Raw genomic sequence first — 144,179 nt, forward strand, 5'->3', positions numbered from 1 at the left:
ATTCATTAGCCAGCACAGCACATTTGGTACTTCTATGCACATCACATTGTGAAAGCAAGCTTTGACTCATATCACATTTGAAAATTGCTTCATCACTCAAGGCAGGCTGCAATACACTAGTTTGACCATCTTGCTCTGGTTGTGCTACTGCTGTACACAGCTTTATACTTTCAGTTTTGACAGGCAGACTTAGCCCTTTACCAACATGGTTACGCATAGGGTGAGTGAACTGATCCCACACACTCTCACATGGTGCAGGCACCCTGTGCTCCACCAGAGCAGTGTCAGTGCTGTCTTGGTCAATATCTGGCTCCAACACATGGAGATCCCCAGGGATTCCATGGACAATCTCGTGGCTCTGCCTTTGGTTTCCAAGGGATATATCCCCCTTCATCACTATTAGTGAACACATCACCAACAAGTACATATTTTAGCATCATAATTCTTAGACATAGCAACTCTTGTGGGCTGTCTCTGCCTTTTACCCACCACTTGGGCAGCTTCATAGCTGACCTGGGAAACCCTCCACTCAAGGTAGCCCACTGCAAGAATTCCATGTCCATGGTCAAATTCCATGTGAATTTCCCCACTGAATGCATTCCTGCTTTACTGGGATCAGTCCTATAAACTGCAACAGCCTTACCAGATCCAGTAGCATGTGACTTTGGCTTCATTTGAGAGTGCTTTCTCTCAGCTGCATCCCCACAAGCTACTGCAGTGATCCAGAACCTTGGGTAAGTAAAGATCCCATGCCCCACTTGACCACACTCCAAGTCTGGCACTAGACTCTGATCTTCAGCTTCTTAGCAACTCCTCGATAATAACTATGGTAAGTGGGGTCCCCTAGGGATAAGTCCTGGGACCAATCTTGTTCAATTTGTTCATAAATAGCAATGAGGACGGGATCAGTAGCTCAATATCAGTTTTTGCGGATGACACAAAATTGGGCAGGGCAATAACTTCACAACATGAGGCAGATATCTTACAGAATGACCTGAACCAAATAACAGAGTGGACAACTACATGGCAAATAAGGTTTAATGTGGAGAAGTGTAAGGTTTTGCACTTTGGGGCTAAAAGCATAAAAGCACAATACACTTTAGGAGGGGAACCTTTGGGGGGGATCAAAAATGGAGAAAGATCTGGGAGTCTTAGTCGATGATAGACTTTGCAATAGCATGCAATTTCAAGCTGCAGCTGCGAAGGCCGGCAGAATATTAGCATGCATAAGGAAGGGGATGTATTCCCGAGATAAAACTATAATCCTTCCCCTTTATAAAACTCTGGTCGGACCACATCAGGAAGTATTCTGTCCAGTTCTGGTTGCCATTCCTCAGAAGTGATGTGTTGGAGCTGGAGAGAGTCCAGAGAAGAGCAACTAAAATGATTAGGGGATTGGAGGACCTTAATTATGAGGAGCGTTTACAATCGCTTGATTTATTCTCCCTGGAGAAGAGGCGCCTGAGAGGGGACATGAAAGCAATTTACAAATGCCTCAATGGTGATCTCAGCATAGAAAAAAAGCTATTCAGTCGCAAGGATTGCATGAGGACACGAGGACATACAATGCGATTAGAGGAGAAGCGTTTTAACCATAGGGGGTTATTCACCGTTAGGGCTACAAGACTGTGGAATTCTCTACCACAAGAGGTAGTTACTGCAAGAAGTATGGCTACTGTCAAAAGACTTTTGGACGTACATCTCAAGGCTCGGAACATTAAGGGGTATGAGAGAAGATTACGGCCACACACACCTACACAGGCTGAACTGGATGGACTGTTGTCTTTATTCAACCTCAACTACTATGTAACTATGTAACTATGTAACTATGTAACTGTTTCTTTCCCACTGCCATGGGATACTGCTCTCGAGGACACAGATGGTTCTGACCTTAGGCAGGCAGACACCCTGGATTCCAAACATCTGGCTGGCCATAACAACTGTAATACGCCGTGCCAAATGCTGTTGCACACCTGGATTCATGTTGCCAGGGACAATACCCTTTATTTAACCTTTAACTGGGGATGACACAATCAATTTGCAGCAGTCCACTGCTAATATGCACACAGCTGAATTTTCTGGCCTGGCTGGGGTATGTGACAAAATGCCCTCTAGCCACAGTATTCTTTCCCTTGCCTCAGCAAGGTTTGCATCCTTTTTCCAATTTTACTGCCCCATCCTTGCAGTCATGCACACAGCAACTTGGAACACAGTTCACAGCAGAAATGTTTTACTCTCCTTTCGCAGGTACACCCCCTGCACGCAAATACACTGTGGAGCAAGAACCCGAATTCCACCATCTTCTGCCTGCATCCAACAACCATTTACGACATGGGGGATCATTAGCTCAGTGGTAGATGCATTTTTAACAGGGAGTTTACAACGGACTGGAACTATATTTAAGGACCTGGTCATCCATGTTTATATAAAAAAAGGGAAAAACAAAACAAAAGACCAACATAAGCTTTTCCACACAGGGGTTCTTCTCCAGCAGAATACAAATAACATTTACTAAGCCACCTGGCTCTCTGGTCAGCAGTACCTCTGCTTGTTTGGTCTCCCAGACCACTGGCTATTCCATTCACAAAGCCTTGGGCTTCTAGGACGCACACAGCTTTGAGCTCCTTAACGCACACAGCGTCTGTCTCCACATTAAGACTCTCTGAATGGCAGCGACTCTAAATCCCCTCCACTCCACTCCACCTGAAACTCTCAGACCAACATTATAAGGGCTGTGTGCACCTGGGCCCCCACCTTGCTGGTTGACCACAAAACCCAGACACTGGGTTGAAGATTCTGTCCCACCCAAGACTCTTTGGAATCTAAAAACTATCATAAAATATGAAAACCCTGTGTCCTTTCCACAATAACAGAACCTCACACTATCACACTACACATTTTTTGTATTTCAGTTTGCAGTATAGATAAATATAATCAAATGAGTTCACGGTTTCTAGTTGATCATTAGTTCCAAACAACTACCTGCACAGTTTTCATTGTGAAAATATCAGTCTCATTATGGGCTACTAAGATTAGTTTAAAGTTTTAAATAAAATATAATAGGAGGGCTAACATGTTGTTATGTAGTGAGCTTATTCATGTAACATTTATGCACCATTTGTCCACTGGAAGTATATATTTAATCCTGTACATATGCATTTATTTAACATATTGGTGGTAGAGTGAATGCACTTTGGTTGTATTAGGCATCCATAGCAACTGTAGATTAATAACCTAGCACCTGTGAAGCAGTGGGTTGGGAACCTATAGCCCAAAGAACTGTGTGTAACAACAGCTCTGAAGGTAAACAGTGAGTTGGACAAGAGTGCACAGTTTAGTATCATTGGCAGGATTAAACATTCAGTGTACTGGAAGCACCTTGCTGCAGAGCAGAGGTGAACCAATAAAAGATACATGACACTTTCTTGCTTACAAAATGTATGTCTGGAGACCCAGAGGTGGTCCACTTGAAGTAAGAGGGCTTGCTGGCCATGTGCCATGGAGTTTACACTCTGGATCATTCTTGGCATGCCAAGAATAGAGATGGATACTGCAGATGATATATCTTCTGTGCACATAAATAGAAATTACATCATCAGTCACCAACCAATGGCAAAAAAGAGTGTGGGACCCAGAGGAAGCCATGGAAATTAGGACTTCAAGGGTCAATGAAGCCTGCACGCCTCAACGTAATCTCTGGAGCAGGGTGAATTAACCTACCTGGCGGTCTGATTGTGTCAGTATTTTTGAATGTCAAAGCGGTACATTGTTTTGCATGGAAATCTGTTGTTTTATATTGTAGGTCTGTAATTCTTAGGAAAAAAACAGTAAAAGTGAAAACATTTTTAATAATAATTAATAAATGAATAAATTAACCACTTTGCCACTGAGTACCGTAGTACTACTGCGGCAAAGTGTCTCGTTATCGTCTGACGACGTAGACCTACGTCGTCAGACACTCCCCCTTGTGGGCGGCGCTCGCGCGCCGCCGGAGGCTCGCTCCCGCTGTATTCAGTCACAGCGGGAGTCGGGCCAGGGGAGGAGCAGCGGCCATCGCCGCTGCTCTGCCCCAATCGTCGGGGATCTAGTGTGGAGATCCGCCCGCCTGTGTAAACACAAGCGGGCAGATCTCCCAAGTGACAGGGAGTGACAGCATAGCTGAACACTCCGATCTGTCCCTGGCTCACACAGTCACCTCCCCCCCCCACACGTCAGTAAGCACCAGGCATACATTAACCCCTCCCTCTCCAATAAAATTAACCCCTTCCCTGCCAGTGTCATTTTTACAGTAACAGTGCATATATATAGCACTGATTACTGCAGTAATGTCACTGGTACCCCCAAAAGTGTAAAAAAATGTCAGTCAAGGGTCCGATCTGTCCGCCGCAATGTCGCAGTCCCGCAAAAAAAATCGCAGATCGCCGCCATTACCCGTTAAAAAAAAAACACCAAAAATGACAGAAATCTTTCCCTTTGTTAGTAAACGCAATAACTTTTGCGCAAACCAATCAAAATATGCTTATTGTGAATTTTTTTACCAAACATATGTAGCAGAAAACAAATTGGTCAAAAATTTTAAAAAATTTAGATTTTTACATTTTTTTGGGGGGAATTTCATATAAAAAAATGTGAAAAATATTGTTGTTTTTTCAAAATTTACGCTCTTTTTTTGTTTATAGCGCAAAAAGTAAAAATCGCACAGGTGATCAAATACCACCAAAAGAAAGCTCTGTTTGTGGGAAAAAAAGGACGTAAATTTCGTTTGGGTATGGCATCGCACAACCGCGCAATTGTCAGTTAAAGTCGCACAGCGCCGAATCGCAAAAAGTGGCTCAGACGTAAGACAGCAAAATGCTCTAGTGGTAAAGTGGTTAAATAAATTAATTATTAATAAAAAAATATTAATAAAAATAAAAGGAATAAAGCAGTAAAAGTGCAGGCAGGGCACTGCACAAAGCACTAGGCACAAAACTGAGGTGAAATGGTTTGATACAGTAATGTAATCCTAAAAGATTACAATGTATTATGTCATGTTTTGTGTGCATTTTTTGAATTTCCCACCCGGTTCCTGTCGTGGCACTTGCAGGGAAGGGAACCCGGAACATGGATGCTGGCATCGGCCGGAGGACACAGCGGAAGGACATCAGGGGATCGTAGGGACAAGGTAAGTTTAACTACAGGGTAACCCCGAGTTTGGCTTGGGGTTACCGCTTTTGGTACTGAAAATTAGCCCCGAGCCACACTCGGAATTACCGCCAGGGAGGTTAAGAGGTTAGATGTTCTCAATGTGCAAATATGTGTCTCCCCAACCCTCATCCAATGGACTGTAGTTTTGCTTCCATTTATTGTTTGTTTCACTTGTTTTTATTTACAATTCTTGCATTTTTACCTAGCAAAAAGATTTACAAAAGTAATTATAAGGCTCCATGCACACAGGGCGTCATAAAAACGTGCTCCAAAGCTGTTTACTTGACGCCGGGAAACAGCAGCTGTAACAATGTGCTTTCAGTAGCTTTTTCAATTAGCGTTAGTGCACGTTTGGCCACAGTAGCTGTTAGCAGCGTTTTTTCTGCCTCCATTCAAAATCAATGGTTCCCTATGGGAGCCTATTGATTTGAATGGAAGTCGCACCGCAGGTCGGATCAGGGTGATCCGACCTGCTGCGCGACTTGCGCTGTGAGAATCTTGAGGGGGAACTCCACGCCAAAATGGGGAAAAAAACGGCGTGGGGTTCCCCCCCCCCCAGGTTCCAAACCAGGCCCTTCGGGTCTGGTATGGAATTTGAGGGTAGCCCCACGCAGAAAAAACGGCATGGGGTCCCCCCCAAAATCCATACCAGACCCTTATCCAAGCATGCAGCCCGGCATACCAGGAAAGGGGAGGGGACCAGTGAGCGGCCCCACCCCCCCTGGATCATACCAGGCCACACGCCCTCAACATGGGGGGGGGTGTGGGTGCTTTGGGGAAGGGGGGGCTCTGCACCCCACACCTCAAAGCACCTTGCCCCCATGTTGATGAGGACAAGGGCCTCATCCCCACAACCCTGGCCGGTGGTTGTGGGGGTCTGCGGGCAGGGGGCTCATCGGAATCTGGAAGCCCCCTTTAACAAGGGGGCCACCCAGATCCTGGACCCCTCCCTATGTGAATGGGTATGGGGTACACTGTACCCCTACTCATTCACCACATAAAAGGCAGTGTATGGAAATAACGACAGGAGACGTTTTGGAAAGTTTATTAAAAATCTTCATCCGGCTCTTCTCCTCTCCGGGGGTCTTCTGCTGTCCGCTCCTCTCCGGGGTCTTCTGCTCTTTTGCTGTCCGCCCTTCTGCTGTCCTCTCTTCTTGTCTTCTCCTCTCCGGGGGTCTTCTGCTGTCCGCTCCTCTCCGGGGTCTTCTGCTCTTTTGCTGTCCGCCCTTCTGCTGTCCTCTCTTCTTGTCTTCTCCTCTCCGGTCTTCTGCTCTTTTGCTGTCGGCTCTTCTTCTTCCTCCGGTCCTCCTACGACGACGTCTCCGGCGATTATGCCGGTCTCTGGTCTCTGCAGCTTATTATATAGCCATTAGGGGCGTGGCCGCCAGATGATGTCATCGGGAGACCACGCCCCCCCTTGTGTCACATGTGACGCCATCTGTGCCACAAGGGGGCGGGGTCTCCCGATGATGTCATCGGGCGGCCCCGCCCCTAATGGCTATATAATAAGCTGCAGAGACCAGAGACCGGCATAATCGCCGGAGACGTCGTCGGAGGAGGACCGGAGGAAGAAGAAGAGCAGACAGCCGACAGCAAAAGAGCAGAAGACCGGAGAGGAGAAGACAAGAAGAGAGGACAGCAGAAGGGCGGACAGCAAAAGAGCAGAAGACTCCGGAGAGGAGCGGACAGCAGAAGACCCCCGGAGAGGAGAAGACAAGAAGAGCCGGATGAAGATTTTTAATAAACTTTCCAAAACGTCTCCTGTCGTTATTTCCATACACTGCCTTTTATGTGGTGAATGAGTAGGGGTACAGTGTACCCCATACCCATTCACATATGGAGGGGGTGCGGGATCTGGGGGGCCCCCTTGTTAAAAAGGGGTTTCCAGATTCCGATGAGCTCCCTGCCCGCAGACCCCCACAACCACCGGCCAGGGTTGTGGGGATGAGGCCCTTGTCCTCATCAACATGGGGGCAAGGTGCTCTGAGGTGGGGGGTGCAGAGCCCCCCCTGCCCCAAAGCACCCACACCCCCCCATGTTGAGGGCGTGTGGCCTGGTATGATCCAGGGGGGGTGGGGCCGCTCGCTTGTCCCCTCCCCTTTCCTGGTATGCCGGGCTGCATGCTTGGATAAGGGTCTGGTATGGATTTTGGGGGGGACCCCACACTGTTTTTTCGGCGTGGGGCTACCCTCAAATTCCATACCAGACCGAAGGGCCTGGTTTGGAACCTGGGGGGGGAACCCCACGCCGTTTTTTCCCCATTTTGGCGTGGAGTTCCCCCTCAAGATTCTCACAGCGCAAGTCGGATCACCCTGATCTGACCTGCGGTGCGAGTTCCATTCAAATCAATAGGCTCCCATAGGGAACCATTGATTTTGAATGGAAGAAAAAAAAACGTATAACGTGGCTTAACGCACGTTAAGCCCCGTTATTCAGCCTTTAGCAGCGTCAGATGTTTTTACAGCTTGACGCTGCAGCTCCAGAACGCACAGTTCCTGGGGTTTTTTTGGAGCTGTAAAACGCCTATGCCACTTGGAGCTCCTAAAAGCTCTATGTGTGCATGAGGCCATAGAATAACATGGATGGGAGTTCTGCAGCTGCAAAAAAAAACGTCTGACGCTGCTAACAGCAGCTCCAAAAACGTCCAGTGTGCATGAGGCCTAACTGGGGATGGGAAAACTATAACAAGCCAGATGTACTTGCAATGGTCACTGTATTATTTGCATGGTTTAAATCTTCTGTAACTCAAGCACCCTTAACAGTGGTAAAGTCTCAACCCTGCTCATTGTTATTGGAATTTATATACCCCATACTATTATTATATACTGTATTTTACATTATGCAGTTCTGAGAACACATATTTTTTTGTGGTAGTGGTCCTTTATATTCTTTAAAATATATTCAATAATATATTTGTAAGGTATGACTTTCATGCAATAATCAAGGTTTATATTTTTACTCAACTTGGAAAGTGTGAAAAATAATCTAAACAATAACTGATATTTGGCTCCGCATTATATATACTGGAATTTAAATGTGATATGTGACTGAGCAAAACAAAACCATCTAGATATTTAGTGATAAAACTTAAAGGTTTTTATTTTTTTACAGTTCTATTTGTTGTCCATAGCTTTCATAACTGAAGTCTGATTATATTATCTTGCTACAGAGCACGATTTCCTGTTATTTGCTTAATGTTTTTTTAAAGAATAGTAATTGAATAATAGAGGACATGATCACCCCCAGCTTTTAGCAAATGTTCCATTTCATAAGTATTATTGAGAAAGACTTTTAGTTACATTTTCATCAATTCACTTAACAAATAAAGCCTTGTTCCTTGATGGGTCTTCTAATGAATACTTATACTATGTTGAGGTGTAGAGTGCAACCCATGCCTGTATGGCGTTTTCTTCAATGTAAAGTATTTTTCACATTCTAATATGATTCAATTTTTTTTTTAGTTCAGTTCACCAAGGGTTTGGCAAATGTTCTTAGAAATGTGGGAAACTCAGATTTAGAGGTAGACCTTATTATAGTTCATTAGGAACAAATATTGATACATTCTGACTATTGTTAGGGCTAGTAGGCAAACTACTGTCCAAAAAGACATGGAAAACTGGCCACTGCCATGGGGTATATGCACTAATGTAAAAAAAAAATCTTCTTAAAAAGTTAAGTACAGTGACTTTAAAGGCACCATTGAAAATACACAAATTCTTTAATTAAGTAACATGCTTGTAAGATTTCACGGACAGTCTAAGGCCTCTTTCACATGGCCGCTCCGTTTTTTTTGTCCGCTGCTGCCCTTTTTATTTATTTTTTTTACGGACACGGATCCGTATGTCCGCATATCATCCCATCTGTTTGCGGATGATATACAGACATAATGTATGTCTATGGGAATTGCGGATGTCAGCGGATGACACCGCTGACATCCGATTTTGCTTCCTTTCCGTTTTTTAAACGGAAGAAAAATAGGGTTCTGTTCCATTCCAAAAAACGAAACAGAACTGAAAGGACAAAAATCGAATGTCAGCGGATGGTCATCCTCTGACATCCCCAATCCCATTGACATTGGCCTGCAGGTGGTGCTGTGCTGCGGACTGGTGCAGTGCGGGAGCAGAGGCTGAGCAGCGCGGGAGCAGAGGCGGACGTGTGAGAGGAGAGCATGTGTGAGCGAGTGAGTGTGTGTGTGTGATCACCCCCCCTCCTAAGAAGAGCGGCGGCGGCGGCGAGCGGTGAGAGAACCCCCCCTCCCCCCTCCTAAGAAGAGCGGCGGCGGCGGCGAGCGGTGCAAACCCCCCCCCCCTCCTGAGCGGCGGCGAGCGGTGCGAGAACCCCCCCCCTCTCCTGAGAAGAGCGGTGCGAGAACCCCCCTCCCCCAGAGGTGAGAGCGTGGTGTGCGGACAGCGAGAGGTGAGGTAACCCCCCCCCCTGCAAGGGCGGGCAGACAGAGAGAGGGCAGGGGGCCAGAGGAGACGCAAAATACCTGACCTGGACATTGGAAGGGAGAGGAGCTGAGGAGACTGATCGGCAGGTGACAGAGGAGGGAGGCAGGAGCCTAAGCAAGTGTCAGGCTTAAAGGGACACACACAGGACTGGTGACTGAGGTTGAACACTGAGGCTCAGTGAGTACCTGGTGAGTATCCTTGCGACTGGGAGTGTCCTTGCGACTGGGAGTGTCCTTGCGACTGGTGAGTATCTTACCACTGGTGAGCATCCTTGCGACTGGTGAATATCTAGCGACTGGTGAGCATCTTACCACTGGTGAGTATCTAGCGACTGGTGAGTGTCCTTGCGACTGGTGAGTGCCCTTGCGACTGGTGAGTGCCCTTGCGACTGGTGAGTGTCCTTGCGACTGGTGAGCATCTTGCGACTGGTGAGTGTCCTTGCGACTGGTGAGTGTCCTTGCGACTGGTGAGCATCTTGCGACTGGTGAGTGTCCTTGCGACTGGTGAGTGTCTTTGCGACTGGTGAGTGTCTTTGTGACTGGTGAGCTTCCTTGCGACTGGTGAGCGTCCTTGCGACTGGTGAGCGTCCTTGCGTCTGGTGAGCGTCCTTACGACTGGTGAGCGTCCGTGCGACTGTGAGTGTGGTGCGACTGACTGGGCTGTGCAACTGAGTGTTGGGCAACTGAGAGTGTTGTGCGACTGACCGGCTGTGCGATTGTGAGTGTGGTGCAACTAAATCAGGCTGTGAGACTGTGAGTGTGTGCGACAGGAGTGTTGTGCGACTGACCGGGTGGTGCGACTGGGAGTGTCGTGAGACTGACCGGGCTGTGAGATTGTGAGTGTTGTGCAACTGAGTGTCAAGTGAGTGTAGCGGAACACCAGAGGGTGAGAAGGTAGCGTTAGGAAGCTAGGAAATAGCCACATAGGATAGACTTAAATTACTGAATCCCCATTAGATTAGATTAGTAGGTACAATGCCCGGCGGGTGTGGAGATGCGACTCGGTGTACATCTTGTAATATGTATGCGTTCCTCGGACATGTGATCGAGGGCGAATACAAATGCGCAAAATGTGAGCACGTTGCTTCCCTGGAAGCTCAGGTCCTGAATCTAGGGAAGCAGCTGGCAACACTGAGACGAATGTCCATACCGGAGGAGAGCCAGGATTGTACCAGTCAGGTGCAGGCAGGGGTCTGCACAGAGGTGGGCGGAGTATCGGAGGTGCAGGCATCAGAGCAGTTTAGAGGGGTGACAGTTAGGAGGGGTAGAAGGGAACAAGTCAAGGAGGCTGATCCAGGGCTGGAGCACCCCAATAGATACGCCCCGTTGTGTGATGTTGGGGAAACCAGTCAGGGACCAGCATTGCTGGAGCAGAGCGACGCCCCTAGCTGCCAGGGGAAGAACTCCTCCAGTGAGGCTGGGAGAAAGGGAAAGGAAAGACAGGTGCTGGTGGTAGGGGACTCAATTATTAGAAGGGCAGATAGTGTAATCTGTGACAAAGACCGTGTGCGCCGAACAGTCTGTTGTTTGCCGGGCGCTCGGGTTCGGCACATTGCGGATCGGATGGACAGATTATTGGGTGGGGCTGGGGAAGACCCAGCTGTCATGGTACACGTGGGTACCAATGACATAGGTAGAGGAAGACGGAGAGTCCTAAATGATTTCAGGGACTTAGGCGCTAAGTTGAGGACTAGGACCTCCAAGGTTGTATTTTCCGAAATACTACCTGTACCTCGAGCCACACCAGAGAGGCAGCGGGAGATTAGGGAAGTTAATGAGTGGCTGAGGAGCTGGTGTAGTAAGGAGGGTTTCGGGTTCCTGGAGAACTGGGCCGTCTTCTCAGTCGGTCACCGGCTCTTTGGTAGGGACGGATTGCACCTAAATGGGGTGGGTGCAGCCGTACTGGGTGCGAGGATGGCCAAAAAGTTAGAGGGGCTTTTAAACTAGGGAATGGGGGGGAGGGTACAGATGTAGAATTAGCCAGTGGAAAGAAAGTTTCAGAGGGCAGAAATGGGGGCATTAGCGGTAGGGTGTTCGGAGCTCCTATACCCAGGGTGGGTACAGGGAAAAATCAAGAGAGCAGCCTAAAAACATCAAAATTACGAGGCTTATATACCAATGCCAGAAGCCTGGCCAACAAGATGGGAGAGCTGGAGCTGCTGATGTTTGAGGAGGACTTAGATTTTGTGGGGATAACTGAGACTTGGTTTGACAGCTCCCATGACTGGATGGCGACCATTCAGGGATATTCCCTTTATCGCAGAGATAGAGAAGGTAAAAAAGGGGGAGGGGTATGTCTGTATATTAAGAACAGCATACAGGTAAATATGAGGGATGATATTAATAATGGAGCTATGGATGAGGCAGAATCCCTATGGGTAGAGCTTCAAAGGGATGGCACGGCGGGGAAGTTAATATTGGGCGTATGCTATAGACCCCCCAACCAGAGGGAGGAGGGTGAGGCGGCCCTCCTTTTACAGATAGGATTGGCAGCAAGGATGGGAAATGTCATTATAATGGGGGACTTTAATTATCCAGATATAGACTGGGCAGAAGGAACCGCGCACACAGCCAAGGCTAGGCAGTTCCTAAATGTTTTGCAGGACAATTTTATGGGTCAGATGGTGAATGCACCGACAAGAAACAATGCGGTACTTGACCTACTGATTACCAACGATACAGACCTGATCACGGATATAGAAATACGGGACAACTTAGGAAACAGTGACCATAGGTCAATAAGTTTCAGTATTAATTACAGTAATAGGAAGCTGAGGGGTAATATAAGGACACTGAATTTCAAAAGAGCCAATTTCCCAAAGCTGCGCTCGCTGCTAGAAAATATCAATTGGGATAGAACCCTGGAAACAAAGAACACGGAGGAAAAATGGGAGTGCTTCAAGAGCATACTAAACAGGGGGATTGGCCAGTGCATTCCAAAGGGAAATAAATTTAAAAGAGCAAAAATAAACCCTGGATGGCTAAACTCCAACATAAAAATGTATATTAGTGCTAAAGAAAAGGCCTTCAAAAAATACAAGACTGAGGGGTCATTGGCAGCATTTAAGCATTACAAAGAGTGTAATAAGAAATGTAAAGACGAAATCAGGGCGGCTAAAATAGAACACGAGAGACATATAGCGGAGGAGAGTAAAAAGAACCCTAAGAAGTTCTTTAAGTATATAAACAGTAAGAAAGCGAGGCCAGAACACATTGGCCCCGTAAAAGATGATAAGGGAAATATGGCCACTGAGGACAGAGAAAAGGCGGAAGTGTTAAATAATTTCTTCTCTTCAGTCTTCACAAAAGAATCGGGGGGCTACACGAACCCAGCTTGTAAGGCCAATAATACACCTCAGAAAGTGCCGCCATGGTTAACACAAGATAGACTTAGAGCTAAACTAGAGAAACTTAACATAAATAAATCCCCGGGACCGGATGGCTTGCACCCGAGGGTTCTTAATGAGCTCAGCCAGGTGATTGCCAGACCATTATTCTTGATCTTTAAGGATAGTTTACAGACGGGTATGGTGCCAGCTGATTGGAAAAAAGCCAACGTGGTACCAATATTTAAGAAGGGGCCGAGATATATCCCGGGTAACTATAGGCCGGTCAGCCTAACATCAGTAGTCTGCAAAATTTTGGAGGGGATGTTAAGGGACCACATACAAGACTTTAGTAATGAAACTGGTATAATAAGTAGTAATCAGCATGGATTCATGAAAAATCGTTCTTGCCAAACCAATCTATTAACCTTCTACGATGAAGTGAGCAGCCACCTAGATAAAGGTAAGCCTGTGGATGTGGTGTATCTGGACTTTGCAAAGGCCTTTGACACCGTTCCCCACAAACGATTACTGTACAAACTAAGGAAGGTAGGTATGGACCCTAAGGTGAGTACCTGGATAGAGAACTGGCTCCAGGGGAGAGTACAGAGGGTGGTGATTAATGGGGAGTACTCGGATTGGGCGGGTGTGGAAAGTGGGGTCCCCCAGGGTTCTGTCCTGGGACCAATCCTGTTTAATTTATTCATAAATGATCTAGAGGAGGGGATATCTAGTACAATCTCAGTATTTGCAGATGATACTAAATTAGGCATGCCAATATCTTCTATGCAGGATGTGGAAACCTTGCAAGCAGACCTGAACAAAATAACGGGGTGGGCAACTACATGGCAGATGAGGTTTAATGTTGAAAAATGTAAAGTAATGCACCTGGGTGCCAGAAACCAGAAAGCAAGCTACTCACTAGGGGGGGAACCTCTGGGTGAGTCTAGGATGGAAAAGGACTTGGGGGTACTGGTAGACAACAAGCTTGGCAGTGGCATGCAATGCCAAGCCGCCGCAAGCAAAGCCAACAGAATACTGGGATGTATAAAAAAGGGGATTCACTCCAGAAATAAAGAGATTATTCTCCCACTCTACAAGACTCTGGTCCGGCCACATCTGGAGTATGCTGTCCAGTTCTGGGCACCGGTCCTCAGGAAGGATGTGCTGGAACTGGAGAAAGTCCAGAGAAGGGCAACAAAAATAATTAGGGGAATGGAGGACATCAGCTATGAGGAAAGACTACAAGCACTGAACCTTTTCTCTCTGGAGAAAAGACGATTGAGGGGGGATATGATATCAATGTACAAATACTGTACTGGTGACCCGAGCATAAGGAACAAACTATTCAGAGAAAGGAGGTACAATAAGACACGTGGCCACTCACTAAAACTAGAGGAAAGGCGGTTTAACCTTAAAGTGCGTAAGGGGTTCTTCACTGTAAGAGCAGTAAGGATGTGGAATTCTCTTCCACAAGCAGTCGTATCAGCAGGGAGCATCGATAGTTTCAAAAAACTAGTAGATGGACACCTTAAAGACCACAACATACAGGGGTATACAATGTACGATTAAAAGCAAACACACACACGCATTCATAGGTTGAACTGGATGCATAGGTTGAACTGGATGGACTGATGTCTTTTTTCAACCTTACTAACTATGTAACTATGTAACTATGCATTATGTCCGTATTTCATCCGCAAAAAATGGGATGAAATACGGACATACAGAGCGCCCGTGTGAAAGAGCCCTTAGTCAGTGTTTATCAACTCCAGTCCTCAGGGCACACTAGCAGGCCAGGTTTTCAAGAAAACTGAAACTGAAACTGATTGCAGTATTCTAGTCTGCATCTTCCAAAGAAAATACTTAAAATCTGGCCTGTTAGTGTGCCCTGAGGACCGGAGTTGAGAAACACTGACTAAGGGCTCTTTCACACGGGCGCTCTGTATGTCCGTATTTTATCCCATTTTTTGAGAACAACTGATCTAAGTTACAGTATAAACTGGCAGCGCATACGTGGTTATGTAACTGATTTTTTTCCATTAGCTTGGGTTAAATAAAGCAGCAACCTCCCAAGCTGATTAACATTAGTTTAAAACAAATATGAATTTTGACTTACCTGTAAATTCTCTTTCTTGGAGTACAGTACAGGACACAGTAAAGGTATCCATAAGCCATTGGTTATATATAGCTATCTACATGGGATTAGACACTGGCAAAAAAGCATGCTATTTTCCACAGAGAGCACAATAAAACTCTGCTTATTCTGTGAGAATGCTTTTTTAGTTCAAGGCACAGAGGGGAGGGAGTTCTATCCTGTACTGTACACGAAGATAAGAAATTTACAAGTAAATCAAAATTCCTATTATCCTAATTGGACAGTACAGGACACAGGACTTGTATTCATAGACCATGGGATGTACCCACACAACAAACTGAGGGGTGGGCAAAAACATTTCAAACAGAACATAAAGAGTTATAGAACCCAAGCAAAAACAGTGAAGTATCAACTTGAGGCACCTCGTGTCCAAAGTTTGCATGAGACGAGGTCTGAATTTTCACCAGGCAAATCTTGGGGAACAAGTGAACAGAGGACCAGGTGGTGGCCTTACAAATCTTGGAAGCAGATGCTTGATAGTGGAAATCCCAAGAAACGCCATGCAACAAACCTACTGGTATAGGCTGTGATACAAAAGGAAGGAACCCTTTCCTTAAGAGTATTTGCTCTGGAAATGAGTAGCCTGATCCATCTAGCAATGGTGAAATGGCAAGCGGATGCCTTCTATAAGTGCCCCCGGGCAGGACAAAGAGGAAATGTATAACTTTTAGGTAAATACTGACAGCCCCGATCACATCTAGGCAATGTAGGGCAATTTCATCTTCCTGTTTTGGGGCAGGAGAGATGTCGTAACTGAGGTCTAAAGATCACTTTGGGAAGGAAGTAAAGTTTGGGGTCAAAACCACTTTGTTCTTGTGCAAAACAAACAGCTCTTTACAGGAAAGGGCAATCAATTCATAAACATGGCTAACAGATGTAATAACTATGAGAAAGGCAACCCTATATGAAAGGCCTTTCAATGTAATATCTCTAATTAGTTCAAAGGTAGGTTTCTGAAGTACAGCGAGCACTGAGTCGAAATCACAAGGTAACACAGGAGGTTGGGATGAGAGATTTATATAGATTTATATAGGGTTATTCTCTAAATAAAAGAGTTAATAAGGGATTGCAAGGCAAGGGGTTTTTGGAATAAAATGGATAAAGTAGAAATTATTCCCTTGAAGGGTAGTCAAGGCCAAATTCTGGTCAAGACTGGTCTGGTCTGTTTAGAGAAGGGAAAGGCTTGTCTGCCAGAAGTATGAGTATTTCTGTGGGCGAGGTTCTTCTGGGCCAATTTAGGCCCCTTTCACACTTATGCAACGCGATTTTGCGGCGCAATTTTGACGCGATTTTGCTGCGATTTTTAAAGCAATGGCTATGGCTCAAAACGCAATCAAATCGTGGCAAAGTAGTGCAGGAACTACTTTGAAGTCGGTGCGACTTCAAAACGCACTGATATGAATGGGGCTCATTGAAAATAATGGAAAACGACTTGTCATGCAATTTTGCGGTCCAAAATCGCGGGACAAGTCGCACTAGTGTCAAAGGGGCCTTAGTGTGATGATAATCTCAATATTTTCTATTTGTAAACAGGTTTCAAATGCTCTGTAGTCACTTAAAAGAGCTAAACAGACAACTGAAAACAGGCACTTGGGGGGATTTCATGTATGTTTTCATTAACTATATAGGTCCATTGGAAGACATTAAAGTGGCTGTAAAGTCAAACATTTAAATCAGCATTCTCCCTTTAAATTTTGGGCTCTTATATTGGCAGTGTTTTTTTTTTTCAAATAAAGTGTCTAAACACCTTTTACATATAGCCTGATATAGCAGTCGCGTGATTTCTTCTGCTCCCTCTCTCCAGGTGCAAGACTGATATGGGAGGGGCTGCTAGTCTTCTGCTGAGAGGACTGCATAAACCTTGACCTTGTGTCTGATTGGCAGTGTGCCAATATAGGAGGAGATTCTGCACTCAAGATCCAGCCTGCATAGAAGTTAAATCAGTTAACCCCATAAATGCCAAGCAGCATTTGAGGCATTGGTTATGCAGCATTTCACAGGCAGGAGAGAGCAGAGTGACTATCAGAAAACATTACAGAGCCGACACTTCTTGTTTATCTCTACTAACAGGGGAGGGGGGGAATAGTGCTTTCACTTCATTATTATCAACAGAGCCAGTGGAAGACAACACCCCGATATAACCCCACAGCTGCTGGAGAGGAAGCTGAGCAGGAGGTTTACAATGAACCCCTCAATAACAAGGCACCTTCACTATGTAACCAGCAGCCACTACTTGAAGCCCCCTACTTATTTCCAACCTGTCATTTCACACATAAATACACATTTACATACACGCATGGACATGCACACCTACACATGCATGCACATAAATGCATACATGCATAGATACATATGTACATACACAAATGTATACATATATACACATACATACATGCATGCACATACACACATAAATGCATGTATACATACACGCATGGACATGTGCACACACATACACTCATACATACATACATACATACATACATACATACATACATACATGCATGGACATGCACACACACATGGACATACACACACATACAGGCATTCATACATACATGCATGGACATGCACACAGACATACACGTATGGACATATACACATGGACATATACGCATACATACATACATACATACATACATACATACATACATACACGCATGGGCATGCACACACATACACATAAATGCATACACACATACAAACATGCATTAATGGATACACAAATATGTATATGCATACTTGAGGCATTCACATAGGCATATATACATGCATTTACTTGCACACATAAATACAAATATAAATGCATGCATGGACATACACACATGCACATAAATTCATATATGCTTACACACATACAAACATAGATACACATGCATATACACACATGTAAACACATATACACATATATACATACATACATACATACATGCACATACACACAAATGCACATATACATACACACATGCATATAAATTCATACAAACATGCATTCATAGGTACACGTATCCAAATGGTCACATGCACACACACACACACACACACACACACATATATATATATATATATATACATGCAACAAAGAACGGAGGGGTCACTATTGTACAAGGAAGGAAGGAAGGAAGGAAGGAAGAAAGGAAGGAAGGAAGGAAGGAAGGAAGGAAGGAAGGAAGGAAGGAAGGAAGGAAGGAAGGAAGGAAGGAAGGAAGGAAGGAAGGAAGGAAGGAAGGAAGGAAGGAAGGAAAGATTACTATGACACATGGAAGTCAGGAAGGATCACTATGGTACATGGAAGGCAAGGCAGAAAGGATCAGTATGACACATGGAAGACAGGAAGGATCACTTTGGCACATGGAAGGCAAGGCGGGAAGATTCAGTATGACACAAGGAAGACAGGAACGATTACTATGGCATATGGAAGACAGGAAGGATCACTATGACACATGAAATTCAGGAAGCATCAGTATTAAGCATGGAAGTCAAGAAACATCAGTATGACACATGGAAGACAGGAAAGATCCCTATAACACATGGAAGTCAGGAAGCATCAGTATGGCACATGGAAGACAGGAAGGATCAGTATGACACATGGAAGACAGGAAGGACCAGTATGACTCATGTAAGGCAGGAAGGATCACATTGACACATGGAAGACAGGAAGGATCACTATGACACTTGGAAGACAGGAAGGATCAGTATGGCACACAGAAGTCCGGAAGGATCAGTATGACACATGGAAGACAGGAAGGGTCAGTATGACACATGAAAGGCAGGAAGGATCAGTATGACAACTGGAAGGCAGGAAGGATCACTACGACACATGGAAGACAGGAAGGATCAATATGACACTTGAAAGACAGGAAGAATAAATATGACACATGGAAGACAGGAAGGATAAGTATGACTCATGGAAGACAGAAAGGATCACTATCACACATGGAAGACAGGAAGGATCACTATCATACATGGAAGACAGGAAGGTTCACTATGACACATGGAAGACAGTAATGATCACTATGACACATGGTAAGCAGGAAGAATCATTATGGCATGGTATCACTATTTTCATGACCTTGTATATGAAAAATAATAAAGTGTATAACCAAATAGTGATGGGACGAACACCCCCTCTTCGGTTCGCACTAGAACATCTCAAACAAGGAAAAAGTTCTAGCGAACATGCAAACTCTATTAAAGTCTCTGGAACACGAACATAAAAAATTAAATGTCCTAATTTTAAAGGTTTATTTGCAAGTTATTGCCATAAAAACTGTATGGGGACCCGGGTACTGCACTGGGGGACATGTATCAATGCAAATAATTATTTTAAAACAATAGTTTTTACAGGAGCAGTGATTTTAATAATGCTTAAAGTAAAACAAGACCTTTAAAGATTGTGCCTGGGGGAATCCCCTTAATGTGCCTTAAGTAGCGCATATGTAAGATGTATGGAGTCAGCTGCAGAAATACTGACATTTCTAAAGGAAAAAATGTAACTTAAACTTGCTTGCAGCTGTAATGTATTGTCGGCTCCCGGCAATACAGATAAAAAACATTAAAAAAAAATAAAAATGGCGTGGGGTCCCCCCCTAAATCCATACCAGACCCTTATCCGAGCATGCAGCCAGGCAGACCAGGATGGGGGGAAGAGCAAGCCCCCCCTCCTGAACCATACCAGGCTGCTTGCCCTCAACATAGGGAGGGTACTTTTGGGTGCCCCCCAAAGCAACTTGTCCCCATGTTGATGGGGACATGGGCCTCTTCCCAACAACCCTGGGCTGTGGTTGTGGGGGGTCTGTGGGTGGGGGGCTTATCTGAATCTGGAAGCCCTCTTTAAGAAGGGGGCCCCCAGAGCACGCCCCCCCCCCCATGTAAATGGGTATCGGGTACATCGTGTAAAAAAGGGAAAACCACAGAACACAGTTTTTAATAAGTCCTTTATTAAATAGGAAAAAAAATGGTGTCCCTCAATGTAAATCCATTGTCAATCACAATACCGTGAAAAATAGAAAAAAGTTCAAAAACGGTTTGCCTCTTCTGAGACTACCTGCCGTATGCTGCGCTTCAGCTTTGACAGCTGTTTTACGGGCAAGGGGCAGGGCCACCCGGGTACATCACCCGGTGGCACCACTCCATTCTGACGTCTCATCACTAGATGAGGAGTAGGCATTCTACAGAGTCCACTGGAGGTATTTGGAAAAGACGTTGCGCAAATTTGGTTTTCAGGGCCTTATCCTATAAGCGATCATGGCATTATATTCTTGCCCCTCAGCTCAGGTATATTGCTCATTCATGTTATCCACCCCCTTCAGCATATATAATGGCACAAGGTGAGGATGTCCCCTTTCACCCTTAATCGTCAACCTAATGATGGAGCCACTAGCATAAAAAATCAGATCCAAAAAGACATAGAGGGCTTCCCAATAGGTTCTTGTGAACACAAAATAAATCTATTTGCGGACGACGTTATTCTCATATTGCCAAATCCCAACTCTTCCCTGGCTGTGGTAAGGAAAACTCTTGATGAATTTAGCTGTGTGTCTTATTAAAAGGTTAATGCCTCCAAGTCCTTCATACTATCCATGGGGTGTCCAACGGAGCAACAATCAGCATTGCGTAAAGATTATCTATTTATCTGGGTTGAAGACTTCATATTCTACTTGGGAATTAAACTAACCAAATCAGTCCTTTTTCCAGGCCAACTACATCCCTTTCCTAAACAGCCTCCCTAAAGACCTTGATAATCTCTCAGAATTTCACTGGTCAGGGAGGCTTGATACATTTAATATGCTCAAATTGCTGCAACTATTATGCGTTTTTAGATCTCTTCCTATCCCCATGCCAGAATCCTTTTTTACCTGCTTTCAATTTATTCTGAGTATGTATGGCAAAAATCCAAAGACAGGAGCTCCTGGTCCAATCTAACAAAACATGGGTCAGTAGGCAGGGCAGGGTACATTAATTTTACATTAATTTTACCACCCTTTGTCTGTGGAAGGACATTAAATCACTGCCAATTCCTGGTCAGGATCTGTGTGTTTGGCTTCTCAGGAATCCCCATTTAAAAACAAACCACACAACCATTTCCCCTACCATTGCTGCCACAGTGGTGGCCTTCACCTATTTTACTATTTTATCTCCAAGGCCTTTAAAAGTAGCGTACTGTACAAACTCCCTGTACCTATCTCTATATTACCCTTTCTTATTCCCAGTATATCCTTTGATACATGGCAGGGTTTAGGTATACTGCAGTTATCAGACTTATACTCCGGTAATCTCCTTAAGTCATTTATTTTGTTACGTGAGATGTTCTTTATTCCACATACCGACAATAAGTCCGTCCAGAAAACCTATTGCTTAATGTGCAACCCTCACTTCCATCTCTATGTGCATGAAAAGGCGAAAATATATCTCTGCTGGTATATCACCCCATCCCAGACTTACACATTCACTCCATCTGTACCACCTACTTGCTGGAGAAACTGTAGAGAGGTACCTTTATGCATATCTTTTGGGACTGCCAAACTTTTAAAATTTTGAGTAGAAATCTTCACACTTATCTATGAAATCACCAAGGTCACTGTAGAACCATCCCCAGAATTGGCCTTAGTTAAGTTTTGGTATTGACAAATTCTCTGCACAATTGTGCTGCGTGACTGTCCACATTCTCTTAGCTGCAAAACTGACCATTACTCATCATTAGAAGACTACTGACCCAATTCTGTTAGAAGAGTTGGTTGTCTTGGTGCATACTTGGTTCTTATAAGCTTATGTTTGCGTCATCGAAATGTAGACTAATGTCCACTAGCAAACTATGACCACAGTGGCCTTATTGGACCCCAACTTAATGTCTCCGGTGCACTATAAATGTTATACTGTGAAAGCCCTGTTTTACAGTGCCTTGAAAAAGTATTCATATCCCTTGACATTTTCCACATTTTGTCATGTTACAACCAAAAACTTAAATGTATTTCACTGGGATTTTATGTGATAGACCAACACAAAGTGGCACATAATTGTGAAGTGGAAGAAAATGATGGTTTTCAAATTTTTTTACAAACAAATATCTGAAAAGTGTGGTGTGCATTTGTATTCAGCCCCTTTTACTCTGATACCCCTAACTTAAATCTAGTGGAACCAATTGCCTTCAGAAGTCACCTAATTAGTAAATAGACTCCACCTGTTTGTAATTTAATCTCAGTATAAATACAGCTGTTCTGCAAAACCCTTAAAGGTTTGTTAAAGAACCTTAGTGAACAAAGTGCATAATGAAGGCCAAGGAACGCACCAGACAGGTCAAGAATAAAGTTGTGGAGAAGTTTAAAGCAGGGTTAGGTAATAAAGAAATATCCCAAGCTTTCAACGTCTCATGCAGCACTGTTCAATCCATCATCCGAAAATGGAATGAGTATGGCACAGCTGCAAATCTTCCAAGACATGGCCGTCCACCTAAACTGACAGGCCGGGCAAGGTGAGTATTAATCAGAGAAGCAGCCAAGAGGCCCATGGTAACTCTAGAGGAGCTGCAAAGATCCTCAGCTCAGGTTGGAGAATCGGTTCACAGGACAACTATTAGTCATTCAATCCACAAATCTGGCCTTTATGGAAGAGTGGCAAGAAGAAAGTCATTGTTGAAAGAAAACCATAAGAAATCCCGTTTGCAGTTTGTGAGAAGCCATGTGGGGGAAACAGCAAACATGTGGAAGAAGGTGCTCTGGTCAGATTAGACCAAAATTTAACTTTTTGGCCTAAAAGCAAAATGCTATGTGTGTTGGAAAACTAACACTGCACATCACCTTGAACACACCATCCCATCATAAAAAACATGGTGGTGGCAGCATCATGTTGTGGGGATGCTTTTATTCAGCAGGGCCAGGGAAGCTGGTTAGAGTTGATGGGAAGATGGATGGAAACAAATACAGGGCAATCTTAGAAGAAAACCTGTTAAAGTCTACAAAAGACTTGGGCGGAGGTTCACCTTCCTTTTGAAAAACAATAGACCTACTGGCTGGATGAGCACATGAATACAGAAGAAGGAAAGTTTAAAAAAGAAAATGAATGTAGCCATTGCATCTAAGAATTGAGTTGCCACCACAGCTGCAAAAACTCTAGCTGAATTGGGGACACAAACAGAAGGTGGAGATAACCAGGTTTTTTACAGAATATAGAAAACAAATCTCATAGTGACTTAGGGAGAGGAAGTAACACTAAGGAGGAATACCCTAGGGTTGGCCCTGTATCCCTTTATACAACCAAGTGGTTCTGTGGATTCTGGATACCCTCTTTGAAGTGAGATACTTCTGGTGAGTGAGGCAACAAGACGGGGGCACTTGTGGAGACATCGGGCACTTTGCATGCTTCTGAGGAACTTTTTCCTTCTGCAACATCACCAGTTCTTGGTCCTATAGCAGCACTATCAGAAGAACTTGCAGTGTTGATATATGAAGGGTGGAGTATTGGATTAATGGATGGACTATTTTTTATCACATAAGGACTTATAATTGGTAGCATTGGTCACTTTAAATGATTTTGGTCACCTTATATACATTTATGGTACAACATATTTTCTTTATGTTTTTGAATGTTATGTAGCATTGGTCGTGTTCACTGGGCACTTCCTTTTTTGCACATATTTTATTATATATATATATATATATATATATATATATATATATATATATATATATATAGTTCTATATATTTCTTTCCATATATGTTTTTGCCTGAGTAGGCATGGAATTATGGCATGGTATGATTTATGATAACTTTAGTCTAACATTATAGAAGTACAAGTAAAGCAGCGCCAAACCCACTCCTTTTTTGCAAACTTACCTATTAGACACTACCACGGTAGTTAGAGAGGGCAGCAGCCACACATTAACATCCATAGCACAGAAACACAAGAAAACCACATTAGAAGAAAACCTGTTGAAGTCTACTAAAGACTTGAGACTGGGGTGGAGGTTCACTTTCAAACAGGACAATGACCCTAAACATACAGCCAGAGCTACAATGGAATAGTTTAGATCAAAGAATATTCATGTGTTAGAATGGCCCAGTCAAAGACCAGACCTAAATCTAATTGAGAATCTGTGGCATGGCTTGAAAATTACTGTTCACGGACCATCTCCATCCAATCTGACAGAGTTTGAGCTATTTTTCAAAGAATAATTCGCAAAAATGTCACTCTAGATGTGCAAAGCTGGTAGACACATCCCCAAAAAGACCTGCAGCTGTAATTGTATCGTAAGGTGGTTCTACAATGTATTGACTCAAGGGGGCTGAATACAAATGCTTGCCACACATTTCAGATATTTATTTGTAAACCATTTTGAAAATCCTTTTCCTTCTACTTCACAATTGTGTGACATTTTGTGTTGGTTGGTCACATAAAATACATTTAGATTTTTGGTTGTAACGTGACAAACTGTGGAAAATTTCAATTGGGTATGTTTACTTTTTCAAGGCACTATAAGTGTTACTTATGACATACAAAATTTTATTTTTCAGTAAGTAATATTGCTGTTTTGTAATGCCCACTTACTGTATGTTATTGCACTATACATATACTGTATTTTACTCTCTTGGCAAATAATTCCTTGCTTTATGCTTCTTCTGTAATGTTTGAAATTAAATAAAAATTATTGAAACATAAAATCCCCTTGTCTGACTATAGAATGTACTGCATTGATACAGTCCAGCAGAGCCTATCATCTTCCAATAACTTCACCAGTGATTCCACCTGGGACACAGGAAGGAAAAAAAAATCACCTTTACAAGTACAAGACAAAGCCAGCTCTGCACAAATTTGAATCAGGGGCTGAATTTCACCAAACAAAACCCTAATCAACAAGAAAATGAGCTGGACATTCCAATTACTGTCCCCTAGGCTGCGCCTTCAAAATTTGACAGCATTATTCTCTTTCCTCTATTGCTAGTACAAAACCAGTAGTGGAGGGACTAAATAGTCTCTCAGCAGCCAGCATCAGCTGAAGACTAGTTGCTAGGATCTTCTGGCTGCTGGGAGACACTTGCTGGTAGACACTAGGGATGATCTAACTTTTCAAAAGTTCGGTTCGGACAGATCATCCGAACTTCCCGAAAGTTCGGCCCGGATTTCAGAACCCTATTGAAATCAATGGGACCTGAACTTCGGTAATCAAAAAACACAATTTTGAAGCCCTAAAACCCAATAAATGCCCTAAAAAGTGCCTAGGGTTCTGGGTCATACCCCAAGGACTATTAATCACACAAAAAAAAGTTCTTAAAAAGTGTCATTTTCGATAGAGAGACAATTATTGAAAAAAAAAAATTCTTTGCATTTAGTATCTGGGGGGTCTAAAAAGTGTACCTGTGAAGTTTAGCTCTGTAGCATTTTAGACCCCCCCCAGACACAAAATCACACAAAAAAAAGTTCTTAACCACTTCCATACCGAGTCATGTAAAATGACGTCGGCAAAGTGGTTGTCTAGATCCGGGCCGCCGTCATATGACGTCGGCCCGTTCTAGCTGCTACTGCGCGCCCCAGGCGGCGGGCAGCGGCGCGATCAGGGATGAGGCTTGTCCCTCGGACATAGCCCATCCCTGATCAAGGTAAACAGCCAACAGAAATTGGCTGTTTACCACGTGATCGGCTGTGTCAATCACAGCCGATCACATGAGCGGCTCCAGCACGAGCCGCTCGTTCTCTCTGCAATGCGCGCCCCCGGGGGCGCGCAGAGCAGCGATCGGGGACGAGGCTCGTCCCTCGGACAGAGTCGATCCCCGATCTAGGTAAAGAGCCAATGAAATTGGCTCTTTACCACGTGACCGGCTGTGTCCAATCACAGTCGGTCACAAATGTCAACAGAGAACACGGTAACTAGCTGTCACCGTGTTCTCCTCCTCACACACTGATCCTGTGTGAGGAGGAGATTGTGGTAACAGCTAGTTACCAATTACAGTGCACCCTAAACACACTGATTGCCCCCCCCCCAATAAAGAGCACCTGTCACTAGCCCATCAAAGTACCCGAGTACCTGTCACCAGCCCATCAGGTACTCAGATGACAGGTACTTGGGTACTCTGATGGGCTGGTGACAGGTATTCGGGTACTCTGATGACAGGTACTCGGGTACTCTGATGACAGGTACTCTGATGACAGGTACTCGGGTACTCTGATGACAGGTACTCGGGTACTCTGACGGGTACTCGGGTACTCTGATGACAGGTACTCGGGTACTCTGATGACGGGTACTCGGGTACTCTGATGACAGGTACTCGGGTACTCTGATGACAGGTACTCGGGTACTCTGATGACAGGTACTCAGGTACTCTGATGACGGGTACTCGGGTACTCCGATGACAGGTACTCGAGTACTCTGATGACGGGTACTCGGGTACTCTGATGACGGGTACTCGGGTACTCTGACAGGTACTCGGGTACTCTGATGACAGGTACTCGGGTACTCTGATGACAGGTACTCGGGTACTTTGAGTACCTGTCAACGGAGTACCCGTCATCAGAGTACCTGAGTACCTGTCACCTACCCATCAGAGTACCCGAGTACCTTCCACCTGCTCATCAGAGTACCTGACGCCTGAAGTACCCAAGTACTTGCCGCCTGCTCATCAGTACCCATCACTACTCATCAGTACTCATCAGTACCTATCACGTATCAGTACTGATCATCAGTACCCATCAGTACAGTATCACCTATCACCTATCAGTCAGTGAGTACTACTCATCAGTACCTATCACCTGCCTGTCACCTGCCCATCAGAGTACCCGAGTACCTGTCACCTGCCTATCGGAGTACCCGAGTACCTGCCACCTGCTCATCAGTACCAGAGTACCTGTCACCTGCCCAACAAAGTACCCGAGTACCTGTCACCCTTCATACAGCCACCATGTCCAAGTCCAAAAAGGTTTATATTTGTCCTCCGTTTAAACCTAAATACCGGTGTTATGGCAGCAGATAGCTGCCATAACCCTGGTATTTTTTTAAACGGTGGACGGTTGGCTTTCCGATAAGGGTGGTCCCAGCGGCGGATTCACCGTGGGATCACCCTTCCGGGATGGCGGAAGAGGCGCCCCCCCCCCCCTCCCGACGCGTTCCGGTCCTTTTCCCCGCTTACCGGACCCGCCGGCAGCGGGGAAAACGATCCGGTCCCGAATCCTCACAGACAGGATGTCGAATGAGGGCAAGCTTGCCCTCACTTGACTCTATGGTCTTGGAGGACCGGAGCTACGGAAAATGTTGTTGCCTAGCAACCGGTTTAAAGGTCCTTTTTCTTTTTTTTTTCATTTTATATTATAATTATCATTATTTTTTTTTTTTCTATCTTTTAGTGTACTTGTGAGATCTGAGGACTTTTTGACCCCAGATCTCACAAAAAAGAGGTCCTGTCGTGCCTATTTCTATTACGAGGAATATTTACATTTCTTTTAATAGAAATAAAAATGATCAATTTTTTTTTTTTTTTAAACGGTGTAAAAATAAAAAATAATAAATAAAATGAATAGTAAAAAAAAAAAAAAAAAATTAAAGCGCCCTGTCCCCGTTAGCTCGCACGCAGAAGCGAATGCATACAGAAACCCCGCCCACATATGTAAACGGTGTTCAAACCACACATGTGAGGTATCGCCGCGATCGTTAGAGCAAGGGGAATAATTTAAACCCTAGACCTCCTCTGTAACTCAAAGATGGCAACCTGTAGAAATTTTTAAATTGTCACCTATGGGGATTTTTAAGTACCAAAGTTTGTCACCATTCCGTGAGCGTGCGCAATTTTGAAACATGGCATGTTGGGTATCTATTTACTCGGCGTAACATTATCTTTCACATTATGGAAAAAAATTGGGCTAACTTTACTGGTTTCTTATTTTTTAATTAAAAAAAGTGAATTTTTTCCAAAAAAATTGCGTTTGGAAGACCGCTACGCAAATACGGTGTGATAAAAAATATTGCAATAATCTCCATTTTATTCTCTAGGGTCTCTGCTAAAAAAAAATATATAATGTTTGGGGGTTCTAAGCAGTTTTCTAGCAAAACAACTGATTTTAGCTTTTAACCACTTAAGCCCCGGAGGATTTGGCTGCTAAACGACCAGAGGGCATTTTGCGATTCGGCACTGCGTGACTTTAACGGACAATTGCGCGGTCGTGCGACGCTGTACCGAAACGAATTTGGCGTCCTTTTTTTCCCACAAACAGAGCTTTCTTTTGGTGGTATTTGATCACCTGTGCGATTTTTTGATCACGCGCTATAAACAAAAAAAGAGCGTAAATTTTGCAAAAATAGCAATATTTTTCCCTTTTTTTTATATGAAATTCCCCCCAAAAAAAATGTAAAAATCAAAATTTTTTAATATTTTCGGCCAATTTGTTTTATGCTACCTATGTTTGGTAAAAAAAATCGCAAAAAGCGTATTTTGATTGGTTTGCGCAAAAGTTATTGCGTTTACTAACAAAGGGAAAGATTTTTGTCATTTTTGTTGTTTTTTTTTTTAACGCGTAATGGCGGCGATCTGCGATTTTTTTTGCGGTACTGCGACATTGCCGTGGACAGATCGGACCCTTGACTGACATTTTTGACACTTTTGGGGTTACCAGTGACATTTCTACAGTAATTAGTGCTATACATATGCACTGTTACTGTAAAAATGCACTGGTAGTGAAGGGGTTAACTTTATTTGAGAGGGAGGGGCTGTGTGTGTCCCTAGGGGCGTGATTCTAACTGTGATTGGCTGTGGCTTCAACTGTATGCAGAGGGATCAATGGATCTACATAGTAGATCCATGTGATCAGCTCTCATACAGAGAGGAGAATGACAGGCAGCTTGTTTACACAAGCTGCCTGACTATCTCCCTCTCCCCCGCCGATCGCAGAGTGGCCGGCGGCGATCGGGTCCGCCGGTCACGCGCGCGGGGGGGTCCGTGACCACGCGGGAGCGGGAGCGCGCCTCCGGCGGCGCGCGCTCGCTCCCTAAACCCTCACAGGCGAGCGACGTAGACCTACGTCACTTTGCCTGTGAGGGGCTGACCGCCCACGTAGATAGTCGTGCGGCGGTCGGCAAGTGGTTAAACACCAAATGTCAAAAATAGGCCTAGGCAAGTGGCTAGGATGCATGATGATGCTCCTTGGATGTTAGGCCCCTCTATATGGCTAGGCTGTGAAAAAGTCTCACACATGTGGTATTGCCATACTCAGGAGGAGTGGCAGAATGTATTTTGGGGTGTCATTTTTGCTGTGTACATGCTATGTGTTAGGAATATCCTATAAATTGACAACTTTGTGTAAAAAAAAAAAGTTTTCATTTTTTTCCCACATTTTCCAAAAACCTGTGGAAAAAAATGATATGTTCAAACGACCCATAATGCCTCATAGAATATACGTTGGAGTGTTTGCTTTCCAAAATGGGGTCATTTTGTGGACTTTTCCATTGTATTGGTGCTCTAGGGCCTTGAAAAGTGTGATAGGTAGTAAGAAAGTTTTATGTGTATTTATGCTCCTAGAACGCCTGAATGTGCTTCTTGGACGTGGAGTCTCTTTTTGTGGCCAGGCTGTGTAAAAGTCTCACACATGTGGTATCGCCATACTCGGAAGGAGTAGCAGAATGTATTTTTGGGTGTAATTTTTGCTGTGTACATGCTATGTGTTAGAAATAGCTTATAAATTGACAACTTTGTGGGGAAAAAAAGAAAAAAAAAATTTTTTCTTCATTTTCCCAAGAATTGTGGGAAAAAATTACAACTTCAAAAAACTCACCATGCCTCTTACTAAATACCTTGGACTGTCTACTTTACAAAAAGGGGTCATTTGGTCGGTATTTGTACTGTCCTGACATTTCAGGGCCTCAAGAAAGGAGATAGGCAGTCAGTACATCTGGTGTGATCAATTTTCAGTAATTGGTACCATAGCTTCTAGACTCAATAACTTTCACACAGACTAAATAATATACACTAATTTGGGTTAATTTTACCAGAGACATGTAGCAGTATACATTTTGGCCCAAATGTATGAAGAAAAATTTATTTTTTGCAAAATTTCATAATTGAAACTAAAAAAAAGTGTTTTTTTTTTCAAAATTTTTGCTCTTTTTTTGCATATATCACGAAAAAAAAAAAAACCCCAGTTGTGATCAAATACCACCAAAAGAAAGCTCTATTTGTGTGAAAAAAATGATAAAAATTTTGTTTGGTTACAGTGTAGCATGACTGAGCAATTGTCATTCAAAGTGTGAGAGTGCTGAAAGCTGAAAATTGGTCTGGGCAGGAAGGGTGTCAAACTGCTCTGTATGGAAGCGGTTAAAAATTGTCATTTTTAGAGACAATTATTGAAAAAATTAATAAAAAAAAAAAAAAAAAACAGGTCACTTATAGAACAGGTTAGTGGCTTCTCGCTTTTCACACCTTGCCGGTTTAGTAGCAAGCGTTTTTTTGGGGCATTTTTTGGGTTCTTTCTAGGCAGGCAAAACATCTGAACTTGTGTATAATGGTATATATACCACTATACACAAGTTCAGATGTTTTGCCTGCCTCCAAAGAACCCCAAAAAATGTCCAAAAAAACACTAGCGTAAAAAAAAAACGCCCAGGTGTGTTGTTGCAGGCATTTTTTGGGGGTTTTTGGAGGCAGGCAAAACATCTGAACTTGTGTATAGTGGTATATATACACACATACTTATATGTATTTTACACTTAGACATAGATAGGTGTTACAGGAGCGTAACCATATTAGTGTAAATGATTTCATTAGCGCAAGCATATATTTCTGCTACTATCACACCTATATATGTCTAGGTGTGTATATACATATAAGTATGTGTGTATATATACCACTATACACAAGTTCAGATGTTTTGCCTGCCTCCAAAAACCCCAAAAAAATGCCTGCAACAACACACCTGAGCGTTTTTTTTTTGGCGCTAGCGTTTTTTTGGGCATTTTTTTGGGTTCTTTGGAGACAGGCAAAACATCTGAACTTGTGTATACGGGTATATATACACACATACTTATATGTATATATACACCTAGACATATATAGGTGTGATAGTAGCAGAAATATATGCTTGCGCTAATGAAATCATTTACACTAATATGGTTACGCTCCTATAACACCTATATATGTCTAAGTGTAAAATACATATAAGTATGTGTGTGTATATACCACTATACACAAGTTCAGATGTTTTGCCTGCCTCCAAAAACCCCCAAAAAATGCATGCAACAACACACCTGGGTGTTTTTTTTTTGACGCTAACATTTTTTTTTGCATTTTTTTTGGGTTCTTTGGAGGCAGGCAAAACATCTGAACTTGTGTATAGTGGTATATATACACACATACTTATATGTATTTTACACTTAGACATATATAGGTGTGATAGGAGCGTAACTATATTGGTGTTAATTATTTCGTTAGCGCAAGTGGTTTTTTCTGCTCCTTTCACACCTACAGTGGGTACGGAAAGTATTCAGACCCCCTTAAATTTTTCACTCTTGTTATATTGCAGCCATTTGCTAAAATCATTTAAGTTCATTCTTCTTCCTCATGAATGTACACATAGCACCCCATACTGACAGAAAAACACAGAATTGTTGACATTGTTGCAGATTTATTAAAAAAGAAAAACTGAAATATCACATGGTCCTAAGTATTCAGACCCTTTGCTCAGTATTTAGTAGAAGCCCCCTTTTGATCTAATACAGCCAGGAGTCTTTTTGGGAAAGATGCAACAAGTCTTTCACACCTGGATTTGGGGATCCTCTGCCATTCCTCCTTGCAGATCCTCTCCAGTTCTGTCAGGTTGGATGGTAAACGTTGGTGGACAGCCATTTTTAGGTCTCTCCAGAGATGCTCAATTGGGTTTAAGTCAGGGCTCTGGCTGGGCCATTCAAGAACAGTCACGGAGTTGTTGTGAAGCCACTCCTTCGTTATTTTAGCTGTGTGCTTAGGGTCATTGTCTTGTTGGAAGGTAAACCTTCGGCCCAGTCTGAGGTCCAGAGCACTCTGGAGAAGGTTTTTGTCCAGGATATCCCTGTACTTGGACGCATTTATCTTTCCCTCAATTGCAACCAGTCGTCCTGTCCCTGCAGCTGAAAAACACCCCCACAGCATGATGCTGCCACCACCATGCTTCACTGTTGGGACTGTATTGGACAGGTGATGAGCAGTGCCTGGTTTTCTCCACACATACCGCTTAGAATTAAGGCCAAAAAGTTCTATTTTGGTCTCATCAGACCAGAGAATCTTATTTCTCACCATCTTGGAGTCCTTCAGGTGTTTTTTAGCAAACTCCATGCGGGTTTTCATGTGTCTTACACTGAGGAGAGGCTTCCGTCGGGCCACTCTGCCATAAAGCCCCGACTGGTGGAGGGCTGCAGTGATGGTTGACTTTCTACAACTTTCTCCCATCTCCTGACTGCATCTCTGGAGCTCAGCCACAGTGATCTTTGGGTTCTTCTTTACCTCTCTCACCAAGGCTCTTCTCCCCCGATAGCTCAGTTTGGCCGGACGGCCAGCTCTAGGAAGGGTTCTGGTCGTCCCAAACGTCTTCCATTTGAGGATTATGGAGGCCACTGTGCTCTTAGGAACCTTAAGTGCAGCAGAAATCTTTTTGTAACCTTGGCCAGATCTGTGCCTTGCCACAATTCTGTCTCTGAGCTCTTCAGGCAGTTCCTTTGACCTCATGATTCTCATTTGCTCTGACATGCATTGTGATCTGGAAGGTCTTATATAGACAGGTGTGTGGCTTTCCTAATCAAGTCCAATCAGTATAATCAAACACAGCTGGACTCAAATGAAGGTGTAGAACCATCTCAAGGACGATCAGAAGAAATGGAAAGCACCTGAGTTAAATATATGAGTGTCACAGCAAAGGGTCTGAATACTTAGGACCATGTGAAATGTAATTTTTTCTTTTTTTTAATAAATCTGCAACAATGTCAACAATTCTGTGTTTTTCTGTAAGTATGGGGTGCTATGTGTACATTCATGAGGAAGAAGAATGAACTTAAATGATTTTAGCAAATGGCTGCAATATAACAAAGAGTGAAAAATGTAAGGGGGTCTGAATACTTTCTGTACCCACTGTATATATGTGCAGGCGTATATATAAATACATGGGTGTGTATATATACCCCCTATACACATGTTCAGATGTTATGCCTGACTCCAAACATGTGCTCAAAAGATCCCTATATGATTGGTCTATGGACCCCCTAGTCACTCCAATCACATTCCTAGCATTCTCCTGCCCCCTCAATTGGCTTTTGCTAATGGTTCTGGTCCAATCATGGGCTTTTAAAGCCCATTTCCTGTCCCATCGCATTTTGGTCGGTTCTGGTTGCCGAATTCCGAACTTTTTGGGCAAAAAGTTCTAAATTCGGCCGAACCTCGAACAGCCAATGTTCGGGTCGAACCGATGGTTGACCCGAACCGTTCGATCATCCCTAGTAGACACCAGAACTGCATCCTTCGGGTTTGGAAATTACAGTGCCACCAGCAGGCAATCCAGTTCCCGACAGGCCAGGAGTACATAATACACAAAACACAGAGGGCACACATCACACAAAAACCAGACATTGGAAGTATTTAATGCAGAGGGTGCAGGGTTCAGGATTATGTAATAAAAAAAAGTTCAGGGTTCAGCAGTATGTAACACAAAAAGTGCAACAGTCAGGAGTACATAAAATAAAGAGTACAGGTATTAGAAATGCATAATGCACACAGCACAGGGGTCAGGAGTAAGTAATGCACAAAGTGCAGGGTTTGGAATAAGTAACACACAAAATGTATGGCTCAAGAGAAAGTAAAGCACAAACAGCAGCGATCAAGGGTCCTAACACTGCAACCACCTGCATCTTTTTTTTTTTTAATGTTTGTGCTTTTGCAGCTACCACTCACTGCCTGTCTGACTTACAGAACAGAGACAAGGGAGAATTTTGAAACACTTCCATCTTTGTGCTGCAGGTGTAATAGGCCAGTAGGTGGGCTGACAGACAGGGACAGAAGCTAGCAGCTTCTAAACATACAAACCATGTGGTCAGTCTTGGCATGGGTACCCAGGAGAACTCATCAACAAATAGTAGGAACATGCCCCAGATGCCCAGTGCTAGTGACACCCATTATGCTTCTTTTTCATGCTTACCTTTGTTATCTAATTCTTTTTCTTTGTGCATGCAGCACCCAGGCTGTAAAAAGATTAGGCATAAGACTAGAACTGTTAACCTAATGGGAAATTATAGTTGAATTGCTCATTTGTTCAGTGTTAAAACTCATTTGTTAAGAAAAAAAAAAAGTTTTGCTGGGGGTTAATTAACCCTTTTACAGCCTACAGGGCATTTATATCAACATTGAAGGAAGTGATTACACAATCTTTATTTGTGCCATTTTCACTGTTACCCTGTACATGAGTAAATATGTATGCATCCTTACAGAAGTTCAGCAACATCTACCCAAAATCTACCCTAGGAACTCTAACATAGACATGATGCTTTGCCCTTAAGCATTTGTACTTTAAGGACACATAAATGAAGCTAGCAGATGGAACTTCAGAGATCCAATAAGCAAACCATAGTCATGCTCTGAACACTTAAAAAGAAATATCCTGTGTTGAAGAGGAGTTGCAGGTACAAAACACAGATTAGGTTTTTAACCCTGTCAAACAAAAGCCATACAGTGTGTTTGGTGATGTATTTAAGAATAATAAGAACAAATCAAATCAGCTTCTGGCTTCTTTTAAACACCATGCCTTTAATGTCTGCGGGATCTCAGTCCTTCCTCCTATTATATTTACTTTTATCCTCATAACCATTGACACTAGCAGTATGAGACTCACTCATCAATGACCCCCACAAAGAATTTAGGACACAGACAAAGAATTGAGAATTTTGAAAGCAGAAAAAAGAATTACATTGTGTATTTTTGACATTTTTTTAAATCTCTGTTTTTGATTAGCAGTACCTTCGGCAGCTATAGATGAATCTCTATACAGTGTGTGTGTATAAATATATACTGTGTATATATATATATATATATATATATATATATATTCACACAGACATATATACCTATGTTATTAGTTTAAATAGTTCATATACCACAAAGTATTTTTGACTGACATAAATATATTTAAGGAAACTCACAAATGAATTAAACAAAATCATGAAATGCATTTCTGTATGTATTTTACTAAAATGTTAAAAAAAAAAAAAAACCTTAAAAAAAAAAAAAAAAAAAAAAAGTACAGATGGGTTCTAGCAAGTGTTCAAACAAGCCCATAGTTGACCCAGATTAAAGCGGAGTTCCGGCTGCAAAATTGTCACAATAGATTTTGTGCCATCCGCTTCCTTAGTGTCACCTGAAAGACAATTGGATATTCCCGATTTTTTTTTTTTTGTTTACTTACCTTGTTTCAGAAGAAAATATACTTACCTTTCCTTCCACTTCCTCCCTCTGCAGCCGCGGCCCGCGCCGTCACTTCCTGACCTGCAATGCGTCCTGGGAGCTCTTACTCATCACTCCCAGGAGGCAATGGGCAGTGACGTATACGGCTGGCCGCTCCTCTCATCGAGTTATTTGCAAACAGGAAATGACGCAATGATAGGTGTCCCTATGAAAACCCTTACTATGCCGATTGCATAGTACTGGGCATGCGCGAGATTTCGCGCTGCATTCATCGGCCCCATCCAGCAAGAACCAGGAAGCAGGGCATACATTTTCATACTGTGGCTTCGGGTGACCACAACAAAGATGGTGGCGCTCAGCAAACGATTTCTAAAGTAAGGTTTTATGATTGCAAATCACTTATTAAACTGTGTAAAACCAGATTAGCGGATGTATGAAGGGCGGTGGATCACTATTTGGGAAGTATTTTTTAAAAAAAAAAAACATTCTGTGGCCGATTCCGCTTTAACCTGATTGGTTTGGTACAACTAAAATAAATACATAAAAAGGTATTGATTTGTAAAACTATACTATGTAAGAAAAATAGTTGAGAACAGAATGCAATGTTTCTGTAATGTTGTGAGTTGTAGAATCTACCCTTAGGCCTCATTCACACTGTAGCATTTTGTTAAAGTGCAAAAAACATTTATTGTGCTTGTGGTGTGGTTCATTGTTAATGGCACCCCAAATGGAGCAAGCAGATGTGCGTTTTTATTGTGAAAAGCACATTAAGTTCTACATTGAAAAAGGTGCAGTAGCTGATTTTCCATATTTCTCACACATAGGAAAGCTCATTATAATGAATAAGCTGTCCTATATGTGTAGCGCTTGGCGTCACACATCATAGTCTGAATGGGGCCTTAGAGTACTTTGTGTAGAGTGTTAGAATATGTCCTAATCAGCATGTTTTTTCTCACTAAATGTCCACTTATATATACGTAAACACATAACAGAAAATAGAAATTTGGGGCATTTGTTCCATTTTAAGACTTAGAGTACAACTAATGCAAAATATGAAAATATAATTAATAAGCATTTTGTCAGTGAGTGTAACTTTTTTTTTACAGACTTTATTTCTCTAATTTGCAAATATGGTGGCAGACATATTTTCCTATACATATGCATTATTTTATAATCTTCACTATTCCTTTCTCTCAATACAAGTCCATGTGTCTAATCTGACCTTACTAAGCCAGCAGACTTTCTATATGTTTTAAGCATGAAGTGGTAATCATTTAAATGACCACTAGAGGGTTATCTGTATATAAAATGCAGTAATAAAGGACAGCAAGCCACTGCAATTGTTAGGGCTCATGTACAGTATACACACAAAAAATACATTAAAATGCATTACAGTGCTTGTTTTTTATTTTACTTCTATGTAATTCTATATGCTACAACACATACCCAAAAATTGCAAAATGTCCTATTTTATCTCAGCACACACATCACGGTTATAAGACAAATTATCCTATCCTGTTGGACACTGAATGTGCCCTTAAAGCCTCATTAAAAGAAGAGAATCCACCCAATTGTGTGCTCACAGAACATAAGTTAAACTTTTGGCAAATAATTTATGTATATACAGTATAATATACATAACATATTTAATTTACACTGACTTTTTTTGTGCTTTGTCTAAATGCATAAATCTGGATGCTTTGCAGTGTCTGGCATACAGTATATTCACCCTGATCCAGATACCCTGGGCTCTAAAACCTATTTGTCACATGTGCGACAGCTACAGGCCAGGCAGACAAATGAATGGATGCAAGTAATCAATGGCCTGATCCCATATAAACGTATAGAGACACTTGCAAGGCATAAGGAATCAGGGGTAGGCCCAGTCTTCCCTTATCTTTCTTGTTCTTATTCTGCTCCTTGCTCTTGCTCATTTCTTGAGTCACCACTAGGCTCCAAGTGATGCCAGCTGACCCTGAGAGCTGTGCTGCTCTGGATATCAGTTCAGCCACAGCTGTCTATCTTATTGAGTGCATACTTGGAGGCAACTATGTACTTGAGCGCTGCCTCCATAGAAGCTGTTGCTATTGGTTTTGGAGCCATGTTTGTATATTTAAATAGTTTGGGTGGCACATCCCGACAGGTGGTTTTTACTTTGAAACATTGTGATTCCCACCTCCACCTGATCCTGAGTGTCCACATTCCAACTGAAGGTTTATTCTGGTATCTATCCATGTTTATTAATGTTTGTTAATTGCTGTACTTTTAGCCTGGATCTCCTCCCTGTTCTAATGAAAATATATGTGATACTTGTAGCTGAGAGTGCCTTTGTCAAGAAAGAACAACTGTGGGGAGACCTCATGCATGTACTACAATTTATTGATATGTCCTTATATAATGCTTCCTTTCATAATATATGAAACTTAAAAAGCTAACTGTCCGGAGTGCTGCATATTATATATTTAGAGGTGTTGCTGTTGGTGTCACCACTCGCTGTTCCAGGGATACAGATGTGGGGAGGAAGGAGAGGATGAGGACTTATTGTAGCAATTGGAGTCAGGGTAAGGCTCCTGGTAGTAGCTGTTGCTGTGCTGCATCTGGGAGCCCTGGCACTACTCCTCCTGTGCCCAGCCATTGTTTGGATGACCAAAGTCTCCTTATTTCTGGGCCCAGTAGACTTTGATGAGATTGCTCTCCTTCCTTCAGTAACAGGGCAGTGAGCCAGTATGATGATGATACTGGGGTAAGGGCTGCTGCTGCAGGTAGAATGACCAATTGGTGCCTTTATTTATTTTGTAATCTCATCCTATGATACTTGCGAAAGGCTGCTGGTCTTACTGTTATCACAAACTGAGATGTTTATTTAGCTATGGTGCCATGCTTAGCCTTGATAATTTGAGCTGTGTGCGATCTATTGCTGCAGTAGCTGAACAGCTTACACCCCCCCCCTCCCCCTTCACTGGGCTCACATTGAATGGCACCAAGTTCTGGAAGAAAACTTCAAAGTGCATTTATTTTGGGGATCAACAATTGCCTTAATGAAGCACTGACATGATCATACACACAGAACAGTTCAAACTAGTAGAGATCCTCCATGAAGATAGTACCTAGTTTCACAGTGAGTCTAAACAAAGACTCTAGGGCTTAATATGGAGAGCAAACACACCCCATAAACAGTCATGGAAGTCATGAAAGACTTGATTAAAATGGTCCAACCCAGTGATCACACTTTCTACATCAGGTCCACTTTTCCCTTACAGCGTAAGCAGAAGATCTGATGAATGTAGAATGAGGAGAAAGCTGCAGTGACTGCTTCAGAGGGCAAATGTAGTGCCAGCATATGGGGATCTCCTTTGAACTTCAGCTACAAAAAGCAGGCGCTGCTGAAGCTCTAAGGGTGGTGTCAGAGTGACTCAGCATCCTGAATTGAATCCCCAATGTGTATATATATATATATATATATATATATATATATATATATATATATATATATATATATATATATATATATGTATATATATATATAATTATTATATGAATTGTATTTTCTGACAACATTTTTAGAATTCTCCCGCCATAGCAATCTATGCACCCCCTGCCCACACAGTCCAATTCATTTAAAGGATGCTTGGTTTTTGATTGTGACTCCAAAATACGTAACTTGAATGTTTAGCCAATTTTTTACATTTTGGATAGAATAGGAAAGGATTTAAACCCTTGTCAGTTTATTTATTGCTGTTTCTTTTATTTTTTGGAGATTTTCCCTCACTTCCTATACTGAAAGATTCAACTGGAAGGTGGAGGAAATCTATTCAAACTGAGAGACTTGCCTTTTTAGGCAGTTGTCTCCAGAATAAATGTCTCAATCAGATGATTTACACTCTTTTCCTTTTTCTGGTGACAACTCAAAATGTTAGTTTTCCTTCACTTTCAGTTCTGGCGACAATTGTTAGGCGAAATATAGGGAATGGATCTCTGTAATGGGAAAACAGAAAGCAAAACAAATGTTACAAAAGTTCTAAACACTCACCCCTTTATCCAAAATGAAACAAAAATGGCTTTATATACACTTTAAAGTGTACTGTTTGTACAACTAAAACCTTTTGTTGCTGTTGTTTTGCAGAGTAAAGAAGGGTTAAGCCTCGTACACACGCGTCGAAATTCGGCAGGGAATTTTCGTCCGACGACCGATCTGCCGATTTTCGGCTTGTTAGTATGATGCTTCCGACAACCCACTCCGACTTTTCGGCCGAAAAAAATTCTGGTGTGCAGGCTATAAAGTTTTTGTCCTCCGTCAAAACACGGCCGATTTTCGTGCAGTCAGTACAGATTTCGACAGGGAAAAATCTTATGAGCAAGAGTGGGCATGCTCAGAGAAGAAAGAACACAAAGAAAGCAAACCAACACATGACATCACTTCTGAAGTAGAATTTTGTCGGCCGAGAAAATTCGTGTGCAGTCTAGGCACATTCCAACCAACAAAACACCACTCTGGACAAAAGACGGACGACCGGTCGGCGGAAAATCGTTGCGTGTGTACTAGGCTTTAGAAGCTCTTTCAAATCTTTGCCTGTCCGTGTCTCCCTAGGTATAGTCACAACTCTGTTTGTCCTGGTGACCATTGTCATAGGGACAAAAAGTGATAGGAAACCTCAAATGTTATAGTTGTCATCAGAACAAGGTTCCAATGGGAACCATACCCTAATTCTTGTTCTGATGACAACTATAATATTTTAAGTTTCCCATCACTTTTCAAGTAACAACTGTCTAATGGGGAGGCTCCATTCATGCAAGTGAAATTTCCTTTCACTTCCTATTGCATCTGATGCAGAGGAAGTAAGGCAAAGTCTCCTCAAAGGGGCACAGACAGCAAAAATAAAGTGGCAGTATTTGTAACCCTTCCCTACTCTATCCATTTCTTAGAAAAGAAAAAAAAAAAGTTTTGGCTGTACATACAGTGCATTTTAAGTCAGGGACAGACGGGCAACTTGCATTTTCAAAAGGAGCCAACAATGACTTCCTCCTTTCTCCTCTTATGAAAGAGTCGCTGTAAGTGTACTGTGTTATTTATTTACTACCAGACATTCTACAGTTTGACTGCCCTAATGAATATCAAAATGCATAATACTCGTATTACCAAATACTACATACACATTTCTTTGGAAAAACATTTAACTGGTAAAAAAAAAAAAAACAACAATGCAATTTATCTAATTTGCATGACAATAGTCAAAACTCCATTGGTATCAACACACACACAAGAAAATATGTTTTCCTAAAAACACCTTGAGGTAAATGAGTCTGTAGTTACCAGCAAATTGATAAGACTAAGTTGTTCATTTTGTTATAATTTATAGGTCATTATTACAACAATATTTTTTGTATATATATATATATATATATATATATATATATATATATATATATATATATATATTTTGTACAGCGCAACAGTCCAAAAATAAACCAACACTACTTCCTTCATCTTTGCATTGCAGGTAAGCATAAAATAAAACCAAATGAAATCCTGCGACTGTCAAGAATAAAATACCCAACCTGACTAATTTATGAACTTGTACTTCCACAGACCAAAATAAAACTGTTAAACTTCAAGATAAACAGATCCGAGCGAACTCTCTTGCATAAGTGAAAAGATATCCGCATTAATAAATGTATGCCCTTTCTTTTGTGGCTGACTTTGAAAAATCCGGTGTCACAGTGTGGGTCACATTTTGACAACAATTAGGAACACTGAAATAAATAGTTGGCAATTCTTCATTGTTATGACAGGGTATGTAAAGTTATCTTCAGTAACAAATAGACATTATGAGTGCCACTTGTGTATACCGAAACACTGAAAAAAAAAAAAAAAAAGGAAAGGGTAGATTTTATGGAGCAGCAAGTGATGTTTAATCTTCCTATGACACTATGTTATTTTTAAACCAATTAGCCTGTGTGGCTGAGGCACCGTGCTACTTTGTTCCCTTTTTTGTCATTTCTGTTACTTAACACGCAGAAAAAAAAAGAAAATGCAATGATTGCTGCACAGATTATACAAATTGTTTTAATTCCCTAGTTCGCATAACTTGCATTTTAATCCTAAAATTAAGAGCCAGTATTTAAAGGAGAATAAATGGAAAAGATATAACCTTCTCAACATGCAGTGGTGTAAATGTATTAGCTGTACTAAGAGACCTACTCCTGCTATAATTATGTTAGGAACCAATAAGACAGCTAAAAAAATCAATATGCTAAGACAGATAGGGGGAAAAGGACCAGAGCTAGCAAACTAGGAATAGATTGATCTGGCAGGTCCCTAGCTGAGCCACTAGGAAGGGGAATAGCTTTCCTGTTGTAAGAGCCATTAATTGCAAATATTCCCGAACTAGGAATCAGAAGGGAAAGGTTTGAGCTGCCTTTTATATCACTCAGCATAAGCTGCAACTATTATTGATCAAAAGATAAGCTTTTTTCAGTTTTCAGCATCCGACAGTGATAACATGTAAATGTCCTAAATAAAGAGAGGTGCAGCCTGGAGGAAATGCAACAGTGTCAATATCGAACGTTTCCAGACCAAGAAAGGTTTGTCAGTTTCTAACCTACACCCCCACCCCCTAGATGAAAAGTCACCACAAAACAGGCCACCACGATCAATTATATTCTCTTCCTCAATGTTTTTCCTAAGTGGTCCTGGGCTTAGAAATATTGTCAAATGTGTTTCTAATTAGATGCAGTAGAAGAAAGTGCACAGAAATTACACTTTAACCAAGACGAATCGAATGATATTTTCCTAAAAAAAAAAAAAAAAAAAAAAAAAAAAAAGGACTAATTTGCCTAATAAATAAAAATAGAGCATCATTTTGTGCCAACCCCAGTAAAAATAAAAGGAATTGGGAGAAAACAAAGGGGCAGCTTTTGTGATTACAGTATGGCACATCTGCTCATAGCTAATCAAGCTTTCAAAAACATGGATGAGGACAAAGGCAGCCATCAAGCAGGGACAAAGTCAGGGACATAAGTGGTTTGAATGAGTGTGCAATTTCTGCCCATATGACTATCCTGACACAATTGCTCTAATTTTCCTTCCAGAAATGACTGATAAAAGATTTAGGTAATTGCTATGGAGACAGACTTCCTTCCATCACGGGGTATCTTGAATTATACAGCCTGAGGGTCAGAAGATGGAGTGTCAGTTTCTGCAGAGTCCTAAATTAATACTTGTCCTAGCTTCAGCTATACTTCCTGTACATCTAATTAAGTGAATGTAATTTATTTTGACAAGGTATTGGAAATCACTTGATCAAACGGCTATTCTGTAATGAACACAAATTACCATAGACCCACGTCAAATAGGCCCCAAAAAATTCAACACTGTTCTTTTCACATTTTTTTTTCTACAAATCATTACGCATTATCATTTATTAAGTCTTTCTGAATACATGAAATATATTGATATACAGTATAATACATATGAAAAATGTATTTTTATAGTTTGTCTGCAAAAAACAAAACAAAACTGTGTTAGCAACTGATCCAAGCAAAAGGGTCACATAGTGACACTTGCCTGTCTACTGGCTTTGTAAGAGCATTTTAATTTGAATAAGTCAGTTAGCAGTCAAACTGGTGTTGATTTACTAAAACTATAGAGAGTGCAAAATCTGGTGCAGCTCTGCATAGAAACTAATCAGATTCAAGGTTTTTCTTTTTGTAAAAGCTTAATTGAACAAGGTGAAGTTAGAAGCTGATGGGCTACTATGCACAGCTGCACCAGATTTTGCACCCTCTGGTTTTAGTAAATCAACCTTACTGTTTCTGAATATAAGATTTTTTTTGGGGGGGGGGGGGGAATTGATTGTCTAATCAAACAAAAATCTTATAATAGTTATTATTTCTTACATGTAAAAGGCACCAACAAAACTGACTGCATGTTGTTCATTTACGTTTTTTCTTGTACTATGGAGATGCCCCCCCTGGGCACAGTTTGATCCCTCTGGGGTGACTGGGGAGGGGTGGCTCCTCGACCTTATATAAGATTTATGTTTATGTTGTAGACTTGCTCTATTGCTGGTCTGTTCCTATGTCCATTGCACTTTGTGAATGTACACCTTTATATGCCTACTCAACTGTTGCTTTGCAGCTGTTACCACACGTTGTTATTATTCAATCAATAAAATTATTAAAAACTGAAAGGCACCAACAAATTACACTGAACTTTGCATCACATATTAAAGTCGGCAGAATTTCAAACTTTAAAGAAGCATTTTCATAAGTAAGACACAGAAGGAAAAGAGGTACCATGCTGAATGGAATTATGTGTTTCAAGGGAAGGGTGGGGGAAACACTAAATACAGCAGGAAAGGCAGTGCTACCATTGAAGGGAGCTGAATACTGAACACACAGATTGGGGTTGAAGGGGGAAGAGACTGCTCACTTAGTAAAATGTATTCTAGCTTTGTATTCTTTCCCTTGCAGATGACATCAAAGTAAAACAGGTTTCCCTTATTTGCTAATATTTTCTTGGCAAAATAAAAATTCCCGTTACCCAGTGAGCATCCTCTATTCCTTTAGTAAAAACTAAACGTCCTTCAGAAGGAGAGAGATCACGCTGCCGCGGGCACCCGCAGCGGCGCGATCTCGATGTGTCTGTGTCCCTCGGACACAGAGCAACATCATTCGGCAGGAGGGCCCTGTGATTGGCCCTCCTGATCACATGACGGCTGTGTCCAATCACAGCCGTCATGTAATGTAAATAGAGCCGTTGTAACGGCTTCGATCTCTTCTCCTCCTGACAGATCCTGTCAGTGAGGAGAAGAGGGATGATCGGTGCTGCAGCCAGGGGATCAGTGAGTATTTCTAATTACTCACTGATCACAGGGGGGGTCTGTGCTGGTAATCAGAACATTGATCACCAGTGCAGCCCTGGGGGGGGAGGGGTGCCACTAAGCCACCAGGGATGCCCACCCATGACCACCAGGGATGCCCACCATGGCCACCAGGGATGGCAAGCAGGGCTCAGAGAGCCCCCCAGTGCCCTCCCTATCAGTGTTGCCCACCAATGCCATATATCAGTGCTGCCCACCAGTGCCGTTATTGCCATCTATCAGTGCCGCCCACCAGTGCCCATTATTGCCCACCAGTGCTGCCTATCAGTGCCCATCAGTGCCCCCCATCAGTGCCGATCAGTGCCACCCATCAGTGCCGATCATTGCCGCCCAACAGTGCCACCTATCAGTGCCCATCAGTGCCGCCAATCCGTGCCCATCAGTGCCCATCAGCGCTGCCTATCAGTGCCCACCAATGCTGCATATCAGTGCTATCTATCAGTGCCACATATCAGTGCCCATCAGTGCTGCATATCAGTGCTACCTATCAGTGCCCATCAGTGCTGCATATCAGTGCCACCCCATCAGTGCCACCCCATCAGTGCCACCCCATCAGTGTCTCCTCATCAGTGCCTGTCAGTGCAGCATCATCAGTGCTCATCAGTGCAGGGAAAAAACATATCTATTTACAAAATTTTATAACCTAAGCAAAAAAACTTTTTTTTTTTTTTTTTAAACTTTTCAGTCTTTTTTTATTTGTGCACCAAAAAAGAAAAAACCTGACGGTGATCAAATACCATCAAAAGAAAGCTCTATTTGTGGGGAAAAAATGACACAAATTTGGTTTAGGTACAATGTTGCATGACCGCGCAATTGTCATTCAAAATGCAACAGAGCTAAAAGCTGAAAATTGGTCTGGGAAGGAAGGGGGTTTAAGTGCCCAGTATTGAGGTGATTAATGAACTTCCTGACCTTTGACCCCCATACAAATGCTGTTGTCAGAAGTTCTAACCCTTCCTTGTTCTACTACAAATGTGTTTCTACTTCCCTTGCCTATCACAGCTTTTCCTTTCCAAAATAATAAAAAAAAAATTACTAAAAGTATGACAACTTGCCAATAGCTTTAGGAAATGTTGTCACACTAGGCACACTTGACATTGTTCCAGCAACACATGATAAAGTTATGTAAAATTGAAAGCTTTTGTTAACTTGGGATTTTTCTCAATGAAGAGGACCAGTTTGAAGAAAACTGTGTTTCTGCTTTTGTCTGAGCTCATATTGGAGAGATTTTTCATTATTTTCTGCCCAGACAGGAAGTGAAAGGATATATCTCCAACTGGAATAAAAATAGCAATATGAAACCTGGCATAATCTCTTTGGCAAGCAGCCCGTGTTGTTTATTTATTCCAATGGGAATTTTCAAAAACATTGCCCATGGGACTTTAACAGAGTTGCAACAAAAACTAATCAATACATCCTTAACCACTTTAGCCCCGGAGGATTTGGCTGCTCAAAGACCAGGCCCTATTTTGCGATTCGGCACTGAATTAATTTAATGGACAATTGCGTTGTCGTGCGACACTGTACCCAAACAAAATTGACGTCCTTTTTTTCCCAAAAACAGAGCTTTCTTTTGGTTGTATTTGCGATTTTTATTTTTTGCGCTATAAACAAAAAAAGAGCGACAATTTTGAAAAAAATTATAATATTTTTCACATTCTTTAATATGAAAATCTCCAAAAAAAAATCAAAATCAAAATCTTTTAACACTTTAGGCCAATTTGTTTTCTGCTACATATTTTTCGTAAAGAAAAAAACCACAATAAGCGTATTTTGATTGGTGTGCGCAAATGTTATTACATTTACTAACTACGGGAAAGATATATGTCATTTTTATTGTTTGTTTTTTTTACTAGTAGTGGCGGCGATCTGCGACCCCTAACTAACATTTTTGACACTTTTGGGGGTACCAGCGACATTACTACAGTAATCAGTGCTAAAAATATGCACTGTTACTGTAAAAATGACACTGGCAGGGAAGGGGTTAACAGTATAGGTGATCAAGCTGTTAAATGTGTCCCTAGGGGTGTGATTCTAACTGCCAGGGGGCGTGGCTTGTGAAGTAATCACAGAGACATGCGGTCCTATATAGTAGGATCACATAGCCTCTGTGATCACTTCAGGGGGAATGACAGACAGCTGTGTTTACATCAGCCACCTGTCCTTCTCTCTCAGCTGTGGGAGATCGCGAGTGGCCGGCGGTCATTGGAGCCATCGATTACACGCACTGGCTCCCCAGCTAACGAGCAGGGGAAGGAGCGCGCCACCGGCGGCACGCACTCGCCTCCAAGAGTCTCCTGAGCGAGCGACGTTATATTACGTCGCTTTGCCCAGGAGTGGCTGCCTGCTACAGAAAAACTGCGGTGGGCAGTCATTATGTGGTTAAAGGAATCCAATTTTTTTTCACATACATGATAAAAATCACATTGTCCTTTGGTATCGATTCTATTGTAGTCAAATATTTTGGGGAGCCCGGGCCTGTTATCCCCGCTGTGTGGACCCTCTGGTGGCCCCTGCTCTTTCCGCAGATCCCTGACAAGCCTTTCCCTATGGTGCTTTCCCATTACATTCTCGTTTTTTTTTTCCCGGAGAAGGAGTCCTTCACCATTCACCTTTTATACGTGTTGTGTGACTGGTGGGTAAGTTAACATCTTTTTGTACTGCTCATCAACACATTTTTAAAAAAGCCTTTTCTTTATTGTGGCTATGCGTCTCTGGTATTTTTCTCCTTACTATAGTATATTATGACTAGGGTTCTCTGCAGATTTTCCATTCAACAGTACCAGCTCCTGAGGAAGTGAACTTTATTTCACAAAACGCGTCGAGATGAAGGAAATCAACTGATCACCCTTTTAGTATATAAGTTATCACATAACCATTTGCTATTTTTGGATATATTCTATACAAGTTTAATGTGATTTTAATCATGTATGTGAAGAATAATTGAATTATTTTAAGGATGTATTGCTTTGTCTTTGTTGCAACTCTTTTAAAGTCCCAGGGGCAATGTGTGTTTTTGAGAGTTCCTATATATATATAAGGACTGAGCTGCACCCATATCCATGGGAATGTTTGCCCTTTGTACTTTGTGTCTTCCGGTGAGATATTCAAAAATAGGGATTCACTGAATCTCTATATTGCCGTAACACACATGGAAAAAAACATTCAAAATGAAGAGGAATATATCTAGTGTTCTACTGTATGCCCTTATAGGCAGCAACATAGTGTTGCTACACGTATACATGCACGTATGTATATATATATATATATATATATATATATATATATATATATACATACACATATATGCATATATATATATATACACATATATATATATGTGTATATATATATATATATATATATATATATATATATATATATATATATAAAGTACAGTAAAACTGCAGGAAAGGGCACTGGGGGGCAAACTAATGTGACTATATTTTGTTTTGCATTGTATCAGTGTGTTGTGTCTGTTTTACATTTGAATTTGACGCCGGTTACCCCCCCCCCTGCGAACGTCACGTCACGTCACGTCACAGGAGACGGAAGCTGGGACTCAGAGAGGATCGGGAGGAATCTCCGCCACCGCACACCACCGGGATACATTGCTGGATCCCGGTGACAAGGTAAGTAACCCCTCTACCAGGATCCAGCGATCTTCCTGTGTGGCTCAGGGTTACCGCTTTTGGCACTGAAATTTAACCCCGAGCCATGCTCGGGAATACCGCTAGGAAGGTTAACAAACTTTGTAGAAGATTCCTACCTTTTGTTATTATGAAGAAATCATTGTTTGTTCATCTGTGCCTCTGTGCTGAGTGGGTCCAATGAGAGTGGTTTCATAAATATCTATCAGCTGCAGGGCTCTAATGAGGAAAGTCTGCATCCCTTTAAACGTGTTCCTATTGGAAGTATCTCACCAAAAAATTACATTTTTGCTGCAGGGGATGCCAGAAATCTTACTTCTCTCCTAGTGCAGACTTCTGGGAAAAGGGGTGAGCCAATCACAGAAACAGGAAATGATGTTTCTGGGGTGTGGTCAGTACACCTTCTGTGTATATAACAATTCCAGGTAGCCATATTGCATTTTCAGAAAATTCCAACACCTGCAGATTGAAAAGCGAAGGTAATTTTTAATAACATTTAACCACTTTACATTCCCAGCTGAGAGAGAAGAACGGTGAGCTGTTGTAAACACAGCCGACCGTTCTTCTCCCTGGAATGATCACAGAGCTCCTGTGATCCTGCTATATAAGATCACAGGTCTCTGTGATCATTTCACAAGCCACGATCTCCCCCACAGTTAGAAACACACCTCTAGGTGCACATTTAACACCTTGATCACCTACAGTCAGAGATGTATAGTAACGAAGTAGAACTACTTAAGTTCTGTACGAAATGCGGTATCTGTACTTTCATAGAGTAGAATTTGTTTCTCCTACTTCTACTTTTACTTCACTACATTTTTTCGATGATTTCGATACTTCTACTTAAGTATTTTTTTTTTGTGCTGCATAGTTACTTTTAAAAAAATTACCACTGCCAGAACAGTAGATGGCAGGTTACATAAAGCTCAAAAAAATGTGTATAATGTCATTTGTAAATCAGCGCATACGAAAATAAAGGCTGTGTATAATAAAAGCTGCTATACCAAATCTTTCCAATAAAAATAAAATATGAAACAAACAAATAAATTGTGCTACAGCGCTTAAAGTGCATCAAGAAACTACTAACAAACACAACTTGGCTGTGCGAATAAAGTGCCTGTGCAATCGATATAATATCATCACTGCCCCCAGTGCCCTGCCCACACTCCACACAGTATCAAAAATAAAGTGACATGAATGTGCTAAAGCCTAAATGCAGTGAAAATAATTATTCCCACAATGTAACAGTAAATTCAATTCATATAAAATATGACAATAAAGCACAATAAAATAAGTTATGAAATAAGTTAGGTCAGGTGCGTGCAACAAGTTGAAGTGTGTAAACCTATCTATAACGCAAAGTCCATAAATTAATTCCAGTGTGCAAATCTAAAGTGTCACTTCACTTGTCAGATGCTTCCACCTCCTTCAGTGCTCGAGTGACCGACCAACACACTTAATGGTGGTGGCACTGGTGGATAGCGTCTGGGTGGCACTGTGGCACTGGCACTGACTGCACTGGTTCAAAAAGCCATATATATTTAATTATTTCAATTCTCAATCTCATAGGTCCTCTCCTCATAAGATATTAATAATTTAAGATTAGGTGATGAACTTCTTGGCGGCCCTGGCAGGATGACGGGGACACCCGCCACTTCTGGAGCCGAGCCGCTGTGATTCCCCAACATGTGACAAAGTGACAGCCAGGAGATCTAGTGGCTAGTAGTGCTCAACAATACCGCTTTTATATATAAAAATGAAATAAAATATACTGACTCACAATTTAGTAGTAGGTAGCGTGTAGCAGTAGGCAGCACAACTCAATTCAATCAATCCCACAGCCTCGCTCGCACCACGGCCCGCGGAATCACTGTCATGATCATCAAGTTAAGACCGTACTGGAGGAGCCATGCTGCCGTCTTCCCGCTCGAGGTCTCTGCCTCTAGACGTGTTGTGTGTCACTCAGACTCCACCCTTTAGGGCCCTTACTGAGAGGAGTTGTGATACGGGCAGCGGGACTCGGAGCATTTTCTTCGTTATCTCATCTTCTTCTCTATGAGGTGAGTGAGGTGGACCGTGGAGAGGGCCTAATCCTTGCCATGGCAAATGTGCCATTTGAGAATCAATATAAAATATTAATATATTATATACACACGGGTCATGGGTGGCTTTTTTGAACCAAGAAGAGTGAGACTGACGGCTATGATGATTATCTGACCATCCATGGTCCATGGACCATAAGTGTTGTGTTGTGGTGGTGCCTGTGCTTCCTGCGGCCTGCCTCTGCCTGTGCGGCTGTGCCCGCACTGCAGTGGCCATTGGCAGTGGCACTTGACTTGAGCAAAGCAAATGAGCACTACTAGTGTGAATGACAGGTGGTGGAAGCATGTTCTGACAAGTTCTTATAATGAAAATAATATAGACAGCTTTTTGAACCAGTGCAGTGCCAGTGCTACTAAGGTGAGAGGCAGAGAGAGAGGCTATCCAGTCCACCACTTTACTTGAGCAGATCACAGAAGAAAGGTGGAAGCATCTGACAGCAAGTGACAAGCACTTCTTAGATTGCACACTGGAATTCAGTTATGGACTTTTCGTTATAAAGTTTAGTTTACACACTTAAACTTGCACCTATCTTATTCACAATCACAACTTATTTTATTGTGGTATTGTCATATATATTTTATATGAATTACATTTACATTGTGGGAATAATTTGCACTGCATTTAGCACAGACATGTCACTTTATTTTTGATACTGTGGGCGATGATTTTGAATACAAGAAGAATATATATATATATATAATTGCAGGCACTTTATTAGCATTTTTAGCACAGCCACTTTGTTAGTAGTTTTTGATGCATTTTTCACTTTAAGCGTTGTAGGTTTGATGAAGCTGGCCTGGCACATCATCATCAATTGAGCAAATCAAATCAAACTGCGATTAAGAAGACTGCGCATGCTCCTGTTCTGCCTTTTGATCAGCTGAAAAGATGGAAGAACCAAAAACACCACCTTCCACCCCTGGCCCTTCAACTTCAAGTGATCTGCCTGGCTGTGAGAGTGAGGAAGCTCAGGAAGGAGACCACCCCTGGCTTTAAAAGGTGGATGCTTTAAAAGGGGAAGGGAGGGACATACTTTATCTGTTTTTTGTTTACAAAAAGTTACAGCCTAAGGAATTGTGATTGTCCTTTAGGTTAATCATTTGAATAAATCATTTGAAATAATAAAAAACAATATGATGTTCAAACTTTTGACTTCTTTCTTTAATAACTACATAACACAGTACTTGTACTTCTACTTTCAGTACTTGAGTAGAATTTTTTTTTTCAAAACTACTGGTACTTTTTACTTTTAGTACTTAAGTAGCAAATTTTTTGAAAAAACTACTTGCAATACTTAAGTAAAAAAAATGTTGAATACTTTAGTACTTCTACTTAAGTAACTTTTTCTGCGAGCACTTCCACTTCTACTCAAGTCACTTTTTGATCGAGCACTTGTACTTTTACTCAAGTAGAAATTTTGAATACTTTATACAAGTCTGCCTACAGTGTTAACCCCTTCCCTGTCAGTGCATTATTACAGTAACAGTGCATATTTTTAGCACTAATTATTCCCCCCAAAAGTGTCAAAAATGTCAGTCAGGGGTCAGATTTGTCCGCCGCAATGTCGCAGTCCTGCAAAAAATGCAGATCACCACCATTACTAGTAAAAAAAAAAAAAAAAAAACCAATAACAATGATATAAATCTTTCCCGTAATTAGTAGACGCGATAACTTTTGCGCAAACCAATCAAAATACGCATATTGCGATTTTTTTTTACCAAAAATATGTAGCAGAAATCAAATTGGCCTAAAATGTTAAAAAATTTGATTTTTAATTTTTTTTTGGGGGGGGGGGGGTGTTATATAGCAGAATGTGAAAAATATTGTTTTGTTTTTTTTCAGAATTGTTGCTCTTTTTTGTTTATAGCGCAAAAAAAAAAAAAAAAAAATTGCACAGGTGATCAAATACCACCAAAAGAAAGCTCTATTTGTGGGAAAAAAAGTACTTCAATTTTATTTAGGTACAGTGTCGCACGACTGCGCAATTGTCCATTAAAATAACGCAGTGCCGAATCGCAAAATATGGCCTGGTTATTAAGGGGGCAAATCCTTCCGGTCCAGAAGTGGTTAATTATAATATGATTTTATGTCGCGATTGTATACACTATATTGTTTTTTCTTTTTTTGTTATATTTTTCCCCCACGAAAGTGGAGTTACCCTTTAAATATGGACAAGGATTAAAAGATAAAGAAACTGCATACTCAGTAATTGATTAAATCAGCAGGAGAAATTGATTAAATCTGAGTTTATTATCATTTAAGGAAGCTTTTTGTTTTTTGTTTTTTTTGTTTTTGTTTAGACTGGATGTAGTACAACAGAAAAACTTCTGCAGCTATGTATATTTGCAAGGAAAACAAATAGACAAAAAGTAAGAAAAAAGAGACACATTAACAATTATATTACTTAAGAGTCCATTCAGACTAGCGCAACACAACTTTGGGGGGCGACCTGTGAAGTCGCGTGCACCGCTGTGCACCGCGACTTCGGCGTGACTTGCAGAGACTTCACATAATGGAAGTCTATGCAAGTTACCTCCAGGTCGCCCCAAAGTAGTATAGGACCCTTTTTCTAAGTCGGAGCGACTTGTGTCGCTCCTATTAGAACGGGTCCTGTGCTAATCAATGGACCGCGACCGAGCGCGACTTGTCAGGCTGACAAGTCGCCTGACAAGTCGCGCTAATGTGAATGGGCTCTAAGGGTTATATAAAAGGAAAAGCAATACTATAGCATTTTCAGTAAGAATTTTAAGATTTGGAATATATTCTATTGTTTAGAATATTCTTGTTGTTTTGGAAAATGTATATTGTTATATATATCTGTATATTGTTATATATATCTGCTTATTAACAATAGTACATACAATTCAAATGTATGTGTGTAGAATTTATATACATCATAAAAGTTATAGTAAATGTCAATACTGTTTCTACACTGAAATGCTAATGACATGCTAACATGTTGTTAACTAATGGTTCAGCTCAGGCCTAATGTAGGGGTGTATGCTTTTCTACATAAAAGACATAGATAGTTGTTGGCTTATGTGTTGTGCATAATTAGTGTATTCAATGCTTTGACTTTTGAAGTCAGCTGAAGCTGTCTCAATGTCTCTGTTTTAAGGTGACCCACAGAAAGGCAAAAAGCTGTACCGTGGCAGCACTGAAGCAACTGTCATATGTTTAAATACACTCAGGCAGAAGCCAGAGGATAATGCTCAGTAATGGGTTAATCAATACTTATTATAGTTTTATTGGTTCACTAAAGAGAGAACAGAATCTAGTGAGCACAGAGTTGAAAAAAAATCACTGCATCTGATCTAGATAACATCCAGCCTCCCCATGGGATTTCCCTATTCAAGAATCCAATTTACCATGCCTGATTGACAAGTATTAGATCCTAGGGAATCACATAACTCCTTTTAGGACCCAATAAAATTGGAAAGGATTTGCAGGACAGGCCAAGAGATTTTTTGCCATTTCTAAGGTTAGGGCAATTATGCCTCATTCTGCTATTATCCACATTCTACTGTTTGTTCTAAAAGAATACAATTATCAGCTATTCTTCTCACCAAGGTCTATAGATAAATAATTCAGTGATATGCTACAATTCAGAAGACACATGTTGCAAACAAAACAAGCTGGAACCATATTTTTCTGATGACATGTGTGTTGTTTGTTAAAAGAAAAAGCTTATTTAATAAAGATTTAAAATATTAAAGCAGTTGTAATCTGCTCCAGCAATTAAAGCAGCAGTCTAAAATGAATGTAAGCTCTAACGAGCAGGGCCCTCTAGTTCCTCCTTCATTGAATTGTATTGTAACTGTATTGTCTGCCCTCACATTGTAAAGCGCTGTGCAAACTGTTGGCGCTATATAAATCCTGTATAATAATAATAATAATAATAATAATAACAAAGCAGAGAAGAAGGCACTTCGAAGCGCAGCAATAAAACACTTTAACCAGCTTAGCGGTATCCCCGAGCGTGACTCTGGGTGGATTTTCCATGCTATTATCAGTATCCCCGAGTCACGCTCGGGGTGAATGTGCAGAGCGTGCAGCGGTATCACTTACCTTCTCCTGGCGATCCATCGATGATCTCCCATTGCTGTGATCACCAGCCGAGATCCCCACCGCTCGTCCGTTGGTATGAGGACTTCCTTGTTCCGTTCCCTGCAATGCTGCATGGGAGCGGAACTAGGGAGGGAAATTCAAACGTTGCACAAAACACAAACACATAACATTTATGTTATATATATATATATATATATATATATATATATATATATATATATATATATAAACACACACACACACACACACACACACACATATATATATATATATATATATATATATATATATATATATATATATACATATACATATATAATATATAACGCATGAATTATAATCTAATCAATAATATAATTGTATTATATAATATAATATATATATATATATATATATATATATATATATATATATATATAATATATTATATATATTATATATTATATATTATATAATAAAATTTGATTATTGATTAGATTATAATTCATGCGTTTGTGTTTCAAATTTATCTCATCTGGGATGTCTACTAGAGTCTTGTTTTGGTCAGGTTTAAGTCAGTAATTACTAAGAATTGTAGGCCTATAATAAATAACGCCAAATTTCCATGCAAAAAATTGTACCCCTTTTGGTACAGAATTCCTGACATAATCATACCGCCAGGGAGGTTAATGACAAGGAAGGGTTGAAAACACTTGCAAGATGGAAGTGAAAAACAGGCATATCAATGAATCCATAACGTCCAGCGAGATGCCTCCTGGGGGTAAAGACAGCTGCAGTGGAAATTCCAGCGACTGGAGGTGGAAGAAGAAGGTTTGAAGAAGGAGCAACTGGGCGTGCTCTGAAACATGCCCCGCCCTTTCTGACGTCACTTCTGGTTGCCTGCATTCCATGCTGGCTCTGACAGCATGGATCTCCTTCCTGGGTCAGAGACACAGTGTTTCCCACCGCTGGTTGGCTAGAATGTCCACCTGCAGCTGTCTTTACTTCCAGGAGGCATCCCGCTCGACGTTATGGATTCATTGATATGCCTGTTTTTCACTTCCATCTTGTAAGTGTTTTTAACCCTTCCTTGTCAATAAAGTGTTTTATTACTGCACTTATAAGAGCCTTTTTTTCAGTGCTTTGTTTTCCCTGTAGAGTGTGCTTTGCTCTTCTGAAGTGCTGCTATGGTGTATTAATCACATTTTAAGAGCCAGTCATGTACTGGTTATCCAGAGAACCCTATTCTCCACACTCCTTGAGCAGTTTTGAACAAAGTGAAAAAGGGTTATAACCCTAGTTTAGGAATTTATCGCCACTTCTGTAACATTGGGTATATTTCCCTTCTCGTCCTGTGTGGTCACCAAGATGGGAAGTGCACAAAATGTCTAAAAAGGGATTAAAGACAGCAATGATATGTATTTTTAAGTAGATTGGGTAAAGTTGAGAATCACTGTCATATTTTTATTGTTGCCCCCCATTGGGGAGATCACCACTTATTCTGTTTGGTTACTAGGACATGAAATAAAGTAAAATCTCCCCCCAGAGGGACACAAAAAGTGAAAGCCTTGTACCTGAACCCCCCATTCCTGCACTTATCTGTATATAAAAATTCTATTGCAATTTGTATTTTTTTTTCTATTTTTTTTTTTATAATGCAGATTTTTTTACATGAAGGCTAAATGTACAGATGGATTGCTTTATATTTCTAGAAAATAAATAAAATATTGTACAGTTTGTCAAAAGTAAAAGCCTGACAGGGGTTATTATAACTTTTTTCTACTGTAGCCAAAAAATAGATTTTGGCTGAAGCTGGGTTTTAAACATTTGAAGAAAACTGAGTATACTATCCTTACCTTCTGTATCAATGCCAAATATATTGTATTTTAACTAAACAAAGATGTCTTCATATATTGTTTATTTTCTATATGGTTTAATGTTGAGAAAAGGAATTTGTTGTTGTAAAACGCTATTGGGTTGCTTGCCAGGAACTGGTAGGATGGTAGGATCGCTGTATTCCACGTTCATTTTAGGTAGTGCATTTTGAAGACATCAAACCTGTACAAATGTATAATTTCTGCATGTTTCTTTCTTTTGCCAGTTATAGTGCAGCATCATTTATAATAAAGATGACCTCTGGAAATGACACAAACACCCCCCCTTCCCCCACCCCTACTGTAAGGATTTAAGTGTTTGTAAAGCTTTGATTTTTTTCTTTAATAACAAACAATTCTATACCGAGCTGCTCCATACAATTAAATTGCACAGAGCTGCCCAGAACCTAAACTTCCCAGGTCCCCCGCTGGCCCTTGTGGCTCCTCCCCTCCAGAAACGACCCCATAGCATGCTGCTTTTTATAGGGGCATTTGTTCCTCAGCCTTGCTGTCTGCATCTGTAAACACAGACAGCGGGACTTGGCCCTGCCTCCTGCTCCCTCGTCACTGGCTTTGATTGACATTGGTTCCCGCTGCCTCAGCAAAGTCTGTGAGAAACTGAAGTGTGGGGAGAGCAGAGCCGAGGACTTGCACAACACTGGATCGAATGGGGGCTCAGGTAAGTAAAAGGAGGGATGGGGGGGGGATACTGATGTCTAAACATTTTTTACCTTTAAAGTAAAAACATTTTAGGCTTTAGAACCACTTTACATGTTTGTCAAATTTAAAGCAAGAGAAATATACTGCAATATTTACCTAATTTCAGACTGTGGCAGGCTTGAGGCACTCATTTATGCTTTCTGATGCTCAGAGTTGTAGATGGGCTCTCACCATTTTTATGAACAATGCAGGGCTGTTGGTCCTACGTTGAACTTGATGATGCCCACATTCGACTCTTAGCAGGAGAACCTACAAAAAGAGGCTTTTGGGGTAAGCCCTCAGCAAGCTTTTGGAGGTTGGTCACACATTTAACCTTTGCACTTGGGAGGTTTATGCAAGAATGTTTCTTTTTTTTTCAAATTTTTTATTTGGTTTTTCAAACAGAAATACAGATTTTCAGAAATTTCAGACGCATCCCCTAACTATAGCTCGATTTGTTATTAAAAACAGTTGAAAACATTTGAAAGCAGTTAGCTCTACCAACATGGCAGTCTAAAACGTACATCGTACTTAGATGGAATAGCAAACATACATACATACATACAGATGCAGGCACTTAGAAGGTAATTCAACACCATTAGTAATGTGGTAGCATATTAAAGAGAGAATAAAAGAGAGAGAGAGAGAGATAGGCCTGGAACTCAGGGGTTCCTGGGTCCTAATGTGGATACCAGGAGGCCCAAGGTCCCTATATATACTCAAAGGGATGGAAGGAGCTTAAATATGGAATCATTCATTTTTCCTACAAGTAGTGTTGTTGGATAATATTCACAGCCTCTGACAGATTGGGGGCCAGGTCACGTTTTTAGTATCTGGTTAGTATTAATGTGGTTTCTAGTAATATATTGACAACTATCCCCCAAAAGTGGGTGGGAAATTGCTCAGTGTCCAAATAAGTAGCACTAGTGCAGGGTTCCTAGAAGTTATAATACTGGTCACCTCAGAAATTAGTTGGAAGATTTTCTGCCAGAAGCTGCGAATAGTTATGCATGTCCAAAAGATGTGCAATATGGTACCCGAGGTTCCACACCCTCACCAGCAAGCCAAGGAACTTGTTTTAAATATGTTTGCTAATCTGTAAGGGGTGAGATACCAGCTTTTTTGGATTCTTAATGCTAGTTCCCAATGGCTGAATTGATAGCTTGGGTCCACTGGGCATCAGTAAAGGTAGAGTTCAGGTCTGTATCCCACTTCTGCATTGATTTTGTTTTATGAAATGTCATTTTATCCTGCAGTAAGTTGTATATATTATATATACCCCTAGCTGACTTAAGTGAACTTGTGTAGTATTGCCAGATCTTAGAGTGTACTCTAAGCTCTGGGGGAGGGGAGGGGATGTGGACATAAAACTGTAAATGTGGTTAAGATTTAAGTGTGAGGAGCGAGGGAGATTATATTTATCACTAATCACCTCTGGCGTAGGGAGGGTTCCCTTTGTAGTGATATCTTTTATCAAACTAAGTCCCATCTTATCCCACCCTTTGATATTCAGGTCTTGGATAAGGTGCATTGAAATTGTAATTTTCAATTCTCCACCCTGTGGTAATTAGGGGATTGCAGTATGAGCTGTGTTATTGATCTCCATGCTAGTAGAGATGCCTAAGTTGAAGGCGGGAGGAGGGTCGATTTAAAAGGTTTACATACATCAGAATAGAGTATGGAGCATGTTTTGGATGTTTTGTTGAGTGCCTTTTCAATGTCAAGCCATAGTGGTTCAGCTAATTGGTAAACCAGTTTTTTAAGTGATCCACACGAACAGCTGTGTAGTAGTCTTGTAAGTCTACCATACCCATACCCCCTATCATTCTATGTTTAGTCAGAGATTAGTGGGAGCAGCTAGCTTTCTTGCCTTGCCATATAAAGTTTTTCATTATATTTGTTTTATGGGGATGTGCAAAGTCCTGAATAAATAGAGTATTTTGGGGAGGACCATCATCTTATAGGCTGCCAATCTTACCATCCAGGATGAATCAACTTGGGCTAAATTTCTGAGCTGTTTATCAAGTTTGGTTAGTAGTGGTTTATAAATGGTCTCCCCTAGAGGGTGTGATTGTGAATGTGAGATATGTTAATCCTTTTTCGGCCCATGTGTACGGGAGCCTGTCTTTGAGGGTAAGTGTTGTTGTTTTGGGAATACTGAGATTTAGCATTAAGGATTTGGAATGATTTTCTTTATAATATGAAAGTTGGCTGTCAGAATTGTATGGGCTCTAGGAAGTAAAGTTAAAGGGTGTTTTACCATCAAGATGATATCGTCTGCAGATAACTTGATAATGTGGGGTCTGTCATTAAAGAGGAACCCTGTGGATTAGTGGATTTGAAAGGGTTTTTTCTACCAATGGTTCAATCATTAAGTTGAAGATCATTGGGGATAGTGGGCATCCTTGCCTTGTACCATTTAATATTGAGAAAGATTTAGACAACATGTTCTCTGTCTACACTTGGGCCGATGAAGAAGAGTACAGGGCTAATGTTGCGGATAGGATTGGCCCCTGGAACCCAAACTTGCGTAAGGTAATTTCAAAAGAGCCAATTTCCCAAAACTGCACTCGCTGCTAGAAAATATCAATTGGAATAGAACCCTGGGAACAAAGAACACGGAGGAAAAATGGGAGTGCTTCAAGAGCATACTTAACAAGGGGATTGACCAGTGCATTCCAAAGGGAAATACATTTAAAAGAGCAAAATTAAACCCTGGGTGGCTAAACTCCAACATAAAAATGCATATTAGTGCTAAAGAAAAGGCCTTCAAAAAATACAAGACTGAGGGGTCATTGGCAGCATTTAAGCATTACAAAGAGTGTAATAAGAAATGTAAAGACGAAATCAGGGCGGCTAAAATAGAACACGAGAGACATATAGCGGAGGAGAGTAAAAAGAACCCCAAGAAGTTCTTTAAGTATATAAACAGTAAGAAAGCGAGGCCAGAACACATTGGCCCCATAAAAGATGACAAAGGAAATATGGCCACTGAGGACAGAGAAAAGGCGGATATGTTATATAATTTCTTCTCTTCAGTCTTCACAAAAGAATCGGGGGGCTACACGAACCTTGCTTGTAAGGCCGAACTAAACAATACACCTCAGGAAATGCCGCCATGGCTAACAGAAGATAGACTTAGAACTAAACTAGAGAAACTTAACATAAATAAATCACCGGGACCGGATGGCTTGCACCCGAGGGTTCTTAAAGAGCTCAGCCAGGTGATTGCCAGACCATTATTCTTGATCTTTAAGGATAGTTTACAGACTTGTATGGTGCCAGCTGATTGGAAAAAAGCCAACGTGGTACCAATATTTAAAAAGGGGCCGAGGTGTATCCCGGGGAACTATAGGCCGGTCAGCCTAACATCAGTAGTCTGCAAGATTTTGGAGGGGATGTTAAGGGACCACATACAAGACTTTAGTAATGAAAACGGTATTATAAGTAGTAATCAGCATGGATTTATGAAAAATAGTTCTTGCCAAACCAATCTATTAACCTTCTACGATGAAGTGAGCTGCCACCTAGATAAAGGAAAGCCTGTGGATGTGGTGTATCTGGACTTTGCAAAGGCCTTTGACACCGTTTCCCACAAACGCTTGCTGTAAAAACTAAGGAAGGTAGGTATGGACCATAAGGTGAGTACCTGGATAGGGAACTGGCTCCAGGGGAGAGTTCAGAGGGTGGTGATTAATGGGGAGTACTCGGATTGGGCGGGTGTGGAAAGTGGGGTCCCCCAGGGTTCTGTCCTGGGACCAATCCTGTTTAATTTATTCATAAATGATCTAGAGGAGGGGATATCTAGTACAATCTCAGTATTTGCAGATGATACTAAACTAAGCATGCCATTATCTTCCAAGCAGGATGTGGAAACCTTACAAGCGGACCTGAACAAAATAACGGGGTGGGCAACTACATGGCAGATGAGGTTTAATGTTGAAAAATGTAAAGTAATGCACTTGGGGGCCAAAAACCAGAAAGCAAGCTACTCACTATGGGGGGAGCCTCTGGGTGAGTCTAGGATGGAAAAAGACTTGGGGGTACTGGTAGACAACAGGCTTGGCAGCGGCATGCAATGCCAAGCCGCTGCAAGTAAAGCCAACAGAATACTGGGATGTATAAAAAAGGGGATTCACTCCAGAAATAAAGAGATTATTCTCCCACTCTACAAGACTCTGGTCCGGCCACATCTGGAGTATTCCGCCCAGTTCTGGGCACCGGTCCTCAGGAAGGATGTGCTGGAACAGGAAAGAGTACAGAGAAGGGCAACAAAAATAATTAGGGGAATGGAGGACATCATCTATGAGGAAAGACTACAAGCACTGAACCTATTCTCTCTGGAGAAGAGACGACTGAGGGGGGATATGATATCAATGTTCAAATACTGTACTGGCGACCCTAGCATAAGGAACAAACTATTCAGAGAAAGGAGATGCAATAAGACACGTGGCCACTCACTAAAACTAGAGGAAAGGCGGTTTAACCTTAAAATGCGTAAGGGGTTCTTCACTGTAAGAGCAGTAAGGATGTGGAATTCTCTTCCACAAGCAGTCGTATCAGCAGGGAGCATTGATAGTTTCAAAAAACTGTTAGATGGGCACCTTAGAGACCACAACATACAGGGGTATACAATGTACGGTTAAAAGCAAACACCCACACACATCATAGGTTTAACTGGATGGACTGGTGTCTTTTTTCAACCTCACTAACTATGTAACTAAGTGACATATAATTCCAATGAACTCTATTGAATGTCTTCTCCACGTCTATAGAGAACAGCAGAGAAGGTGTTCGGTTGCGTTTAGTCAAGTGCACAATATCACTCGTCTTGTTTCATCAGTTGTTTGCTCTCCGGGTATGAACCCCATCTGATCTAGTTTTGTCATTGCATAAGGAGCTTAGAATACAGCTTAACATCCACATTGAGCAGAGATATGGGTCTGAAGTTGACAGGGCAATCAGGACTTTTCCCGGGTTTAGGAAGGGTAATGATATGCACTTTTAACATCTCCGGGGGAAAGGATGCCGTATGTGCCGCAGCAGTAAATGCAGAATTTAAATGTGGGACCAATTTAGAGATAAACGCTTGATAATATTCACACGGGAATCCATCTGGGTCAGGGAATTTTCCACTCGGCATGTACTGTATAACTTTTAGCATTTCAGAGTTGCAGAAGGGGCTGTTTAGGTCCTCTAGCTCTAAGGAAGTCATGGAAGGTAGGTTTAGTTTCTCCAGAAAGGAGAAAATCACTTCTGTCTTGGGTTGAGGGGTAGATTGGTCATCTTTCAAGTTATAAATGGACCCGTTATAATCTGCAAATGCTCCACAATCTGTTTAGGTTTGGTTAACTTTTGTTTAATGGTTGGGTGGTATAAGAACAGGATTCTGGATTTGGCTTTTTTTAAGTTTGGATGCAAGAAACTCCTGGCAGTGTTGTGGGGAGAATAGTATTTCAATTTGAGGTGTCTAAGCGGAAGAGTATGATGGTCGTAAAGTATGGAACAAAGTTTCATATGTAGTTTGGCTAACTTATTAGTGTCTGAGGGGCTTGGGTTGACTTTACTTTGTCGCTCCAGATCTCAGAGGTCGGACAACACTTTTGTAAGTTGGCAGGTCTAAGTTTCTTTGCTCGGGCTCCTAACTGAATCATGATCCCTAATGGGCGTTCCACATGTTAAATACATCGATATCAGGTACATCAATAAAGGCAAAGTAATCCTCTAAGTGGAGACTGATTGCATTCTTAGTGTCAGGATCATTGATTATTCTGTTGTTACAATGCCACAAACAAAGTAGGATGACAGGTGTCCCACTCTCAGATCGTGATAGAGATAGCTGCGTGGTCAGACCAGGTGATATCCGCTATATCAGAGCAGGAGACTTGCTGCAATAGCCACTTATCCACCAAGAATAAATAGATTCTAGAGTACGAATTAAATCTAGGTGAGTGATACGAAAAATCTGAAGCATGCAAACATCTCCATACATCATATATCTCCTCCTTGAATATTAGATTGGCAAGGGAAAATAAGCTGGTCCTCCTGTTGGAGGGGGAATCAAGTTTGTGATCAACAACTAGATTTATATCCTCACCTACAATTAGATTACCTTGTTTTGTGTTTGGTGATACATTTGAATAATTTACGATAGAAGCCATGTCTTGAATTTGGGGCATACATTCCCACTATCATTGATATCATTGATAACACATACCAATACGACATAACAACCATCAGTATCTATGACAGAGGACTGCAACGTGAATGAGATTGTGTTCTTGATAACGTTGATAACGTTAAAACACCCCATTTTTTTGCAGAGTATTCTGCCAAAAAATTAAATGGGAAGTCTTTATCCTGACATTTCGGGGCCTCTGTGCTTTAAAGTGCATTTCTTGTACAATCACTATGTTTGAATTGGACTTGCTAGCTTCTTTCCTTAAGAAGAAACGTTTCGCTGGGTGATTAACTCTCGGCATTTATAGATAACAGTTCAAGTGACATTAGGGTTGAAGTAGAATCTGAAATCTTGGAACTTCCTTCCAAGAATTGAATAAGTAGAGACGAGAAAGAACTAAAACAAAACTGATTGGAACAAAATGGGTCTCTCCAAGAACCAACATCTGGAGGTTTTGAAGACAAGTATTTGTGTGTGGTAGAGCCTGTCGAACATGGTGCTTTGCGGGTAGAGAAAGGGAATAGAGTGGGAAAAATAGATGCTGTGGAAGGGCATCCAATGTGGACATGATCATGTATGTGGTAAAAGAAGGGTTTATCTAAGAACACGATGCAGCTAAGTTGCGTTTCAAAGGGTAGAAAGCAAATTTAGCTTGGAACTACGGGTAGGAATGTGCTGCAATCGATTTCCTCCAAATTGACTGTGAGCATCCACCATATTGTTATATGAGTCTGCACACGTACCCATGGCCTCCTCCAGGTGATTCGCCCTCTCTCCTAGGTCATGAACATCTGCCGCATACCGTTTAAAGCACTCAAACATATCAGCCGGCAGGGAGGAGCGGAAGGAAAGTAGAATGTCTTTCATTACCACATCTGACATAGGTCGGCCCACTGTAGGAAATAAAGTGATATGATATGATGCACACTCGCCTGTTGTTGTGGAGGAGTCACTGACCTCCGTGCATGGGCCCTCTGCTTCATCTGTTTCTGTGTCCCACCGTGGGTAAGATTTAGCAGGGCTATGAGTTTCAGGGGTAGCTGGAGATGTTGTTTCTCCCTGCTTTGCCATCTCCTCCACCCCCTCCTTTTCTTGAGGAAAGATGAAGGTAGCCTCTGCTAGAGGTCCACTCTCATGCTACGGGGGGATGACTCCCGCTGCCATCTTGTTGCAGCCCTCTCCGGATCGGCGTGAAGAAGCTGGAGAGTTTATGGAGCTGTGGCTCCTCTCATCTCTTGCAGGACATTTGTGGATGTTCACATGGTTGGCAGGCACCCCCGGGAAGGTAGGCTGTGCACTGGGGTTCGTGGATGGGCTGAAGAACTGGGCAGAAGAGCGGAGCAGATGATTCACGCAGCCATTTTAGTCAGCGGTCGCCACGCCTACCCCCCCGCCCAAGAATGTTTTTGTTGGCTTAACTCTGAGAGTTTAGCTTTAAATAGATTATACAAATAAATACATTGTTTGCAGATATCTTTGGAAATGTATAAGAGAAAAGGAGTTTGTTAACTTAGTCCTGTTATAGCTCACTATGGGGTCTATGTATAAAAAATTCACTGTGTAGATGTCGCAAACATTCATACAGCCATCCCAAATAATCACCATGTTGGGGGAGATTTAGTGAAAGAGGAGCACACAGAACCTAGTGCAGCTATGCATAGTAACCAATGACCTCCTATGTTCAGCTTGTTCAATTAAGCTTTGATAATTAAACCAAGATGCTGATTGGTTGTTTTGCACAGCTGCACCAGATCCTGTGTGCACCAGTTTTAGCAAGTCTCCCCCACTGTGTCTAATATGTTTATTTCCTTTCATTGTCAGCACCTTCAAATGGTCATAATGTGTTTTTTTCCTGACTAAGGTATTTCAGGAAAATGCCACATTATGGCCAATAGATGGAATTGGCAATCATTGGAAATAAACAATATGAGGCAAAATGCAGGAATTAAAGGTAATGCCTGTGCACATATTTAAGATATTAGAAATGCCTTCTTGCGCTGACTTGACGTCGGCTAAATGCCGACCAACGCTTACTGGCGCTTGTGAACACTGACTTCTGACACTCCTGTTAGCTCAAAAGTCCTTTTTCACTGCTTCCTCCAGTCCTCCCTGACTGAGGCAGCCACTTGCAATTACTGCTGCAACACTTAACACTTTACACTTCAGGGCCTAACCGCTGCCATCCCCTTTACTCTTCAGGGTTAACTCTGGCACCCCCTTTACTGTCACTGCTGCCCGGCTAGCTAGCACACGGATCCCTCTGACCTTCTCCGGAGTGGTCCCCTCTCCTAGGCAGACCCCAGGGGCAGTTTGCAGTACTCACGACTCAGAATGCTTTCCTGAAACTCGTCCCCAACAGCTTCCTCTTGACAGCCATCACCTCCCTCCTGGGACTCTGCTTCGCGACAAAGACAATCTGACATGCACCCCTCACAGACTCATACCCCCTCCCAGAATGCTGTGGGGCAGAATCTGCCCTTCCAGGATGGATACAAGCCCTAGTGTGCTATTGGTCAGGTTTCCTCCACTGCCCAATGAGAGCCCTCATTGGGTTACAGTGGGGAGACTCCCTGACACAACAGACACACCTGAGAGCACATGTCAGTTTAGCTGAACAATATGGCCCTGCTGGTAAGCAGGCAAGGCCCCACTATAATTTACCTAGCACCTACCTTGGAGGGTGCTACAGTTATTTTAATTTACTAATTTTGGGGGGTACTCTACAGAAGAACAAGCCTGATTCATGTTAATTGCCAGATGACTAATTTTGGCCCAGTTATGCCTACTCAGGGCTAGGGATTACCTAATCTGCCTAGATTAATCTCACAAACAGTATTTTAAAACTTGCTTGAAGTTTGTGAACTTTGTGGTGAACCCCAAAAAAGTCTGTAAGGGGGAACTATGCTATAAAATTCTGGCTATTTGAAGAAGCAATCTATTGTCAAACAAAAGGCACTGGAAGCAGGGCATTGCTGTTGGGGAGATGTACCGCTACAAAATTAAAAACAAAACTAAAATGACCATTCTGTCTACACAGAATTGTCAGCTCTTCCGACCAACTCAAACACACACTCACAATATGGATGGGATTAGCTTTTGGGTCAAAGAAAAGCTAACTACAGCGCTTGCTGAGTAGAATAAATGATACCAAGTATGTACCCCAATGATTATGGTAGTGACTAAAATTAAAAAAATATCATGCAATATAATAGATGTAGCAATATTGAAACAAACAATAATATATAAATAACAAATTGTGAATGTTAATATATATAAAAGTCCAATATATATAAAGTGACTTGGTGCTCAAGGAGATCAGAAAAGTCCTTAGTGAATATATGGTTCAATGTAATTCAAGGTGCAAGTGCTCAACCACTGACCACCACGGATTGTCTTTTTATGCAATTCCTTGCCTTTTTAACCCATTTTATTGGATAATAAAGTTGTTTGATGATACTGCACTATATGGAGCTTCTGTTTCCTTTCATAAATTGCCAAAATACCATGGTGTGAGGAGGAGCCAGTTTATAATCCAGACCAGCTCATAAGAGGAAAAAGGGGGAATCCATCCCAGCCCAGGGGGCACTTAAGCATGAAAGGTCCTAGTGCTGTAAAGCAGTGGTCCTCAACTCCGGTCCTCAGGGCCCACTAACAGGCCAGATTTTAGGTATTACCTTGGGGAGATGCAGACTAGAGTACTGCAATCACTGAGCAGCAAATTATATCATCTGGGATGTATTTCAGTTATCTTGCAAACCTGGCCTGTTAGTGGGCCCTGAGGACCAGGGTTGAGGACCAAGGCTGTAAAGCACATAGGACCCACTGGTTCTGGTAAGTGATTTCATCTACCCACAAATCACGGCAAAACGGATTGATGTCACAGAATAATAAGGACACTTACGTTTGAGCACTTGCACCTTGAATTACATTGAACCATATATTCACTAAGGACTTTTCTGATCTCCTTGAGCACCAAGTCACTTTATATATATTGGACGTTTATATATATATTAACATTCACGATTTATTATTTATATATTATTGTTTGTTTCAATATTGCTACATCTATTATATTGCTTGATATTTTTTTTAATTTTAGTCACTACCATAATCATTGGGGTACATACTTGGTATCATTTATTCTACTCAGCAAGAGCTGTAGTTAGCTTTTCTTTGACACAAAAGCTAATCCCATCCATTCCGTTTATTACCTATAGCTGCTGCTGCATTATTCATTTATTATACACATATTTATTGTTTTATAATTAATTATCCTTGGCGCGGGAAATATACTCCGTATATTTTTTATATAACACACCCACAATAGCCTAACCTTTTATAAAAAGGGGGCTAGATTATCTTTTTCTTCACATTATTGGCTCGTGTGACTCAGTTGACCAGGGGCAATAGTGATGCACTTCATTATGAGTTGTTCTTTGTTCCTGGCAGAGAATTTGTGAATGTTTCAGTCAAAGTTTCACAATTTAAGGGAATTCTTCTCAAACTCATGGAAGCAATGAACCTGCATCTCAATCCTACTCCTGACAAAAGTTTGGCATAGTGTAGATACTTTATTACTGTGGTATGGAAAGGACATTTAGACTCCAAATAACAATGGGCAAAGTCTTGCACCAAATATTAAATGTAGAGTGAGATAAAATGAAGGAAAGAATAAAAGAGAAAAAAATCAACAAAGAATAAAAAAGCAAAGAAAAAAATGTTTTGTAGCAAACAATGTATATACAGATTATACATTTTAACCCAGATTTTGCAAATGTTTTCTAAAATTTTTACAAAGGAGGAAGAACGGAGATCACGGTATACATTTTCTACAAACAAATGCTTTTAAATAAATAAATCAGCAGCTCTTTTCACATGTATGCTTTTGTCCTGGTGTCTCTCCCACATTTACGTTTTTGCTTTCAGTATAATTGTTTATCATTAATTAAAACATTAGGATGGCATTGTCTGCTTTCAGTTCCTTTCACAAATAATGACTGCTGTCAATCAGTACACATAGCATTGATCCTGAATGGAAAAGCCAGTTATAGGTATCTGTATTCTGTATTTTAAGCACAGGTGCTCTAGAAACAGCTAATTATGTTGGTAATTAAAGTTATTACCTTACCTGTTTATACAAGGACACAAGGATATCTAATGGGTACAAATCAAGATATAAAGGTGGGCTGTCAATTAGCCCCATACACTTGGGGAGATAATGAAGGGAGTTCGGGGTTGAGTTACACAGTAGTACAATAACAAAAATAGTACATCAGCACTTCTAACATTTCCTGGCCCCCATCCAACAGTTTAGCAGAAGAAAGACAAGAAGATTACCCTCGTAATATGATATTAAAAGTACCCTTAGTTCCTTTAGTTTACTCCAAGGTTGATTCTGCAACTAACAATGGATGTTGCAGCTACAATTATAAGCCTATCCTTCCTAAAAAAAAAAACTCTTCTCTTTAGCTTCTTGTCACAGATTCTGTTAGAACAGTACAAGGCTTAATCTGAGCTCTGTAATACAACACCACTAAGGGCAGATTTCATTTCATTTAAAATGACCTCTTTATTGTAAATCCTGTTAGTGAATATGTCCTCATTAGCATAGGAGAAAGGGTTCGAAATCATCCATTAAAAAAAAACGATGCTTTGGAAGGCAACAACATTTAAATTATTTATTTGATTTACATTTTGTTTCAATGTACGGCATCTGTAGGGAAACCTGGAACTTTTTTGGGCATTGATTTCTGTTTTAAATATTAAAATTACTTTTCAAACAGGTTAGTTGCTACAGATCTGTCTGATCTACAGAGATACACATAATTCAGAGATTCAGGCATTGTTATTTATGATGAACTGTTTAATTTTCTGTATACATATCTGAAACTAATTAAAGTGCTTTTTCAGATGCTTTTACACATTAGGCCTCCATTTCCATCAGGATCCAAGACACAGGGTTTAAAATAGTCGCCCACTGGTATAAGGTACCCTTGCTACTACACAAAATTTGGCCCCAGTGCTTGCCCCTCTATTCCACATTTTCTAGAGTTGCCCACACCTATTCAGCTTTTGGAATCAGATTCAGGAACTCTGTTTTCAATTAACAGATGTCCTCCACCTGCCCCCCCCCCCCTTCCTTCCTTCCTTCCTTCCTTCCTTCCTTCCTTCCTGCAAAGAGATACAAATGCTCTTTTCTGATGCATCTTCTGAATGTGGAAAAAGCCTGCATTCCTCTCTACTGAAATCAGAGGACTCCACCTCCCATGAGAGTGTCGCTCACCAAAATTGGGGAGATTGGCATTATGGAGGTGAATATTGCCTCTGTAAATCATAGAATGAAATAATATTGTAAAATGTGGTTCTACTGGCATGATTTATCCTTTTCCCCAGAATACAGAATCATATAACAGTTTTTGTTAGAGTGTACCTTCTGGTTCTCCCCCCACCCTCAGCCACTTTTTTCCATCTCCAGCTTTCCCTTCCCATTTCTTCCTATGCCTCTCCGACCCCCCCCCCCCCCATCATTTATTTCTGCATTTTTTTATATTTGTTTGTTTGTTTGTATGGTCCAGTCTCCTCAGGAGTAAAATCGTTACCCTTTATTCTTTTCCCTTCTCCAAACCTCTTGCCTGTTGGGTACCTCCTAAACGTTGGGCCTCACCCTGCTCTCTATCTCCCCTGCTAAGGATAATTAGGCAGTTTGAATACTGTTGGATGCAAGCTAGATTCCCAGATTGTGCTGTCAAATGCCACCCTTCATATTGTACACCCACAGACCTTCACTCTATTGTCGGCTCTGGTATCAAGACTGACATACCATGCCTGGGTTTGCTCTTAATGTTTAGATAAGTATCTCTTCACTGTGGCTCTTCAGAAGTGTACAGTGTCTCCTGTTTCTTTTAAGTATGTCTTTATACCATGGTCTCCTGTTAACCTCCCTGGCGGTATGATTATGTCAGGAATTATGTACCAAAAGCGGTACAATTTTTTTCATGGAAATTTGGCTTTATGTATTATAGGCCTACAATTCTTAGTAATTACTGACTTAAACCTGACCAAAACAAGAGTCTAGTAGACATCCCAGATGTGATTGAAACACAAACGCATGAATTATAATCAAATCAATAATATAATTTTATTATATAATACATAATATATATAATAAAATTATATTATTGATTAGATTATAATTCATGCGTTATATATTATATATATATGTGTATATATATATATATATATATATATACACACACACACATATATATATATATATATATATATATATATATATATATATATATATATATATATATATATATATATATATATATATATATATATATATACACACATATATATATATATAATATATAACGCATGAATTATAATCAAATCAATAATATAATTCTTATATATATATATATATATATATATATATATATATATATATATATATGTGTGTATATAGGTATATATATATATATATATATATATATATATATATATATATATATACACATATATACATATATATATATATATATATATAATATAAAATGTGTTATGTGTTTGTGTTTGTGTTTTGTGCAACGTTTGAATTTCCCTCCCTAGTTCCGCTCCCATGCAGCATTGCTGCTGCAGAGAACGGAACTAGGAAGTCATCACACCGACGGACGATCGGCGGGACTCTCGGCTGGCGGTCACAGCAATGAGAGATCATCGCTGGATCGCCAGGAGAAGGTAAGAGACACCGCTGCGCGATGACTAGGAAGTCATCACACCGACGGACGATCGGCGGGACTCTCGGCTGGCGGTCACAGCAATGAGAGATCATCGCTGGATCGCCAGGAGAAGGTAAGAGACACCGCTGCGCTCTCTGCACATCTACCCCGAGCGTGACTCCGGGATACCGATCCTGGACTAAAAAATCCATCCCGAGTCACGCTCGGGGATACCGCCAGGGAGGTTAATGTTGTATATTGAGTTAAAAAAAACTCTTCAAATAGAGTATTAAAGGGAAAAAAATGCACATTTACACAGGGCAGCCTCAAGCCTCCTCCTCTGGGGTCCCCCAGGGGTACTCTTAGGTGATCCTCCCTTCCAACTGCTCCAAAACAAACTGCTTGCTAAGGGGGTACTTGTCTATGTGTCTATAGACAAACACAGCATGGTTTGACCCCGTCCCCACTCACTCCTCTCACAATTTGACTGATAGCAGCTAGAGCCAATGGCTCCACTTCTCCTAGCCAAGCTTGGAGAGCACAGAGAGGGGGGAGAAGAACTGAAGTTGGGTACAGCACAGGGCTCAGTTAAGTGTTAGGGAGGTGGGCTGGAGGACCAGGGGGAACTAGCATTGGGTATTTCTTCTTTATTTTTAATTAATGCAGAGAAGGTAAAGATCCTTTTGTCTTTACAACCACTTTACCTTTATATTAGTAACAGTCTGCTCTTGCTGATTTATTATTTCAAAACAATTACATGGGATAGAAGGACCCAGTGCCTATAGCATTAGGTCAAGTACACATTAGGAGATTACTGTTAAAAACTATACCTACTACTACCATTCCAGAATGTTGGATCAAAAGAAACACTTTTATTATATGTGCTTTTTCTAAAATTAATTCTTAGTTTATATTTTATTAAAATAGTGAGAATGATACACATGGAGGTTAAATTACTAAAAGAATAAAACTGTCCAATTAGTTAAGTGAATATTCCATTTGGAAAGTGTTTACTAAGCTTAGTAAATAAGGTAAAGTTGTCAATTAAAAAAACAGGATGTTGGTTGGACAGTATGTGATTAAATGATTGAACTTAACACAATATTGCTATGTGAACAGTATATCTTCCTCACAACTCCATTGTGTTCCTCACAGGTTACTGAGATGAAAGAAGGAGAATTACATTGATAAAGACACACTTGTGACACATAATTAGCTAAATCGTTTTTTTTTTTTTTTTTTCAAGTTAGATATATGTAACTTGGAATGTTCTATTTACATGTACAAATTGCAATTTACACTAAATTGGACTTTGGCCTATCAAGCAGACTTGCAATCTAATGCTATTTGCATACTTGCTGCATACAAATTGAACCCACCCTTGGAGATAAAAACAGGGTTCATTAACCTGCTTGGGAAAAAGTGAGGATAATATGAGGATGAATGGCCAACTTGCACATGTCGTCAAGCAAAGAAGAAATCACTTTATCTCAAGTCAAATGCAGTATCTGAAGACTGTCTGGGGGTATTCATAGCGGATTAAAACAAATTCTCCTTTGAATTGATATATTTCCTGCTGTGTAGATTCAATTTGTTGCTGTTAAGATTTTAAATTCTACATCTCATCCCATGGATTACCTTGCAGACTTCAAATTCTTCAACCCACTCTGTAGAGTATAATTGCTTCAATTGACTCCAGGGACTGGAAATCTACCCAGTGGACAGCAACTTTCAAGAGTTACCTCCTACAGCTTAATGGACTATGTACATCACATCCTAATGGTCTGTTTGCAGTGTTTCTTAATGGTCTGCATCAGCTAACAGAATTTGCATTTCAGTAGGAATGGAACATTTAAGCCATATTTTCCTACACTAGTCTGATTTATTGCCATAACATATCATCATACAGAAAATATGGTTAGACCTAATAACGGCATACCTTGTAGAGATATTTAAGTGTGGAATGTGTCAATCGTCAAATACACGTGTGAGAGTCTTAAACAATAGTGTAAAATGTGCAAACTGTACAGATGGTTTACTAGAGAGAAATGCAGGGACAATTATTTTGTCTCCAAAGATTGTGATGTGTAAGATTGTATTTTTATGGTGGACATATCAAGATCAGCTCAATGTTTAAACCAGAATAACTTAACCTACCAGTAGAGTAGACAGTTGGAGAGACAGGTTAACTCTACGTTCACACTGTTTCCCAGTGGCCACATTTGCAAGGACACAGCAGCCTATTCATTTGATTGGGCTGCTGTACCTATGGAAAACCCAGGAAAAAGTTCCCTGCACCTTCTCCAAATACGCAGCACAGTGCTGTTCAATTCCCAGCACAGTAAACTGCCCTTACCAGTGTGTGGGGTGACATTAGGTTTAATGGCAACCCCACACATCTGCTAAACAGCAACACATTTTTGCTGTGTTTTCAGAAAGGTGTGCAATGTACACGCTTTCCCGCACTCGCTCAGATGTGAACGTAGCCAAAGGCAAAATACAGCCCTGGACAAGCTGCATTGTCCCCCCATCCCAATCTCATCAAATGGCATTCATAGGGATTGTGAAAACGTGAAAGGAACATATAAGATGCCCCATCTTTACTGGCATGACATGCCCTATGAAACAACAACTGCCTACAAGTGCATTACCCTTGTAAAGTGACAGGCAGGAGCAAAGATTTAATCAATTATGCAAATTCCTGTTTTTTTGCAGAAACATGAAGATTGTAGCTGGGCCTCTTTAACTTCCTTGGATTCTATGATTCTGTTTAAGTCACCTTTTGGATCATGCAGATCTGAATAGTCTGAGAAAACCTCCTGCTTGGGACTTTACTGTACTACAATCATACTAGCTGATGCACTTTGAGGCTGTCAACACATTTTAGTAAGCCCCACAACATCCGTAAGCTCTTAACACCACCCATAATTGCATATAATAGATAAGCACAACAATGCCTATTTTTATTAACTGACTCTTTTCTGTAAGAAATGCACCAAACAAGCTAAGGAAGGAGTTGTGCTAGAAGACTTATGGTCTGTACACACGTTCCGAAAATCGGACAAAAAATAACGCTTGTGAAAAGATCGGACGATAATCTGATCGTTAGTACACAGCTTACGAGAGGCGATCACAACAGTTCGCCTGATATTATCTGGTCGTGCAAGCATAAAAATTGTGATCGTATTATAACACATCGTACGATAATCGTATTATCAGTATATTGTTCGTCCAAAAAAAATGGTGAGCAGTAGTTAGCGCATGAGCAGTAGACATCATTTCCCCTCACACGCTACAGCGTGGTTACGCATACCGGAAGCTTTTGAATCATCGTCCGAGAAAATTCGTATCGTAAGTAACCTCTCCCAATAGTCACAATGGACAAAGAGAGAATAAATTGCCACAGCAGGGACACAGACAGCAATGTAAACTGGACAGGGAATTAAACATTCCCTCACTGAACCCAAACACAATAATAATTTGGGCCCCCCACACTAATGCTTTTCTGTCTCAGGTCCCCAAAAAGCACTGGGATTGCATCAATTTTATTTCCCTTGACTGATAAAATTTAGAAAATTTGCATAAAAAAACAACTGTAAAACATAATAGGGTTGATCTAGTAAAAGCATAAAGAATGTTCACTTAGCAAAATGTATGTTCAGTTTGGAAAGTGTACATCACTCAGCATAGAACTTTATTGAGTTCAATAAACTTATCATGCACTGACAAAAATTCTGTTTTATTCCCCTTGCACATACACTATATTACCAAAAGTATTGGGACACTTGCTTTTACACGCACATGAACTTTAATGGCATCCCAGTCTTAGTCTGTTGGGTTCAATATTGAGTTGGCCCACCCTTTGCAGCTATAACAGTTTCAACTCCTCTGGGAAGGCTGTCTGCAAGGTTTAGGAGTGTGTCTTTTGGAAAGTTTGACCCTTCTTTCAAAAGCACATTTATGAGGTCAGGCACTGATGTTGGAGAGCAGGCCTGGCTTGCAGTCTCCGCTCTAATTTATCCCAAAGCTGTTCTCTCAGGTTAAGATCAGGACTTTGTGCAGGCCAGTCAAGTTCCTCCGCCTCAAACTCGGTCATCCATGTCTTTATGGACCTTGTTTTGTGCACTGGTGTGCAGTCATGTTGGAACAGGAAGGGGCCATCCCCGAACTGTTCCCACAAATTTAGGAGTAATAAATTGTCCAAAATGTCTTGGTATGCTGAGGCCTTAAGATTTCCTTTCACTGGAACTAAGGGGCCAAGCCCAACCTCTGAAAAACAACCCCACACCATAATCCCCCCCTCCACCAAATGCTTTGGACCAGTGCACGAAGCAAGGTCCATAAAGACATGAATGAGCGAGTTTGGAGTGGAAGAACTTGACTGGCCTGCACAGAGTGCTGACCTCAACCCGATAGAATACCTTTGGGATGAATTAGAGCGGAGACTGCGAGCCGGCCCTTCTCTCCAACATCAGTGCCTTACCTCACAAATGGGCTTCTGGAAGAATGGTCAAACATTCCCATAGACACATCCCAAAACCATGTGGACGGCATTCCCGGAAGAATTGAAGCTGTTATAGCTGCAAAAAGCGGGCCAACTCAATATTGAACCCTACAGACTAAGACTGGGATGCCATTACAAATCATGTGTGTGCAATGGCAGGTGTCTCAATACTTTTGACCATATAGTGTATTTGGGTATTGTTCGAGAACACAGCTTATATACTAACATTCACCTTGTTAAAGCTGGAGTTTAATATGCTAACATTTTGCAGTCCCTGGCTCCTCCAACTCCCCCACCCCCATCCCCACATTGTTAAGATAATAAAAGTTAAAAAAAAAGTTCAATTTTTATTACATACCTTATTTTTGACCCACTGCTTTCATCACTGAGTCTTTGTGCTTCTCTATGCAACACAGGCAGATCAATGGCCACCAAGGTGCTGTACATAGCTTCATGAAATCATCACAGTACCCTGCATCAGCACTCCACTAAAAAGCCCTCTGCCCTGATAAAAGCAGTGGTCCGGCTCTTGGGAGGAGTACTACAAATATCAAAATGTCTTGAAGGCTAGATGTCAGTTTGAAGGAACAGGCATTCCTAGGCAAGCTGTAGTTGAATGCAGATTGCCCTACATAAAGCTAATATGTGATACTGAGCCTCCATGATTGAAAGAACTGAAATCCAATAAATAAAAGTGGTTAACCAAGGACAGTTAGGCTGGGGAAGAAAGAGCTAAATGATGCTGATTGTCCTGGAAATGAGACAGGCTATATCTTGCTTGTTGCAGCTGCTAATGCACAAAGTGAGAAGCTCACAGTGTGCAGTGAAATCAGAGTAAGCAGTTTCAGTAAAGGAAAGGAGTCTGCTGTAAAACTGTGCTAGACTGAAAGGAAGGCTGCAGTTCAGGTTTAAAGTGATTTTATAGAAAACTATAATTTATTTTTCAGTATGTTTGGCTCTATGCCTCACCGTAAACAGCTTTTGTAGGCAAACCATCATTTTAAATCAGTTACTTGCTGCCAATAACAGCACTTCCTTTAGGAGCCTGCCAATTCTTAGCCATGCCTTGCAGCAACATTGTCAGAATGTCATGCAAGCTCCTCCTGTTGGCTGTTGGACTTTCTATCTGAAAGGTAGCAACATTTGCCAATTAAAGGAATATTTATGGCAGGGTGACAACCCTGCTGCATATCTTCGAGTGAGTGGCTTAGTGTTGTCATACTTTAACAGGAAATGCTGTTCTTGACAGGTTCTCCAGGTAAGAACCTTGCAACAGATTCACAAAAAAAAAAAAAGTTTGGCCAGGATTTCAGAACCCCATTGAAATAAATGGGACCTGAACTTCGGTAATCAAAAAACACCATTTTGAAGCCCTAAAACCCAATAAATGCCCATAAAAAGTGCCTAGGATTCTGGTTCATGCCCCAGGGACTATTAACCTCTCTAGCGGTAACCCCGAGCGTGACTCGGGGTAGGAATTTTCTGCTATTAGCGGTATCCCCGAGTCACGCTCGGGGGGGAATGGCAGAGCTATGCAGACAGCGCAGCGGAGCGTCTCTTACCTTATCCTGGCGATCCAGCGATGAGCTCTCATTGCTGTGACCGCCAGCCGAGATCTCCGCCGCTCGTCTGTCGGTAGGAGGACTTCCTAGTTCCGTTCCCTGCAGCAGCAATGCTGCATGGGAGCGGAACTAGGGAGGGAAATTAAAAAAAAAAAAAAAAAAACTTTGCACATAACACATTTTATATTATATATATATATATATATATATGCAAATATATATATATATATATATATATATATATGCATATATATATATATATATATATATATATATATATATATATATATATATATATATATATATATGTATATATGTATATATATATATATATATGTATATATATATATATATATATATATATACCTATATACACACACACACATATATATATATATATATAAAATTATATTATTGATTTGATTATAATTCATGCGTTATATATATATATATACACACACACACATATATATATACACACATACATATATAATATATAACGCATGAATTATAATCTAATCAATAATATAATTTTATTATATATATTATATATTAAATAATAAAATAATATTATTGATTCGATTATAATTCACTTGGCTGTGATTGACAGCAATGGGAGCCAATGAGCAGGAGCTCTTGAGCACATCGCTGGATCTTGATCGGGCTTGGGTAAGCATTAGGGGGGGCTGCGGGGGGAGCTGCACATTGTAGGTTTTTAACATTCATGCAAAGAATGTATGAAGGTATAACACCTTTAGCCTTTAGAGCCACTTTAAGGTACCCAGACAATATATAGTACAAACACTTCTGATTTTATTGATATTCAAATGTTAAAAATGGAAGAAAAAAAAATACAGCACCATTATATTGAAACATTGTACAGAACTCATCCAGAAGGCATACTACATCCCCAGTGTTGGTTTTTTAACATCATCACTGAAAATGTAATGGCGATAATAAACAATATATGCATACTGTATTTTTGTCATACTATATACTGTCTGGGTACCTTAAATGTCTGCTACGTTGTCTGAACTGGGTGTCTTTTTTTTTTTCAGAATAACTATGTAACTACAGTATGTGGTTTCATTTTTTCACATTTTTCATTTTTAGATGATTAGGATGTGGTACCCTTTTTCTACCCTTCAAGCTCCATTTCTTCTTACTATTATCAAACATTCCAATAAACAGATTTTGGGTTTATACACACTTTAAGTGAACAGCCTCTACTTTTTTCCTAAATCAACCCCAATATCTGCCAGCAGTTAGAATGCAGATCTTAAAGGAACATAATTTATTGCTAAGGGGGGCATTTTATGTTGCACTTCCGAAGACGTCACGTATTGATGACGAAACGCGTCAAGTTGAGCCGCACGTAGCCTCGTTTTCATTGTGGTACGTGGAACGCAAACCGCGTCATACCAGGAAGCTCTGTGCAGAGAGTAGGGGGACACTTACCAGCATCCCGCAAGGCTTCCTGGACTCTGTATTTATGCGGTACTCCACATATTTTTAAACATTGTACCACGAACAATTTATTTTATACTACTATTTTAAAGCACTGTTGCACATTTGTTTTCTGATTTTAAAAATAAACATGGATTTACCTACTACACCATGAGGAGTGCGATATTTTTGTTTTAAACATACCAACCAATAGGAGGATCCAGGACCACCCGAACACGGACAGCTGGGACCCTGCTGGACACTCACCTGACAAGCCTTATTGACCCACTTGCCGTAAGACATTGGTGGTCAACAACATCTGGTGAGTTTGCATTGCCTATCATATTCACACAGGAGCACAGAGGGTGACACCACCATTGCACTGTTTGTTGGTTTGAAACACTGTCACTGAAGCTAGAACATTCATTTTGGAATAACAATAACTCTTGGACTATATGGACACTATACTTATTCACTTAACATCACTTTTTGATAATTGTTCATTTAATACCAGTATATATAATTTTTAAGAGTTTTTAATGTCATTATTGGTATCAGATACCACAAATTTTGAGCACCTATTTATCTATTTACATGTGTGTATATTTATTATTTGACTGCAAAGTCACAATAAGCACAGTATTTGCACTTTATTTGGGTAACCAAGCACACGGGAAAAGTGTATAGGTGGTATAATACACTTTTTACTATACAGGATATGCGCTGTGGGTAATATTTATTTTATTACTTAGTGCTGTTTGCAGCAGCAATCCCACAGTCATATTCAGACTATATAGTGTTACTACCAACACACGTGGTATCACTAATTCAATCACATGACTAAGCCGCATCAACATCCCATACTTTCAGGCCTGTTTGGTCACTCACCCTTCCCCCACATTAAGTCAGTTTTTGGTGAATGGTTTTCACACAGGGGTTCCACACGGGGTTCATTTCACTACCAAAAACTACAAATGAGTGTAAAAATCTACTATTGACAGCCACAGATATGAAGGCAGTGGATCGTTTACTCCAAACTGAACTAGAGAAGGGTTTTATCATGGGGCCTTTCATGACACTGCCATTCCACAACTGGAGAGTTAACCCGTTGGGTCCGGGCAAGGGGTATATTCTCCAATAAATTACGTTTGATTTACGATTTGTCAGCGCCTCATTCTTCTCACTTGCCTAGTCTTAATTCCTTGATCCCATCTGAGGAATTTTCACTCAAATATACATCAGTTGTTAAGGCTATCCAGTACATCATCAGTATGGGTATGAATGCATGGCTGTCTAAAGCAGACATTTCTGATGCCTTCAAGTTTCTCCCCATATTTCATTCCCTCTGGCAGGGGCATGGTATCAAGTGGAGAGTTCTGTATTATTTCGCTACGAAACTTACTTCCGGGTCCAAAAGTAGCCCCTGGCTGTTTGCTACCTTTGCGCAGGCACTAAATTAGATTCTCATGCATGAAGCACACTGTAAAAAGGTCATTCAGTATCTCGACGATTATCTCCTTATTGAACAAGCCCCTACCGATCTACAAAAGCTCATGGCAGTTTTCTCTGCACTTAACGTCCCAGTGGTAGCTAAGAAAGTTGAGGGCCCGGCTACTGCACTCACACTTCTGGGGATTATGGTTACAGGCTAGTCTGCTTACAAAAAAAATAGCTAGAATTAGAGACCATATATGCATATATATATATATATATATATATATATATATATATATATATATATATATATATATATATATAAATATATATATATATATATATATATATATATATATATATATATATACATATATATATATATATATATATATATATATATATATATATATATATATATATATATGTATATATAATATGCACACACACACGATATTATTGATTCAATTATAATTCATGCGTTATATATTATATATATATATATATGTGTGTATATATATATATATATATATATATATATATATATATATATATATATATATATATATATATGTATATACACACACACACACATATATCTATATATAATATATAATGCATGAATTATAATCTAATCAATAATATAATTTTATATTGATTTGATTATAATTCATGCGTTTGTGTTTCAAATTTATCACATCTGGGATGTCTACCAGAGTCTTGTTTTGGTCAGGTTTAAGTCAGTAATTACTAAGAATTGTAGGCCTATAATACATAACGCCAAATTTCCATGAAAAGAATTGTACCGCTTTTGGTATGTAATTCCAGACATAATCATACCGCCAGGGAGGTTAATAGAATACATCACTCACCGTGATTGGCTCAGCGCAATATACTGTATGTAGCCGAAGCTACGGTACATACAGTATTACCGCACATCCAGCGGGCTAACAGATTAGGAACATTCGTTTTGGGCCAGCTTGGTAGTCCTCAACCTGGAGTCCTCTTCCTCTTAAAGTTCACATTTTATACTCCTGATTAGTGGGTGTAAATGGCTGCTAGACAAGACCCTATCATGGGATAGGGGGGTAGACTTATACGGCCAGTATAGCCCAAAACCTATGTTTTAACTGGAAAATTAGGGGGTCATCTTATACACCCAGTCGTCTTATACGCCAGCATATACCGTATATATATATATATATATATATATATAATTTGAGCCCCAAAGCCACATTTATTTAAGTACTGTCACATATGAGGAAGTGGTCACATACTCCTTATATCTAGAATCAGTGGTATTGTAGCTATCTGTCATAGAGGAAGGAACGATGAAGGTGCGCCAGCAAGGTGGGTATCAGTGGGTCAGGAGGGACACCTTTGCAAAGACACTGACACTTTACTCTAAAAGAGCTAGGGGGGTTTGATTTACTAAAGGCAAAAAGTGCAAAACTGCAAGTGCAGTTGCTCCAGAGCTTAGTAAATGAGCCGAAGCTCTGCTGACTTCCATTATCCAATCTTGTGCAAACAAAAATGCTGTTTTCTAATTTTTTCTTGCACATGATTGGGTATTCTTTGCAAAGTGAATCTCTGGAGCAACTGCACTTACAGATTGAAACTGCACTTTGCAGTTCACAGTCTATTTGCCTTTAGTAACGCAATCCCTGTATCTATAAGAGGCTTTGAGTATCTAATTTAAAAAAGTGTCATCCATACTCCCTGGAGTACAGTGCATAAAGAAAAAGGTAATAATGTGCTCCCTTTCTCACACGATTTGCTGCTGTTGTTAATAATAATAAACAACAACATTATTACTATTACTATTAATAATAATCTAATAAAGTTAGTAGTAATGAAGGAAATGCAATTATGGTGTTATTTGGAGATCAGAAAACAATTAGGTAATGTAAATAACAGTAAACAATTAAGATGTTCATAGATAGATAGATAGATAGATAGATAGATAGATAGATAGATAGATAGATAGATAGATAGATCTAGATAGATATATGTAGATAGATCTACATATATGAATATATAACAAATCATGACACTTAGCTAGAAGAATGCAGTCTATTTTTTCTTTCTAAATCATTAGCAGATAATTTCTATAGTAAATACAGTTTGCCTCTATGTGCTCGTTTTCCATCAAACATCTCAGGGCTTCACATCTGTCTCAGAGGGGTTTAAGGAATAGGAAAGTGATGCAAATTAAGTTGATACAGTCTGGATTCCAGTACGCAGGTGGTGTAAATTTTGCTGAAACAATTCAATTCCAACAATTCAATTTATATGGAAAAGCATAGTGTGATAAATGAAAGATGATGAAGTAAAAAGCTGCAATAAAAATGCATGCAAAAAAAAAAGATACCCTGCCATGAAAAAAGTAAAATGCAAGCTTTTTGGTAGGTCAGTTAATAAATAAATGTTTTTAAGATACTGAATAAAAAAATCCAATTATATTCTTTTATAAAGGTCAGATATTTATTATTTTTACATTTTTATATTTTACTATTTTAATAAATAGAATTTGATATTATACAGTATAGTATTGTTAACAATAGACTTCTGGAGTTTTAGATAACTTTTTTTTCATGGAATAGAGGAAAATTTCTCCCATCCAATCTTTATCAAATACCAGTAGGAGGTTGTATTTATTTTTAAATCCCTGGGTAACTTTACAAGTTTGAAACATTAAAGATACAATATGTCACAACAATATAATTTTTCAAAAAAGCTTTACCTTTCTTAAAGAAGAAGTCCAGGCAAAACCTAACTATGCTAAACCTGCTCTGTGCCACATTCTAACCCTAATCTATCTAATACTGTTAAGCAAAAATCACTGTACTTACCTATTCTGCAGCCGATCCGGTCCAGTCCCAGCATCAGCTGTCAGCGGCGGCTTCAACATGGAAGCCCCATAGTAACTCTATGGGTGACATCACTTCCCATTCATTTCACAGCCGTTGTCAGTCCTCTCCTGCACACAGCTTCCGCTGCTGGAGACCAGACCAGATTGGCTGCAGAATAGGTAAGTACAGTTCTTTTTGCTTTACAGGGTTAGATAGATTAGGTTTAGAATGTGGCACAGAGCAGATTAGGCATAAGTTAGGTTTTGCCTGGACTGCTACTTTAAGCTTCAGTTGATTTTCCAAGGCTTAGATGTTATCACAATGCTGAAGGCAGGAGGGAGTGCTTCCTCAGTCTTCTCTTCCCAGTGATCAGTGTGCAACAATGTAAGTCCATAGCAAGGCACAGCTGCAGCTGGGGTTGATCTGTGTCAGTTTGTGTGCACAGTCAAGAACTGCACAAGCACCAGGATCTACTTGCATGTAAATTACCTTGTGGGTCGGCCCATACCCCTAATAATCATATACAAAACCAAGAAGAAGAAAAAGATGGGGCTTTTCAGGCCAGTTGGGAGAAGGAGGACCAAAAATTACAACAGTTTTAAATAAAATAATATTTATTAATACATATTAAAAAAAAACATGTACAATTGGGACAAAAAAAGGGGGTCCCATAAGATAAATACAAACAAGTAAAAAACACAGTGCAGAAATACATTCCCTTGACTAGGAATGCCGATACTTAATGCAGATGTTGATGCAAGTCTCAGATGACGCACGGACTAGGGGTCCCAGCAAGCCAACGCGTTTCGCATAGGGCTTTGTCAGGGCCAGAGAGACCAGACAAGACCGGTATTTCCCCACTGCATGCAAAGACAGGAATGGCAGGATAAACATAGGATCCCTATATCAAGGTGAGAGGTCCAGATATCATTTCCAAGAACATAGATTCTTTTTACATTATTCCTCAGAGCATATATATCTCCTTTCACTAGTACCTTCTTAGATTAAATACTTGTCCTGATTATATCAATCAGGGTGCATGGTATGTATTAATAAATATTATTTTATTTAAAACTGTTGTAATTTTTGATCCTCCTTCTCCCAACTGGCCTGAAAAGCCCCATCTATTTTTCTTCTTGGTTTTGTATAGTATCTACATGCTTTTTTCTTTATTGACTTATATGTAATTAATTTTACAAAAAATAAGTTGAAACTGGGTGTAAAAATGTGATTCCCTTACTTTCTCTGTGGTTAATGAGGCAAGAAGTAAGAGAGAATTTATCTAAGGGAGACGTTAGGAGTATTGTAAAACCCTGTGGAAACTAAGACCCTTCCTATTACATCCAAAACTGGTCATACTTCCACTTTAACAAATCTTAAAGTGAGCTTCCTACATAGGCTGTACCTGTTTATCTGCAGCTATCTCTTCTCCACAGCCTTCAAAAATAAACAGTTCAGATGGTATTTCTCAGCTTCCAGGGGGCAGGGATCTGATGTCACACATTCCACAGCAGAGGGCTGAGTGTAATCTGACACCTGAGTGGAGGGAATAGACACTCTCCCCTCTACACAGACACATTAGGAAACATTCACAGCCAAGGTTGTCAATGACCTTTTATGGTGGGAGGCATCACCATAGATTGGCTGGAACCATGAAAAACTGTCATATATGACATATGCAGATAGCAGAGGAAGGAGAAAGCAGCCAAGACACATGCTAGGTGCTATGTTTAGAGGCAAGCTTATACTATATGAGAATATGCTTTGTTCATTTTTCATTTCAAAGGTTGATAACCACTGTAGGATTAAGCTGGTGATTAAATTTCTTCACTCTTGAGAGTTTTCACTGCTTGTTGACAATAAACACATTACCATAAGTTTGATTACAGTGTGCTAAAAATAGGTAACTTCTGACAAGCAGTTAAATCTCCTGGCTGCAAAGTAATTCAATCTCCAGCATACCCCCAGTGTACCCCAGTCCTAAAATGAACTTGTAATGTAGCAATGCAAAAAAAAAAGTCAAAATAGAATTTGCAGAGAAGCAGCTCTTTTAATGAGGTTTAAAGTGAAATATTAAAAATGCACAGCTCCTTCATATGACACAGCCACCAGGAATCTGGCAACCAACAATTGTGTTGATGCACAGCCCTGAGCAGGAACACTACAGATTTAGTGGCAGGGGTAATATTGCCACTAAATATATCTAACCTGCATCAACTGAAGGTTCGCTTAGGATGGGGGTTATTGGGTTTCTTAATTTGTCCATTTAGCCAAAGTTCATAGTGAACCCAGTGTCACAGTGAACCTGAACCCCATCCCTAGTGCTAAAGGCTATGTGCACTGTTTCACTGCTTTATTCTAGCTCCTTCTTCATCCCAATACATTGTTCTGCAAACAGTGTGCTGTCTTTCTAACTGTTTGGCTTCTTTTCTGCTGCTGTTTCCCTTCTAGCACTATCCTACAGGCTGTATACTAAATCTGCCTTGAGTCATCTGTAAGAGTCATCATCTGCTTTTTTCACTCCTCCTCTGTTTCTCCTTCTCCCCTAGCTCTTTGCTGCAGACTATGTGGTTGCTTTACTAAAGACAAATAGATTGTGCATTTTGCAAGTGCATTTGTAGTCTGCAAGTGTTGCTCCAGAGCTTAGTAAATGAGGTGAAGCTTCACTTGGGAAGAAATACCCAATCACATGCAAGGAATCTAAAAAAAGCAGATTTTTTGATTGCACATGTTTAGATGATGGAAGTCAGAGGAGCTTTCCTTCTGGAGCAACTTGTAAAGCGCACAGCCTATTTGCTTTTAGTAAATCAACCCATGTGTCATCAGTACTGTTTCACGCCTTTGCAGCAACCTCTCACTCCTGGTTCTGTGCTGTAAACTACGTGTTGTCATACTTAGCTGTTCATGTTTTGCTACTGTGCCACTTCAAAAACATTCAGGTTGCAGGGTGTCTGGATTAAAGGCAGGCAGATCTTTATGTTTCTGTATCTAAAAAAAGTCAGACTCCACTTATAGCTAAAATATCTCTTTTTGGTGAACTGACGCATTATGTTGGACAAGCAATTAGCAAATTTTTGATTGTGTATGCCTGGCCAGTAAAAAGAGACAATTTTCTAAGATAAAGCCATTTTTTTGTATTCTTTGTCTACTTTTTGTATAGCCATCTCTGTCTGTCTCATTCTCTCTCATAACCTGTAACAGTCCCTTTTCATGTAATCAAGGCAGGCTCAGCTTAACTGGCAAAGCCTAGATGCATCTATATTAAAAGGCAAGATATTATCAGCGTATGTTAAAAAGCCTGCCAGAGCCAACATCACTGCCTGCAGTATCCTTAAATAAATCAATAGGAGGAATCAGGGAAAGCCAAAAATCCTTTAATTCATCAGAGAATTAGCCTTTTTCCTCGCGGTGTTTACATTGGACAATCTAAAGACGAGCCGGCTGCCCATAAATAGTCGATTTCTGCATTAAATTATTTACTTTTTCAATAATAACTTGCTGTGATTTCTGCCCTTATTTATGTTTCAGATTTCCATGGCTCATTTAAATGTATCAAATTCAATGAGTTCAGATTCAGGTATGAAAAGCAATATCAGGTAGCAAATATCTTTACTTAGGCGCTGTTGGCAGCTAAGATCAGTCACTACTTCCTAGCTGTGATTCATAATCTATATCGGTGCCTTTGAGACAGCACGCTATTGATTTTTTCCTGTCTATAATCTAAGACCGTATACGCAGCTTGTTAAACATCAGTGGGAATATAAACTGGGTTTTGAATCAACCAAGGGAGTTTCTGTTAGCAAGGCACTTAGTTTCAGGCTTTGAGAAAATCTTTACACAACCATGTCATCTTGCAGTGTTTTAAATAGAAAATTCAATGTCAGTTATTTATTGAAACATTTTCTATTAGGTTTTTAAAATAAGTAGGAGCAAAAGTCCGGCAGTGATACTTCTATGTAATAGGCAAGCTGACATGTTATTTAACAAATCACTCATTCAGTAAAGGAGATTGCAAAATTGTAGTTGATATGTAGACTTTGAAATGAAAAAAAAAAAAAAATCCAATAAGAATATTCATAGATTATGAAAACAAAGAATGACAACAATAACATAATAGAAAACATGTTTAACATGTTGCACTTTGAAGGAAGGGATTAGTTTAAAATCCTTCAAGGCAGCTTTTAGAGTTCTAGTTGGGTAAGGATGATGCCTCGTTTAATTTATTTTAAAGCAGATGCTGAGGGATTGTCTGATAGGAAGGTTGCATAACATTTTTTTATCCAGTATGCTTATGTATGCTGTATGATGGGTATTTGGACTTCTCAAGACCCTCTTGGCTCTGCAGGGCAAACCAACATCATAAAGAGTGCCCATCAGCCTCCCTCTCCCTGTACCACTAGAAGTCAAGGCTTAGAGCACTGAGAGATGATGTCACCCAGACCTCAGCATTGAATTTCCACAGACAGATTCAAGTTTGCAAAAGTTTTGTTTGATCAATGATATTATTTACCGTCCAGGAACCCTCCAAATTTATGAATCCAGTACTTGCCTAATTTAACAGTACCAAGCCCCAATGAAGAGTCAGGAAGAACCAAATGTACCAGGGTTCAGTAAAGGTGGATTCAGCAAATTTTACTTTAAGTTTGGGTGCCAAATGTGAACCTATTTAAAGTCAATGGGAGCTGAAAGTTAAAAAAAAAAAAAACACACTAATGGTCTTCTAGGGTAATAGGCAAGGGATTGTCAAACAAATGGCACGAGAGATGAGGAACTGCCCTGGGGAACATGTACCAAAACAAAACAAACAATTAAAACATTATGTTTGGTGGGGACCAGCAATTTTTATATATCTCTGATCCAGTCAGTGATGTGTAACTTCCCCACAGGGGATGAAGGACAGGAGACTGGACACTAGAATAGCAAACAGGAAGGCTACGGCAGAAAGTGACAAGCACAGGATCAGTGGACAGTAGACTTTGCTGGCTGTGATTAGGGTTGAGCGGACACCTAGATGTCCGTGTTCGACGGGTTCGGCCGAACTTTAAAAAAAAGTCCGGGTCCGTGTCCCGGACTTTTACCGAACTTTTCCCGGACACCGAACCCCATTGAAGTCAATGGGGACCCGAACTTTAAGGCACTAAAATGGCTCTAAAACACCAAAGGAAAGGGCTAGAGTGCTGCAAATGGCAGCAAAACGTAATTAAGAGCATGGCAAGTGCTCTGCAAACAAATGTGGATAGGGAAATAACTTAAAACAACAAAAAAAAACAGAAAAATAAAACAATGTTCTTCTTCATCTCTGAAGGACGAGGCCCATATGGAGTAGGAGGGAGGTTGAGGTGGTGGTGGATGTGGCGGTGACATAGGCGTGCGCACAGGGTGTGCTGGGTGTGCCTGGGCACACCCTAATCACCTAGGGCACATAGCATTGCCAGTGAGGAGATGGGAAAGATCTCCCTGGGACCTGCTCTGCTCTATTTCTCCTTGCCTACAGGTACATGGCCCCGATACATTACTCTCCCTGCTGGCAAACACATGCATGTGTATTTCAACTTTGGGGTGCACACCTTAATGCAATAGGCTGCGCACACCTATGGGCGGTGTAGGTGGAAGCGGCGGTGGAGGAGGACCAGGGCCGGATTAACAGCATCATGGGCTTGGTGCTGAGGATTTTGAAGGGCCTTAGGGCCGTGCCTTGCCATGCACCCAGAGGAGGAAGGGTGCAGCCATGCATGCCTAATTCAACATGGGATGCTGTCTCTGAAGCCCATAAACACATCCATGCATCGCCAACTGTCCCTCCTTGTCCGGCCTTCACGCTGTGTGGGGAGGTTCTGAGGGTGCTGCCTGGGGAAGCGAGCATAGAAGCCAGACTTCTGTGTTTACAAGTGACAGAAGAGCGGTAACAGTGAATATGGCCAACCCGGGGCCTATATAAAAGGTAGGGGCCTGGAGCTGCAGCTCCAATAGACCCTACATTAATCTGGCCCTGAGGAGGAGGACGAGGTAGCCAACACTGCTTCTTTTCACAAATTTTAAATGAGGGTACACCCCAAAAGAGTGAGAAAGAGCAAAAATGGAACAATGGGTGGGTAAGGTCGGTATCCATTGCTATTCTGCATAAGGTACGGAAAAGTCCCGTGGGATCCATGCCTGGTTCATTTTAATGAACGTGAGCTTGTCCACATTGTCTCTGGACAGGCGGCTGCGCTTGTCTGTTATAACGCCCCCAGCCGTGCTAAATACCCGTTCAGATAATACACTGGCTGCAGGGCACGCCAGCACCTCCAAGGCGTAAAGGGCAAGCTCAGGCCATGTGCCCAATTTGGAGACCCAGAAGTTGAAGGGGGCAGACCCGTCATTCACTACATGTAGGCGTGTGCACACATACTGCTCCACCATGTTGGTAAAATGCTGCCTCCTGCTAAGACGTTCCATCTGAGCTGCTGGTGCTGCTGTTTGTTGTGGCGTGCTGACAAAGCTTTTCCACATTTCGGCCATGCTAACCCTGCCTTCTGAGGTGCTGGCGGTGCCCTGGTTGCGTTGGCGACCTCCTCCTCCTCCTCCTCTGCCTTGTGCTTCCACTGTGGCCCCGCTGTCAGATGGGAATGCCAGCAGCATGGCGTCTACCAGCGTGCGCTTGTACTCGCGCATCTTGCGATCGCGCTCCAGTGAGTGAATTAAGGACGGTATGTTGTCCTTGTAACGGGGATCCAGCAGCGTGGCCACCCAGTAATCAGCACAAGTTAGAATGTGGGCAACTCGGCGGTCGTTGTGGAGACACTGCAGCATGTAATCGCTCATGTGTGCCAGGCTGCCCAGAGGCGACGAAAGGCTGTCCTCTGTGGGAGGTGTATGGTCCGTGTCCTCTGTATCCCCCCAGCCACGCACCAGTGATGGCCATGAGCTGGCCTGGGTGCCACCCTGCTGTGAACATGGTTCCATCTCCTCCTCCAGCTCCTCCTCCTCCTCATCCTCCTCATCCTCCAGAACTGTGCCCCTGCTGGACAATTGCGTCCCTGGCGTTTGCGTGTGCAGGAACCCACCCTCGGAGCCCCTTGCGAATGACTGCCCTGAAAGCCTTGGAAATGTTACCTCTTCATCCTCCTCCTCCTCCTCATCCTGTGCCACATCCTCTTCCATCATCGCCCGAATTGTTTTTTCAAGGAGGCATAGAAGTGGGATAGTTAAGCTGAGAACGGCGTCATTGCCACTGGCCATGTTGGTGGAGTACTCAAAACAGCGCAACAAGGCACACAGGTCTCGCATGGAGGCCCAGTTATTGGTGGTGAAGTGGTGCTGTTCCGCAGAGCGACTCACGCGTGCGTGCTGCAGCTGAAACTCCACTATGGCCTGCTGCTGCTCGCACAGTCTTTCCAGCATGTGCAAGGTGGAGTTCCACCTTGTGGGCACGTCACATATGAGGCGGTGAGCGGGAAGGCCGAAGTTACGCTGCAGCGCTGCCAGGCGAGCAGCAGCAGGGTGAGAACGCCGAAAGTGCGCACAAACGGCCCGCACTTTCTGCAGCAGCTCTGACATATCGGGGTAGTTTTTAAGGAACCTCTGCACCACCAAATTCAGCACATGCGCCAGGCAAGGGATGTGCGTCAAACCGGCTAGGCCCAGAGCTGCTATGAGATTTCGCCCGTTATCGCACACCACCAGGCCGGGCTTGAGGCTCGCTGGCAGCAACCACTCATTTGTCTGCTGTTCCATGCTCCTCCACAACTCCTGCGCGGTGTGTGGTTTGTCCCCCAAACAGGCAAGTTGTAAAACTGCCTGCTGTCGTTTACCCCTGGCCGTGCTGAAGTTGGTGGTGAAGGTGTTACGCTGTCCGGATGAGGAGGCGGTAGAGGATGAGGAAGCGGAGTAGGAGGAGTTAGGAACAGGAGGCAAACTGAAGCGCCCTGCAATCCTCGGTGGTGGAAGGACATGCGCCAAATTGCTATCCGCCTCAGGCCCATCCGCCACTGCATTTACCCAGTGTGCCGTTAGGGAGATATAACGCCCCTGACCGTGCTTACTGGTCCACGTATCCGTAGTTAGGTGGACCTTGGCACAGATGGCGTTGCGCAGTGCACACCTGATTTTTTCCCCCACTTGGTTGTGCAGGGAAGGGATGGCTTGCCTGGAAAAGTAGTGGCGGCTGGGCACGACGTACTGTGGGACAGCCACCGACATAAGGTTTTTAAAACTGTGCGTCTCCACCAGACGGAATGACAGCATTTCAAAGGCCAATAATTTTGAAATGCTGGCATTCAGGGCCAGGGATCGCGGGTGGGTAGGGGGGTACTTCCTCTTCCTCTCAAGTGTTTGGGAGATGGAAAGCTGAACGCTTCCACGGGACATTGTGGAGATGGTTGTTGGTGACCCAGGTGGTGGTGTTGCTGACAGATCGTCTGTTTGCGGGGTGGCAGGTGCCGGTATCACTACAGATGTGGCTGGAGCGGCCGAGACTGCAGCAGAAGAGGAAGCAGGATGAGCCAGAGACGTTTCTTGGTTTTGAAGGTGTGTACTCCACTGCAGCTCGTGCTTTGCACTTAGATGCCTGATCATGCAGGTTGTGCTCAGGTTGAGAAGGTTCATGCCTCGCTTCAAGCTCTGATTGCACAGGGTGCAAACCACTCGTGTCCTGTCATCAGCACATTTTCTAAAGAACTTCCACGCTAGAGAACTCCTTTGAGCTGACTTTGGTGCGCTCGTTCCCTTGCTGCGTTGGGCAGTAGCGGGCGTAGTGTCTAGGGCACGGCCGCTCCGCTTCTGCACCCTGCTCCCTCTTCTGCTGTGCTGGTGGCTCTGTGCGACCACCGCCTCTTCCTCCAAACTACTCAGTTCACCTGCATGACGTTCATTCCATGTGGGGTCGAGGACCTCATCGTCCTCCACATCATCTTCCACCCAGTCTTCACCCCTGCCCTCCTTGTCGGTCTCCACAATGCTGAACGCCGCAGCAGTTGGCACCTGCGTTTCGTCATCATCGGAGACGTGCTGCGATGATCCTTGCATGTACTCATCTTGAGGAATAAGTGGTTGGGCATCGCTGCACTCAATCTCTTCCACTTCTGGGGCAGGGCTAGGTGGATGGCCCTGGGAAACCCTGCTGACAGAGTCCTCAAAAAGAATAAGAGACTGCTGTATGGCTTGGGGCTCAGACTGCTGGCCTGATTTGCAAGGGGGTGAGGTGAAAGACGGTTGGACATTGGCTGCAGGTGCCAACTCTGACCTTTCTGCAGTAGACTGGGTGGGAGACAATGTGAAGGAACTGGAGGCACTGTCAGCAGCAAACCAATCTACTATCGCCTCAACTTGTTCTGGCCTCATCACTTCTAGGGGCGTTTGATGCCCTACCAAATACTGATGCAGGTTCTGTCGCCTACTCACACTTGAGGAAGGTGTTTCACTTGTGCGTGTAGCTGGCACAGATCGACCATGTCCTCTCCTTGCAACAGGAGCTCTACCAGCAGCACCACGACCCAGGCCACGGCCCTTATTTGACGGTCTCCTCATATTTCTGTAATTTAAGATCTTGCCCTAGAAAGGTTTTTATTGAATAGCGGAATAGAAAATATGATCCAAAAAAAGTGTATGTATATCACACGTACACAACCACACTAGGCCCCAATTACTATTGTTTGTACCCCTAAAAGGCTAGATGAGGAGTAGGGGGAGTATGGAACAGGCAGCACCCTCAAACCTTCAGAAGTATGAGATGAACCCCAACAACTTGGAAAGGTGGATCTCTCTCACACGTACCGACACAGACTATCCCGCAATTCAATTGATCCTCAAAGGTTTTTATTGAATAGCGGAATAGGAAATATGATCAAAAAAAGTGTATGTATCTCGCACGTACACAACCACACTAGGCCCCAATTACTATTGTTTGTACCCCTAAAAGGCTAGATGAGGAGTAGGGGGGGTATGGAACAGGCAGCACCCTCAAACCTTCAGAAGTATGAGATGAACCCCAACAACTTGGAAAGGTGGATCTCTCTCACACGTACCGACACAGACTATCCCGCAATTCAATTGATCCCCAAAGGTTTTTATTGAATAGCGGAATAGGAAATATGATCAAAAAAAGTGTATGTATCTCGCACGTACAGAAACACACTAGGCCCCAATTACTATTGTTTGTACACCTAAAAGGATGGATGAGGAGGAGGAGGAGTATGGAACAGGCAGCACCCTCAAAGCTTCAGAAGTATGAGATGAACCCCAAAAACTTGGAAAGGTGGATCTCACACGTACCGACACAGACTATTCCGCAATTTAATTGATCCCCAAAGGTTTTTATTGAATAGCGGAATAGGAAATATGATCAAAAAATGTGTATGTATCTCACACGTACAGAAGCACACTAGGCCCCAATTACTATTGTTTGTACACCTAAAAGGATGGATGAGGAGGAGGAGGAGTATGGAACAGGCAGCACCCTCAAAGCTTCAGAAGTATGAGATGAACCCCAAAAACTTGGAAAGGTGGATCTCACACGTACCGACACAGACTATTCCGCAATTTAATTGATCCCCAAAGGTTTTTATTGAATAGCGGAATAGGAAATATGATCAAAAAATGTGTATGTATCTCACACGTACAGAAGCACACTAGGCCCCAATTACTATTGTTTGTACACCTAAAAGGATGGATGAGGAGGAGGAGGAGTATGGAACAGGCAGCACCCTCAAAGCTTCAGAAGTATGAGATGAACCCCAAAAACTTGGAAAGGTGGATCTCACACGTACCGACACAGACTATCCCGCAATTTAATTGATCCCCAAAGGTTTTTATTGAATAGCGGAATAGGAAATATGATCAAAAAATGTGTATGTATCTCACACGTACAGAAGCACACTAGGCCCCAATTACTATTGTTTGTACACCTAAAAGGATGGATGAGGAGGAGGAGGAGTATGGAACAGGCAGCACCCTCAAAGCTTCAGAAGTATGAGATGAACCCCAAAAACTTGGAAAGGTGGATCTCACACGTACCGACACAGACTATCCCGCAATTTAATTGATCCCCAAAGGTTTTTATTGAATAGCGGAATAGGAAATATGATCAAAAAAAGTGTATGTATCTCGCACGTACAGAAACACACTAGGCCCCAATTACTATTGTTTGTACACCTAAAAGGATGGATGAGGAGGAGGAGGAGTATGGAACAGGCAGCACCCTCAAAGCTTCAGAAGTATGAGATGAACCCCAAAAACTTGGAAAGGTGGATCTCACACGTACCGACACAGACTATTCCGCAATTTAATTGATCCCCAAAGGTTTTTATTGAATAGCGGAATAGGAAATATGATCAAAAAATGTGTATGTATCTCACACGTACAGAAGCACACTAGGCCCCAATTACTATTGTTTGTACACCTAAAAGGATGGATGAGGAGGAGGAGGAGTATGGAACAGGCAGCACCCTCAAAGCTTCAGAAGTATGAGATGAACCCCAAAAACTTGGAAAGGTGGATCTCACACGTACCGACACAGACTATTCCGCAATTTAATTGATCCCCAAAGGTTTTTATTGAATAGCGGAATAGGAAATATGATCAAAAAATGTGTATGTATCTCACACGTACAGAAGCACACTAGGCCCCAATTACTATTGTTTGTACACCTAAAAGGATGGATGAGGAGGAGGAGGAGTATGGAACAGGCAGCACCCTCAAAGCTTCAGAAGTATGAGATGAACCCCAAAAACTTGGAAAGGTGGATCTCACACGTACCGACACAGACTATCCCGCAATTTAATTGATCCCCAAAGGTTTTTATTGAATAGCGGAATAGGAAATATGATCAAAAAAAGTGTATGTATCTCGCACGTACACAACCACACTAGGCCCCAATTACTATTGTTTGTACCCCTAAAAGGCTAGATGAGGAGTAGGGGGGGTATGGAACAGGCAGCACCCTCAAACCTTCAGAAGTATGAGATGAACCCCAACAACTTGGAAAGGTGGATCTCTCTCACACGTACCGACACAGACTATCCCGCAATTCAATTGATCCTCAAAGGTTTTTATTGAATAGCGGAATAGGAAATATGATCAAAAAAAGTGTATGTATCTCGCACGTACACAACCACACTAGGCCCCAATTACTATTGTTTGTACCCCTAAAAGGCTAGATGAGGAGTAGGGGGGGTATGGAACAGGCAGCACCCTCAAACCTTCAGAAGTATGAGATGAACCCCAACAACTTGGAAAGGTGGATCTCTCTCACACGTACCAACACAGACTATCCCCCAATTTAACTGATCCCCAAAGGTTTTTGATTAAATAGCGGAATAGAAAATATGATCCCAAAAAAGTGTATGTATATCACACGTACACAACCACACTAGGCCCCAATTACTATTGTTTGTACCCCTAAAAGGCTAGGAGTAGGGGGGAGTATGGAACAGGCAGCACCCTCAAACCTTCAGAAGTATGAGATGAACCCCAACAACTTGGAAAGGTGGATCTCTCTCACACGTACCAACACAGACTATCCCCCAATTTAACTGATCCCCAGAGGTTTTTGATTAAATAGCGGAATAGAAAATATGATCCCAAAAAAGTGTATGTATATCACACGTACACAACCACACTAGGCCCCAATTACTATTGTTTGTACCCCTAAAAGGCTAGGAGTAGGGGGAGTATGGAACAGGCAGCACCCTCAAACCTTCAGAAGTATGAGATGAACCCCAACAACTTGGAAAGGTGGATCTCTCTCACACGTACCAACACAGACTATCCCCCAATTTAACTGATCCCCAAAGGTTTTTGATTAAATAGCGGAATAGAAAATATGATCCCAAAAAAGTGTATGTATATCACACGTACACAACCACACTAGGCCCCAATTACTATTGTTTGTACCCCTAAAAGGCTAGGAGTAGGGGGAGTATGGAACAGGCAGCACCCTCAAACCTTCAGAAGTATGAGATGAACCCCAACAACTTGGAAAGGTGGATCTCTCTCACACGTACCAACACAGACTATCCCCCAATTTAACTGATCCCCAAAGGTTTTTGATTAAATAGCGGAATAGAAAATATGATCCCAAAAAAGTGTATGTATATCACACGTACACAACCACACTAGGCCCCAATTACTATTGTTTGTACCCCTAAAAGGCTAGGAGTAGGGGGAGTATGGAACAGGCAGCACCCTCAAACCTTCAGAAGTATGAGATGAACCCCAACAACTTGGAAAGGTGGATCTCTCTCACACGTACCAACACAGACTATCCCCCAATTTAACTGATCCCCAAAGGTTTTTGATTAAATAGCGGAATAGAAAATATGATCCCAAAAAAGTGTATGTATATCACACGTACACAACCACACTAGGCCCCAATTACTATTGTTTGTACCCCTAAAAGGCTAGGAGTAGGGGGGAGTATGGAACAGGCAGCACCCTCAAACCTTCAGAAGTATGAGATGAACCCCAACAACTTGGAAAGGTGGATCTCTCTCACACGTACCAACACAGACTATCCCCCAATTTAACTGATCCCCAGAGGTTTTTGATTAAATAGCGGAATAGAAAATATGATCCCAAAAAAGTGTATGTATATCACACGTACACAACCACACTAGGCCCCAATTACTATTGTTTGTACCCCTAAAAGGCTAGGAGTAGGGGGAGTATGGAACAGGCAGCACCCTCAAACCTTCAGAAGTATGAGATGAACCCCAACAACTTGGAAAGGTGGATCTCTCTCACACGTACCAACACAGACTATCCCCCAATTTAACTGATCCCCAAAGGTTTTTGATTAAATAGCGGAATAGAAAATATGATCCCAAAAAAGTGTATGTATATCACACGTACACAACCACACTAGGCCCCAATTACTATTGTTTGTACCCCTAAAAGGCTAGGAGTAGGGGGAGTATGGAACAGGCAGCACCCTCAAACCTTCAGAAGTATGAGATGAACCCCAACAACTTGGAAAGGTGGATCTCTCTCACACGTACCAACACAGACTATCCCCCAATTTAACTGATCCCCAAAGGTTTTTGATTAAATAGCGGAATAGAAAATATGATCCCAAAAAAGTGTATGTATATCACACGTACACAACCACACTAGGCCCCAATTACTATTGTTTGTACCCCTAAAAGGCTAGGAGTAGGGGGGAGTATGGAACAGGCAGCACCCTCAAACCTTCAGAAGTATGAGATGAACCCCAACAACTTGGAAAGGTGGATCTCTCTCACACGTACCAACACAGACTATCCCCCAATTTAACTGATCCCCAGAGGTTTTTGATTAAATAGCGGAATAGAAAATATGATCCCAAAAAAGTGTATGTATATCACACGTACACAACCACACTAGGCCCCAATTACTATTGTTTGTACCCCTAAAAGGCTAGGAGTAGGGGGAGTATGGAACAGGCAGCACCCTCAAACCTTCAGAAGTATGAGATGAACCCCAACAACTTGGAAAGGTGGATCTCTCTCACACGTACCAACACAGACTATCCCCCAATTTAACTGATCCCCAAAGGTTTTTGATTAAATAGCGGAATAGAAAATATGATCCCAAAAAAGTGTATGTATATCACACGTACACAACCACACTAGGCCCCAATTACTATTGTTTGTACCCCTAAAAGGCTAGGAGTAGGGGGAGTATGGAACAGGCAGCACCCTCAAACCTTCAGAAGTATGAGATGAACCCCAACAACTTGGAAAGGTGGATCTCTCTCACACGTACCAACACAGACTATCCCCCAATTTAACTGATCCCCAGAGGTTTTTGATTAAATAGCGGAATAGAAAATATGATCCCAAAAAAGTGTATGTATATCACACGTACACAACCACACTAGGCCCCAATTACTATTGTTTGTACCCCTAAAAGGCTAGGAGTAGGGGGAGTATGGAACAGGCAGCACCCTCAAACCTTCAGAAGTATGAGATGAACCCCAACAACTTGGAAAGGTGGATCTCTCTCACACGTACCATCACAGACTATCCCCCAATTTAACTGATCCCCAGAGGTTTTTGATTAAATAGCGGAATAGAAAATATGATCCCAAAAAAGTGTATGTATATCACACGTACACAACCACACTAGGCCCCAATTACTATTGTTTGTACCCCTAAAAGGCTAGGAGTAGGGGGAGTATGGAACAGGCAGCACCCTCAAACCTTCAGAAGTATGAGATGAACCCCAACAACTTGGAAAGGTGGATCTCTCTCACACGTACCAACACAGACTATCCCCCAATTTAACTGATCCCCAGAGGTTTTTGATTAAATAGCGGAATAGAAAATATGATCCCAAAAAAGTGTATGTATATCACACGTACACAACCACACTAGGCCCCAATTACTATTGTTTGTACCCCTAAAAGGCTAGGAGTAGGGGGGAGTATGGAACAGGCAGCACCCTCAAACCTTCAGAAGTATGAGATGAACCCCAACAACTTGGAAAGGTGGATCTCTCTCACACGTACCAACACAGACTATCCCCCAATTTAACTGATCCCCAAAGGTTTTTGATTAAATAGCGGAATAGAAAATATGATACCAAAAAAGTGTATGTATATCACACGTACACAACCACACTAGGCCCCAATTACTATTGTTTGTACCCCTAAAAGGCTAGATGAGGAGTAGGGGGAGTATGGAACAGGCAGCACCCTCAAACCTTCAGTATGAGATTGTGTTCACTGTACCCCACAAAGATTGAGTTCACTGCACCCCACAATGATTGTGTTCACTGCACCCCACAAAGATTGTGTTCACTGCACCTCACAAAGATTGTGTTCACTGTACCCCCCAAAGATTTTGTTCACTGCACCCCACAAAGATTCTGTTCACTGTACCCCACAAAGATTGTGTTCACTGCACCCCAAAAAGATTGTGTTCACTGCACCCCAAAAAGGATGTTGTTCACTGCACCCCAAAAAGGATGTTGTTCACTCCACCCCAAAAAGATTGTGTTCACTGCACCCCACAAAGATTGTGTTCACTGCACCCCAAAAAGATTGTGTTCACTGCACCCCAAAAATGATTTTGTTCACTGCACCCCAAAAAGGATTTTGTTCACTGCACCCCAAAAAGGATGTTGTTCACTCCACCCCAAAAAGATTGTGTTCACTGCACCCCAAAAAGATTGTGTTCACTGCACCCCACAAAGGATTTTGTTCACTGCACCCCAAAAAGATTGTGTTCACTGCACCCCAAAAAGGATGTTGTTCACTGCACCCCAAAAAGGATTTTGTTCACTGCACCCCAAAAAGATTGTGTTCACTGCACCCCACAAAGGATTTTGTTCACTGCACCCCACAAAGATTGTGTTCACTGCACACCAAAAAGGATTGTGTTCACTGCACCCCAAAAAGATTTTGTTCACTGCACCCCAAAAAGATTGTGTTCACTGCAGCCCAAAAAGATTGTGTTCACTGCAGCCCAAAAAGATTGTGTTCACTGCAGCCCAAAAAGATTGTGTTCACTGCAGCCCAAAAAGATTGTGTTCACTGCAGCCCAAAAAGATTGTGTTCACTGCAGCTCACACACAGAAAAATGGATGTGGATCACTGACACCTGCCTATCTCCAATCCCACACCACACAGCAATATCGATTGTAGTTTGTAGAACACAGTTTCCCTAAAATTCAGCAGACTCTGTCCCTAACAGGATTGAGAAGAGATCGTAGATCAGGATTGAGTGCAGATTCACCCCACCCCCCACACAGCAATATCGATTGTAGTTTGTAGAACACAGTTTCCCTAAAATTCAGCAGACTCTGTCCCTAACAGGATTGAGAAGAGATCGTAGATCAGGATTGAGTGCAGATTCACCCCACCCCCCACACAGCAATATCGATTGTAGTTTGTAGAACACAGTTTCCCTAAAATTCAGCAGACTCTGTCCCTAACAGGATTGAGAAGAGATCGTAGATCAGGATTGAGTGCAGATTCACCCCACCCCCCACACAGCAATATCGATTGTAGTTTGTAGAAGACACTGACCCTATATAATTCAGCAGACTCTATCCCTAAAATGCCTACAACTCGCCCTGCCTAAACACTCCGACCTGTCCCTCAATTCTATCCGGACACAAATGGTTTTTTCCTGCCTATCTTTCCCTAATCAGCAGCCAGCACGTTGATGTGTGCTCTCTGTCCCTGAATCTAAGCAGCATAATGACGCCGCTGCGGCTGCCTCGAACTTATAAAGACTTGGTCACATGCTTCAGACGGCCAATCACAGCTACTGAGACATTTGCAGGCATGGCTGGGATGGCTTAAGGCACACCAGTTAAACGATTGTTGATTGGCTGTTGAAAGCCCGCCATGAAAAGAGCGCCAAAGCATGCAAAACCCGGAAATAAAACGACCGAACACGGATTTTTACCCGAACATACAGTAAAGTGTCCGTGTCCGTGTTCGGGTACAAAAAATCCAATTATTCGGTACGAACACGAATAATACAGTCCGTGTTCGCTCAACACTAGCTGTGATGCTCAACAGGTATGTATGCTGCACAGAGATGTATAGCAACTAAGTAAAACTACTTCACTACTGTACTTAAGTACCGAAAAGGCGGTATCAGTACTTTCCTAGAGTAGAATTTTTTTCTCCTACTTCCACTTTTACTACATTTTTTCAATGATTTCAATACTTCTACTCCGATATTTTTTTTTTGTGCTGCATAGTTACTCGTTACAATTATAAAAATTACCACTGCCAGAACAGTAGATGGCCGGTTTCATGAAGCTAAAAACATGTTTATTATCAGCGGATACAAAAATAAAAGCTACTGTATGTATAAATAAAAGCTGCATTTGAAATAATAAGAAACAATATGATGTTCAAACTTTTGACTTCTTTCTTTAATAACTACATAACACAGTACTTGTATTTTTACTTTCAGTACTTGAGTAGCAATTTATTTTTCAAAACTACTGGTACTTTTACTTTCAGTACTTGAGTAGCAACATTTTTAAAAAAACTACTTGCAATACTTAAGTACAGTAAATGTTGAATACTTTAGTACTTCTACTCAAGTCACTTTTTGATCGAGCACTTCCACTTCTACTCAAGTCACTTTTTGATCGAGCACTTGTACTTTTACTCAAGTATGGGTTTCGAGTACTTTATACAACTCTGATGCTGCAGCATAAGATGAGAGACTGCAGGCTGATAGTTAATTGTGGCACAGAAACTTAGGACAGGTGTAAAGCTGAGTCAGTATCTTGCAGTCAGAGTAGGTACAGTAATGTCAACATAATCAAATTTGGGGTTTTAGGCCTAGTCGGTTATATTTGAACAGGTCATGACAGAAGAAGCAGGCAGAGGCATAGTCCAGCTGCAGGTTTAGATTGGTGAAGGCACATGGAAGAGCACATTAGGGTAAGCATGGTCAGTAGCATGTACTCTGATCATTGTGTACCAACCTTAGAAATAGGCATGTGTGCATCTCTGTGCGCATATGTGAGGTCAATAGCAGCCTGCACACATATGCTCACACAGATGTGGCATTCTCCATCCTGGCATGACCTTCCTGACAAATGTATACAACCTTCAGCAAAATTGACATTTACAGAGAAAAACTAATTACAGCTCCGGCTGCATATTTTTGATTGAAAGCAAAATGACTGGGGCTTCTCTACTAGAACCTTACCTTAGATGAGGGTTTGGCATAGATGCTAACCCCACACAAGCAAAAAAAAAATCCATACATGTCCATTAGGGGTTGATTTACTGGTGAGTGCAACATCTGGTGCAACTGTGCATGGTAGCCAATCAGCTTCTAACTTCAGCTTGTTCAATTAGATGTCAAAAAAAGGCCCATCCAGGTTCCAAAGGGAGGGTTCATTACTTACGGAGGACAGATTCTATAAGTGTAGACATTGGGCACCTATCTTCAAGCGGAGTTCCGGGCACAAAATCGACCAATTTTTTTTGTGCCCATCCGCTTGCTTTGCTTCACCTGAAAAGGAATTGGATAGTTAGGATTATTTTTTTTTTTTTTACTTACCTCGTAATTGTAGAAAGAAATACTCACCTTTTTTCACTTCCTCCCTCTGTGGCCGCGGCCCGTGCCATCTCTTCTGGTTTGCAATGATTCCTGGGAGCTGAACGTCATCGCTCCCAGGAATCAATGCGACGGCACCTGCCCCGCTCGTCACTTCAGGTGCGACGCCGCATTCCCTGCTAAACAGCTTCTGGGCATGCCCAGAAGCTGTGTAGGAATGCGGCGCCGCACTGGAAGTGATCAGAGGGGCCGGTGAAGGCGCATTCTGGGAGAAGAAGACGCGGAAGAGGACGCAGAAGAGGATCGCACTGGCTTCAGCTGCCCACAACAGAGATGGCAACGCTGTGGAAGAAATTTTATAAGTGAGCATTTCTTCTTGCAGGTAAGTGCGAACCGGGACAGATCAGAGGCTAGCCATTGTGGAATGTACAAGCCCTGACTGTCCCGGGGGTATGTTCATTGAAAAAATGTTTCTGTGCCCAGAACTCCGCTTTCAGTATCTCAGGAACTTGAGCATTTCCTGACTCAAAAGTCACACATGTGGAGTGTGCACTCTCTCCCCCTATCCAAAGAATCAGCTGAGCTCTGCATTGCTAAGACTGGGAGAGAGAGAGTACATTGTGCATTTTAATCAAAAAGTGATATTGCTCCTGTGATGTTGGTGGTAAGCATCCAATGTCTAAAGTGGTCTGGAAATAATCCAGTTAATAGGAATTCAAACATTGAGAGTATTTTGACCGTGCTTCATGGGTGACAGAAAAGGTCTAAAGCAGGGGTTCCTAGCACAGGGTTTCAGGGGGTTCATAAAGGTCAGAAAAACAAATAACATTTTCATTCACTATAAAGCCCCCCACCCCCTACCCCCTTGTCCCAATCAATTGTTTCCTTTTGAAAAACTTTAAAGAAATGAAACACACCCTGCCACTGCGTATAGCGTCAACCACTAAGCATCACTTGGCTTGTTGTTGGCCCGTGTCTACCATTTCTATTTGTATCATTGTTCTCTGCACAACTGCCATCTTGGGCCATTCCATGATAGTAAGTGTTAATTCCCAGATTTAAGTAGAAGTAATAGATTTGAGCAGAATTAAAATTGTTTTGCTTAAAAGAGGAGTATGGCCAAAGCTCTTTTGTGGGTCACAGGAGTGCACTTACAGTCAGGTCCATAAATATTGGGACATCGACACAATTCTAATATTTTTGGCTCTATACACCACCGCAATGGATTTGAAATGAAACAAACAAGATGTGCTTTAACTGCATACTTCCAGCTTTAATTTGAGGGTATTTACATCCAAATCAGGTGAACGGTGTAGGAATTACTACAGTTTGTATATGTGCCTCCCACTTTTTAAGTGACCAAAAGTAATGGGAGAGATTAACAATCATAAATCAAACTTTCACTTATTAATACTTGGTTGCAAATCCTTTACAGTCAATTATAGCCTGAAGTCTGGAACGCATAGACATCACCAGACGCTGGGTTTCATCCCTGGTGATGCTCTGCCAGGCTTCTACTGCAACTGTCTTCAGTTCCTGCTTGTTCTTGGGGCATTTTCCCTTCAGTTTTGTCTTCAGCAAGTGAAATGCATGCTCAATCGGATTCAGGTCAGGTGAATGACTTGGCCATTGCATAACATTCCACTTATTTCCCTTAAAAAAACTCTTTGGTTGCTTTCGCAGTATGCTTCGGTCATTGTCTATCTGCACTGTGAAGCGCCATTCAATGAGTTCTGAAGCATTTGGCTGAATATGAGCAGATAATATTGCCCGAAACACTTCAGAATTCATCCTGCTGCTTTTTTCAGCAGTCACATCACCAATAAATACAAGAGAACCAGTTCCACTGGCAGCCATACATGCCCACGCCATGACACTACCACCACCATGCTTCACTGATGAGGTGGTATGCTTTGGATCATGAGCAGTTCCATTCCTTCTCCATACTCTTCTCTTCCCATCACTCTGGTACAAGTTGATCTTGGTCCCATCTGTCCATAGGATGTTGTTCCAGAACTGTGAAGACATTTTTAGATGTTGTTTGGCAAACTCTAATCTGGCCTTCCTGTTCTTGAGGCTCAACAATGGTTTACATCTTGTGGTGAACCCTCTGTATTCACTCTGGTGAAGTCTTCTCTTGATTGTTGACTTTGACACACATACACCTACCTCCTGGAGAGTGTTCTTGATCTGGCCAACTGTTGTGAAGGGTGTTTTCTTCACCAGGGAAATAATTCTTCGGTCATCCACCACAGTTGTTTTCCGTGGTCTTCCGGGTCTTTTGATATTGCTGATCTCACCGGTGCATTCTTTCTTTTTAAGGATGTTCCAACCAGTTGATTTGGCCACACCTAATGTTTTTGCTATCTCTCTGATTGGTTTGTTTTGTTTTTTCAGCCTAATGATAGCCTGCTTCACTGATAGTGGCAGCTCTTTGGATCTCATATTGAGCGTTGACAGCAATAGATTTCAAATGCAAATAGAACACTTGAAATTATTATTATTATACAGGATTTATATAGCGCCAACAGTTTGCGCAGCGCTTAACAAAATGAAGGCAGACATTACAGTTACACTACAATTTGGAACAAAAGGAATCAGAGGGCCCTGCTCGTTAGAGCTTACAATCTAAAAGGGTTTTGTTTTGTTTTTTCAGCCTAATGATAGTTTGCTTCGCTGATAGTGACAGCTCTTTGGATCTCATATTGAGAGTTGACAGCAACAGATTCCAAATGCAAATAGCACATTTGAAATGAACTCTGGACCTTTTATCTGCTCCTTGTAAATGGGATAATGAGGGAGTAACACACACCTGGCCATGGAACAGCTGAGCAGCCAATTGTCCCATTACTTTTGGACCCTTAAAAAGTGGGAGGCACATATACAAACTGTTGTAATTCCTACACCTTTCACCTGATTTGGATGTAAATACCCTCAAATTAAAGCAGAAAGTCTGCAGTTAAAGCACATCTTGTTTGTTTCATTTCAAATCCATTGTGGTGGTGTATAGAGCCAAAAATATTAGAATTGTGTCAATGTCCCAATATTTATGGACCTTACTGTACATGTGCTCTCCTATGATCCAGAATCAGCTGACACAAGGCTAAAGCCTGCTGTCAACTGACATCACAGAGTCATTCCAGACTCTTGAAGGAACCCAACAATAATGTTGGGATCCACCTAGATGTCTGACCAGCAGCTGGCTCAGCCTCATAATGCACGCTGAGAGCCTGAACTAGTTGCTCCAGCCCCCTCTACTGTCCAGCACTCCAGTGAGAGCTGGAGAGGCAGAGCAGAGAGTGATGACTGACAGTCACTGCTCTCTGCTCAGAGTGGACCACAGGCCAGCAGGGGGCAGCTGCAGCAGGTAGGTACTGTATGTTTTGTATTTTTAAACATCTCCTTTAATTTGCACACTCTGATTGTATTTCATTTTTGCATGAAAGAAGTGAGTTTTTTAGTAGGATTGTTTATTTTATTCAAACTTTATGTATGTCATATTGGTAAACGGCAATTAAATTTCAATAAAATAAAGTACATATATTGAGCGCATACAAAGTTGTGCTTATGTGAATATTTCTGGGGCAGGGGTCCACTGATTTCATCAGTTTCCTTAAGGGGATCTGTGACACAAAGGAGTTTAAGAACTGCTGGTCTACAGGAAAGTCATTTGAATTAAACAATATTTTTGGAAATGGTACACTGAATTCTGAACTACTAGGATCCCTTGGCTTCTTGAGCCAGTTTATGTAAAAGGTGAACTTAGCCTTTAAATTTGAGTACCCAAAATGAAAAGAATATTTTGCAGCACACGCTCTCTGGTAATATTAAAGATAATAACGAACAGCCAGTTTATACACATGAAAACATAAAACATGCAGCGGCAAAGAAAAATCCAATGGTTTCTTCTGCATTTACTATAGTATGTCTTTTGTGTGTATTACAGCTTCAAGTCAAACTGATAAACAACTGTTAAAAAGGGCAAATAAATTGCTGGAAGTTTACTGGAATTCCAATATGTGTTGCCAAGTGTGACTGTACATTTTAAGCAATAATTTGCAGTGCTCCATCCAGCCATAGATTATATGTAACCTGTTCAATGCTGAGAGGTGAGACAACACTTAGCAGCAGAATATCACAGCTGACCCTTTTACTGCTCAAAGGATTTGACTGTTGGCCCAATACACTTGACCTCTGTTTGTGACATCTCTTTCTGCTCTCTTATTGGAAATTGTGAAATGGCCACGAGATGTAAAGAACTGCAAAATATAGGACTAAAGATACTTCAGAGAATTGTTACTTTAACATCATTACAATCAAGACTTTGTGTTGCAGCTTACTTCTAACATACTTAAATAATTGAGTATATTCTCTATGCATAAAAATTAATTGACTTAAAGGAAATATCTACCTTTTACAATTGTTTTAATTGTTTTTATTTTTTTAATATGTACAATATACTGTTAGTACCCGTCCTTTTCAAAGTACATACAGCCAAAAGAGGTTCAAGCTGCTTCCCTTACTTACCGGTCAAATTTCAGTCTACCTTTGTGTAGCTTTAGGGGGGATTATCCTCCCTTGTGCTTTGCTTTATACCCTTTTTGACCCTGCATGGTCTTTTCCATGCTTTAGCCTTTTAACTTTTTTTAGCCTGTTGTACCTACTGTGTATATGTACCTCTCGCATGAATACTTGCGATTTCTTACTGAAACCTTTTGTTTCTTTCAATAACATACTTGAACAGAAGATCAAGCTGCTTAAAGATGGGCTGATTATGTCTTAGTGTAAGCAATCTACCTGCCCTTAACAGTGTCCCATGATTTCCTGTGGGAATTGATCAACGTACAGTATGTCCAAATGATAAATAGACTTCTATGCTTGCTAATTTGTATACACAGTATACACTCACAGCCACTTTATTAGATGCACCTGTTCATTTGCTGGGTAACGAAAATTGATAATCAGTAGAGATGGGCCCAATGGACTCCCTGTTCGGTTCGCAGCAAATCTCCTGAACAGGAGAAAAATTCTAACCCGTATGGCAAACCCTATTGAAGGCTATGGGAGCCGAACAGGAAAAATCATAAGTGCCCATTTTGAAGGCTTATATGCAAGTAACTGACCATAAAAGGGGTATGGGGTCCGGGTAGTACCTGGGGGACATGTATCAATACAAAACTTTTTTTTAAAACGATCGCTTTTTCAGGAGCAGGGATTTTAATGATGCTTAAAGTGAAACAATAAAAAAGAAAAATCCCTTTAACTATAGTGCCTGGGGTGTCCCATTAGTCTGCATGTGGCAGATCTGTGCTTTGTATATAACATGCTGCACCAAAAATGACATTTCTAAAGAAAAATAAATGAGTCAGATCACACTTAAATTGACTCACGGTTTCAATTGGCAGCACCCAGCTTTTAAAAAAATGTAAGAATAAAATGGCATGGGGTCCCCCCTGCAGGTCTGGTATGAATTTTAAGGGGAACCCTATGTTAAAATAAAAAAACAGTGTCACTAGCCCAGCATGCACTGGTCCGTGACATTACAAGAGGGCGGGGCCACCAGGTGGCATTGCCAGGTGGCCTTTACCTATATAAGAACTATCAAAGTGAGGAGGAGGCATTTGGTGGGTGGCCGTCCTAGAAGGCAGAGCTAATTTTTTTTCTGGGTCAGCAGTGCAGCAGGTGGTGTGATTGACAATGGATTTTTTTTTATTTTTTAATAAAGGATTTGTCAAAAACGTGTCTCCTGGTTTTATTGGGCCTTTTCAATTTCTTGTCCACCTAAGGTCAAAGTTCATGATGCTGCTTTCCTGTGATTTTGTTGCACTCTTTCCATGCTTTGTTGTTAATGACAGTGCAAGAAGATCTGCCTCCTGCTTTTTGAGTCTGCTTCATATACACATATTGTGTAGTACAGTAAAACCTTGGATTGCAAGCATAATTCGTTCCGGAAACGTGCTTGTAATCCATAGCACTCTTATATCAAGGCAAATTTTCCCATAAGAAATAATGGAAACTCAGATGATTCATTCCACAACCATTATTCATAAGTCTTTCAGTTTATAGTCTACATACAAAGATTATAGCAATGTGATAGGTTGTGTAATCATAAAATGTCCATCCACAAATGGCGCCTCCACAAGGGGATTAAAAGCAAAATCCAGCAGGAGCTACAGAGTATAAAAAAGAAGAGAGGCGCCTCTAAGTGTAGCAGTATGGGGACATTTAATGAGGGTATAACATTTAGCAACTCACATGGTTGATGATTAAAGAGGCACGTCTAAGTATGCAGGCATCCGGGGTAAAGCTGTCCACATAGATCATCTTCTGAACCACTGGCTCTCACCGATGTCAGTCTGCAATCGTGACTGGGAAGATTACCCTGCAGTAGAGTGATCTGAAAGCGAGGCTTTGAATCGCTCGTGGAGCGCAGCGTGGAAGGGTGTGATGAAGATGGCAGTGCGGAGGATGGTCTTTGTGGACAGCTTTACCCTGGATGCCTGCATACTTAGTATTGTGTTGCTGCACTTATTGAGGCCTCACTTCTCTTTTATACCTAGTTGTGACATGACGCTACTTGTATATCAAGACATCGCTTGTATATCAAGTCAAAATTTATTTAAAAAATGTGCTTGTCTTGCAAAGCGCTCTCAAACCAAGTTACTCTCAAACCAAGATTTTACTGTATATATATTATGTAGAATAATCACAGGATGGAAAGAAGTATCATCACAAACTTATTCCCAGGCTTCCACCATTACTCACCTATGAGAACTTCCAAGGCCTTGCGCACCCCGCTACAGGACCTGCAGAAAAAGGTCCGAAGAACTGGGCGGCTCCAGCTACACCTTTCATGATCTGTACCATCTCACCTGGGAATTCAGCCTTGCATAATAGGGGCATCGTACTTCCTGATGTACAGAAATATTGCTGGGCCTGCCATCCTACAAAGGTGGTAGATTGGAATGTACACATTGGGTAAGTGTTGAACATATATCTTATAACATCCCAAGCAATCCTACTTACCTTGGATAAGAAAACATTCTGTTTTCTTTGCCTCTCGCACTTTTTATCTCCTAGGGGACTTCTTTCTACCTAATCTTGGGGAAATAATTTGTTTGCCAAATTCACCCTGGGCACTTGATGACATTGTCCTGTACCCCTGCTGTTGTTGATAGGCTTTTAAAGCTGAGTACCTGTAAATTCCTCCAACCTTATCTTCACAGGCAAAATTGGTGGGAAGCAACCACAAATGCTGTACACAAAGGCATTTGCTCATTGCTGTGTCTCTCCAGACTTTACTCCTGTCCCCAGCATGCAGTGCAAAAAAAGAGACAATACTTCACACGGTGCAAGCTTTATTATTTTTAATAATTGTGGACATTCATATTTATGTATTTAATTTTTGTGAACCTCTGGACCTTTATTTGGAGTTAGAAATTCTGGGTAAGAAATATAGAAAACAAAACAAAACACATGCATACAAAAACTACATAGGCAGAATAGGTGGTTCATGGATTGTTTCCTGCATGTTTTTCTCTTCCTTTAAAACACTATTCACTATGAACATTGCATCACACATTCCCCAAGATGAATATATGCTCAGAACAAAAGCAACTGATCCACAGCACACTGTAACACACACAACAGATACTTTGTTGCATGGATCGCAGTATACATTCATGTGGTACCCCAACATGCATACATGCTGGAAACAAATGCAATTGACTCTCTGTGCACTGTAACACATGCGATAAAAACCACATACTGCTGTATTGTCATATAGTGGGCCTAAAATGGATCTTTGCCCCCCCCCCCCCTATCAAAAAATTACGCAGTATACAGTATGTAATCATCTCACATTAGTTAAACAAACTTTTTTTGCTTTTGCTTACAATTACTGTTTTCCATTACCTCTGGCCTCACATATGCATCCTGGGAAGCTGCTGTGACAACTTTCCAGGATAAAGACCCAGATTTCAAGGCAGAGCTTCAGGTAGTGAAGGGAGATAGATTAATCTACCCTTAGAAGAAATGGCCACTGTGAAAAGAATGGGGAAGAAGAGAATAAAAACAAATTCTATAACTATCTGTAAATCACAATTGTTAAACATTTCTAAAGGTGCCTTTGTTGTAATTTTTATGATAAAGGTAAAGTTCCTCTTTAAGGCTTATGTCACTCTAGTAATCAGTCAATGGTTGCAGCACACCGGTGCCAACATTTGTAGAGACAACTGTCTTACTCCTACATGTTCATTATCTGGCCAAATCAGTGATCCATTGTTCTGTTTTTACTTGCCGACCGCCTAACTGTAAATGTAGGCCATTACTTTGATGTTAATTACAGGGGCTATGGCAGTAGCTAGATGCCATAACCCCGGTATGTTTTTTTCAGTCAGGCGGTCGGCTTTTATATAAAAGTGGTCCCAGTGGTGGATTTGCCACAGGATCACTTTTATAAGCAGCGAGAGAGAAGCACCCCCCCAGTTTTCAGGTCCTCTATGAGCTTATAGGAGCTGTCGGTGAGCCCGGAACCAATCCGATCATTCTGATGCCTGGGCAGGAAGCTGAGTGAGGGCAAGATAGCCCCCTCTCTGCTCTATGCCTTTAGAGGACCGAAGTGACGTCTGATGTCGCTTCAGCTTCTTGGACTTAAAGGGTTTTTTTCCCCCTTCTTAAAGTCAAAATTACATTTTTTTTTTGTTTTGCTTTTAAAGGTAAATGAGACATCTACATACTTGGCCCCCAGGTACTAACTTTGTCTCAATATACCAACCAAATTGCTCTCTTCATTCCTCCCAAGACCTCCTACTCTCTAACCCACTTGCCACCTCTTCTCATGCTCGCTTCCAGGACTTTTTCCGAATCTTTCCCATCCTGTGGATATTCCTGCCTCAATCTATCCTGCTATCTCCTACTCTGTCCATTTTTAGGCGATCCCTAAAAACCCTTCTTTTCAGAGAATCCTATCCTGCCTCCACCTAACAACTGTGTTTACACTATCTCCATCAGCTCACCCCCCACAGTTATTAATTTGTGTATTACTTGACCTTCCCTTTTGAGATTTTTAAGCTCTAACAAGCAGGGCCCTGAGATTTTTGCTGTATTGAATTGTATTTTAACTGTATTGTCTGCTGTCATGTTGTAAAGCACTGAGCTAACTGTTGGTGCTATATACATCCTGTATAATAATAATAATAATAATAATATGACTGGATGGTACCATTATGTAACTGTAGCCATGTTTCTGCTTATACCAGTATGGTACATATTAATCCACTGTGACCAAGTTATTGGCTGTGTCAGTAAAGCATTGAAGATGTTTTTTCAGACATATTTCAGGTATGTCAATACAGTACGGATTTTATCCCCGGGGACATGTTTCTTACTGATCCTGTATCTGCGGGCATGTTTCTGATCGTATCAGTGCAGTCATAATAGTTTTCTGTGGATATGTTTCTGTTTTCTCAGTATGGTGCTCATTGTGTCTCAACAAACATGTTTGCTCTAGTGTCACTATGGTACTGATTGTGTCTCTGAGTAGGTTTCTGGTTGTGTCCATACAGTACTTATGTTGCCTCTGCAGACATGTCTCAGGATAGAATTGTGTTAAATAAGTTTTTTACAAATTCTGTAATTATGAGCCTGATATTTTTTTTTTAATATTGTACCTTTTTTTTGAATCAGGTAATATTTATTGTAAATTATTTTTCTTAACAATAAGATTTTTATTGAAATATGTCTTTTACATGAAATAACATACACGTTTTAGCATCAATATACACGAAAGGTTAGAATAAAATAAACAAAATGTGAAAAGGAAAGCAAAAAAGGAGGATAACAGTATGATGAACATTGAAGGTGGAATGAAGATCATCAATGACCATCATGTTAACCAATGTATTGAAATGTCAACTGTACATATAACAGCAATTTGTAGCACAATAGTATGATCTGGAAAATTGTTGTACAGGACCAGGGCCGTGTCACGGCCCAACAATGAATCAATGAAGGAATCCACTTCTACCTTCTAGGAAAACATGAATAAAACTCCCTTTTCAAGTAGATAGAAAGCAACAGTTATGAGGGAAATATAACTGAAAGAGAAGTAATAACTAACAAATCACCATAGTCATAGTTCAGTAGGTGTACAATAATATATCCAGGATCTCCCGGTAAACAGAGATAGAAAAAACCCAGGATGGATTTCTCGCAAAGATTATATTTCAGCCCATGATTAATTTATCATAATCCTCTGAATATATACCATGTGTTCCAAGTTTTGTGGAGTTTTTCGATCAAGTCTTTGTCAAAAGCCAAGGATTACTCTAGATCATGAATCAATGCTACCAAACACAGCCATTCTCTTATTGTCAGAATACAGTCAGATTTCCAGTGTTTTGGGAATGGTGGATTTGGCTGCATTCAAGAGATGTTTAGTCAGTGTATGTTTGTACCTACCCAGGGGATAATCAGAGATGTGTAATAGGCAGCAAGCAGGGGGTCAGCTTAATTTGTGTCTCTGTGTAAAATCAATTCTTGTACCCTGCTCCAGAAGGGGGTGATAAGACCAAACTCCCACCAGATATGTACCTCCCACTGCTTTGTGACACCACCAGCATAGGCCCATGGCTGATCACCTCATGGAAAGCCCTCAGTGTGGCTCCAATCAGTGGGTGGTGTTTAACATCGAATGTACACTTAGACTGTACTATCCAGGGCATGTAGGGCAGTGGTGTCACACTAGAGAGTTCTCCAAATGGATCCAGTCTTTATTGGCGCCCTGGCAGTGCCCATCTACTATGCAAGCCAGGTGTGTAGCAAACAAATAATTCTGGAAGTTTGGAAAACCTAGACTTCCCTTATGTTAGGTAGTGCAAACTAATGCAAGGTTTATTTCCCATCCAAATAAATTGACGTATTATAGCATCTAGTTGTTTAAAGAAGTTTGAAGGCTCCCCAACCGGTAACACACGAAAATGATTTATTACCCTGGGGAGGATAGTCATTTAATTATGGCAGCGCGGTCAAACCACAAGAATGACTTAAGGATCCTTTTAGAGAGATCACCCTCTCTTTGATGCAGCAGGGGTTTATAGTTCATCAAAAAGGTTTTCTGGATATCTGTAGTAAGCCAAATGCCTAGATATTTCAGTGTGCGCGGGACCCACCTACAATTATTATTTTGTTGGGCCAAGGTCAGGGTATTTAGTGGGAGAGTAAGGTTTAAAGCTTCTGATTTGGTATAAATAATCTTTAGATTAGAAATGTAGCCATAATGGCCAAAAGCATGCACTAGGTTTGGTATCGATATGTGTGGCTGTGCAAGAAAAAACTAAAAATCATCGGCATATGCTGCTATTTTGTATTCCCTATCTTCTAGATTAAAGCCTTTGATAGAAGTTAAATGGGATGGAGGTGTAATGCTTTTCAGCTGGTCTTCTCCAGTTTGCACCATGGTTATATTTTAACCTAATTATTTGAACTTTTTGAGACAATAGCCAGTCGTGCATGGGGATGGGTTGGGGGAGGTTGGGCTGTCTCCCTCTCACCTGTTCCCCATCCACCCATTAGCGGCCATGTGCCTCCAGTGTGAGGACACTAAATTAAGAGTGTAGGACTGCAGATTTAAACAGGGTGCCGTGACGTGGCTCTGCAGCTTTCACATGCGTTTGCAAATGTGTGTCAACTAAACCCCTGTTCTTTGTACCAAGAGACAGGTCTTATTTGGTTGGTGACAGACTGGAAGGTGAGTACATCAAACTGGGGGCTGGCTGACTTTCATGCACCTCTTACAATCCTTCAACCTCATTTTGTGTTTTGTTATAGGGATGGAGACGCCGGGCAACACCAGCTTGGGTCTCATCTAAAGTCCCACCTAGTCCATTATGTTTAAAGCAACCAGGGATGGAGACGCCTTGCTTACAGCTTGGTGCCTCATCTAAAGTCCCACCGTGCGATTTTCGTGCGTTTTTGGTGGATGCAGTTTTTGATTTGACCCTAGTGTTTTCCGTATACAGGGATGGAGACCAATAGCATGACCTGCTTGTCTCATATAAAGTCCCAAAGGAAATAAGGGATTTCAAAGGCAGTGTGCTTTACAGGCCATGCCCCATATATAAAATCCCTTCCTATCCATATACTGCATCCACCAAGGGGATGGAGGTGTAATGCTTTTCAGCTGGTCTTCTCCAGTTTGCACCATGGTTATATTTTAACCTAATTATTTGAACTTTTTGAGACAATAGCCAGTCGTGCATGGGGATGGGTTGGGGGAGGTTGGGCTGTCTCCCTCTCACCTGTTCCCCATCCACCCATTAGCGGCCATGTGCCTCCAGTGTGAGGACACTAAATTAAGAGTGTAGGACTGCAGATTTAAACAGGGTGCCGTGACGTGGCTCTGCAGCTTTCACATGCGTTTGCAAATGTGTGTCAACTAAACCCCTGTTCTTTGTACCAAGAGACAGGTCTTATTTGGTTGGTGACAGACTGGAAGGTGAGTACATCAAACTGGGGGCTGGCTGACTTTCATGCACCTCTTACAATCCTTCAACCTCATTTTGTGTTTTGTTATAGGGATGGAGACCCCGGGCAACACCAGCTTGGGTCTCATCTAAAGTCCCACCTAGTCCATTATGTTTAAAGCAACCAGGGATGGAGACGCCTTGCTTACAGCTTGGTGCCTCATCTAAAGTCCCACCGTGCGATTTTCGTGCGTTTTTGGTGGATGCAGTTTTTGATTTGACCCTAGTGTTTTCCGTATACAGGGATGGAGACCAATAGCATGACCTGCTTGTCTCATATAAAGTCCCAAAGGAAATAAGGGATTTCAAAGGCAGTGTGCTTTACAGGCCATGCCCCATATATAAAATCCCTTCCTATCCATATACTGCATCCACCAAGGGGATGGAGGTGTAATGCTTTTCAGCTGGTCTTCTCCAGTTTGCACCATGGTTATATTTTAACCTAATTATTTGAACTTTTTGAGACAATAGCCAGTCGTGCATGGGGATGGGTTGGGGGAGGTTGGGCTGTCTCCCTCTCACCTGTTCCCCATCCACCCATTAGCGGCCATGTGCCTCCAGTGTGAGGACACTAAATTAAGAGTGTAGGACTGCAGATTTAAACAGGGTGCCGTGACGTGGCTCTGCAGCTTTCACATGCGTTTGCAAATGTGTGTCAACTAAACCCCTGTTCTTTGTACCAAGAGACAGGTCTTATTTGGTTGGTGACAGACTGGAAGGTGAGTACATCAAACTGGGGGCTGGCTGACTTTCATGCACCTCTTACAATCCTTCAACCTCATTTTGTGTTTTGTTATAGGGATGGAGACGCCGGGCAACACCAGCTTGGGTCTCATCTAAAGTCCCACCTAGTCCATTATGTTTAAAGCAACCAGGGATGGAGACGCCTTGCTTACAGCTTGGTGCCTCATCTAAAGTCCCACCGTGCGATTTTCGTGCGTTTTTGGTGGATGCAGTTTTTGATTTGACCCTAGTGTTTTCCGTATACAGGGATGGAGACCAATAGCATGACCTGCTTGTCTCATATAAAGTCCCAAAGGAAATAAGGGATTTCAAAGGCAGTGTGCTTTACAGGCCATGCCCCATATATAAAATCCCTTCCTATCCATATACTGCATCCACCAAGGGGATGGAGGTGTAATGCTTTTCAGCTGGTCTTCTCCAGTTTGCACCATGGTTATATTTTAACCTAATTATTTGAACTTTTTGAGACAATAGCCAGTCGTGCATGGGGATGGGTTGGGGGAGGTTGGGCTGTCTCCCTCTCACCTGTTCCCCATCCACCCATTAGCGGCCATGTGCCTCCAGTGTGAGGACACTAAATTAAGAGTGTAGGACTGCAGATTTAAACAGGGTGCCGTGACGTGGCTCTGCAGCTTTCACATGCGTTTGCAAATGTGTGTCAACTAAACCCCTGTTCTTTGTACCAAGAGACAGGTCTTATTTGGTTGGTGACAGACTGGAAGGTGAGTACATCAAACTGGGGGCTGGCTGACTTTCATGCACCTCTTACAATCCTTCAACCTCATTTTGTGTTTTGTTATAGGGATGGAGACGCCGGGCAACACCAGCTTGGGTCTCATCTAAAGTCCCACCTAGTCCATTATGTTTAAAGAAGTTAAATGGTTAACAGTGCGTAAAAACGGTACTAAGGACAGGATAGATAGTAGAGGTGACAGTGGACAGCCCTGTCTAATCCTGTTGGTGATTTGTACAGGATCTGATAATGTGCCATTGATTTTTAGCTGGGCCGAAGGTTTGCAATAGAGGGGGGTTATCCATGCGAGCATGTTGGGTTTAAGGTCAAAAGATAGTCCCACGACACCCTATCGAAGGCCTTCTCTGCATCAGTAGACAGGAGAAGGCCTTCAATCCTGTCTTTCTTTGCTCTGTAGATCAGATTCAATGCTTTTGTTACGTTGTCTCTGGCTTCTCTGCCTGGCATAAAGCCTACTTGCTCAGGGCAAATAAGCATTGAAAGAAAGGGTTGTAAATAGTTGGCTAATATTTTTTTCAGTATTTTCAAGTCCAGGTTAAGCAACAAAATCGCCCTATAATTTGCGCATTCTGTTGGATCTTTGCTCTGTTTCGGTAAAATGGATACATGCGTTGCTAGGATGGTATCTGGGATTTGCAGTAAATCCTTTACACAATTTAAAGCTTGCAGCAGGGGAAGTTTGAGGAGTGAGGCAAACATTTTATAGTAGTGCGAACTGAAGCCATCATGGCCTGGCTTTAAATCTTTGATGGCTGACAACAACTCCTCCTCCTCCTCAATTGGCTTCTCTAGTGATTCAGCATCTGCCACCGAAAGTGTAGGCATCCCACTTTGGGTTAAATAGTCATTAATAATTTGAGGCCTGTCACCCTGAGCAGTAGGTGGTCTATGCATAGGGGGAGATTATAGAGCTTGGAATAATAGCTGTGAAATTCTGAGGCAATTTTCTCTGTTGAGGGTTCTAGCGTACCAGAGGGCATCCTAATACCTAAAATGTTGGAAGAGGTGTTAGGATCCTTCAGAGCTTTCGCTAGGTATTTACCCGTTTTGTCCCCATGTTCATAAAAAATACCCTTTCTGTGAAAAACCGATCGCTTGGCTTTCAAATCCAACACTTGTTGGAGTTCCTGCCTGGTTTCTAAAAGTTCTGCTGCTATGTTCTCACCAGCGGTTTGTTTATGAATCAATTCCAGGCGGGCTATCTTAGATGCCAGCTCTGATATTTTTTGTTCTGTCGCTTTTTTGCGATGTAAACCCAGACTAATAAGTTCGCCCCTTTAGTACACATTTATGGGCTGCCCATATCGTCAAAGGAGAAAGTTCCTTGTAAGTGGCAGAAAAAAAAAAGGAATAAACAATGAGGATAGATTTGATCTGAAGTTTATAAAAAGAAAGGAAAAATTAGAGAACTTATTTCTAAAAAAGGTGATTGCAATGGTGCAACAATAGAAGAAAAATCTCCCCGGGTTTGGGTGAAAGAATAAACAATCAAGTGTGCTCACAAAATTTCTATTGCTTAAGGTGAGAAGGTGAACGATTGGACCCAGAACCCTGCTGTTTGTTGTATTTTCCCTTCTTTGTAGGTGGTTTTGCAGGTGACGCTTGTGGCAACTGCGTGGGACTCTGAATTGGAGATGGAAGGTGAATTTCTTTGTACCACTCTGGGAGATCCATCAGTGGCAGTTGAAGATTTGCACAGAAGAGAAGTAGTTCATCTGGCATCCGTAGATAGAACTGCTTTCCGTTGCAAGTGGCTTATAATGCAAACGGAAATTTCCATTTGTAGGTAATACCCTTTTCTCTCAGGAGTTCCAACAGAGGGCTCAGCGCTCTTCGATTCTTTAAAGTAAAGTGGGAAAGATCCTGGAAGAGAGTTACTGTGCTTTCATTAAAGGTAATTAGGTCTTGATTTCTTTGCCTAAAAAGAAAAGAAAAATGCACATTGGACTTTAAATGAGGTGGGTACCATAGGCCATAAATATTGCATTTTATTTTGTCATACAATACACAGTAGACAGGATCACACAGCAAAAATACAAAAAAATATACATATAGGTCCATAACAGTATAAATTGCATGTAGGTACATAAACATCTTGAGGCTCAATGCATTTAGTGAGATTCGACTCACTTCTTCAAGAGCAGATGCGTATTTGGTCTATAAATATAATACAACATAGTATCAAAATAAAATGCAGTAATCATAAAATTTTATTTTAAAATGGACCTAAAGGCGGATAAGTACTCACGTCGGCTGAGCCGGGATGAGAGACCTGTGCAACCCCCCAGGTAGCGGCCGCAAACGCCTGATCCGGAAGTTGAATAAGTGAAACAAACAGACAACCTCCAAGGGGGGACATGTGGGAGATAAGTGTGGTATATCCAATGTGGGAAGATACACTGAAGAAAATTTTCCTCTATTTTATCTGGAGGGAAGTGGGATCCCTGACAAAATAAAAACACTCTCAGATTAATGAGGCACTCTAAGTGAACTGTTTACAGTATGAATATATGTTTTTAAAAAAAAGTTGCTTGTCTCCTGTTGGCTGGATATCCCCTCTGCAGGTGACCCTCTGTGGTGAAGCATTTCCGCTATTTTTGGCTGACCTGGGGTTCTTTTGATTGAATTCTAAAACATCCTTTCTCAGTCATTGGAGCTCCATGCTACAGTTCATATGTATGTCTTCAATTCCTTGAAAAAGCCGATCCGGCAAAACCGGTTGGAAACAGAAGTTTAGTAAATACCTATACCTACATATTGTAGACAATTTGAATAATGTTTTTATAGCTTGTATGAAATAAACTATTATATTTTTATATATTGTGGTTAATTTTTTGATATATGTTCGTTACATGAGTACCAGTAAAGTCCCACAACCTATATATTCAAATTATTCATTCTATAGGGATGTTGGTACTCTAGCCTTATGTGACTTGGTTCCATCCACTATTATTCAATTGTTATAATGCCAGCTATAGACAATGCCTGTATACAATGATACAGAGCATATTAGCACTGCATAAAGTAGTTATGAGGACAATCATGGCATGTGCATTAAGCATAGTTTCACATCAATGTTTTCCACTGTACCTGTTTTATGTAGACCATATTCATTAACTACAAGGTCACAGAACAAAGCTTGCATTTCTGACACTGGCTCCTGAAACATGCTGCATTGTATACTTTGAAAATGTATGCTCAATATTTTAGTACTGTATAGCAAAAACAGCCCTGGTTCTGCTTTTCACATGAAAGCTCTGCATTACATTACGAGGTGATTGCATAGAAAACCTTTCCCCATTTATATAGCTTTCTTATAAATGTTAAACAACATTAATTGTTGCTGTGGCTTATGGAGGCGTCAGCAGCATTCTATTTGTAGAAATGCTGTAATTAATTTGACCTCCTATCTACTGTATAGTGACCTTGATTTGCTGTTTTCTTTTTCCTTTTAAAAAAAAATGGTAATAAAAAAATAGAAAAGATTTAGGAGGACACAAAAGAAATGTATTTTTATAAAGGAAAAATACAGACATTGTTTAAGTGATAGCCTTGTGTGTTAAGTGTGTTAATATATGTAATGATGGCAATCTTAATAAATAAATAATCGATCTATGCATTATAAATTGTATTTACAGACAACAATAAAATCAACTAATGTCATAATGTTATTGCTTTATGTACATAACACAATAGCTTAAAAATTGTATGTTATGAGTCAATGCTTTTTCACACATAGCATAGATGAGCACACAATTAACTATTAAATGAAAATCTATATGAAATTTATAGGGACTGAAAAAAAAATGTTCCCACAAGCATTAGACTTGCTGCAAGATTTGCTGTTCATTTCCGGTAGACAGAAAAGGATGGGCCCCAGCAGTGAATGAACAGAAAAAAGATCAGCCTGAGTATTAAGTGCACAGAACATAATCAGACCCTGCAGCGATGGTACAGTAGAGGATCAGGTCTAGTAGAGTGTGTACAAAAAAGGATCAGCTCTAGTTGTACAAAAAAGGATCAGTTCTAGTGGTGAGTGTGCAAAAGATAACTGTTATGAGAGTGTGGAGTGTGGATTGGCCCTAACGGTAAGTATATAGAAGTGAACTGAAAAAAGATAATTTCCCTGCATAAAGTGTACCGGAAAGGAATTACTCCATTGCCAAATGCACAGATGAATGGAGGATTAGCCCCAGCAGTGAGTGTACAGTATGTAGCCTAGCTGCTGGCCCTTTAAACTGTGCACAATACTTCAGGGGATATATCCCTTCACCCACAGGCAAACACCGCGCTCACCTCAATGGAATGACCTCTGTATAACCAGCAGGTCATAAGCGCTAATCACAGTATGTGTAGCAGTAGTGGCCTCATCTCATTCAGAGCCCTTCTTATACCAACCAGCTACTGCCTGTTCGGAGAGGATAGCGTGAACTCCTGGACTTCCACATGTTTAAGTATATGTGCATGTAAATGATAGATAATCTAAGTGCTCTCAGTTTGTTAAAAAGTACACATTTTTTAAAGATAAAACACTCACATTTGAGTCCTCTTGATACACAGCATCAGTAAAAAAACACTGCTGGTCTCAAGCCGGCCGGACAGGATGGCAGCGGGTGACGTAATGCGCTTTGGCTCCTCCTCCCTGTTACTCGGAACAGAGAGATTTACCAGCGGCTTCTCTATAACTTAAAGTGGGGACTTGTCTTGGATTCCTTCTGATCCATGAACAGCGTTATAACCTAGTTAACAAGCCACAAAGGCAACATGGACCTAGAAATAGTCATTAAGTGGTACAATCTTGAGCAGAATCGGGGCGGGGCGGGGCAGGGAGAGTGTGGGCAGTGTAGACCGGCTATATAACATGTTGGGAATTGATGGTGGGTCAGTAGCACTCTTGGCTCTAAAGAAGAGGGTCCTCCCTTTAAAATGCATCAGCCAAACCATTCTGGATACCATCACATTATCCAGCAGTTCAGGAGTATCTTGGAGGTGATTGATCTTTAATTTCTACATGCGTATATACATCCTATGTTTGTGAGTACAATGTGTGCTACATTTTTGGATTGTAATAAACTCTTTTAGTGGTAATGCATGAGGTTGATGTGCCCTTCTCTTGTTGTTATTCTACAGAGGGTGTGCCTGTGCTAACATCCATTGCCACAGTGGGGCCTTAATGTATCACAGCTCTAGGAGAAATCATAGGCAAGTGTCAAAAGGGTAGCCCTTCTTACACTGGATTTGGATATTGGAGAGTGAGGAGTTTCTTGGGAATTCAGTCTGATGGAAAATAAGGCTTCCTGGAATGGATGGTGGAGGCTTTGCAGGCACTGGATGAGTGGAATTTCCCTAAAACCCAAAAGAAATTGAGGTTTACAGAAAGATTAGGAGGGAATGCCTTTAAAGCTGTGCAGGTCAGCCAACAAGACTATATTACCTATAATTACCTCAATATCTTGCTAGATGTGTTTAGACAAACTTAAAGTGCCTCAGACCTCATGTACCATACTGAGCACACCCACCAGAAAAAGGAGAAAAGATGTCAGAGCATATGCGATATCTTGATAAGATCCTATACCAGCTGCTGTTAAAAAAAGGCCTTGATCCCAAGACTGTTTATGAGGTCAGACTTTGTCAGGTCTTGAAAAAAGCACAAACTGCTTGATCCAGCACTATAGACTGGGGAGAGCAGTGAGAACCTTAAATGTCCCATTTATGAGAATTGTTAGAGAAAAGCCATATTACAAGAAAAAGAAAAAGGAAAGCATGGGACCGGAACAATTAAAAAACATGTGTGTGTGTGTATAAAAAAAAATACACATGCATTCACTAATCAAAATACTACCATAGACCAGAATATAACTCATAATCATGAGTCCAAAGAATGAATTGAAAATAGTGTAAATAATTATCCTGCAAATCTTCCACAAACACAGCTGTTTGTCCAGTTGCAGGATAATTGTAGGGTAAAAATAAATGGATAAAAGAAGTTGCCAACTAAGTGCAGTATTATAAAATCTTTAATAAATATATAAATATAAAATGTGGCCAGTGACTCTCAGTTCAAAGAGGCTTATAAAGAATCATCCCTCGTGAGAACATCTTTCCATTCCACATAGTTCTAAGCCATCACTTGTCGTGAACAGGGAATCGCCAATGCCTGAAGGCAAACTTTGTTAGATATCATAGCAGTGCTGTGGACAGCAGGGAAGGCTCATCCATGACGTCTGACGCTACAGGAGAAGTGAGTGAGGCAATGCATTTCCAGGACTGAGGTACTGTGGTGGGTGTAAGAAAACGGGTCTGTCATGTCCATAATAAATTAACAAAACTAACCTATTAGCCCTAAAAAGGCAAAATTAAGCAATAACATTTTCCTCCATCCAATATACTTCAGTGTGGTGTGGCTTTAAGTTTAAGATCCTTCAACATTTGACCAAGATTTGCTGGCCCTGCAATTTAAGCATAATGCCATTTAGGGCAGAGATTGGTGGAGGTTGTGAGAGGGTCTGTCAGATTGGCTTTAGCTTTCAGACAAGGGCTGCAGAAGAGACGTAGAAATGACGTTGCCAACTTCTCCTGAATCCAGGAAGTCTTCAATTGTAAGAGCAGACTTCTCAAGATGAAGCAGCACTGGAAAAGCAGGATGCTAGGAAGTGTGATGAGACAAGGAGTCCAGCATTTCCCCTCTCCATGCAAATGCAAATGCAAATGCAAATGTAGAAATTTCCTAGCCACTGTGGCCACTATCATTGTTTAATAAAGTGTCCTTTTTGTCTACTGCAGATAATATAAAAAACTGACTGCAATGCATTGCTGTACCATTTGTTTTCAATGCCATCCCCACACACTTTGGCAGTGCCCAACAATGCAATGTGAGCCATTTTTGTGTTGTTGGATGGTGCTTTAAAACTGTTGAGATTGTGGTGAATTAGCAGCCCATTCAAAATAATTGGGTTGCCTTAATCCAACGTATGCTAACTCACTAACTAGCACGTGCTACCATGTATATGGTAACGCAAGCAACACGTCTATATCTGACCCTTAATGTTTCTAATCTGCATGTTTGGCATTAAGTAGGTTGTACTTAAGAATACATTAAATATACAGTATTTAATAAATCTATTTAACTAAACAATGACATAGACACATTGACTATATATTAAAATATATAATGTATGCTTTGATAAGTATCAATTAATGGTAAAAAGGGCAATCAAGTTGAACCAAATGCTGCCTATCTATTTGGGTTTTTATGATATTTACGTTTAATTCACACTCTATAAAGATCACTTAAGTAGACTTGTGACATTTCAAAAATAAATGAAGAAATCTAGTTAGAACAAAACAATACCTATGGCAAACATTTCTAACCTTTAAAAACACCTTTGATATATTTCCATAGTAAAGATTATCTCTGTAAGAGCCAGGATATTTTACATGTATCAAATTACACAGATCTTTATAAAATTAATACTTTTGAAAATGAGCTAAGCACTTAATGTTTTCTTTTTTTCTCATTTCAAATACTTGCGAAGTGCAAAATGAACCCACACATTTTTATATTTACTTAAATTGAAAGCAGTAATCGTTCAATTATAATTAAAAAATGACTTATTTATGAAAAAAAAAAGGTTGATTGATGGTATTGAAAAATTAGCTTCATAGCTACAGGGATACAACAGTGATGGTGGGTGAGGGGGGTGAACATCACACAAAAGGGGGACACGGGCATCCAGCACATCCAGTGGTGTCATACGTTAAAGAATCATAACAGTCCCTCCAGCTCTGCAGCAAATATCATGGAAGGAAGTTTGTAAAGGTAAGAAGGTAAAGGTAAGAAGTATAAATGCATTTTAAAACAGAAATATTTGTTAAGGGGACAGTGACTCTTTTAAGCAGAACTCATGTAATGTATTTTTTTTATTTCTTAGATACCCTTCCCTCCACTTCTGTTTAAGAAAAAAAAAATCTAAGCTCCTGCTTTCAATTTAAGTAAATATAAAAACGTGTGGGTTCATTTTGCACTTCACAAGTATTTGAAAAAAAGAAAACATTATTTGCTTAGCTCATTTTCAAAAGTGTTTGATACATGTAAAATATCCAAGCTCCAGCAATGTTCCCAGCTTCATTCTTAGGCCAGTACTGCCGATCCTCTTCAAGTGACAGTCATTGTCATGCTGCCCATTTCTTGGGATCCCTTTTCTTCTGTGGGCCCATGCTGCATCATCACACAGCCTGGGCTCCCATTACTTCTGGACAAAGTGTCACTCAAATAACATTACATTAGCACCACTCAGTCCAATGATAGCCCATTCCCCTTTTTGACATTTTTTGCTCATAGGTGAATATGATGTGTGCTTTTTTGTCAAAACTCTTATGGGTATTACCATGGGTATTATATGGGTACTACCATGACTGCTTCCCCACAAGTCAAAAATTCCCTAAAAACAGAGTCTGAGAAGGCAGCATCAAATGACAATATTTAAAATGTTGGTTTTCTTTTGGTTATCTTGCCGACTTCAGGTAAAAATAGCAACAAGTCTAAAGTCTGTAAAGGCTGCTCAAGGTAAACTTGGAACTCTTCATGGCTTAAAGAATATGCAATCATTTCCTTATGTGGCAGCCACAGTTCTGTATATAAAGCAGATAGTACACTGTTTAGCCACTTGCCTACCGGGCCAATTCTGACACTTCTCTCATATACTGTATGTAAAAATCTGTGGTTTTTGCTAGGAAATTACGTAGAACTTAGAAAATAAAATGGTGATTGTTGCAATTTTTATGTCACACAGTGTTTGTTTCTTTCAATGCAATTTTATTGGAAAAAATACATTTTAATGAATAAAAAAAAAACGCAATATACAACCCCATTTTTATGTAATATATGAAGGATGAGTTAGGATGAGTAAAAAAATACTCAACATTTCATGCCTTAAAATTGCACACGATTGTGGAATGGCAGCAAATTACAGTAGATGTAGGTGTAGGGGATGCTTTAAAAATGTCTATAGGTTACCCTTTTAGAGTATAGAGGAGATCTAGTGCTAGAATTATTGTTCTCAGACTGATGTTCATGGCGTTACCTCACATGTGGGGTTTAAACATGCCCCGTTTACATATGTGGGGGTGACCTACGTATGCATTCACCATTGCACGTGAGCGCGGGAAAATGATGGCACTTTAAAAAAATGTTGTCTTTCATTATTAATTTTATTACTTTTTTATTTTACACTTTCCTTTAAAAAAGTATTTTTTTTTTTTGTTTACTTTTGTTCCTATCACAAGGAATGTCTTTTTTTTTTTTTAACAAAATTTTATTGAAGCTTATCAAATCAAACAGGTAACAACCAGTAGTGAAGTAGAAGGTACAAAGTAGAAGAATAACGTGAACAGTGCACTGAAGTAGGACAGTGGGGTAACAAACACGCCTCAAGTATATCACATGACAATGAGCATCAGCAATTAACAAAGCAACAATGAACATTTTGAAAAAAAAGGGGAACGGATATCAAGAGGAGATCAAAATAAAAAGAAAAGTTGAGCTGAGTTGTTGTGGAGCCAGATGGGTGGTCAATGTAAAAGCCAGAAGTTAGCTGGCGGTGAGAGTAGGTATCCAGTCATATTATGTTGAGAAGTTTAGAAAAAGCAAAGGGGAGTTGTAACCGACTAAAGGTGGGGTGGCTATATCCTCCTATCCCCTTCAGTAGGGTCAGAGCATTGACAGTAGCAAAAGTGAGCCATTTGCGTTGAAAGGCTGCAGGGTGTGGATGTAGTGATAGGTCCAGCTGCTCCTTTTTCCATAAAGCAGTAAGGTCTAAGTGCAGTTCTGCGATTGTCGGAGGGGAAGCATCCATCCAGCGCCTGAGTATGGCTCTGCATGCCACCATGTAGCAAGTGGTCAGCCAGGGTTTATGATGTTGAAATAGGATCTTTTGCCGTGTAGGGAGGGATGCCATTTTGTTGTCCAGGTATCCAAACAAGAGAGCTTAAATGTCTTTAGGAAGCGTTGCACCCAACATTCGAGGGGTATAAGAAAGGAGCTGATCCCAGAATTTAGAAATAGGAGGACATTCCCACAGCTTGTGAAGCAAGGATGGGTGATAAAAAGTTACATAGTGTGCAGAGGTGGTTATGCTGATCTGATGAGTGACGTAGGTGGGGAATATAGGCCCTATGGGGAAATTTTAAATTGTTGCTCACGCCAGAACTCATTTTGAGTGAAGAGGCACGTAGCCTCATAACCCCGCAGGGCAAATAGTTGTGCATTTTGTAAATGGGGGGCCTTATTCCAGGGGGAGGCTATTTGCAATGCAAAAGTCTTGAGGAATTCTGTATTAAGAGGTTTATAGAGATAAAAAATGTTATGTCTGTTTTGCAGGATCCATGAGTCCAGTAGAGTACCCTTGAATCTTGAGGCTTTGGAGGAACATAGGGAGTTGACAAAACTCATACATTGGTGGATGAGCAGGTGATGATGGGTGGGTAACCCATAGAGTCGGGAAAGTTCTGCAAGACTAAGAGGGGTACTATTATCGATATCAAATAATTGAGAAAACCTGCTTAGGCCTTTCAAAGACCAGAAGAGAAAAGCAGGGTGTTGCTGCGCTTGCGGGAACAGAGGGTGGCACCTAATAGGTAAGTATCTGAAAATCCGTTGCGGAGCCCTCAGTTTTTTCCGTACCTCTCTCCAAGCAGCGACCGTGTCTTTGATTAACACGTTAGATCTAAGGGGGAAGGCAGGTCCCTATGCCCGCAATGCAGCAAGGACACCAAACCAAAAGGAGCTGTCATTTGATATTCCAAAGCAAAATTGGTGTACCTAGACTCTTGTCCTATCCAGTCAAGGCACCCGAGTAGGAGGCTGGAGATATTATACAGTCGATGGGTAGACCGACCCCCCCCCTCTCATTTTGGGAGAAACAGTTTGGGAAGGGCTATGCAGGGTCGACGGCCTTGCCAGAGGAATGCGTTTAGTGATCTATGAAGCCTGTGAATGTCGCTATGCTTCAAGAGGAGGGGAATGGTTTGCAGTGGGTATAATAATTTGGGAAAGCAGGTCATTCGGAATAGGTGGCACGGTCCAAAAAAGGAGATGGGTAAAGTCCTCCAATTTTGTAAGTCCGCCATTATTCTATTTAGGGTGGGAGAAAAATTAAGACGATATATGGAGGAACGGTGACTGTCTATCTTAATCACCAGGTAGGTAATGTGTTTATTAATCACCTTCAAAGGGGAGGAGGACGCCCAGAGAGGTGTACGCGTAGTGTTCAGAGGCTAAATTTCACTTTTAGAGAAATTAATGCACAGACCTGAGCATAAGCGAAATGTTGCAAACAGAGATTGGATAAACGGTAAATAGTGAGGGGGATCCGAAGTGAAGATAAGCACGTCATCCGCAAAAAGAGCAGTGCAAAGTTCTTTGTTGCCCACCCGGATTCCTCTCAGATGGGGATGGAGTGTTCGAATTTTGGAGAGGGGCTCAATAGCAAGGTTGAAAAGAAGGGATGACAGCGGGCAGCCCTGTCTTGTGCCTTTGTACTGTCGGAAGGGCTGGGAGGTGAGTCCCGCTGTCATCACTTGGGCTGAGGTAGAAGTATACATAGCCCGTATCAGGTGTAGAAATGGGCCAGAAAATCCAAATTTGGCAAGGACCAACTCCAACCACCGAAAACTAACATTATCAAGCACCTTTTCTGCATCAAGGGTGATAATCTCAGATTCGGTGGAGGAGTTGGCCCTCGCAGATTCTAATGCCACCAGTAACTTCCGAATGTTCGAGATCACTGCCCTGGGTGAAACCTGCCTGAGCCGGGTAAATGAGTGTGGGGAGAAAGGAGGCTAATCGGTTGGTAATAATTTTAGAGAGTAACTTGGAATCAAGGTTGAGGAGGGAGATAGGGCGGTATGATCCGGGGTCTGTTGGGTCTTTTCCTTTTTTTGGGATGAGTTTTATAAGGACTTGAAATCCTGTAGGTAGATATGGGTTGCCAGAGAGAATGTTATTAAAGACATTGCATAGGGTAGGTGCCAGAGAGGTGGAGACTATCTTATAGAATTCCGATGTTTACCCATCCGGGGCAGGGGCCTTCCGGGGGTTAATTGTTTTATTGAATCTACAACCTCATCTAAGGAAATGGGAGCATTTAAGAGGTCCAGCTGCTCTTGCGCCACCGTGGGTAACTGAGCATTGGAGAGAAATGCAGAGGCCATAGCGTCATCAATGGGGTCAGGACCCTATAAGGATTTGTAGAAACATTCACGTACCTGAATAATGTCCTGGGGGGAGTCAACAACGTTCCCCTGGGTATCTCTGAGGGCTGAAATGCAAGTGGGGGCGATAGGGGGTTTGCAGAGGGAGGCCAAACATTTGCCAGGTTTGTTTCCATATCTATGGAATTGCCAGTCCTGAAAGGATGTGTGCAAAGTCTCCTGTGCCTCGGCCCATTCCTCAAAGTGAGATTTGGCTATTTGCCATTGTTCCCTGGTTTGAGAGGTATTGGAGAGATTGAGGGCAGCTTGAGCTACCCAGAGATTTTTGCTAGCTTCCAGGTAGGCTGCGTTTAATCTTTTTTTATAGGCCGAGGCATAGGAAAGGATGCATCCACGGAGGACCGCCTTTCCGGCCTCCCAGAGCAAGGTGGGGGAACAATCAGGCGAGGAGTTGTTAGCTAGGTATTCATCCCAGGTCTCTCTGAGGACGGTGCGGATGCCCGGGTCTTTGGCCAGATACGATGGGAACCGCCAAGGTCTTTTCTCTTTAGTAACCGAGAAGTATGTGAGGTCAATAGAAACTGGGGCATGATCCGAAATAACAATATCATGAATGACGGAATGGACCGTATATGGTAGCAGATGGTCATTGGAAAAGATATAATCGATTCTAGTGAGGGTGTCGTGAGGGTGCGAGAAGAATATGTACTCTTTGGCAGTGGGATGAGCTAATCGACAGGTATCTACTAAATGGAGGCTGGTGGAGAAAGAGGCGAGATGGGTTGGGGGGGGGTGATGGGCATGAGGGTGGTTTAGCGCCAGATCTGTCTTCAAAGGGGTCAAGATGTTGATTAAAGTCCCCTGTCACTAGGAGAGGGAGGTGTAGAAAGGAAGCTACTATTGATGTGAGTGACTGGAAGAAGGATTTTGTAGGGGAGTTAGGGGCATATACCCCCACCAAAGTCCATGTGCGGTGGATAAGACTAAGGTGCAGGCACAGCAACCATAGTAGTGGCAGTTTGGCAATAGTTGGGCTCAACACATTATCATAACAGAAGTGTACATATATAAAGGGGGTAGAAATTAGGTGAGGCAATAAAAGGGAAGGGGAAAGAAGGGCCCAACAGGGGCCTAGGAACAGAAGTCCTGAAGGACACAACCAAGGAAGCCTTGACTTCACTTTTTTCCACATGTAACTAGAAACCATCATAAGGAACAGTGTTACCAGAATCGCAGTCTGTCGCCCACAGGTTCATAGCACGGTAAACAACAACCATGTGCAGGGGAAGTCAAGCTGCAAGATGCATCAGGGAGTGGAAGAGATCCGATGTCCGGTAAAGCTGTGAGCCTATAGGGGGGTGGGTACCCCAGATACTAAGAGATACACAAAAAGGAGTCAGCATTACCTATAATAATGAACCAAATTGCATGTAAACAATAAACATACAATAGTAGTAAATTTCCATAGCATGCTATATAAGAAAGAAAATGCGGTGAGTAGTTGCCCGGAGCAAACTAAAGATCTCATGGGGGCTAGGCATAGGCATATCAGAAAAAAAAATTATTGGAGCAAAGTCCCAGCAGAGGGACCTCTAACATTGCAGAGAGCAAGACGTTGGGACTAAAAGGCGCAACTTCTTAGCCGGTTCCTTCCTGGGGCTCTTCTGTTCCCTGGGGGTTTGGGGTGATAAGTTGACTGGCCAGAGGGGGCATACAGGGTGATATGCAGGTAAGATTGGAGATAGTGGCTAGCTTCTTCCGGATGGGTGAATGACTTTTTCTCCCCAGAGGTATCCATGATGCGTAGTGTGGCAGGGTATGCCAAGGTGAATTTAATTACTTTGCTGTAGAGGGCTTGACATATAGGCTGGAAGGCTTTTCTGCACTTAGAGACCTCCTGGGAGTAATCTGCAAAGACGAGGAGCTTATGTCCATCAATCTGCAGAGACTTGAAGTTTCTGAAAGATTTAAGAATATGCTGCCTGTCTGCACAGTTAAGGTAGTGTACTATAATTGGGCGAGGAGAACGCCTTTCATTTGAGGGGGCCCTAATGCGGTGTGCACACTCGACTGTGCAGACTGAATTAATGCCCAAGGCCGCTGGCATGCGAGACATGCAGAAATCTGCCCTATGATTCTCAAGTTGTTGCACCTGGAGCAATTCTCTAGGTCATCAAGCTTATCCAATATATAACGTTGCGTCTGCCTGGCCTGCTGATCAAGGGAGAATGCGCCCTGTATCTCATCCTCGATATCAGACATTCTGTGCTCCAGCTCTGACAGTCTGCCTGAGTGTTCCCCTAGCTTCCTCCGGAGTTGCTCCATCCCCACTGAGATAACCTTATCGAATGCTCCAGTGATGATTGGGGATAACAAGGCCACAACTGCCCGGGCTAATGAGGCTACCTGAGCTTCAGGGAAGGATGTGGCCAAGTGAGGTTGTGAGGCGGCAGCGGGCTGCAGGCCCGCGTCCACCATTTCTACAGCGCCTGAGGCCTGGTCCTTGGGGTGCCTTTGGAAGACGGGTTTAGCCGCGTAGAGCAATGCAGGATGAACTTGTCCATCCCTACCAGTACTCTGTGGTATGGGGTGCTCTCCCGGTGGTAGAATGGCATGGATAGGCTCTGGATGCTAGGTTAGTAGCCGATGAAGCCGGAGCCGCTGTCTCGCGCTGCCAGTTACATGGGCCCCGGAACCGGAAGTCCCACAAGGAATTTTAACATCCCTTGTAATAGAAATACGCAAAGACAGGTCCTCTTTATAGAGAGATCTGGGGTCAATAGGACCCTGCATCTCTCCTCTACAATGTAAAGCCTTAAATAAAAAAAAATGGTTCTAGTGTTTTAAAAAAAGGTCTTGTTTACATTGGGCTGGAACTGGAAGTGATGGCATGACATCGCTCTGGTCCTCCTAGACCAGAGAGTGAAGGCCATATGTGCTCTGCCCATCCCTGTTACCAGCTCTCACAACTGCAGGGTCGGTTCTTAGGCTTACTGATCCACCAGGTAAGCCTGAGAACCCATCCCACCACTTCTAAAAGTGATCCAGTGGCAAATCTGCTGCTTGGACCACTTTTATTGGTTAGGTAATTGCCGGCTAACAAAAACAATAACAGGATTAAGCATATCACTGTAGCCATAACCCTGGTATTCCACTGCCGACCGAGGATGTCATTTGTCTATGACCTTGTCGGCAAGTGGTTAAAGTGTAAAGTACATGTGTGTTATTGCATCCCAATTGCTAGTGCACATTGTTATTGAATAATGAAACTTTAAATGGGTTCATGCACTATATGAGTTTTTATCTTTGCATGAGCACAGTGTACATTGAGCAGCGAGGCATTTGATCTGCACTCTTTTTAATTTTGTGGAATGCAGCTGAGTAGTGTGGTGTTGCCAGAGGATTAACATTGAACATATATGGGCCTATAATATGTGGCCGCAAACTTTGGAAAGCGACCTGTGTGCTCATTGGTATAGTGGATGTGCACTGAAGTAGTTGGAAACAGATGGCGGGGATCCAAATCAATTTTGTTGAACTTTTTCATCATTAACTGCACTGAACGTCTCACACTGGTGGTGGTGTTTAATGTAGTGTAAAAAGTGTGTGGGCCGCTCACATGTTTTTGTATGTATCAATGAATGTATTATTGTATTTATAGGTATGCATTTATTTATGTATTGAAGTATCTTTCAAGTTTTGCACATTTTACGTTATGATAACATGATAATGCACTTTATAAGGGATAGTGCATCTGTTTAAAATGTTTTTAACTCTACATATGATCCTGCCTATAATCCTTTATGCACAACAAAATAAATATCTTTGGTTCCAATCAGTTCCAGAACCCTTTGGTGAACCAGAATCAACAGTATTCTGGCCCATGTACATCAACTAATACACTATATTACGAAAAGTATTGTGACGCCTGCCTTTACATGCACATGAACTTTAATAGCATCCCAGTCCTAGTTTGTAGTGTTCAATATTACACCATAAACTCACTCACTCATGTCTTTATGAACCTTGCTTTGTGCACTGGTCCAAATTGTTTGGTGGAGGGGGGATTATGGTGTGGGGTTATTTTTCAGGGGTTGGGCTTGGCCCCTTAGATCCAGTGAAGGGATGTATCTCTTAAGACATCAGAAAGACGTTTTGGACAATTTCCTGCTCTCAACTTTGTGGGAACAGTTTGGGGATGGACCCTTTCTGTTCCAACATGACTGCGCACCAGTGCACAAAGCAAGGTCCATAAAGACATGGATGAGTGAGTTTGGGGTGGAGCAACTTGACTGCTTGCGCAGAGTCCTGACCTCAACCCGATAAAACACCTTTGGGTTGAAATATAGCGGAGACTGTGAGCCAGGATTTCTCGTACATATCAGTGCCTGACCTCAAAAATGCGTTTCTGGAAGAATGGTCAAACATTACTATAGACACACTCCTAAACCTTGTGGAAAGCCTTCCCAGAAGAGTTGAAGCTGTTATAGCTGCAAAAGGTGGGCCATCCAAATATTGAACCCTACGAACTAAGTCTGGGATGCCATTAAAGTTCATGTGCATGTAAAGGCAGGTGCCCCAGTACTTTTTTTTTAATATAGTGTAGATAAACTACTTGATTCATGTGTAAAGCTAATCTCAATATTTATTTTTTTATCGCTTATGTTTTTTCATTGCAACTAAAGATGCAAAAAGCTTTCAAGAAAACATTGAACTGAAATCCTGGAGCTGATGAAGAATTCAAGCATCTGAGGCCTACCAACATCCAGAATGAAAGGACAGATTAGGAGATCAACAACACAACATCTGCATAATGAAGATTACTCCCCAAAAAAGATTATCTGGGTATAAAGGAGGTAGGTAAGATAATTACATTGGTTGTTTATTTTTCTGTATTTGCCCCTATGCTTACCTACAGCTGTAAATCAATGACTGGCAAGCATAGAAGTATAATTCAGTCACTGAACTGCCGTATTTATCGGCGTATAACACACACTTTTTCCTCCTAAAAATCGAGGAAAAAGTAGCAGTGCGTGTTATACGCCGATATAAGAAAAAAAAAAAACCCAGAAAGCACTAGCAGCCCCGAGAGGTAGAAGGGGGAGGGCGGCGCCAAGGAGAAGGGATGACGCGCTGTCATCGGAAGTCCCACCTCCTATGCCAACGTCAATCATAGGCACCGGGACTTCCGATGGCAGCGCGTCCTTCCTTCTCCTCGGTGCCGCCCGCCCCCTTTTACCTCTCGACGCTGCTTTCTGGACAAGTGATTTGTATAGTGGCACTGGCGCTGGCGAGGCTCAATTATGGGCACTGGCGAGACTGCATGTATGGGCACTGGCAAGGCTGCATGTATGGGCACTGGCACTGGCGAGGCTGCAATTATGGGCACTGGCGAGGCTGCATGTATGGGCACTGCGCTAGCGAGGCTGCATGTATGGGCACTGCGCTGGCGAGGCTGCAATTATGGGCACTGGCGAGGCTGCATGTATGGGCAATGGCGCTGGCGAGGCTGCATGTATGGGCACTGGCGCTGGCGAGGCTGCATGTATGGGCACTGGTGAGGCTGCATGTATGGGTACTGCACTGGCGAGGCTGCATGTATGGGCACTGCACTGGCGAGGCTGCATGTATGGGCACTGCACTGGCGAGGCTGCATTTAAGGACACTGCGCTGATGAGGCTGCATTCGTGGGCACTGGTAAGACTACATTTAATTTAAATGTAGTCTCTCTGAGGACGGTGCGGATGCCCGGGTCTTTGGCCAGATACGATGGGAACCGCCAAGGTCTTTTCTCTTTAGTAACCGAGAAGTATGTGAGGTCAATAGAAACTGGGGCATGATCCGAAATAACAATATCATGAATGACGGAATGGACCGTATATGGTAGCAGATGGTCATTGGAAAAGATATAATCGATTCTAGTGAGGGTGTCGTGAGGGTGCGAGAAGAATATGTACTCTTTGGCAGTGGGATGAGCTAATCGACAGGTATCTACTAAATGGAGGCTGGTGGAGAAAGAGGCGAGATGGGTTGGGGGGGGGTGATGGGCATGAGGGTGGTTTAGCGCCAGATCTGTCTTCAAAGGGGTCAAGATGTTGATTAAAGTCCCCTGTCACTAGGAGAGGGAGGTGTAGAAAGGAAGCTACTATTGATGTGAGTGACTGGAAGAAGGATTTTGTAGGGGAGTTAGGGGCATATACCCCCACCAAAGTCCATGTGCGGTGGATAAGACTAAGGTGCAGGCACAGCAACCATAGTAGTGGCAGTTTGGCAATAGTTGGGCTCAACACATTATCATAACAGAAGTGTACATATATAAAGGGGGTAGAAATTAGGTGAGGCAATAAAAGGGAAGGGGAAAGAAGGGCCCAACAGGGGCCTAGGAACAGAAGTCCTGAAGGACACAACCAAGGAAGCCTTGACTTCACTTTTTTCCACATGTAACTAGAAACCATCATAAGGAACAGTGTTACCAGAATCGCAGTCTGTCGCCCACAGGTTCATAGCACGGTAAACAACAACCATGTGCAGGGGAAGTCAAGCTGCAAGATGCATCAGGGAGTGGAAGAGATCCGATGTCCGGTAAAGCTGTGAGCCTATAGGGGGGTGGGTACCCCAGATACTAAGAGATACACAAAAAGGAGTCAGCATTACCTATAATAATGAACCAAATTGCATGTAAACAATAAACATACAATAGTAGTAAATTTCCATAGCATGCTATATAAGAAAGAAAATGCGGTGAGTAGTTGCCCGGAGCAAACTAAAGATCTCATGGGGGCTAGGCATAGGCATATCAGAAAAAAAAATTATTGGAGCAAAGTCCCAGCAGAGGGACCTCTAACATTGCAGAGAGCAAGACGTTGGGACTAAAAGGCGCAACTTCTTAGCCGGTTCCTTCCTGGGGCTCTTCTGTTCCCTGGGGGTTTGGGGTGATAAGTTGACTGGCCAGAGGGGGCATACAGGGTGATATGCAGGTAAGATTGGAGATAGTGGCTAGCTTCTTCCGGATGGGTGAATGACTTTTTCTCCCCAGAGGTATCCATGATGCGTAGTGTGGCAGGGTATGCCAAGGTGAATTTAATTACTTTGCTGTAGAGGGCTTGACATATAGGCTGGAAGGCTTTTCTGCACTTAGAGACCTCCTGGGAGTAATCTGCAAAGACGAGGAGCTTATGTCCATCAATCTGCAGAGACTTGAAGTTTCTGAAAGATTTAAGAATATGCTGCCTGTCTGCACAGTTAAGGTAGTGTACTATAATTGGGCGAGGAGAACGCCTTTCATTTGAGGGGGCCCTAATGCGGTGTGCACACTCGACTGTGCAGACTGAATTAATGCCCAAGGCCGCTGGCATGCGAGACATGCAGAAATCTGCCCTATGATTCTCAAGTTGTTGCACCTGGAGCAATTCTCTAGGTCATCAAGCTTATCCAATATATAACGTTGCGTCTGCCTGGCCTGCTGATCAAGGGAGAATGAGCCCTGTATCTCATCCTCGATATCAGACATTCTGTGCTCCAGCTCTGACAGTCTGCCTGAGTGTTCCCCTAGCTTCCTCCGGAGTTGCTCCATCCCCACTGAGATAACCTTATCGAATGCTCCAGTGATGATTGGGGATAACAAGGCCACAACTGCCCGGGCTAATGAGGCTACCTGAGCTTCAGGGAAGGATGTGGCCAAGTGAGGTTGTGAGGCGGCAGCGGGCTGCAGGCCCGCGTCCACCATTTCTACAGCGCCTGAGGCCTGGTCCTTGGGGTGCCTTTGGAAGACGGGTTTAGCCGCGTAGAGCAATGCAGGATGAACTTGTCCATCCCTACCAGTACTCTGTGGTATGGGGTGCTCTCCCGGTGGTAGAATGGCATGGATAGGCTCTGGATGCTAGGTTAGTAGCCGATGAAGCCGGAGCCGCTGTCTCGCGCTGCCAGTTACATGGGCCCCGGAACCGGAAGTCCCACAAGGAATTTTAACATCCCTTGTAATAGAAATACGCAAAGACAGGTCCTCTTTATAGAGAGATCTGGGGTCAATAGGACCCTGCATCTCTCCTCTACAATGTAAAGCCTTAAATAAAAAAAAATGGTTCTAGTGTTTTAAAAAAAGGTCTTGTTTACATTGGGCTGGAACTGGAAGTGATGGCATGACATCGCTCTGGTCCTCCTAGACCAGAGAGTGAAGGCCATATGTGCTCTGCCCATCCCTGTTACCAGCTCTCACAACTGCAGGGTCGGTTCTTAGGCTTACTGATCCACCAGGTAAGCCTGAGAACCCATCCCACCACTTCTAAAAGTGATCCAGTGGCAAATCTGCTGCTTGGACCACTTTTATTGGTTAGGTAATTGCCGGCTAACAAAAACAATAACAGGATTAAGCATATCACTGTAGCCATAACCCTGGTATTCCACTGCCGACCGAGGATGTCATTTGTCTATGACCTTGTCGGCAAGTGGTTAAAGTGTAAAGTACATGTGTGTTATTGCATCCCAATTGCTAGTGCACATTGTTATTGAATAATGAAACTTTAAATGGGTTCATGCACTATATGAGTTTTTATCTTTGCATGAGCACAGTGTACATTGAGCAGCGAGGCATTTGATCTGCACTCTTTTTAATTTTGTGGAATGCAGCTGAGTAGTGTGGTGTTGCCAGAGGATTAACATTGAACATATATGGGCCTATAATATGTGGCCGCAAACTTTGGAAAGCGACCTGTGTGCTCATTGGTATAGTGGATGTGCACTGAAGTAGTTGGAAACAGATGGCGGGGATCCAAATCAATTTTGTTGAACTTTTTCATCATTAACTGCACTGAACGTCTCACACTGGTGGTGGTGTTTAATGTAGTGTAAAAAGTGTGTGGGCCGCTCACATGTTTTTGTATGTATCAATGAATGTATTATTGTATTTATAGGTATGCATTTATTTATGTATTGAAGTATCTTTCAAGTTTTGCACATTTTACGTTATGATAACATGATAATGCACTTTATAAGGGATAGTGCATCTGTTTAAAATGTTTTTAACTCTACATATGATCCTGCCTATAATCCTTTATGCACAACAAAATAAATATCTTTGGTTCCAATCAGTTCCAGAACCCTTTGGTGAACCAGAATCAACAGTATTCTGGCCCATGTACATCAACTAATACACTATATTACGAAAAGTATTGTGACGCCTGCCTTTACATGCACATGAACTTTAATAGCATCCCAGTCCTAGTTTGTAGTGTTCAATATTACACCATAAACTCACTCACTCATGTCTTTATGAACCTTGCTTTGTGCACTGGTCCAAATTGTTTGGTGGAGGGGGGATTATGGTGTGGGGTTATTTTTCAGGGGTTGGGCTTGGCCCCTTAGATCCAGTGAAGGGATGTATCTCTTAAGACATCAGAAAGACGTTTTGGACAATTTCCTGCTCTCAACTTTGTGGGAACAGTTTGGGGATGGACCCTTTCTGTTCCAACATGACTGCGCACCAGTGCACAAAGCAAGGTCCATAAAGACATGGATGAGTGAGTTTGGGGTGGAGCAACTTGACTGCTTGCGCAGAGTCCTGACCTCAACCCGATAAAACACCTTTGGGTTGAAATATAGCGGAGACTGTGAGCCAGGATTTCTCGTACATATCAGTGCCTGACCTCAAAAATGCGTTTCTGGAAGAATGGTCAAACATTACTATAGACACACTCCTAAACCTTGTGGAAAGCCTTCCCAGAAGAGTTGAAGCTGTTATAGCTGCAAAAGGTGGGCCATCCAAATATTGAACCCTACGAACTAAGTCTGGGATGCCATTAAAGTTCATGTGCATGTAAAGGCAGGTGCCCCAGTACTTTTTTTTTAATATAGTGTAGATAAACTACTTGATTCATGTGTAAAGCTAATCTCAATATTTATTTTTTTATCGCTTATGTTTTTTCATTGCAACTAAAGATGCAAAAAGCTTTCAAGAAAACATTGAACTGAAATCCTGGAGCTGATGAAGAATTCAAGCATCTGAGGCCTACCAACATCCAGAATGAAAGGACAGATTAGGAGATCAACAACACAACATCTGCATAATGAAGATTACTCCCCAAAAAAGATTATCTGGGTATAAAGGAGGTAGGTAAGATAATTACATTGGTTGTTTATTTTTCTGTATTTGCCCCTATGCTTACCTACAGCTGTAAATCAATGACTGGCAAGCATAGAAGTATAATTCAGTCACTGAACTGCCGTATTTATCGGCGTATAACACACACTTTTTCCTCCTAAAAATCGAGGAAAAAGTAGCAGTGCGTGTTATACGCCGATATAAGAAAAAAAAAAAACCCAGAAAGCACTAGCAGCCCCGAGAGGTAGAAGGGGGAGGGCGGCGCCAAGGAGAAGGGATGACGCGCTGTCATCGGAAGTCCCACCTCCTATGCCAACGTCAATCATAGGCACCGGGACTTCCGATGGCAGCGCGTCCTTCCTTCTCCTCGGTGCCGCCCGCCCCCTTTTACCTCTCGACGCTGCTTTCTGGACAAGTGATTTGTATAGTGGCACTGGCGCTGGCGAGGCTCAATTATGGGCACTGGCGAGACTGCATGTATGGGCACTGGCAAGGCTGCATGTATGGGCACTGGCACTGGCGAGGCTGCAATTATGGGCACTGGCGAGGCTGCATGTATGGGCACTGCGCTAGCGAGGCTGCATGTATGGGCACTGTGCTGGCGAGGCTGCAATTATGGGCACTGGCGAGGCTGCATGTATGGGCACTGGCGCTGGCGAGGCTGCATGTATGGGCACTGGCGCTGGCGAGGCTGCATGTATGGGCACTGGTGAGGCTGCATGTATGGGTACTGCACTGGCGAGGCTGCATGTATGGGCACTGCACTGGCGAGGCTGCATGTATGGGCACTGCACTGGCGAGGCTGCATTTAAGGACACTGCGCTGATGAGGCTGCATTCGTGGGCACTGGTAAGACTACATTTAATTTAAAAAAAATGTTTTGAGTTCAAAGCTGTTTATTTTAAATTTCAGCTTTTTTCCTGAAATTTCTGCCCTAAAATTTAGGTGCGTGTTATATGCCGGCGCGTGTTATATGCCGATAAATACGGTATATTACCAGCGAGTGGAACAAAAGAAAAATGAGACAGAATCAGAAACCAGAACAAAATCTGAACACAGGCCACCATACAAGACAAAAGAAATGTATAGATCCAATGGGCTGAAAGAATGCAGACTGCTTAGACTAAATTGGGAGTCAAGACCTGAGGAATCCTGAGTAGGAGGGAAGTCAAGTTTGAAATGAAAGTTGAAGAGTGAACAAGCGGTAGCCAAGTAAAGTCTAGACTAAAACTGAGTTATGATGTTGTCTAGAAATCAAGTAAAAACCTCTCAAGACTACAAGGCTAAAAAATAGCAGAATAAGTAAATTTTACTATGGAAGGATTATTGCAATTTGTGATGGTATCTATAGATACTGTATGTACATAAATACTTTTGTCTAAAGTTTAGCTGGCTGATCTATAATTCATGCTCTCGGTCTTCTTTTTTCAAAACTTGAAACATCTAGTATAGACATGTATAAAATCAGTCTGAAAAAAAAAAAAACCTAAACAGATGTTATGAAACCCTGGCAAATTTTGATGAATTCCACTCTGCCGTTTAGTGACAGTGCAGGTGAAACATTTCACTTTTAAACTTTTTTTCCATTAGTTTTTTTTGACAGGACTACACTAGTTCATCCTTAATGAGATTCTAGTGTAAAAACTTCAGGACTAAATAAAAGAAACAAATCAAAAGAGCTGGGTGATTGCCATTTAATGTGAGGGAATGAAGGTGCAAACAATCATTGCATGACATCTAGCTGTGCTAGTCACTGCAGAATGACAGCTAGAACAATTCAAAGTTGCTGATCTAAAGATGGAAGAGCATCTGAAATGTTTGAAGCATGAAGAAGACAAAGATATGAGGCAGCCTGCAGATAAGCCCCTGTTTAGATTTTTTACATTCAAACCTTTATTGTGACTAGTCTTCAACAGGTCCCTAGGCTTTTTCCACTTTTGTTGTTGTATTACTGTACATGACTGGACCTTAGAATACATATTTTCTATTTTATTGTAAGGTCACTGAAGTCAATGGATACTGTTGATTTTTAAAATGTTTAAAAAAAAAAAAAAAATGACAAAACACGGAAAATTTTAAATTGCTTCATTTACAGCCAATTACTTTTATTGGATGTAAATTTTTATGATTTTTTATTTTTTTTTCATAGCATTGCCATGAGTAGTGACAACAGTTTTGATTTTAAATATTGTGTATGCATAGCTAAACCAAATAAAAAATGAATAGGTTTCACACCAAAATTCTCTTCCTTATAAATGTTGTCTATTTCTAATTAGGTTAAAGTCAAATATTAATATATAAGGCAAATATTTTTAATTAAATAAAATATGCTATACTTACCTGATTTGTGCAATAGCAATGCACGGAGTGGTCCCTTATCTCCTCTTCTGGAAGCCCCTGCTGGGTCCACTTTCCTGCAAGTGCCAACTCAGTAAGGCATGTGCTGAGGGGGCACCTATGTGGGCATGCTCCCGATCAGGGGGCTGTATGTGTCCATAGACACACACAGCTCCAGTACTGTAAGCCTCTCACTTGTCATAAAAGTTTTATTGACATCAGCAGAAAGCTATGGCTCCCACTGCTCTCAGAATCTCCTTTGAGATCAGTAAGAGAGAGCAGCGCTGATACAGCTAATAACAGATTTGGATCATAAGAGGAGGCAGGCAAAAGTATTTAAGGATGAAAGGGGGGGGGGGCAGGTACTGTGGTGTTTTTACCTTAACCACTTAGGCATGCATATATACTAAAAAATATACTATATTGTCAAAAGTATTGGGACGCCTGCCTGTACATGCACATGAACTTTAATGACATTCCAGTCTTAGTCCTTAGGGTTCAGCTGTAACAGCTTCAACTGTTCTGGGAAGGCTGTCCACAAGGTTTAGGAGTGTTTGACTATTCTTCCAGTAGCACATTTGTGAGGTCAGGCACTGATGCTGGACATGAAGGCCTGGCTCTCAGTCTCCACTCTAATTCATCTCAAAGGTGTTCTATCGGGTTGAGTTCAGGACTCTGTGCAGGCCAGTCAAGTTTCTCCACCTCAAACTCGCTCATCTATGTATTTATGGACCTTGCTTATAAAATCACTTGTATAAGCAATCATAATATGTAAAAAAAAAAAAAAAAAGAAGAAACTCCTGATCACTTCCCCGAGGAGTACAGTGTTACTATTGTAACAGGAAGTCAGCTAAATCTGGGAATGTAGTCACAGGAAGGAGATACATTTCCACCTGATTTAGAAAGTCCATTAATTAATTTAGGGTGTTGGCTACAGAGCTAGCCAGCAGGAAGTTGAAAGGCCTTCACCTGTTCAGAATGAGGGAGTTAAGGCTCTATAATTTGTTCAGAGAAATTCCTATTGTTTGCTGCCTCCAGAAGCTGTGTCCTGAAGCCATGTGGGCTGGGAGCAGGAGGACAGTCAGCGTGTGCCTCCCGACAGGATGTGTGGGCCTGGGAGAAGACCCCCCGGAGTGATGTGTGCCCGGGACGGTAACCAAGGGTGAATACGTCTCAAAGGTGAGAAGACGAACTGTTGATGTGAAAGAAACAAAGGACTGTGTTGCCCTGTGAAGCTATTATAAAAGGACTATTGAGTGTCCGCTGTAGGACAAGGAAGTCTGCCCGACGGTAGGTTGGAGACAGACACTTAGGCAGGTTCCAGTTGTGAGAAGGTAGCCGCCCACAGAGGCAAGGATTTATTTTCTGTTTTATTTTATTTTGGATGTTTTGCTGCATACAGCCTGGTGAAGAAAACACCATTTAATAAACCACACTGTTTGTTTGCAAGCACTTGTCGGCTACCTCTCTGGGAAAACGCACCCCCAAGGGGTCATCCACACCCGCCACCGAGCTATCCCTTACATATGGTGGAGGATGCGGGTATGCAGTGGGCAGAAGCAGCAAGATCCCTGCAAGGAAGTGCAAATGTTTGATGAACTTTATCTGGTGCATGAGATTGCACAATCTATGTGTGCAGGAGAGAAGATCCTGACAGAAAACAAAAAAAAAAAAAAAAAAAAAAAGTGTTTTAACCACTTTACTACCAGTCACGTAACCTCTACGTGATCAGACTTTGCGGGGTTATACCGGGATGATGCCTCTAGCTAGAGGCATCATCCCGGTACCGTTGTTTGAAGCCGACGGTCGGCTTTCCGTCGGTAACGATCGATGCGGCTCGGGAGCTGCTCGATCGTTACCCGGGGGGCGGGAGGGGACGTCCCCCCCCTCCCGCCGCCTTCCGCGGCTTTGCTCGGGGCTACCGTCCCACCGGGAGCCCCGAGCACCCAGCCGGCACGTCCGCCGGCTGGATGGAGTCCCGATGAATGCCGGAAACGGCATCGATCGGGTCTCCGATGACGTAACCCGGAGGCGGCGTCCATGACGTCACGTCCGGGTTACTGTGCTGCAAAAGGCGGCAGATTTGAAAAACGGCTGTATGCAAAAATGCCGTTTTCGGCGTTTTGCATACAGGGAAGTGTAGTGGAGGGGTCTAGGGTCTTTTAGACCCTCGATCCCTCCATAAAGAGTACCTGTCACGACATATTGCTGTCACCAGGGATGTTTACATTGCTTGTGACAGCAATAAAAGTGATCAGATTTTTTTTTTTTTAAAAACCTGTAATAAAGTTTAAAAAAAAAGAAAAAATAAATAGGAAAAAAAAAAAAAAAAAAAATTTAGCCGTCCCCGTCACCGTTAGCTCGCGCACAAAAAAAAACGTATACGCAAGTCGAGCCGCAAATGAAATCGCTGTTCAAACCACACATGTGAGGTATCGCCGCGATCGCCAGAGCGTGGGCAATAATTTAAAAAAAAGAGCTACACTCTAACTCTAAACTGGTAACCGTTAAATAAATTTAAAGCGTCGCAGATTGAGATCTCTATTGACCGTAGTTTGTCGCCATCCCACGGGGGGGCGCAATTTTAAACCGTAACATGTTTGGTATCTATTTACTCGGCGTGACATCATCTTTCACAATATACAAAAAAAATGGGCTAACTTTACTGTTTAGTATTTTTTAAATGCAGTGAAATGTGATTTTTCAAATTTTTTCCAAAAAAATGGCGTTTTAAAGACCGCTGCGCAAATACCGCGTGACAAAAAATTTTGCAATGACCGACATTTTATTCTCCAGAGTCTTTGCTAAAAAAATATATATAATGTTTGGGGGTTCTAAGTAGTTTTCTAGGAAAAAATACTGGTTTTAACTTGTGAACAAAAAGTGTCCGAAATAGGGCTGGGGCTAAAGTGGTTAAAGAGACAGCGGTCTCAAAATTATTTGATGAACTTTGTTGTGTCTGGTGCAAGTGACTGCACAAACTGTGTGCGCAGGAAAAGAGATCCCGCAAGAGAGAGAAAAACTACATGTGTTGAAGAGACAGTGGTCTGAAAATTGTTTGCTGGACTGTGAAAAATTTGTTTGTGGAGTTATTGAAGATGGGGCGGTCCAAACGCCTGAAAAATGCAAAGATAGATGAAATGAGAGACCGGATTCTATGGATGGAGGGGATGTTGCCGTCTGAACCAGCCCCATCCATGCCTAAAGAGAGTCTACTAAAGAGGAAGGTTGTTGTCCCTAGCAACACTGATGAAACTGCTATGGAGACGCAGTGTGCTCAGATGAAAAGTAAACTCAAAATGGAGGAGATGTTGAAACATCTGATTATATCAAATGCAGCTCAACAGCAAGCAAATGCAGCTCAACAGCAGGCAAATGCGGATTTTCAGCAGAGCTTTGCAGCTCAACAAAAGGCTCATCAAGAGAGCATGGCAGGCTGGAAACAGAGACGCCAGCAGCCAATGGAGGCCATCGGTTTGGAGGAAACCGAGTATGTGTGCAGGGCTGAGTTGGATGCCTTGCAACGGAAAATGGAAGAAAAGGAACAAGCCTTGGAATTGCTTAAAATGGAGCATAGAAACTTGCAGGAAACAAATGAACTACTCAAGTCTCATGTGTCACAGTGGGAAGAATCCACTGCTCTTCTTTTGGTCGAGTTGCAAAAACGCAGAGAGACTATAATGGAGAAAGATACCATCCTCATGGAAAAGGAAAGTGAAATTCAGACTTTGCAGAAGCAAAGTATGGCTGATATGTTGGAGTTGCGTAATCAGCTGGAAAAAAGTCTTCAGTCTTTGGGAGCTACAAAAATAGACCTGCAGGAGTCGCAGGAACAGAATGTTGCTCTGGAAGCGACATTGTCTCTCAGCGACAAAGAGAAAAGTGAAAGAGAGGCTAAATTACTGAGTACTGTGTATGAGCTCACTACTTTAAGCAATGTGGTAGATGAATGGCGTGCGGACTGTGAAAGTTGGAAAGGGGAAGCCCAACGTGTCCAGCAGCAGTTAAAGGAGAAAGAAGCCTGTGTGGCAGAATTACATTCTTATTCCCAGATG

This window comes from Pelophylax lessonae, assembly GCF_965119305.1.
Source record: "Pelophylax lessonae genome assembly, chromosome: 5".
In the NCBI taxonomy this organism is placed as follows: Eukaryota; Metazoa; Chordata; class Amphibia; order Anura; family Ranidae; genus Pelophylax; species Pelophylax lessonae.